Here is a 144,179-nt window from a genome sequence, read left to right on the forward strand (position 1 = left end):
CCTCCTCGGTGTCCGATCGGCGAATGACTGCTCCGTGCCTGAGATCCAGGCAGGAGCAGTCAAGCGCCGATAACACTGATCACAGGCGTGTTAATACACGCCTGTGATCAGGATGAGAAATCAGTGTGTGCAGTGTTATAGGTCCCTATAACACTGCAAAAAAAAAAAAAAATGTAAAAAAAAAAAAAAGTGTTAATAAAGGACATTTAACCCCTTCCCTAATAAAAGTTTGAATCACCCCCCTTTTCCCATAAAAAAAATAAAACAGTGTGAAAAAAAATAAAAATATGTGGTATCGCCGCGTGCGTAAATGTCCGAACTATAAAAATATATCATTAATTAAACCGCACGGTCAATGGCGTACGGGCAAAAAAATTCCAAAGTCCAAAAAAGCATATTTTGGTCACTTTTTATACCATTAAAAAATGAATATAAAGTGATCAAAAAGTCTAATCAAAACAAAAATCATACCGATAAAAACTTCAGATCACGGCGCAAAAAGTGAGTTCTCATACCGCCCCGTACATGGAAAAATAAAAAAAAAGTTATAGGGGTCAGAAGATGACATTTTTAAACGTATAAATTTTCCTGCATGTAGTTATGATTTTTTCCAGAAGTGCGACAAAATCAAACCTATATAAATAGGGTATCATTTTAACCGTATGGACCTACAGAATAATGATAAGGTGTAATTTTTACCGAAATATGCACTGCGTAGAAACGGAAGCCCCCAAAAGTTACAAAATGGCGTTTTTTCTTCGATTTTGTCGCACAATGATTTTTTTTCCGTTTCGCCGAGGATTTTTGGGTAAAATGACTAATGTCACCGCAAAGTAGAATTGGTGGTGCAAAAAATAAGCCATAATGTGGAATTTTAGGTGGAAAATTGAAAGGGTTATGATTTTTAAAAGGTAAGGAGGAAAAAACTAAAGTGCAAAAACGGAAAAACCCTGAGTCCTTAAGGGGTTAAAGATGAATTTGGACAGCACTGCACTTAAAGTGCAAATAGGTATTATGCGTCCTGACAAAGTGCATAAGTGAAAAGGGTGCAAGCTGAAAACATATCAAAACATATCAATAAGTAAAAGAAATGATCCTTCTTTTCGTCTGAAATGGTCGTAGGGGTGGACGTCTCCTCATCGTTTCTTTTACTTATTGGCATGTTTTCAGCTTGCACCCTTTGCACTTTGTCTGGACACATAATACCTATTTGCACTTTAAGTGCAGTGCTGTCCAAATTCAACTTTAATATACATTGTGTGCAACTTACATATTATATATATATATATATATATATATATATATATATATATATATATATATATATATATATATATATGCACATATATATCTATATCTATCTATATATCTATATATCTATCTATCTATCTATCTATATCAGGGGTGTGGAAATTAAAAAAAAAAACTACTTGTCCAAGGGACTAAAGCGGAACACAATCTACTTGTCCCTCAAGAAAATCTACTTGTCCTGGTAGATGAAATAATTTCAACCAAATAGTCTGATCCCCACTAGACCACCAGGGATGGTTATAAGATTCCTTTAGACATTGCTGACAGTGATGATCTAATGGGTTAATAGGCGATCGCAGTATGCCAGGATATTAGTGGCGGGAGAGCTCTAGCTCCTCTTACACCCAAGGGAAGCCCAGAAGAGTCTAGATGTAACTTTTTGATCACCTTATAAAAAATTTCTCATATGAAGTGACCAAAAATGAGCAATTCTGGACTATTAGTTACATTTACACCGTTCACCGTACGGTTTAATTAACATTATAATTTAATAGCCTGGACATTTCCACATGCAGCGATACCACTTATGTTTATTTTTGTACATTATTTTTATTTAAAGAAAATTGGAAACTTTTATTAGGAAAGGGGCTTATTCACATATATACGCACTTTTTAAAATATTTTAATCACTATTTTTCAGTCTCAATAGGGACTTATGTGTTACTGGGGGGTGTTCTGCTTCTCCAGTTTATGTGCTGCATTTTGTGTCAGAAAATGCTGGAAGTTGCATTTAGTTACTAGATAACTACAACTCCCAGCATGCCCTGATACAGCCTATGGTTGTGTGGGTGTTGCAGCATGTTGCACTGTATAGTACAGTTAAGGTTATTGTGGGACATGCTGGGAGTTGTAGTTTTGGCTTGTGTCAGCTGCAGAGCCATAGTCTGTGTCAGGGAATACTGGGAATTACAGTTAGTAACTACAACACCCAGCATGCCCTGATGTAGCCTATGGCTCTGCAGCTGACCCGAACCAAAACTACAACTCCCAGCATGTTGCACTTTATAGTTCTACAGTTAAGGTTATGGTCCAACATGCAGGGAGTTGTAGTTTTGGTTCGGGCGTGTTTGTGTGCATATGAGGGGCTCTTGGTTGGCGGGTGAGTATGAAGGGGCAGGATTCTGGGGGGCAATTTAGTGCGGGTGCCACTAAAAATAAATAAAATTAGATGGCACAACTGCCCTAATGCCCAACGTGACAGTCCGCTCCTATACAAAACATTCATGCATACACATATTATACATGCACCAGCCACTGCCCCCATATCATACATACACACACCCGCCACTGCCCCCCCACATCATACATTACATACACTCACACCATACATATGCACACATCATACATACACCTGCCGCTGCCCACCCTACATCATACATCACATACACACACATCACACATTACATACACATCACACATAGACAGACATCATACACACATACACTCACACCATACACATCCACCATACATATGCACACATAATACATACACCTGCCGCTGCCCCCCCACATCATACATTACATACACACACATCACACTTAGACATTATACACACATCATACATCACATACACATCACACATAGACATCACACATTACATACACATCACACAGACATCATACACACATACACTCACACCATACATATCCACCAGTGTTTCCCAACCAGGGTGCCTCCAGCTGTTGCAAAACTACAGGAGCGCTGCTCCTCGCGCACACAAATAGCGCTGCTCCTCGCGCACACAAATAGCGCTGCTCCTCGCGCACACAAATAGCGCTGCTCCTCGCGCACACAAATAGCGCTGCTCCTCGCGCACACAAATAGCGCTGCTCCTCGCGCACACAAATAGCGCTGCTCCTCGCGCACACAAATAGCGCTGCTCCTCGCGCACACAAATAGCGCTGCTCCTCGCGCACACAAATAGCGCTGCTCCTCGCGCACACAAATAGCGCTGCTCTTCATGCCCCATCAACGCAAGTCTATGGGAGGGGGCATGACGGTTGTCACGCCCTCTCCCATAGACTTGCATTGAGGGGGTGTGGCTGTGATATCGTGAGGGGCGTGGCCGACCCACCACAGCACGAAAACAGCGTTCAGAACATTTACTTCTAAATGCTGGCCAGTGGAGTACCCCTTTAAAAGTTACCTTCAACAGGAAAGCTTCATGTAGACAATATCTAGCAAAGTAAGGGCATGCCTACTGTATGGCCCTATGTATACAAGTGCTGTCTGACACTTATGCACCACATGGAACCTTCTACACATGATCAGCTCACAAGGAAGGGATTTACCTCTTGGCAAAGTCTTGACAAAACTCCAAAAAATTTTCCCATTAATCTGATAGTGGTTTCTTCTGCCAAAAGGGTCCAATTTTTGTTACTTTCAAGTGAGAAATGATGGTGCCACCATGTCTGAGGGACAATGCCCTGCAAAGGAAAACTATATGAACCCACTGCAGGCTCCTTTTTTCTTAAAATATAACCCCAAACAAAGCTTATAAATCAGGGCTGACTTGAGTGAACCTATCCTTCTCAGCCCATACCAGCAACAAGGAAGTTGAGCTACAGGGTGCTATTTGTTAGTGCCCACAGACTGCGGTTAAAGGGGTACTCCCCTGGAAAAGTTTTTTTTTTGTTTTTTTTATCAACTGGTGCCAGAAAGTTAAACATATTTGTAAATTACTTTTATTTAAAAATCTTAATCCTTCTAGTACTTTTCAGCTTCTATTTGCTCCACAGGAAGTTATTTTCTGTTTGAATTTCCTTTCCAGTCTGACCACAGTGCTCTCTGCTCATATATCTGTTCATTTTAGGAAGTGTCTGGAGCAGGAGAGGTTTGCTATGGGGATTTGCTCCTACTCTGGACAGTTCCTAAACTGGACAGAGAGAGCACTGTGGTCAAACAGAAAGGAAATTCAAAAGAAAAGAACTTCCTGGGGAGCAAATAGAAGCTGATAAGTACTGGAAAATTTTTAAATAGAAGTAATTTACAAACCTGTTTAACTTTCAGGCACCAGTTGATTTAAAAAATAATTAAATAATTAAAAATGTTTTCCAGGGAGGTACCCCTTTAATGTCTTTGAAATGAATAGCACACAGAGAGTTAACTTTTAGGTCATAAGTGAAACTTCGTGGAAAACAAATGGTGCCAGAAAGTTAAACAGATTTGTAAATGACTTCTATTAAAAAATCTTTACCTTTCCAGTACTTTTTAGTAGCTGTATGCTACAGAGAAAATTCTATTATTTTTTATTTCCTTTTTGTCTTGTCAACAGTGCTCTCTGCTGACACCTCTGTCCATCCAGAGCATAGGTTTGCAATGGGGGATTTTCTCCTGCTCTGGACAGTTCCTGATACGGGCATAAGGTGTCGGCAGAGAGCACTGTGGCCAAGACAAAAAAGAAATTTAAAAAAGAAAAGAATTTCCTCTGTAGCATACAGCTGCTAGAAAGCACTGGAAGGGTAAAGATTTTTTAATAGAAGTCATTTACAAATCTGTTTAACTTTCTGGCACCAGTTTATTTAAAAAAAAAAAAAAAAAGATAGATATATCTTTTTTTTTTTTTTTTCCCACCGGAGTACCCCTTTAACCAGTTTATAGGCTGTATCCACACTGTGGATTTTTGTTGTGCTTTGTGTTTTCAGTTTTGCTTGATGTACTCCCACAACTCACTTGTTTCACACTACATAATTACTCCGTTTTCGAATTTCCGTCAGAAAATCGGCAGTAAAACGGCAGTTACAAAATCCCATTATAGTCTATGGGATTTTTCTAATAGCCGTTTTAACCCGTTATTAATAACGGCCGTTATTTTGTGACTTATTTCATGAACTATTTCTCCCGTAACTATCTTCAGTCACAAAATAACGGCTGTTATTAATTACGGGCTATAACGGGTTAAAGGGGTAGTTCAGTGGTGAACAACTTATCCCCTATCCTAAGGATAGCGGATAAGTTTGAGAGCGCGGGGGGTCCGACCGCTGGGGCCCCCTGCGATCTCTCTGTACGGGACCCCGGCTCTCCGGCCAGATAGCGGGTGTCGACCTCCGCACGAAGCGGCAGCTGACACGCCCCGTCAATACATCGCTATGGCAGAGCCGGAGATTGCCGAAGGCAGCGCTCTGGCACTGCCATAGAGTTGTATTGAGGGGGCGTGTCGGCCGCCGCTTCGTGCGGAGGTCGACACGCCCCCTTCCGCGGGCTGTCGGGGCTCCGTACAGGAGATCGCAGGGGGCCCCAGTGGTCAGACCCCCGCGATCTTTAGGAGGATCCTTAGGATAGGGATAAGTTGCTCCCCACTGGACTACCCCTTTAAAACGACTATTAGAATAATCACATAGACTATAATGGCATTTCCCAACGCCCGTATAGGATTTTGTAACTGCCGATTTTCTGACTGAACTTCGAAAACGGAGTAATTATGCCTTACAAAAAAATGCAGGTTAAAAAAGCACAGTGTGAATAAAGCCTAAACCAGTGATTCCCAACCAGGTTGCCTTCAGCTGTTGCAAAACTACAACTCCCAGCATGCCCGGACAGCCAACGGCTGTCCGGGCATGCTGGGAGTTGTAGTTTTGCAACAGCTGAAGGCACCCTGGTTGGGAAACACTGGCCTAAACGGATGATCCAGTTGCTGGTGACCCATCAATTACTATAGGAAAGCATCTGAGTCCACCTCATCCTTGGACACCATTTCCAATAAACAAATAAAAAAACTTATAGTAGAAACGTATCTAGAGCAAGAAATGTATTTTCAATGGAAGTTACCGGATCTACAAATTAAAGAAGAATTCCCAAGAATGTCATAAAGTATTCTACTGACTATTAAAAAGGAAAAGACAACAAATCATATAAAGTGGCCCCCTATCCCCAGACACTCCACGCACAGGTGACCACATAGTCCTGGAGGTGTCACCTCATGCCTTGGCCTAATCTACATTGTAGCTCCATGTAAACAAATCATATGTGTCGCCCAACCTGATGCTTGGTTCCCCTCCCGGAGAGGGCAGTGTGGCCCCCCCTGTCACCATGTCCACATAAGGTTCCCGGGAGAGTATGAAGCCCTCACCTAGTGACGGCAGGAAAGTTCTCGTACTCACTCAGCGCGGTGACATCTCCTCAGCGGGAGCCGCTCTCCTTCAACCCAGCTCTCCGGAGCATAACACTGAGCTGGACAGGCAACACTGACGACAACCAATGAGCATGCGTCTCAACGTGAGTGACATTCATCTTAGCCAATAAAAAGGAGCTAGAGGAGGTTTTATCAAATACTAAAGGCCTAGAGGTAGTTGAGGCGGCTACGTCACTGACGCGTGGCCATCTTTGTTCCTGGAAAATAAGCTCCTTCATGTTGCCCGAAAACAGATTTAAAAAAAAAAATCATTTTCATGAGGATTTTTTTTTTTTTTGTAAGAGCTGGTATGACGTATGTACTTTAAAACTAAACTGTACACAAACACTATATTAAAATACAGAAGCCAAATGTAAATGAGGGCTATATAAATTAACTGTGCATGAAAGCATCAGAGGAGTCGTTTGTTTGTACACAAACACTATATATCATTTCAATGACATTTGACTAAAAAAAAAAAAAAGTTGACTTTGCCCTTAGCAAAGATGGCGGATGCTGAATTAGAGTGGGTTTTCCCATGCCCTCCTCCCTATATGTGTTGTCCTCACGTGACTTCTGCAGGTGGTGGCTATTCCAAGCTGTGCAGAGCTGAGAGCTGGATGCATGGACAGCTCCCTGCTGAGTCCTGGAGGTTGCAGCAAAGGACTCTGGATATAGGAATGAGGACCTGAAGATGGATGTGGTTAAAGTCCTTCTAATATAAAACTCTGCAGGAGTCTTACAGGCAATTTGACTTCTAGAACCATCAAACTCTGAAGAAACAGACATTTCATCTGGAGAAGGGAGATCTTTCTTTTCTGCTGCTGTTGATTTCTTTACATGGATTATGATATTGCACAAGAACAGGGTTTCCTCTTAATAGAGTTGGACTCCCAGGATAGTGTTGCAGACTTTGCACAGACCATTCTGTTCTTCCAAAACCAGCAGATGCCAAACTTCCAGAATTCCCCAAGGATGTTCTACATGGAGTACTGTACCCTCAGCAGTTCTTGAGGATTCCACCAGTTATCTTATCAGTTGGGATTGTAAGGTTCCTCAGAGGAGATGCTGAAGGAGGAGTGTAAGGCATTACTGGATGCTCTGAATAAAGTGACAGCATGCTACAGGCATCTAGTACTTACAATAGGTGGCACCTCTGACTCCCAGAATTTACGGGAGGAGTTGAAGAAGACTAGACAGAAAGCTCAGGAGTTAGCAGTTGCCAATAGGAATAAGCTGACCAGCACTCTGAAGGACTCCAGTCTTAGCAAAGAAGACAAGGCTGAGTTTGAGAGGCTATGGGTCATATTTTCTACCTGCATGGACCTCCTTGAGACTGATATGAGAAGAGCCCTGGAACTCGGTCAGGAGTTCCCATTAAACATACCCAAAAAGCACCTCATACAGACTGGCATGAGTGGGGGGACCTCAGGGGTGGCGGCAAGGGCCATGAGCGTTCAGAATATGAAATATGATGGCGAACACAATATTGATGTGATGGACCTTAAGGACCTGGAGAATGAAATCAAACAAGTAGATGAGATGATGCATGAGATGGAAATGAAGGTTGGTGTTCCCCAATGGACTGTGGAAGCTAAGCAAAACCCAGGGGCAGAACTCAAGTGTGCAACCGGTGCTGGGGCATCATCTCCTGGAACCATATCTACAGAAGAGCACAAGGCCATTTGTGACCTGAGTAAACTTTTGGCTGGGGTGGTCTTTAGTTCAGTCCTAATTATTGCCATCGTATTGGCAGTTTGTGTGGTTAAACTTTCATGAACTGAGATGTTTTGCCAAGGATTTATTTCTTGCATTTAGCCACAAACTGCTCGTACTCCCCTTTACCAAGGATCTCATAGACCTGTAACTCAGTAGAAGGAGGAATCATTGGGTAACATTACTATATTTTGTATGTTGACATATTATGGAACGTGCTGCTGATGGACACATCCTTTTAATCCAGATTTATCATCCATCATGCCATCTGCCAACTGTACTGCTGTACAGGAGAATCTCAGTTCATTTTCCATATCTTTTCTGATAAAGTATTCCTTTTCCTATATAACATATATGTTTCCCTTTTTAACTTTACATCCTGCATGACAAAAGATTTAGGTTTTGAAGATTGCATAATCAGTAGATTTTTTTAGAGAATGAAATGCCATCTTTCTGTTTGCACTAGCACCACTGAATCCTTAAAGCGATGGTGTTAACCATTTAATTGCAAGGCATATACTGACCCCCACAGGCAGCTAAAAGGGCCTGACACTGTGGAGAGTAAGCGCATCTGCATGCACGCTATGTCTTCATGCATTGCCTTGCCAGGAGATCCCTACTTCCAATTATCCACAGTATGTCCAACAGATGAACATATCGCTTTCATGTTATACTAATCTACGTGCTAAGGTGGACCTTATAATAACCTTGGATTTAACAGTCTTCCATGCAACACAAGCAAGTTGCAGTTATATGAACTGTATGCAGGGCTTGTTATATAAGAATGAGATGGCTTCCTAGGGATGTGATGCTGAATAATTGCAATACTCCATGTAACTTAATGTATCGTAAGTGACTTGGGAAATATTCTATTATTTATCTTTCTGCGGGAGAGTAAGAGCATTATTTGTATCTTCATGTTCACACATGTGCTTTATTGTTGATGACACACATGCCTGGATAGAAGACACATTAAATACAGCAATACAGTAAGGTTATAGCAAAACAGAAGGAGTATTCCTATCCCAAATCCCCTCCCGGAAAAAAAAAATTCTACGGTGATCCTTATATGTCAACCCAACCCTCTTGAAAAATATAATCCTATACCTATAAATATATATATACATTTATATAAATATATAAATAGAGAGAGAAAGAAAAATGGAATGCCTCTTTAGATTTTGCTATTCCAACCTATGCCTGATGTGATCATACAGGACACATTTATCGCTATGTAATTTGCCATCTGATGCTTCCATGTACAGAATCCAGTTTGGTCACCATAAATAAATCTATTCTTGGGATTTGTAAGTAGGGCTTTATGAACTGAACACAAGTAGTTTCCTAGCTTCCTAGTATACTTTTGTTAAAATTTGGTCCCCATGATTGCAAGGAAGGAGTGAATGGTTTGTTTGCATGCAACTCACTATTTTCCTCAGTACAATTACTAAGTCACTGGTACCTTGAGTAGATTTCAAGACTGTATCTTAAATAGTTTGTCAACTGATAAGAACCCATGTTTGAGGCAGAACCCCCAAGATTGTACCAAGTGAGAGCAGCTCTTTGTAGCATCTTTCCAACCATACTAATAAAGGAGGGTCAGGTGCCCCATCTCCTTAATGTTTGTTGCACCAAAAGAGACGTGGCAACACAAAAATGTGTTGTTTTGCATGCACCATTACATTTGCTGCAATTTTCCCATTTTTGCTGTGTAGATGTTATTGATGTTAGTAGGTTAAAGCACTATACTTGCTCAGTTATTTGAGCCCAGAAACCTCCTTATCACCTTACCAGTGTTGGTAGTCATTTTGTTTGTTGGGCCTTAGACTTGTCTCAGAACATATGTCTTGCCCATAGCGACCAATCAGATTTAATGTTTCATTTTAAGGAACATTTGTAAACTCATTTGCTATTGGATCAAGATCTTATCTGAGACTACATAGGGTCCTGTATACTTCACCACTTTGTGCCTCTATGTCATCATCAAGTATAGGAAGCAGTGTGTTTGGATGGGCCAAACACAACAACTCTATATGTGCTAGAAGGCAGCTAGCACATATGTCTAAGGGTACGTTCACACGTACGCAGATTTGATGTGCAGAATTTTCTGCTGCAGATTTCAATGTAAACTAAATGACTGAACACAGATTCTAATCTGCAGTTACAAATCCTGTGCATCAAAATCTGCGCAGGATCCTGTATGTGTGAATGTACCCTAAAGAGGACTTTGAAGACATTAAAGGGGTACTCCCGTGGAAAACTTTTTTTTTTTTTTTTTTTTTTTAAATCAACTGGTGCCAGAAAGTTAAACAGATTTGTAAATCACTTCTATTAAAAAATCTTAATCCTTCCAGTACTTTTTAGGGGCTGTATATTAAAGAGAAATCCAAAAAAGAAATGCATTTCCTCTGATGTCATGACCACAGTGCTCTCTGCTGACCTCTGCTGTCCATTTTAGGAACTGTCCAGAGCAGCATATGTTTGCTATGGGGAATTTCTCCTGCTCTGGACAGTTCCTAAAATGGACAGCAGAGAGCACTGTGGTCATGACATCAAATGAAATGCATTTCTTTTTTGGATTTCTCTTTAATATACAGCCCCTAAAAAGTACTGGAAGGATTAAGATGTTTTAATAGAAGTGATTTACAAATCTGTTTAACTTTCTGGCACCAGTTGATTTAAAAAAAAAAAAAAAGTTTTCCACGGGAGTACCCCTTTAAATTTATAATGAACTAGCTCCTTTAGAATCTGTTTTGGGGTCCCAATATTGCTTGGTTTGCAAAATCGAGTTTATGCAATATAGCACCCAAACCCATTCAGGGGGTTAACCATGTATCAAGTCAACATCTATAAGACTGATAAAGACTGCTGAGTACAGCATCTGGCTGTTTCTGTCAGCCCAGTTGACAATGAATGGAGAGGCAGGGCACATTCGTGACTACCACTGCATTCTAACACTTCCTTACTGTTGTTGTGCTGTGAGGAAAAACAGAGGGTATGAGACCCCTCATTCTACTGATTGGTGGGAGTTCCAGGAGTGGAGCCCCAAAGCCATCAGACATTTATCACCTATGGTGAATAATGTCCATTGTAGGACAACTTTAGAAGGGACTACAGTGGGACTTTTGCTGTGTGAAGAATAGGACTATGGTGCCCACTCAATGCATCAGCACTTTAGCTGTAGGATATCAAGCAGAAAATTGCTAACTCCTAAAACATAGTGAAACATTGGCGCTACGCTTAATATTGCATTTTGCACCTATAATTACCAGGAAGGGTTTATAAAAATAGTCCCATAACTAACCCCAGAGATCACTCCCACCTACAGACAGGGGGTTTTGTTATTATATAATGTGCAGTCCCATGATAGATCCAGAACCGCTACCTTGGCCAAACTGAACATATGTGGCTATTAAAGTATGTATGTATGTATCACTATTAAAGCAACACTCCCTCCAAAAGTTTATTCCCTCCCAGCATAAGCATAGTGTGGGTAAATGGCCGCCCTGCTGCCCTTCTTACCTGGTGGTTCTGCTATTCCACTGCTTTTAAACTAACTACGGAAACCAATTGACTCAGTGCTTGCTGTGTGGACCTGACATAACTTTCTCAGTGTAACTCTATGAGATCCTCAGTGAATGTTATGGGGTTACATTGAGGAGGTGACCACTGGTCCACACAGTAAATCCCAGTGTGAATCAGCTGGTCACACTGGAGAGCAGCAGGGAGCAGAAATGCAGGTTTGGGTATACTACTATATATCTCAAGTGTAATTTCCTGTATCTACTGTAATCTGATGTGATCTTTTATGTGCACCATTACTGTAGTACTAGAGATGACATATAAAGTGCTGTTACCTGTATACTGTAGGGTAGAAGTGGTCCAGTGTATGTAGAAGGCATTATGGGTGGAAGACATAATACTTGTATTACTCCCAGTGGGTCTTCCTATACCTTGCCTAATCTTAGTAGGTGAGTGTTTCAGTCACAAGTTTGTTCAGTGCCAAACTCTCGGGCAGCTTTTTCACAGGGCAAGTTTTTTTTTCCTATAGACTTCAATGAAGAGAGCTTGCACACGTGGCCATTACTTTACTAGGAATAGGAGACTGGAACCCTTATAAGGTTGATACTGAGGTCAGTGCGAGCTCTACAAATACATAAATGTAAACTGAGATGTATTTTCTGGACTGAAGGGTAACCAAGTAACACCCTTTGATTATCGAAATGCAGAAGGCAAATTTGGCATAAAAAAAAAATCTATCAATGAAGAATAATTAAATGCATTTCAGATTTAAAGATGCAAGTTTAAAGGAAATGTGTCAGCAGCATCACCTGCACTAAAGCTGATGCTGATCAAAACGATACTCACGGCATCCAAATTTGCCCAGCCGTTCCACCGCAATTCGCTTTTTTCTTTTTATGCAAATGAGGGCCTTGGGGCATAGGCGTGCTCTGAACTGAGCTAGGGGCATGCTGACATCATCTTCACTGGGCGGGCGCTCCACCTGGTTTATCTATATTCATAACCCCCCTCCCTTCTCGTGTTAGTGTATGGCGCATGCGCTGCTTCCCTCCCTGCTCTTGCGCCCTATGTTAGTGTACGGCACATGCGCCGTACACTAACACGGGGCGCAAGAGCAGGGAGGGAGGTTATGAATATTGATGGAGCGCTCGCCCGGCGAAGATGATGTCAGCATGCCCCTAGTTCAGTTCGGAGTTCCACCCATGCCCCAAGGCCCTCATTTGCATAAAAAGAAAAAAGTGAATTGCGGCAGAATGACTGGCGAATCTGGACGCCGTGAATATCATTTTGATCAGCATCTCCCGCACTACAAGCCTGTGTGAGAGCTTTAGTGCAGGCGATACTGCTGACAGATTTCCTTTAAAGCCCACGGCTGCATTTAATGTGGTTTAAGGGTGCGTTCACACGCTTTTTGTTTTTGCGGGTTTTCCGCTGCGTATGTGAAAGTGAGCGGGCTCTTCTCGGCTGTCCGTAGCAGATTTTCCGCAGCAGAATTTACGCTGCGGAAAATCCGCCGCAGTCCCTACTGACTTCAATGGGGCTTGCGGCGGATTTTCCGCAGCATAAATTCCTCCATGGAAAATCTGCTGCGGACAGCCGAGAAGAGCCCGCTCACTTTCAAATATGCAGCGGAAACCCGCAAAAACAAATAGTGTGTGAACGCACCCTAAAGGGTTTTATGCCCTGTATAGAAAGCAAGAATTTGAAGTTCATGAGACTCCGTCTCCGTTGTCAAGTATATACAATTGTCAACCAAATGTTAGAACATTTTGCACAGGTTTTACATGTGTATGTCAACCTAATGAGCACGAATGCATGTACTTTTATTTACTTGTAATTAATTGTTAAAAAAAAAGTTAAATCAGGATTGAAACTCTTAAAGGGGTCCTATTTTCTATGAAAAAAATGTGAAATTATCTGGGAGTGTTATTCAATAGTATAGGGAGGAGGGGGATGTAGGGCATTTTTCATGTCAAATTGCCTTAGCAAGTAGAAAACGTTGTGTATGTTAAGCCGGTTTAACACTAGTGTAATATGGATGCATTTTCACATCCATGTTGGTGTGACAGCACTGCAGCGTAGGGGCTTGTCCTGAGGCTCCCATTTGATTTTAATGGGAGCTTTAGAAGAAAAACACATGCAAAATAGTGATGTGTCACTATTCCGCTAGAAATTCTGTTGCAGCAGAGTCCCATTGTTTTCAATGGGATTCTGCTGCATTGTGCACGTGGCAGAATTTTCGGTGGCAGATGTTGGCATAACATGCTATTTGCTGAAGGTCTGCTCATGTGTTCCACAAGTTTTCCTCTATTGTGAACTAGGCCTAAGACTTTGCCCACTTTGATTGATATTCTGTGGTGTTTTGCTACTCCTGAGAAGTTCTATTTACATAACTGCCTACTAAGTGCTCATTCACATCGCTGTCAGACTCCGCTATTTGGACGGGACTGACTGGAGTATAGAATAGTAAAAAATAGTTCAATGACTTTTTTTTTTTTCTCTGCAAAATTCCTGTAAAATTACCCGATCACCAACAGACCCCATGCAAGTGAATGGGGTCCGTCGGGACTCGGCAGTAGCCGTTTGCACAGGGTCCGTTCATCTCGAAAAAAAAAGAGCTGATGCAAACGGCAAAGTGAACCTAGCCTAATCTGTTCATTGCACAAGGAGTGGCCAATAAAGCCAGCCATGCATATAGAAAAAAATAAAATAAAATCTCAATGAATACTTGTGCAAAGTGGCAAACGATTGTCTTTGGTACATCACCCCATACACATATCTTTCCCTCACCCTTATGGGAGACCTCTCACGTTATCTCATGTTATGGCCAGCTTAAGCCACATTTGGAAACATATGGTATTGTTCTCTATTGTCTCTATTGAAATAATGTCCCTGATTTACTAACATGTTCCCGTCCTCTGCGACACATTTTACTGGTAAAAATCCGACAGTTTTCTAATTACTCAGAGTATTTTTTTTTAACCCTACTTAAGGGGCGTGGTTTGCATAATTAGGGGCATGTTCCTGACATTTTCCTGAAAACTTGACAGTTGTATTTAAAAACCCACCAGAAAAATTGTGAAATACTGAACTTGAAAACCCGACTGCCTTGAGGTGTGGGGAATCTATTAAAAAGTGGTGTTTTTTGAAAATTCTCCTACTTTGTCCCCTTAGTAGATTTTTATATTACTTTTTTCTTTTATTTTTTATATTTATTTTTTAGGAATTTCTCCTTTTTTTTTTTTTTTTTTTTTTTTCCTTTGGCTTTCATTTCCTTTTTTTTCTTTTTTACTTTTTGTTTGTTAACCCATTAACAACCATGAATGTAAAGTAAGTTACATCCTGGTACAGAGTTTATTTATTTGCTTTTATTTTTCCTGTGCGACACTTTTTTTCCCCCTGTGCGACAGAATTTAATATCATGCTACATGCTTTCAACACTCTGAAAATAACCCGACACTCTTAGTAACTCAGGGCCAATGTTTATTTGTATGATTCCTTCTGACCTCCATAAGGACGGCACCAAACCTATTCTTATTACCAGTTTCCTTCTGTACTGTTAGATGTTTCCCAGATTATCACACATTTTACAATGATAGGTCACTTTAAGCTGTCGACAAGCAGAAAGAAAAAAAAAGTTAAGCAATGAATTATTTACACCCTGCTGTTTAATTATTAAAACGCATATTCTTCTCGTAGCGGCACCTCCTATAATTCATCTGTGGTGGTTGAAATGGCAATCCCTGAATTCTTCATGTATCTCGTATGGTTAACTGCCATGACTGAGACTCTCAGCATAAATCATGGGGTAACCCCACTGTTAGATGAGCAAACAATCTGTCTAATTAACTAGCTCAATATGATAAGCAAATCCAATTCCGCCATTTTTGTCTATGGTATACATATTTATTTGCATATCCAAAATATGGTTGTCTCAACCTTACCATCTTTTCCATTTGACACCTATACATCTAATGAGGTTAGATGGCACAACACTTGTTAGATGGCACAAACATGCCCATAGTATGAACAAATAATGTGCCACCATAATGTCCACACATATCAAAATAAACAAATATCAAAATAAACTTTAATTTACCTATGGCTGCTTGCCCTGTGCCAACGATATCGCTCAACTGTCCTCTGCCCGGTCTTCTTCCTTCTTCTGAGGCCCAACACATGACACTGTAGCTCAGCTAACTACCGGGCGCAATGATGACCCGATTTGGGTTATGATAGGCTGAGCGGCAGTGTGATGTATACATATTTGCAGCATCCAGGGCATATAGGGATAAGAAACAAATGCCACAGTACCCCTTTAATTGCAATTATTGAATACAAAGTCAGGAAAAAATCATACATGGTGGACACACATAAAAAATGAGACTTTCCCTTTTTTCAAATCCATTTCTGGCTTTGTATTCAATACTTGCAATTAAAAACTTGAACATATGAATTCACCCTAAGGGTCAATTCATTATTGACCTTGTTATATTTCGGGAAAACTGAAGTTTTACTTGCTGTACTTCATGGCTATTAACAAACAATTGGAAAACTTCACTGGATGGTGACAGTCTACATTTCAGTGAACACTGTAGGTTTCCAAGCCCTCCTCAGAATTCCTTGTGTATTATTTATTTATTTGCCAACTACTTATATACTGTATATGTTTATGCATGTAGTGAAAATTAAGAAACAACATTCAAACTTAAAGTAGATCTGCAGCCATAGACACTTATCCCCTATCCACAGGATAGAGGATAAGTGTCTGATCGCAGGGGGTCTGAATGCTGGGAGCCGCCCGCAACTTCATGTACAGGACCCCGACTCTGCCATCATGCCCCCTCCATGTATCTCTATGGGAGAGGTGGAGATGCAGCGTTCGTGCATCCCCGCCTCTCCCATAGAGCTGTATGGAGAGGCCGTGTCATTGACCTCACTGCGGTCAAGGACACGCACATTAGCCGCGCAGAATTGTGGTAATGCCAGGTCCCTGTACAGGAGATCGCAGATAGGGGATACGTTTCTATGGCTGCAGTACTCCTTTAATAGTTTATTTATTAAAATCAGTCTTTAATAAAATTGGATATGACACATAGCTGCACTGCTTATCCCCAATTACACATTTGAGCAGTAGTTTCCAACCTTTGGCTATCCAACTGTTGCAAAACCACTACTTTGGTAGTTGAAGAGCCCCAGGTTGGAGATCACATCATCTGAGCAGCTAGTGGTATGGCCAAGGTATATCCTAAATTCAGTATTTAATTTACATCAAAGATATAAGGAGTAACTGTTTGTCACTTCAACTGCCTTATATTCTAATTATCTGTAAATGTTCTCCATAGGATTTACTAATGTACTGTGTTCATAACGTGTGCCTGACACTCTGCAGAATGCTGGTTTCAGATATAAAGGGGAGAAACCACTCTGTTTGTGATAATAAAGTTTTCATCACTGAGTTTACTTTGACTGAAGTGTTCGTTTTGTGTCAATCGAATACATGGCTTTCTGCTCTAAGGATTGATGGGGGTCTTTTTTTGTTGTTAGAAATGGTGTAGCCGGGAAAACAATTTTAATATGTAAATGACAGTAGAGATTCGGTGGAAAAACAGATTAGTCAACAACAGCATGCAGTCTACATGTTACAACAGGATATTTATTTTCACATGTACAATGTGTAAGAACAGCAAAAAAGATAAATTATAGAGATGCAGAATTTTACTGCAATGTCTGTTTTTGTATTCTTCTGTTTTAGGTGTCTATTCAGACATTAGGCACTGTTCAGATCTAGTTTCTGTGCTATTCCCCTTAATTAATGCTCTCAGCCAATGACTGTTCTGGTGGGGCTATTTAAACCTGAGTTTACCTGAACTCTGTGCTAGTTATTTGTGCAATAATGATACTATAATGTCTGTATTATGATGCACCTTGCTTTGTCTGTCTTAGTATTTATCTGAGTTTTAACCATGGTTATGCCTGTTTGATTTCGATTTTAGTCGGCTCAGTTTTTAGGACTTCTGTCTGTTTTTGAGATTTGTATGTCTGTTCTGCTTTGCTTAGTTTGCGTTCACACTGTGAGAATCCTGTCCTGTTCCTCCACATAGTGGAGTTTGGTTTTGAATTTATCCTGTCTTGTATCTTTAAAAATATCCTGTCTAATATCCTGACCAGTGTTCCTCTACGTTGTAGAGTTTGGTTTTCTTGTATCCGTTTTTATTAAGTTCATGTTAGTTATCTTAGTCCAGTGCGAACAGTGTTCTATGTTACTGAGGAGTTTTCTGTTTACATTCAGTTCTTCTGTTCATCCCCTGCATTTCCTGGCTTCTGCTATTTACTCATTTTATATCTTGTCTAGTTCATTTATTCATATCTGCCATTTATCTGGATTCCGGTTTGTGAACTGTTTGTTAATACACTTTATTCTGCTTTGTTAGTATTTGTATCCTGTCTGGTTTATCTGTTCTGTTTTTTGTATTCCCGTTCTATTTCTGTCCTATGACCTATTTATATTATCTTTTGTTTTACGCCCATTCCACTTTAGCGCAGGGAGGGACCGGTTCCAAGTTGTCGAACCCCCATTTAGGGTGGATGGGCAAGTAGGCAGGGAGAGTGTTACTAGGGACAGCTTAGGGCTCACTCTCCCTGTCCCCCCAGTCGGTCATGACATTTACATACAGAAGCTCCATAGCTTTTTATCTTTTGAAAGTCAGGCTTCAGTTAAAAGGCAAAATCCAGTGAATTGTGGCTTCTAATGTTTCATGAACACATTTAGGTGAAACTCGAAAAATTTGAATATTGTGCAAAGTTCATTTATTTCAGTAATGCAACTTAAAAGGTGAAACTAATATATGAGAGAGACTCATTACATGCAAAGCGCGATAGTTCAAGCCGTGATTTCTCATAATTGTGATGATTATGGCTTACAGCTCTTGAAAACCTCAAAGCCCCCCTCAGTTACTATGATTTGGGGAGCCATGTCATCTGTTGGTGTTGGTCCACTGTGCTTCATTAAGTCCAGGATACACGCATCCGTCTATCCATCTCTCTTCTATAGCAAAAAAAAAAAAAAAAAAGCTGTTTTGGTGGCCTTTTCTTTTGAATACCTGCATTTTGATCTGAAATACAGAATATTTTGTAAGTAACAGGAAATGTTGTTACTGTTATTCCCAATATCGAGGTTTTCACTTTAGGTAAAAAAAAATGGGCAAAAAGAGACACCACACTAGGTATAAGATCTTTAGTAAAATGAAAATATATATATATTTTTATTTAATGGAGACTGACAGAAAGGGGCTTGTGAATAAAAGGCTTCCTGTGGTTAATGATGTCCCTCATGGCGATAATGCCTGAACATTACTGATGATCATTTGCATCCAACCGACGCATTATATCTCCTCATCAACACTTTAACCTTCACAGATTGTCATTACATAAAAAGTCAGCCTAGAAAACCAGTGGATTACAGCTCCCAAAATGCTTTCTCTACTAATACGATTATACTAGTCTCTTTATGCTCAGGCAGTGTGTGAGATTTCCCTACATACGCCATCATCCAGCAGCATAGTGGGCGCAGTGACAGTGGGATTAGAGAATATCACATCACATGCACCGTGTTTTGAGAACTGTATCACACATGAGAGGGTTAGATACAGGGATATGCCTAAAATATAACCCTGTAACCGAGCAACCCATACACTCTAACCAGACACATGACCACATTAGGTCAGATCCTCCTTGGAATCCACACACTCCAGTCATTACTGTAAGGGAACAGGGAGAGGTGACCATCTGCATGTCTTATTCGGGGTCTGTATACATATTATATATATAAGAGGTGTGTGGTCTGTAGAAAAATGGTTTCAAGGGGAGTCCAGATAATTGAGCAGTCTAAAGTCTCTATAAAGATGAGCCCCATTTAAATGGGCCTGGTATTTTTAGGGGTTCAGGATTGTGCTCTATTATTTTTAATGAGCTGTAAAGCGTCAATTTCTTTAGGAGGTCTTTTTTTTTTTATAGGAGAGCTAGTCTGGGGTCTAGAGTTTAGGAACCCTAGGGATCTATATTTATTTAGGGCAGTGAATCCCAACTGGGGTGCCCCAGGGTGCCATGAGACCATGCCAGGGTGCTGCAACATTCTGTAGAAAAAGATGGCGGGGAATTCTTTTTTTAATATCCCACCCAGCCTTTAGCCCACTGACCCCATCTGATGTACAGTGCGCAGCCTGAACTCTTTTCAAATCAGCACACAGAGAGGCAGGAAAAGGATACCACAGTGCCTCTGGACACCCAGCGCAGGTACAAGACCTTTGGATCCATGGTGACAGTAGGTGGTCCGGGATGTAGAGTAACAGTTGACAGCACACAGTGACATGAGCAAGGGGGTGGTGGACGCAGACCTGCCAGGCACATGTTACATGACAGTCCTAGCTAGAATGTAAGGGGGTCCTACATATAGTTACATTGACGTGATCTAAGGTGATACAAGGTGCTCAACCCCAAGTACAGTTGTGCACCTACGTTGGAGTGGAGGACCTACACCTATGGATCACAATATGGTTTCACTACTGTGGTTAATGTAAACAATGACATTAGCTATACCTCAAAACTGATGTAAAACTGAGACATTAGCCGGTATATCCTTATATGAAGGACACACTTGAGCCCGCACACCACGCCAAGGTTTCTCAGATGGTGCGGGACCTATCAGCTAACCTACCTGGCCAGATAAATAAAACCAGGAACCAAAATACGGCAGCCATAGGTCCTACATATAGGTTTAAAGTTATCTATAGGAGGTGTTCTACATACAGGTTGCAAGTTACCTATAGGGGAGGTCCTACAAACAGGGTGCAAGCTACCTACAGGGGGGGGGGGGGGTCATACATGCAGGTTGCAAGCTGCCTACAGGGGGGTCCTACATAAGGGGTTCAAGCAACTTGCCGGTGGGTCTTAAATACAGGGTTCAAGCTACCTGCAGGGGGTCCTACATACAGGGTACTGACAGCATTGTGTGGGGAGGGGGGAGGCTCAAGGCGTTGTGTGTGGAGAAGGCTGGAGGCATTGTGTGTGAAGGGGAGGCTTTGTGTGAGGAATGAGGCTGAAGGCATTGTAAGTGTGGAGTGTGGAGAGATGCTGGAAGAGATTTATCAAAACCTGTCCAGAGGAAAAGTTGCTGAGTTGCCCAGATCAGATTGCTTCTTTCATTTTTGAAAAGGCCTGTGAAAAATGAAAGAAGCGATCTGATTGATTGGAAACTCAGTAACTTTTACTCTGGACAGATTTTGGTAAATCTCCCCCATTGTGTGTGTGAGTGTGTGTGTGTGTAGGGGGTTGTTGTAGGCATTGTGTGTGGGGGAGGCTCGAGGCATTGTGTGTGGAGGAGGCTGGAAGTATTTGGGTGAGGTTGGAGGCATTGTGTGTGTGTGTGTATGTGGGGGGGAGTTGTCAGAAGTCTGGCGGTATTGTGTGTGATTCTTACATGACAAGCTACTTGCAGGGATGTCATACATACGTAAACTACCAATATGGTGCAAGCTTCTTTAGTGGTAAACCTATTTACTCCTCCCCACCTGAACTACCCATCCCTACCAACCTACTTACCAACCCACTTTACTGTGCGTGATGCTAATCAACAGAATTATTACTGTTTGGGACCCTATAAGTAGGGTAAATGGGAGGAGGATGCTGGAAAAGTACGCAGCCTAAGATATTTGTGTTGCAGGTTCTGCGGTGAAGGGTTGTGGCTGGCCTGGGCCAGGTGAAAAAAGAAAAAAAAAATGTGATGAAACCAGGAGAGGTGGGTATCTGCACATTTTGTATGGTGTCTCTATGGAGGCAGACTAAGGCAGACTATTTTAGTTTAATGGACTGGGACAGACAGTCACATAATTTGTTAAAGTCATTATCACTATAATCACGAAATAAATGCATGCTCGCTAAATACATTTTTTATCTAGTGAGCAAGCATAAAAGCTTACCAATGGAGGTCTTCCAAAAGCAGTTAAACATAGCATATTCTCAAATAGATCACAAAAATATATTTTTGCTGTGAAATTTATTGTAGTACTATGTTAAAGGGGTACTCCGGTGGAAAACAAATGTTTTCAAATCAACTGGTGCCAGAAAGTTAAACAGACAAATTATTCTATGTTATAATCTTTAGCCTTCCAGTACTTATCAGCTGCTGTATACTACAGAGGAAGTTGTGTAGTTCTTTCCAGTCTGACAAAAGTACTCTCTGCTGACACCTCTGTCCAGAACTGTCCAGAGCATGAGCAAATCCCCATAGCAAGAGAGCACTAGGGTCAGACTGGAAAGAAGTAAACAGCTTCATATAATTTTATCAGTTAAGATAGCCTGACAACATGTGTCAAAGCACATGTTTTGTATCTGGTTGGTTACTGAAAACAGGGGGACACCATGTTTTTTTTGTAACTAACTAAATAAATAAAAACGTGTGGGGTCCCCTCCAAACCAAGCAGAAGCCTGATTACCAGGGTGGTAAGGGCCATTTATATTGGCCCACCACAGCCTAAATAACACCAGCCTGCCACCACCTAGAAACAGAGCGCAATTTTGACGCTCTGAGCCTGATGGTACCCAGGTTTTCTATGTACGTTTGTTGATGGTGGGCACCAAAATAATAAGTGGGGGTTAGCGAGAGCAGTTTTGAGGGCTAATGCTAAGCCCCAGCTTAGTAATGGTCTCTGTCTATGAGACAGCTTCCACTACTAAGCCTAAGTAAGCCAAATAAAAACACAACACTAGCAAAATAAATTTTACGGTCAAACCATGAAGCTTTTATTGAATCAAAAAGGAATGTACATAAGTACAAGCATTAAACAGAATAAAGTAAGGTCAACATGACCTACAAAAGTGAACCAAACTAGTGGCGTACATAGAGATAAAGACATGAAATACGCTATCAGTTACCATATAGCAGAAGTAAAAAACAGTACCATCCCGAGCGGGGACATAAACCTATTTAGTCAATACAAGGACAGGCTATGGCGCATGTCAGGACAATGGGAGGAAGTAAACCAGGGCTCCCACACCTCCTCAAAACGAGATACTGTGTCCTCCCTAATAGCAGTCAATTTCTCATATAACATTATGGTGTTAATCCTTTGTAAAACCCCTGAGAAATGTAAAGACTGTTGTTTCCATTGGGATGCAATATGGATTCTGGTGGCCAAGAGAATAAGCTGAACTAAACGGAAAATCTTGAACTTCATTCTGGCAGGTTTCAAGCCCAGCAGACAAAAGGCAGGTGTCTCCGGTATATGACATGCAAAAATAGAAGTTAAAAGATCGTGTACTTTAGTCCACAAGGAGGACACCACAGGGCATGACCACCACACATGATACATCGTGCCCGTCATGCCACATGCGCGAAAGCACAGAGGAGAGACAAGTGGGTAAATAGTGTGTAATCTGGCGGGGACAAAATAGGTCCTATGAAGCACCTTAAGTGCCGTCTCCATCAGAGACACCTGCCAACTGCCCCGGCTCAAAGTTTCGCAATATCCTCTCCATTGTTCAAGGGACAGGGTAGTGCCCAAGTCCCGCTCCCAATCTACCATAAACTTCAGTTTCCCGCCCAGTGGGGGGGGGCATTTAAATGGACATACAGTAAAGATAGTAATCCCAGCCTGTCAGGTTAGTATAACATACATGTCTCAAAGAATGTCGGGGAGATCAATGATGGTGCAGGGAGGAGGGCCGTATAGAAGGAAAAAATCTGTCTAATGCGGAGAAACTCAGTGGGGGGTGGGGAGTGTGCAACATAAAATTGATCCAATGAGTAAAGCTGTCGTCGTTGGGTAAGGTTGTGAAGACAGAGCAGGTTATTTTGAATCCACCAAGAAAAACTTGTAGAGAAAAGACCAGGAGGAAAGAGAGGGTTAGAGAGAAAAGGAAGGAGGGGGGATAGCAAAATAAATTTAATTACAAAATCTACCTCCCCACAGCCCTTTGTGACCAAATTTAAAAAGCAAAAATACAGGTCATAGTCCACCAAACCTGACCAAGTCGAGTCCTTTGCATTTACAAATCTGGAAAACAAGAAAAGTGCATGCAGGTTGTGTTCACACATAACATTTTTTAACAAACTTTATCTTTTATCCAAGCAAAATGTGAGCAAAGCCTGACTGTCACCCTCCTCATTCCTGTCTTTTATTCTTTTCTGCAGTCCTGCCTGTAGTGACCATAACGTCTCCTAACTGTATACAGTATACAACAATCTATATTGATGGCTGTATACTTTATAGCCCCCAAGGAGTTAACAAGTGATGCCTGCTATTTAACACCTTCCCTGCTGGGTGTTTAGCAGTGAAGTACCCCTTTAAGTACGCAGCATAGTTCCCCCACACTAGGTAGGCAGCATAGTTCCCCCACACTAGGTAGGCAGCATAGTTCGCTCACACTATGTTGTCAGCATAGTTCCCTCCACATTAGGTTGTCAGCATAGTTCCCCCCACATTAGGTTGTCAGCATAGTTCCCCCCACATTAGGTTGGCAGTATAGTTCCCCCACATTAGGTTGGCAGTATAGTTCCCCCCCACATTAGGTTGGCAGTATAGTTCCCCCCACATTAGGTTGGCAGTATAGTTCCCCCCACATTAGGTTGGCAGTATTGTTCCCCCCCCCCACATTAGGTTGGCAGCATAGTCCCGTCCCCCCCACATTAGGCTGGCAGTGTAGTTCCCCCCACTTTAGGCTGGCAGTATAGTTTCCCCCACATTAGGTTGGAAGTATAGTTTGGTCCACATTAGGTTGTCAGCATAGTTCCCCCCCCCCCACATTAGGTTGTCAGCATAATTCCCCCCCACATTAAGTTGTCAGCATAGTTCCCCCCACATAAGGTTGTCAGCATAGTTCCCCCCCACATTAGGTTGTCAGCATAGTTCCCCCCACATTAGGTTGTCAGCATAGTTCCCCCACATTAGGTAGGCAGCATAGTTACCCTCACATTGGGTTGGCATTATAGTTCCCCCCACATAAGGTTGGCAGTATAGTTCCCCCACATAAGGTTGGCAGTATAGTTCCCCCACATTATGTTGGCAGCATAGTTCCCCCCACATTAGGTTGGAAGTATTGTTCCCCCCACATTAGGTTGGCAGTATAGTTCTCCCCCACATTAGGTTGGCAGCATAGTTCTCCCCAAATTAGGTTGGCAGAATAGTTCCCCACACATTAGGTTGGCAGTATTGTTCTCCCCACATTAGGTTGGCAGCATAGTTCCCCCCACATTAGGTTGGCAGCTCAGTTCCCCCCACATTAGGTTGGCAGCATAGTTCCCCCACATTAGGTTGGAAGTATTGTTCATTGTTCCCCCCACATTAGGTTGGCAGTATAGTTTCCCCCCCCCCCCCCCCCACATTAGGATGGCAATATAGTTCCCCCACATTAGGTTGGCAGTATAGTTCCCCCCACATTAGGTTGGCAGTATAGTTCCCCCCCCCCCACATTAGGTTAGCAGTATAGTTCCCCCCCCCCCCCGACATTAGGTTGACAGTATAGTTTCCGGACCGGAGGAGAGGTGGTCGGAGCACTGAAGATGACCTACCGCTGGTAACTTACCATGCGCGTGTCCTCGCTGCTCCGCTCTTTTCCTATGGGCACACGCACGGGACGTCAGTGACATCCCTGCATGTGCTGTCTCCCAGCGGCCCCTGTGTTTTTGAAGTTAACTAGGGGCCGCAGAAAGGTAACCGGGACATTTCCTGTAGTTAGGGCAGTCGCTGGCACCAGGAATTTTTGGATGCAAGCCCAGAGTTTTAGACCAGTGCCCTGTGTCTCTGGACGACTTCTACCCTTCACTTTGGATACAGATGCAATGCAGTAGAATGGCAGAGCAGGAACGTTCCGCACTCCCATTTATTCATAGATGCAGGCATCTATGAGCTGTAGAAAGGCAATCCCTGCACAGACCGATGTCTGAAAGAGAGTGCTTCTTTGTTCATTGTGGGAAAAGGACTAGGTAAGTATGAGAATGTTAGTCTCAGGGGACATTATCGGTGTATATATGTTGCACAGTAGGGCCTTATATGTACATGGGGGCACAGAGGGCATTACCGTTATATGAGGGCACAAGGGTCATTATCTCGATATGGAGCACAAGGGGGGACATCATTAGTATGTCAGTAGACAGGGGGCATTATTAGTGCCTGGAATGGCACAGTAAGGCTTGGCTACTCCATGGGGGAACAGTGAGGGAATTATAATTATATTTGCTAATTGGGCAGAGGGGGAATTTTGATGACTGGGGTACTGTTGGTGTGTTAAGGAATAAGAAAGGATTTTTCGAAATTCCACCCTTAAGGGGGTGAAAAAGGGGTTGTCTTTTTTTTTTATTTATTTTTTTTAAAGTCCCATACAAGTCTATGGGAAATATATGTTACTGCATAACTTCCAAACGGCTGGAGATATTTCAATAATACTTGGTCACATGTTACTTATATGTCCACTTAAAAAATAGGATAGTTAATTTAACACTTAACTACCCCCATTTGTGAGGGTCGGGGTTTTTGTTTAAAGTATCATGCAAATCAATGGGAAATGTATGTTCCCACATAACTTTCGTACGGCTGGAGATATTTAAATGCCTGGTACACATATTACAGGTCAGGATATGAGGACGGGATGGGAGGTTGGAATATGAGGTTGGGATAGGAGGTCGAGATAGCAGGTCGAAAAAGGAGGTCGAGATAGGAGGACGGGATGATCGGGATAGGAGATCGTGATAGGAGGTCGGGATAGGAGGTCGAGATAGGAGGTCGAGTTAGGAGGATGGGATATGAGGTCGAGATAGGAGGACAGGATAGGAGGTCGGGATAGGAGGTAGAGATAGGAGGACGGCATAGGAGGTCGGGATAGGAGGTCAAGATAGGAGGTCGATATAGGAGGACGGGATAGGAGGTCGAGATAGGAGGACGGGATGGTCGGGATAGGAGGTCAAGATAGGTCGAGATTGGAGGATGGGATAGGAGGACGGGATAGGAGGTCGGGATAGGAGAAAGAGATAGGAGAAAGAGATAGGAGGACGGGATAGGAGGTCGGAATAGGAGGTCGGGTTAGGAGGTCAAGATAGGAGATTGAGATAGGAGGTCGAGTTAGGAGGATGGGATATGAGGTCGAGATAGGAGGACAGGATAGGAGGTAGAGATAGGAGGACGGCATAGGAGGTCGGGATAGGAGGTCAAGATAGGAGGTCAATATAGGAGGACGGGATAGGAGGTCGAGATAGGAGGACGGGATGGTCGGGATAGGAGGTCAAGATAGGTCGAGATTGGAGGACGGGATAGGAGGACGGGATAGGAGGTCGGATAGGAGGTCGGGATAGGAGGTCGGGATAGGAGGTCGGGATAGGAGGTCGAGATAGGAGGTCGAGATAGGAGGTTGAGATAGGAGGACGGGATAGGAGGACGGGATAGGAGGTCAAGATAGGAGGTCGAGATAGGAGGATGGGATAGGAGGAAGGGATATGAGGACGAGATAGGAAGACAGGATAGGAGGTCGGGTTAGGAGGTGGAGATAGGAGGACATAATAGGAGGATGGGATATGAGGACAGGATAGAAGGTTGAGATAGGAGGACGGGATAGGAGGTGGAGATAGGAGGACGGGATAGGAGGTTGGAATAGGAGGACGGGATAGGAGGTCGGGATAGGAGATCAGGATAGGAGGTGGGGTAGGAGGATGGGATATGAGAACTGTTGGCAGTATATAAGCAGCACGAGAAGGCGGGTTCCCCTGCACGTAGACTCGGTAAAAGTCCTCAAAGGATGTTGATCTTCAATTCCATGAAACAGCAGATGTAATTTTTCGGGTTGTTTTGATGCCGTAGACTTTACCCAGAGTGGCCTCATTACTATAGGATCGTAAAAAGTAAATCTATGTTACCCCAAATTTATCGCGAGCAAAGCCGCGGGCAAAAGCTAGTTTTTATATAAGATCACAATTGGGGCATTGTAAGCAAGAGGCACAGTTAGGGCCATCTCAGGGAGAGCATATTATAGTATACTAAATTAAAAGGAGCAGAAGACTGATCATTAAAGTTGAATGGAGAAGAAAAGGGAAAGACGTCACTTGTGAGTCAATGGATATGACTGTAAACACATATACGGGATTCAGATATCTTATATAATAATGGCATCTTCCACTATATGGTCACTGTATGGACGGAATATTGGTTACACTGGTCTGTTCGTCAAATGCATGTAATCATGATTTGGAGGGATTATTTGGCCCTTGTATAGAGCTATTAGTAAGTGAAGGACTGCATTATACAGAGATACACTGTTATACATTCAGATTATTTGGGGCAGGACTGATGTATCTATAGGTTAAAAAGTTTCATGAAACAGTAATATCCAGGGAAAGTGTACTCATGGGGAAGAGGAAGGGTGTGTATCTATGGTTGAGTTTTAAAAATTAGATAAATATATATACTTTTTTAGGGTGGAAGATCATAAGATATACCATAAGGGGCTCCCCAGATCTTTTCAGACCATAGCAGCACTCCTGTTCTGTAGTAATAATACCCACTGTGGCCCTTGTAGTAATAATGTCCCCTGTGCCCCAATTGTTGCAGACTGCATCTGTGTCCAGAGAATGCATGGTGCTAGCAATGCCCCTGCATCACAGATTTCCATCAGAGGTATATGGGGGGGCCTCACAATAAAAATGGAGTGGGGGTATCAAAAGGCAGTTTTGCACAGGGTTTTTTCCAACCATCTGGCAACCAAGAGTGCCATTTAATTAAACATAGGGGGGGAGATTTATCAAAACCTGTCCAGAGGAAAACTTGCTGAGTTGCCCATAGCAACCAATGAGATTGCTTCTTTTATTTTTGAAAAGACCTCTGGAAAATGAAAGAAGAGATCTGATTGGTTGCTATGGGCAACTCAGCAACTTTTCCTCTGGACAGGTTTTGATAAATGTACCCCATACTGTTTATATTAAACATCTTGGTACACTGGTCCTCTCTGGCAGACAATAGATCTTAAAAGTCTTTTATATTAGTCATTCATTTGGGTTCGCGTCATGATTTTTCCTGTTAATTAAGACTTTTATTATAGATCTGCCAAATATACTTTAGTATGTAAAAAGTTTTCCATTTTTCTCCTGGACAATTCTTTGCCAAAAAATGTGTTTCTAATTGCCTGTAAAACCTGCATATTTTATGTACTTCTGCCTCAGACAATGTCTTGCAACGATTTATTCCTTAGGCATGACATCTTGTGGTTTTTTGGCATTAAAGTGATTCTTTTTCAATTTGATACCACAAATAATTTTTTTATTAGATTTACAGATTTTAAAAAGCGAAGAGGAAAAAAACAAATCGCAAAAATAAAAACTGTTTACATCCAAAACAAGGCTGATCGAAGATCTGTTGTAACTTCCAACTTTCTCTTGCATTTCTATGTGCACTTTATATTACAATTTGTTTTATTTGTTCATGTCTAAAACATTTTGTATTTTGTTTATCCGCTCCCTGGTTGCTTCCCGACATCTTTTGCATCTCAATAAACTTGATTTGACACTATAAGCGCAGCGCATTAAAGGTTTAAGACAATCCTCAATCTGATACATAGAATATATCCCTCTGTACTTGTCATCTTGTGGCAATGTCTTTGTATAGCAAGCCTTGTATTGTCAGTCAAATCTTTCAGTGGCAAACATGCGACCTCTAGTGCCCATTGTATGTAATGGCAGCCCCACTGAAGAATAAAGATGTTCCTACTTACTTTGTGTTTGTTTATATCTGATACTTCCTTCAATAGCATTTTGGCTCATCTTGCAGATCATGGTATGCCACATGGTGTTCATAAATTAATTTCATTATTGCATATTATGCTTGTTTAGTAAATAGATTTATGTGTGAATAATGCATTACTTTATTATGTATAAAGCCTGAAGATTTATTTTCATATTCAGTGGTTTTTTTAAACAAAATGGCTACAGAAACAAAACAAAAAAAGAAGGGTAGAAAACAAGGCTCACAGCCGATATAAGGGCACATCAACCAGATGCAGCCAGATTTCACCATAAGAAACAAGTGCAGCATAAAAGGATATGAAAAACATATAAGCTGGGGGACCAACTTCCTGCAATAATACAGACAATATGGAAGAAAAGGCATGGGTGCAGTACAAACAGGAGTCAGTAAGGAAAAAATAATAGTGAAGTAAAGGGAACAGGACCAGCTCTTGTCAAGAAATCTCTATGGAGAAACAGCAACCAACCAGATGTCCTCACTGCTTGTAGGTACATTAGCGCTCAGTAGGATTTAAGAAGAGCCAGGGCTGCCAAATTAATGTAAAGAGATCCACACAAGCATAATTTCTTCCATTCCAATAAGGAAAAGAATACCAGTCTGAAAAAGTCAGTGGCTGGTCTTCCTCCCTGCACCTCGGTATCAATGTGCTTGTTACCATTACGGGGGCAATAAGCAAGTTTAATGACACACCAAGGTTGTAGGGATACCAAAGGTGAATAAGAGCTGAGGATGAATAATGAACAGTGACCATGTGTAGGATACTGAGCTGGCAGTGATATTGTTCGCCAGAAGTGTGGTGGTGGTGTGGATGTGCAGTGATGATGGTGGTTGAAGTACTGTATGAACTTCACTTACCAACACTATAATGAAGCAGTCATCAGGGTGCCGGGAAATAAACCCTCAAATCCCAAGACATTGGATAACCACGTTACTAAAACTTTACTAAACTGGTTGAAGATCCGTCACATACAATAGACAATTTACTTGAAAAAAAACATTGAGGTAAAAGTTACACAGGAGCAAGTGAACTTGGTGAGAAGCCACTGTTGCCGACTTTAAGGAAATGTTTGGGCTTGTAGTATGCTGTTACTTGCCTGACTAATTAACGGTTACTGGGAACATCAGACAACAGACTTGGCTTTATCTGACAGGTTCTAAGATCCCCACAGGGGAAGTCTGTGGCAACAAAAGTCCTTCTTCATCAACTTAATGTTTCCTTAGGTATAGTCGAGACACCACTGACTGGGGAGCATCATAGAGGGACCCCAGACTCTAGTCTGTCACAGAGATAGGTGCAGCCCTGAGGATAACCAGTACCTTCATCCAAAAGCTAAAGGGCCTGTCAGCAATGCTATTTGTCCCTAAAAATGCAGCTTGAGTTGTGGTACTCTCTTGGCAGCAGGATGTGACAAAGAGGCTTCAGCTTGGTCTGGATCAATGATGGTGTTGTTTGGGGCCTATCCTCATTTAGGGTATGAGAACTGGGTGTGGAAACACAAACTCCTCAGTGAAGTAAGTGAAGAGTGACAAAGAGCTGTTGCATCTTTACTGACCAGAGCCTGACTCTACACTGACTGTTAGGATTTCCTTATTCCAGAGGGGTAGAGGGGCATAAAGGATGGCTTCTCTGATTGGTAGCAGAGAATATGCGACTGACAGTTGGGATTTTAAGGCAAGACAAGACGCTCATATTAACCTTTTAAGTTATTTTACTGAACTCAGCAGCAAATAAGAACTGTGTATATTTAAGAAAAGTTTTTACATATAAAGGTGATCTGAAGGTGTTTACAAGCATGTAGGCAAGGTACAACCTAACATGCTGCAATATGACAGTCACCAATCAGGTCACAGCATAGGTAATGTAGGTAACAGTCGCCCAGATAACTTCCTTCTTCTTTTCTGCTCAGCAGTCTGTTAGGATAAGTATATATTTTGCTCCTCCTAATAAAATATTTCTTTACAGTTTATTAATTTTTACCTATTAATTTGAATATATATTTTGTATCCATTTAATATATTACATAATTTTTTTTATTTTTCTTTATTTTCTATATATCCTTTTCCCTATTATATATATTTTTTCCAGTTTTATCTAATTCCTACATTTATCCCTATTTTACCTATTTTCTTGTTCATTCATTCATATCTGTGCCGATTTTTGCCCTTCATTTTCCCATTATCCGTTTCTTTTCATCATTATTCCTTCTGCTTTTTTCCTTATCTCTTATACATCTGATTTTACTCACCCTTTTTGCTCCCGCAACCTCCGTTAACCACCAACATCTTCTTTCTTCTCCGCCATCTCCTCATTATTCGCCCGTCTTCTCCCTTTATTTGCTGCGTCATGCCGCCATCTTCTTTCTCCGAGCTCTCGTTTGTACGTTCACGAGATTTCCCCTGTCAGTGAGGTGATCTCCTGACAAGCATTCACGGGCTTCTGGCATTCACCTCAGTGTGCCGGAAGCCGCCAGACTTGTTCGATAAATGTTAAATATTTTCAGTCACATTTTCTCATTTTTAATCCTATACTGCCACCCGGTGGTTCTACCAATAATTGTATTATATATATATATATATATATATATATATATATATATATATATATACTATGCTGTCAGATATACGTGTATCAGCGTCAGGTTGAGGTCTCCCAAAATAAGTAGAAAAAAAAATGTGAAAAATTCAAGGGAACCTTTAAAAAACTCAATTTTATTTTAATTTCTGGATAAAAAGTCCTTAACCCTTTTAGTGATGTGAAAAGTCAATATTGATGACACCAGCTTTATATTTTTCTTATGCTATCAGTCCATCAGTTTTTATGAGCATCTAGGACCGTCGGGTCACACTGAGCCTCTTCTGTTGCGTGTTTTTGTTTGAGGTGTGTTCAGATGTCACTGCCAGACTGATTAGTGTGCTAGCGTATGTATCACAGTGCGTGGTAATCACATGTATTATGACGTTGTGCCGGTTACTGATAGTAAAGATTCCGGTGTGTGTGATCCCGACATCCACCAATGTATATTCAAGATAGACAAATCATATATATTGCACAGTCCACTTATATATATTGCACAGTCCACTCTATTATTGCACATACAGTCCCATGGTGATTGCACAATATTGTATACACTGTGATCAGTATGTTCTAGCACACAATGGTTTGCACTTAGCTGTGATAGCGTAGCTATAAGTTGATAGTCCGTATTCGTGAGGACAGTTCACACAGTAGAAAATGCCGATCCTACGCGTCTCCTCTTATCAGATTCTTCAGGGATTATTTGGCATTTCTTCGCCTTTTAGCAGATCTTTTGATGGTCTGTGCAGCTCTGATGCCGGCTGTACAATGATACTAGTACGCGGTGAATTTTATATAAATGACTCCTCCCCTTTGTCCTTCATGTGACCTGAGACGCCCAATCAAGGGCCAAAACGTCAACGATGTTTCCGAGGCTCTAATCTATATTGGGCGATTACTCTCAGGTGGATCCAGGTTGGATGTCTTGCTTGCATTACTCAGGTAAGCTGTCCAAGCCTCGTTCTGAGCTCCGTGTCCATGTTGATTTCTTTTGGGCTTGCGTTCTAACTAGAAGTTGTATTGTGCATCCTTATTAACTCTCATCATTCCGGTAGTTTATCTGCTTTCTCCAACGGTTGATGTTTTTGTTGTTATAATGCACTCGTTGTTACGCCGAGCGCTCCGGGTCCCTGCTCCTCCCCGGAGCGCTCACGGCGTCTCTCTCCCTGCAGCGCCCCGGTCAGACCCGCTGACCGGGAGCGCTGCACTGACATTGCCGGCGGGGATGCGATTCGCATAGCGGGACGCGCCCGCTCGCGAATCGCATCCCAAGTCACTTACCCGTCTCGGTCCCCGACTGTCATGTGCTGGCGCGCGCGGCTCCGCTCTCTAGGGCGCGCGCGCGCCAGCTCCCTGAGACTTAAAGGGCCAGTGCACCAATGATTGGTGCCTGGCCCAATTAGCCTAATTAGCTTCCACCTGCTCCCTGGCTATATCACCTCACTTCCCCTGCACTTCCTTGCCGGATCTTGTTGCCTTGTGCCAGTGAAAGCGTTTAGTGTTGTCCAAGCCTGTGTTACCTGATCTCCTGCTATCCATATTGACTACGAACCTTGCCGCCTGCCCCGACCTTCTGCTACGTCTGACCTTGCCTCTGCCTAGTCCTTCTGTCCCACGCCTTCTCAGCAGTCAGCGAGGTTGAGCCGTTGCTAGTGGATACGACCTGGTTGCTACCGCCGCAGCAAGACCATCCCGCTTTGCGGCGGGCTCTGATGAACACCAGTAGCCACTTAGAACCGGTCCACCGGCACGGTCCACGCCAATCCCTCGCTGACACAGTGGATCCACAAGCTGTAAGCCGAATCGTGACAGTAGATCCGGCCATGGATCCCGCTGAGGTGCCGCTGCCAAGTCTCGCTGACCTTACCACGGTGGTCGCTCAGCAATCGCAGCAAATTGCCCAACAAGGACAGCAGCTGTCGCAGTTGACCGCCACGTTACAGCAACTTCTGCCTCTGCTACAGCAGCAACCATCTCCTCCGCCAGCTCCTGCACCTCCTCCGCAGCGAGTGGCCGCTTATAGCTTCCGCTTGTCCCTGCCGGACAAATTTGATGGGGACTCTAGACTCTGCCGTGGATTTTTATCTCAATGTTCCCTGCATATGGAGATGTTGTCGGACCTATTTCCTACAGAACGGTCTAAGGTGGCGTTCGCAGTGAGCCTTCTTTCTGGAAAGGCCTTGTCTTGGGCCACACCGCTCTGGGACCGCAATGATCCTGCCACAGCCACAGTCCAGTCCTTCTTCGCTGAAGTCCGTAGTGTCTTCGAGGAACCAGCCCGAGCTTCTTCTGCCGAGACTGCCCTGCTGAACCTGGTCCAGGGTAATTCTTCAGTAGGCGAGTACGCCATCCAATTTCGTACTCTCGCTTCCGAATTATCTTGGAATAACGAGGCTCTCTGCGCGACCTTTAAAAAAGGCCTATCCAGTAACATCAAGGATGTGCTGGCCGCACGAGAGATTCCTGCCAACCTGCAAGAACTTATCCATTTGGCCACCCGCATTGACATGTGTTTTTCTGAGAGACACCAGGAGCTCCGCCAGGAAAAAGACCTTGATCTCTGGGCACCTCTCCCACAGTATCCTTTGCAATCTACGCCTGTGCCTCCCGCCGAGGAGGCCATGCAAGTGGATCGGTCTCGCCTGACCCAGGAAGAGAGGAATCGCTGTAGGGAAGAAAATCTTTGTCTGTACTGTGCCAGTACCGAACATTTCTTGGTGGATTGCCCTATTCGTCCTCCACGTCTAGGAAACGCACGCACGCACCCAGCTCACGTGGGTGTGGCGTCTCTTGGTTCGGAGTCTGCTTCTCCACGTCTCACGGTGCCCGTGCGGATTTCTCCTTCTGCCAACTCCTCCCTCTCAGCCGTGGCCTGCTTGGACTCTGGTGCCTCTGGGAATATTATTCTGGATTCTTTGATGAATAAGTTCTGCATCCCGGTGACCCGTCTCGTCAAGCCGCTCTACATTTCCGGGGTCAACGGAGTTAGATTGGATTGCACCGTGCGTTACCGCACAAAACCCCTCTTAATGTGCATTGGACCCCATCACGAAAAAATTTAATTTTTCGTCCTTCCCAACTGCACCTCCGAAGTCCTCCTCGGTCTGCCATGGCTCCAGCTTCATTCTCCCACCCTTGACTGGGCCACCGGGGAGATCAAGAATTGGGGCTCTGCTTGCCACAAATGCCTCTCCTCCCAGTCCCGTCAGGCAAGCCTCAGTGCCTCCTCCAACACCTGGTCTCCCCAAGGCTTATCAGGACTGTGCCTTGTCTCCTCTGGCCCCCGTCCTGGTGACACCCTGCCCCATGCCAAGCTTCACCCTCTGCCCTCCCTCCCCATTCCCACTCCTGCTGTACTGCCTGCCTTTGAGGAAACCCTACTATCACTCCCGGTGTCCTCGTCCCATGTGAAGCAGTTGCCGGACAAAAAAAGGGGGAGACCTAAGGGGGGGGGGGGTACTGTTACGCCGAGCGCTCCGGGTCCCTGCTCCTCCCCGGAGTGCTCACGGCGTCTCTCTCCCTGCAGCGCCCCGGTCAGACCCGCTGACCGGGAGCGCTGCACTGACATTGCCGGCGGGGATGCGATTCGCATAGCGGGACGCGCCCGCTCGCGAATCGAATCCCAAGTCACTTACCCGTCCCGGTCCCCGGCTGTCATGTGCTGGCACGCGCGGCTCCGCTCTCTAGGGTGCGCGCGCGCCAGCTCCCTGAGACTTAAAGGGCCAGTGCACCAATGATTGGTGCCTGGCCCAATTAGCCTAATTAGCTTCCACCTGCTCCCTGGCTATATCACCTCACTTCCCCTGCACTTCCTTGCCGGATCTTGTTGCCTTGTGCCAGTGAAAGCGTTTAGTGTTGTCCAAGCCTGTGTTACCTGATCTCCTGCTATCCATATTGACTACGAACCTTGCCGCCTGCCCCGACCTTCTGCTACGTCTGACCTTGCCTCTGCCTAGTCCTTCTGTCCCACGCCTTCTCAGCAGTCAGCGAGGTTGAGCCGTTGCTAGTGGATACGACCTGGTTGCTACCGCCGCAGCAAGACCATCCCGCTTTGCGGCGGGCTCTGGTGAACACCAGTAGCCACTTAGAACCGGTCCACCGGCACGGTCCACGCCAATCCCTCGCTGACACAGTGGATCCACAACCTGTAAGCCGAATCGTGACACTCGTTATATTACATGGAGAGTGAATATAAATTTGCAAACAGTTTTGTTGATTTAATTTGCTACATGTCTTTAGCTTGATATCGTGATTATTTTTTTGTTTTTTTTGTCTTTAAGATATAGGGATCTTCATTGCATAACTATTATTCCTATTGATCTATGAAGCACGCATAGGAAATAAAATCATTCATGCCTGTGGGCTTCATAGATTCCAGTGTATAAGTCCAGAAGGCTTCTCTCTGGAGGAGGCGCTTATCCCAATCTCCTCCTCTCTTAGGTGGGGGTATAACATCAATGATCTGTGCTTGGAGATCCTTCACGTCACTACTGTGGTATTTGGAAAAGTGGATAGCCACTGGTGTGTCCCTCCTGTTTACGATGTCGCCCACATGCTCTTGTAAACGCTTTTTAAACGGTCTGTAGGTTTTTCCTATGTAATTGCAGGGACATTGGCAGGTGAGTAGATATACTGCTCCCCGTGTGTCACAGTTTGCGAATTGCAGAATATTATATTGTTTTTTAGTCGTGGCACTCATGAAATGTGATCCTTTTTTCACATAACGACATGTCGTACATTTATTGCAAGCAAACATACCTTTAAGTTTTTCTGACATCCAGTTATCTTGTTTTAATGGTAGAAAGTTGCTGTTTATCAGTTTGTCACGAAGATTGTCACCTCGTTTGTATGTAATTTGTGGTATGGATGGGACAATTTCCTGTAATGTGACATCCATGCGTAAAATACCCCAGTGTTTGTCAAGGATGTTGCGAACCTCCACTGATTTGCTATCAAAAGTACCTACTATTCTGGATACACTGTTATTTTGAACTTCATTCTTGTGGTGAGAAGATGTGACCTTGGTGTCATCAGGGCTCTATGATATGCTCGCTTAAGTACTTTGTTAGGATAGCCTCTTCTTCTCAACCTGGTCCTCAGTTCCCCTGCTTTGATTTGAATAGCAGTATATCTACTCACCTGCCAATGTCCCTGCAATTACGTAGGAAAAACCTACAGACCGTTTAAAAAGCATGTGGGTGACATCGTAAACAGGAGGGATACACCAGTGGCTATCCACTTTTCCAAATAACACAGTAGTGACGTGAAGGATCTCCAAGCACAGATCATTGATGTTATACCCCCACCTAAGAGAGGAGGAGATTGGGATAAGCGCCTCCTCCAGAGAGAAGCCTTCTGGACTTATACACTGGAATCTATGAAGCCCACAGGCATGAATGATTTTATTTCCTATGCGTGCTTCATAGATCAATAGGAATAATAGTTATGCAATGAAGACAAAAAAATAATCACGATATCAAGCTAAAGACATGTAGCAAATTAAATCAACAAAACTGTTTGCAAATTTATGTTCACTCTCCATGTAATATAACGAGTGCATTATAACAACAAAAACATCAACCGTTGGAGAAAGCAGATAAACTACCAGAATGATGAGAGTTAATAAGAATGCACAATACAACTTCTAATTGGAACGCAAGCCCAAAAGAAATCAACATGGACACGGAGCTCAGAACGAGGCTTGGACAGCTTACCTGAGTAATGCAAGCAAGACATCCAACCTGGATCCACCTGAGAGTAATCGCCCAATCTAGATTAGAGCCTCGGAAACATCATTGACGTTTTGGCCCTTGATTGGGCGTCTCAGGTCACATGAAGGACAAAGGGGAGGAGTCATTTATATAAAATTCACCGCGTACTAGTATCATTGTACAGCCGGCATCAGAGCTGCACAGACCATCAAAAGATCTGTTAAAAGGCGAAGAAATGCCAAATAATCCCTGAAGAATCTGATAAGAGGAGACGCGTAGGATCGGCATTTTCTACTATGTGAACTGTCCTCACGAATACGGACTATTAACTTATAGCTACGCTATCACAGCTAAGTGCAAACCATTGTGTGCTAGAACATACTGATCACAGTGTATACAATATTGTGCAATCACCATGGGACTGTATGTGCAATAATAGAGTGGACTGTGCAATATATATAAGTGGACTGTGCAATATATATGATTTGTCTATCTTGAATATACATTGGTGGATGTCGGGATCACACACACCTGAATCTTTACTATCAGTAACCGGCACAACGTCATAATACATGTGATTACCACGCACTGTGATACATACGCTAGCACACTAATCAGTCTGGCAGTGACATCTGAACACACCTCAAACAAAAACACGCAACAGAAGAGGCTCAGTGTGACCCGACGGTCCTAGATGCTCATAAAAACTGATGGACTGATAGCATAAGAAAAATATAAAGCTGGTGTCATCAATATTGACTTTTCACATCACTAAAAGGGTGAAGGACTTTTTATCCAGAAATTAAAATAAAATTGAGTTTTTTAAAGGTTCCCTTGAATTTTTCAATTTTTTTTCTATATATATATATATATATACCATTTTTTTCCAAAAAATTTACTTCACTTCATATTATATTTAATATATTATTTATTTGTTTATTAATTACTTATTTATTTATTAATTGATTATTGGTTATTTAATTATTTAATTCATATTTACAAATTGATTTGTTTAATCCATTCATACAGTACATATATTAATTTCCTCCTGTCTAATTCGTATTATATTTTAAAGTGTACCATGTCTGAGGACAATAGAACACTTAAAGGGGTTCTCCCTTGTTTATACTGTTTTTTGTTATTATGTTTGTGTGTTATGTGTGTATAAGTATGTGTTTTTTTATGTGTGTTGTGATTATGTATATATGTATTTTCTTACCTTTTGTGAAGATCCGGAAGCTGGCCCCTTTTTCTTCCAGCGGCTTGTTGTGTAACCTCGGCCTCCGCCATGTTGTGTTCGGTAAGTGGGATGCTGGGGGGTGTGTTCTTGCTTCTGTCCTTCCTATCTTCTGACGTCCGAGGCAAATCTTTTCTTCCTGTTTCTTCCGTGGCTCAGCGACGAATCTGCGGCCTCTTCTGGCGCATGCGCAGGTAGTTTTTTTTTTTTACCAATAACGTTTTTTTTGTCTAATTGACAAACTGTCTGTGCATGCGCGAGTACGCAAGTGCTACGCTAACAGCGTAGCGTACGTAAGGTCTACGCTAATAGCGTAGCTTCGCGCAAGAGCAGACAGTTTGTCAATTAGACAAAAAAAACTTTATTGGTAAAAAAAAAAACTATCTGCGCATGCGCCGGAAGAGGCCGCAGATTCGTCGCTGAGCCACGGAAGAAACAGGAAGAAAAGATTCACCTCGGACGTCAGAAGATAGGAAGGACAGAAGCAAGAACACACCCCCCGACATCCCACTTACCGAACACAACATGGCGGAGGCCGAGGTTACACAGCAAGCCGCTGGAAGAAAAAGGGGCCAGCTTCCGGATCTTCACAAAAGGTAAGAAAATACATATGTACATAATCACAACACATAAAAAAACACATACTTATACACACATAACACACAAACATAATAACAAAAACAGTATAAACAAGGGAGAACCCCTTTAAGGATCCTATTTCTAAGGACCATTTGCAATCTATGTTGGACGAGTCTTTCTCCAGATCGGTCCACTCTGTGGTCCAATCTGCTGTTTCTGTCCTGCAGGATTCCATTACTAAGTCGGTCACTATGGCTTTATCTTGCACTTCTCCTCAAGATGCTAGGACATTGCCTCCCCTTACTGAGAAATCGGTCTCTAAACTTGCAAAAGGACTTAAAGGTCCAGGCAAGGCTAAATCAAAGAAGCATCATACATCCGACGGCCCATACTCCTCTAAACAATTAAAAAAACCATACAGGTGTTCGCAAGGATCTTCCCAAACATGCAAAGTGGATGTTAATCCTAGTGGTTCTAACCCACCACGTTCCTCACCCTCTGCCGCAAGGAAGTTCAAATTGTTAGGGCTCAGAATTCCGCCTTCAGAGCAAAACCTAACTCCTTTAGAGACTTTTCCTCTGCGGAATCTTCTGATTCTGAGGATGTTGATGGTATACTCTACGTCTCTGAGGAAAGTGTCAATGACCATGATGACTCTGTTGAACAGGAAGATATGATTGTGGGTGAATCAGGGGAGCCATTTTTTTTACCCCTCCTTGATTTGTCATCCACGTTCTGACGAATGGCTGCCAGATCCAAAGGTTGCTGATTACCTATCCCTTTGGGTAATAAACCCTTAGACAGGGCTTCACGAAATAACTAAAGGCTGAATGCCCTCGCCCTACACTCCCACATAACTCCTCAGCCACACCTGATTTAGACCCTGGACTTACCAAATTTTGTTTATAATGGGGAAAAACCCCCAAAAAGGTGTAGACAGGAGCTTCAGAGCTTGCCAGGACAAGCTCATGGACCTTCTCGGACCCCTAACCAAAATACTGGATTTAGCCGAACAGGCTACAAATTCAAATAACCCAGTTGATACCGCAACCCTCAGATCCTGGGCTCAACTAGCCATATGCCTTTTTGGTAATGCGAACTCTGCTTTATCGACCGAGCGGAAACATTAAAATTTAATGAAAATTGACCCCCAACTTACCAACCTTGCCACGGCAGAATCGCCCAACCCCACTAAGGACATGTTGTTTGGGGAAGACTTCATCAGAGAGATGAATAAATATGTGGGTCTCTTCTCCTCCTTGAGTAAAGCTCAGGTGTCCATGAAGAAAGTTTTTTCTCCAAATTTTTGGGGAAGGCCGGAAAAAGACGGAGCCGCTTTTCCGGACAAATTTCCCAACCCAGATACCAATTTAGAGGCTCCTATACCCAAGCACAATCACAGTTTGCAGGACCCTCCTCTGTTCCCCCACCCTACTTCCCATACAGGGCAGACCATGGTGTACTCGAGGTCAAAGAGGATATCCCCGTTCCAGACCTCCTACCGGTAAGAATAACCCCATCTTCTTCCCTAAACATACCGTTGGGCGGAATACTCCTAAATTTTTTCCAAAATTGGATTATGATTATATTTTAAACACGGTCAGAAGTTACCAGATAGAATTTGTCCCTCCACCTGTTCAATTCTATCTTCCTCACCATATACAATTCTCCCCATCAGACAAAGCTCCCATAGATCAAGAGGTCAAAGACCTTATCACGAAACAGGTGATCATCCCTGTACCTATGCAATCTCCAGGATTCCTGAGCAATCTATTCCTGGTGAAAAAGAAGGATGGAGGTCACAGACCTGTAATCAATTTGAGAATCATAAACAATCTAGTAGTATATCACCATTTCAAAATGGAAGGCATATATCTACTAAGAGACCTTCTGTTAAAGGACGATTGGCTGATCAAAATAGATCTAAAAGATGCATACCTAATGATTTCTCAAAATTTCCTTCAATTCCTCTGGAAAAACCCAAAAATGGCAATTCACATGCCTTCCATTCGACCTTTCGTCTGCTTCTTGGTGTTTTACAAAACTACTAAAACCAGTAGTCGCCTCTCTCCGAAGTCGCGGGGTTCGTCTTATAATCTACCTCGACGACATTCTCCTTATGGCCTAATCGAAAGATCTACTTTTGCTCCACATTGTCACAATGCCGGCTGGCAGGTAGTGGATCCTCTGTGCCAGAGAGGGATTGGCGTGGACCGTGCTAGTGGATCGGTTCTAAGTCACTACTGGTTTTCACCAGAGCCCGCCGCAAAGCGGGATGGTCTTGCTGCGGCGGTAGTGACCAGGTCGTATCCACTAGCAACGGCTCAACCTCTCTGGCTGCTGAAGATAGGCGCGGTACAAGGGAGTAGACAGAAGCAAGGTCGGACGTAGCAGAAGGTCGGGGCAGGCAGCAAGGATCGTAGTCAGGGGCAACGGCAGGAGGTCTGGAACACAGGCTAGGAACACACAAGGAAACGCTTTCACTGGCACGATGGCAACAAGATCCGGCAAGGAAGTGCAGGGGAAGTGAGGTGATATAGGGAAGTGCACAGGTGATCACACTAATTGGAACCACTGCGCCAATCAGCGGCGCAGTGGCCCTTTAAATCGCAAAGACCCGGCGCGCGCGCGCCCTAGGGAGCGGGGCCGCGCGCGCCGGGACAGGACCGACGGAGAGCGAGTCAGGTACGGGAGCCGGGGTGCGCATCGCGAGCGGGCGCTACCCGCATCGCGAATCGCATCCCGGCTGGAGGCGGTATCGCAGCGCCCCGGGTCAGTGGATCTGACCGGAGCGCTGCAGTGAGGAGAGTGTAGCGAGCGCTCCGGGGAGGAGCGGGGACCCGGAGCGCTCGGCGTAACAGTACCCCCCCCCTTGGGTCTCCCCCTCTTCTTAGAGCCTGAGAACCTGAGGAGCAGACTTTTGTCTAGGATATTGTCCTCAGGTTCCCAGGATCTCTCTTCTGGACCACAACCCTCCCAATCCACTAAAAAAAAGGTTTTCCCTCTGACCTTTTTGGATGCCAGAATCTCTTTGACGGAGAAGATGTCCGAGGAGCCGGAAACAGGAGTGGGAGGAACAGATTTGGGAGAGAAACGGTTGATGATAAGTGGTTTAAGAAGAGAAACGTGAAAGGCATTAGGAATACGAAGAGAAGGAGGAAGAAGAAGTTTGTAAGAGACAGGATTAATCTGGCACAAAATTTTGAAAGGACCAAGATAGCGTGGTCCCAACTTGTAGCTAGGGACACGGAAGCGGACATATTTAGCGGAGAGCCATACCTTGTCTCCAGGGGAAAAAATGGGAGGAGCTCTTCTTTTCTTATCCGCGAACTTCTTCATGCGTGATGAAGCCTGTAAGAGAGAATTTTGGTTCTCTCTCCATATGATGGAAAGATCACGAGAAATTTCATCCACAGCGGGCAGACCAGAGGGCAAGGGGGTAGGGAGGGGGGGAAGAGGGTGACGGCCGTACACCACGAAAAATGGGGATTTGGAGGAAGATTCAGAGACTCTGAAGTTATACGAGAATTCGGCCCATGGTAGAAGATCTGCCCAGTCATCCTGGCGGGAGGAAACAAAATGTCGTAAATAATCACCCAAGACCTGGTTAATTCTTTCTACTTGTCCATTGGATTGAGGATGATATGCAGAAGAAAAATTTAATTTAATCTTGAGTTGTTTACAGAGAGCCCTCCAGAATTTAGACACGAATTGGACGCCTCTATCCGAGACGATCTGCGTAGGCAACCCGTGAAGACGAAAAATGTGTACAAAAAATTGTTTAGCCAACTGAGGCGCTGAAGGAAGACCAGAAAGAGGGATGAAATGTGCCATTTTGGAGAATCGATCAACGACCACCCAAATAACAGTGTTGCCACGGGAAGGGGGTAAGTCAGTAATAAAATCCATACCAATCAGAGACCAAGGCTGTTCGGGGACAGGCAGAGGATGAAGAAAACCAGCGGGCTTCTGGCGAGGAGTCTTATCCCGGGCACAGATAGTGCAGGCTCGCACAAAGTCCACAACATCCGTCTCCAGAGTCGGCCACCAATAGAAGCGAGAGATGAGTTGCACAGATTTCTTGATGCCCGCATGACCTGCGAGATGAGAGGAGTGACCCCATTTGAGGATTCCGAGGCGTTGGCGTGGAGAAACAAAGGTCTTTCCTGGAGGAGTTTGCCTGATGGAGGCTGGAGAAGTGGAAATCAGGCAGTCAGGAGGAATGATGTGTTGCGGAGAGAGTTCAACTTCAGAAGCATCCGAGGAACGAGAGAGAGCATCGGCCCTAATGTTCTTATCGGCAGGCCGAAAGTGAATTTCAAAATTAAATCGGGCAAAGAACAGAGACCACCTGGCCTGGCGAGGATTCAGCCGTTGGGCAGACTGGAGGTAGGAGAGGTTCTTGTGATCGGTGTAAATAATAACTGGAAATCTTGATCCCTCCAGCAGATGCCTCCATTCCTCAAGTGCTAATTTAATGGCTAGAAGCTCTCGATCCCCGATGGAGTAGTTCCTCTCCGCCGGAGAGAAGGTCCTAGAAAAAAAACCACAAGTAACAGCATGCCCGGAAGAATTTTTTTGTAGAAGGACAGCTCCAGCTCCCACTGAGGAGGCATCAACCTCCAATAGGAAGGGTTTAGATGGGTCAGGTCTGGAGAGCACGGGAGCCGAAGAAAAGGCAGACTTGAGCCGTTTAAAGGCGTCTTCCGCTTGAGGAGGCCAAGACTTGGGATCGGCATTTTTTTTGGTTAAAGCCACGATAGGAGCCACAACGGTAGAAAAATGTGGAATAAATTGCCTGTAATAATTGGCGAACCCCAAAAAACGTTGGATAGCACGGAGTCCGGAGGGGCGTGGCCAATCTAAGACGGCAGAGAGTTTGTCTGGATCCATTTGTAGTCCCTGGCCAGAGACCAAGTATCCTAGGAAAGGAAGAGATTGGCATTCAAACAGACATTTCTCTATTTTGGCATAGAGTTGATTGTCACGAAGTCTCTGAAGAACCATACGGACATGCTGGCGGTGTTCTTCTAGATTGGCAGAAAAAATCAGGATATCGTCCAGATATACAACAACACAGGAGTATAAAAGATCACGAAAAATTTCATTAACAAAGTCTTGGAAGACGGCAGGGGCGTTGCACAGGCCAAAGGGCATGACCAGATACTCAAAGTGTCCATCTCTGGTGTTAAATGCCGTTTTCCATTCATCCCCCTCTCTGATGCGGATGAGATTATAAGCACCTCTTAAGTCCAGTTTGGTAAAGATGTGGGCACCTTGGAGGCGATCAAAGAGTTCAGAGATGAGGGGTAGGGGGTAGCGGTTCTTAACCGTGATTTTATTAAGACCGCGGTAGTCAATGCAAGGACGTAGAGAGCCATCTTTTTTGGACACAAAGAAAAATCCGGCTCCGGCAGGAGAGGAGGATTTACGGATAAAGCCCTTTTTTAAATTTTCCTGGACGTATTCAGACATGGCAAGAGTCTCTGGGGCGGACAGAGGATAAATTCTGCCCCGGGGTGGAGTAGTGCCCGGGAGGAGGTCGATAGGACAATCATAAGGCCTGTGAGGAGGTAGAGTCTCAGCTTGTTTTTTGCAAAAAACATCCGCAAAGTCCATATAGGCCTTAGGGAGACCGGTTACAGGAGGAACCACAGAGTCACGGCAAGGGTTACTGGGAACCGGTTTTAGGCAGTCCTTGGAACAAGAGGGCCCCCAACTCTTGATCTCCCCAGTGGACCAATCCAGGGTTGGGGAATGAAGTTGAAGCCAGGGAAGTCCAAGGAGAATTTCAGAAGTGCAATTGGGGAGGACCAAAAGTTCAATCTTCTCGTGATGAGATCCGATGCACATTAGAAGGGGCTCCGTGCGGAAACGTATGGTACAGTCCAATCTTTCATTGTTTACACAATTGATGTAGAGGGGTCTGGCGAGACTGGTCACCGGGATGTTGAACCTGTTGACGAGAGAGGCCAAAATAAAATTTCCTGCAGATCCGGAGTCCAAGAAGGCCATAGTAGAGAAGGAGAAGGCAGAGGCAGATATCCGCACAGACACAGTAAGACGTGGAGAAGCAGAGTAGACATCAAGGACTGTCACACCTTTGTGCGGAGTCAGCGTACGTCTTTCCAGGCGGGGAGGACGGATAGGACAATCCTTCAGGAAGTGTTCGGTACTAGCACAGTACAGGCAGAGATTCTCCATGCGGCGTCGTGTCCTCTCTTGAGGTGTCAGGCGAGACCGGTCGACCTGCATAGCCTCCACGGCGGGAGGCACAGGAACAGATTGCAGGGGACCAGAGGAGAGAGGAGCCGGGGAGAAGAAACGCCTCGTGCGAACAGAGTCCAAATCCTGGCGGAGCTCCTGACGCCTTTCGGAAAAACGCATGTCAATGCGAGTGGCTAGGTGAATGAGTTCATGTAGATTAGCAGGGATTTCTCGTGCGGCCAGAACATCTTTAATGTTGCTGGATAGGCCTTTTTTAAAGGTCGCGCAGAGGGCCTCATTATTCCAGGATAATTCTGAAGCAAGAGTACGGAATTGTACGGCATACTCGCCAACGGAAGAATTACCCTGGACCAGGTTCAACAGGGCAGTCTCAGCAGAAGAGGCTCGGGCAGGTTCCTCAAAGACACTTCGAATTTCCGAGAAGAAGGAGTGTACAGAGGCAGTGACGGGGTCATTGCGGTCCCAGAGCGGTGTGGCCCAAGACAGGGCTTTTCCAGACAGAAGGCTGACTACGAAAGCCACCTTAGACCTTTCAGTGGGAAACTGGTCCGACATCATCTCCAAGTGCAGGGAACATTGGGAAAGAAAGCCACGGCAAAACTTAGAGTCCCCATCAAATTTATCCGGCAAGGATAGTCGTAGACCAGAAGCGGCCACTCGCTGCGGAGGAGGTGCAGGAGCTGGCGGAGGAGATGATTGCTGAAGCTGTGGTAGTAACTGCTGTAGCATAACGGTCAGTTGAGACAGCTGTTGGCCTTGTTGCGCTATCTGTTGTGACTGCTGGGCGACCACCGTGGTGAGGTCAGCGACAACTGGCAGAGGAACTTCAGCGGGATCCATGGCCGGATCTACTGTCACGATGCCGGCTGGCAGGTAGTGGATCCTCTGTGCCAGAGAGGGATTGGCGTGGACCGTGCTAGTGGATCGGTTCTAAGTCACTACTGGTTTTCACCAGAGCCCGCCGCAAAGCGGGATGGTCTTGCTGCGGCGGTAGTGACCAGGTCGTATCCACTAGCAACGGCTCAACCTCTCTGGCTGCTGAAGATAGGCGCGGTACAAGGGAGTAGACAGAAGCAAGGTCGGACGTAGCAGAAGGTCGGGGCAGGCAGCAAGGATCGTAGTCAGGGGCAACGGCAGGAGGTCTGGAACACAGGCTAGGAACACACAAGGAAACGCTTTCACTGGCACGATGGCAACAAGATCCGGCAAGGAAGTGCAGGGGAAGTGAGGTGATATAGGGAAGTGCACAGGTGATCACACTAATTGGAACCACTGCGCCAATCAGCGGCGCAGTGGCCCTTTAAATCGCAAAGACCCGGCGCGCGCGCGCCCTAGGGAGCGGGGCCGCGCGCGCCGGGACAGGACCGACGGAGAGCGAGTCAGGTACGGGAGCCGGGGTGCGCATCGCGAGCGGGCGCTACCCGCATCGCGAATCGCATCCCGGCTGGAGGCGGTATCGCAGCGCCCCGGGTCAGTGGATCTGACCGGAGCGCTGCAGTGAGGAGAGTGTAGCGAGCGCTCCGGGGAGGAGCGGGGACCCGGAGCGCTCGGCGTAACACACATGAACTGGTCTCTATCCCTCCTAACCCATTTGGGTTTTATCATCAATTTAAAAAAATCCGTTCTTATTCCATCTCAGAAACTAGAATTTCTAGGCTTTATGATCAATACTCGATTGACCACCTTGAGCCTTCCTCCCAGATGATTAAAAACTATCCGGAAAGAGATCCGGCAGGACCTAATTTCTTTAAGGACAATAGCTCGAATTGTGGGTCTACTTTCAGCTTCTATTCAGGCCATTTTTACAGCGTCTCTTCATTACAGAGCTTTTCAGCGTTTGAAAATTTGCTACTTGAGAAAAGGTCTCGGCTATTCAGACAAGGTGCTCCTATCTTTGGAAGCCAAAGAGGAACTTCTTTTGGTGGCTTTCTCACATAGAATCTTGGAACGGGAAAGTGATATTTCACCCAAATTCAAATATCATTATAGAATCAGATGCGAGTCTTTCCGGTTGGGGTCTTCTTTCTACCGGAGGGAAATGGTCTCCTTCAGAATCCCATCTTCACATAAACTGCCAAGAATTACTAGCAGGATTCTTTGCCTTAAAGAGTTTTGCTAAAGATTCCTCCCATTGTTGTATACTCCTCCGCATGGACAACATATCCGCTGTCCAATACATCAATCATTTGGGATGTATGACCTCCAAACTTCTTGCAGACTTTGTCAAAGATTTTTGGCATTTCTGTCTGGACAGGAACATTTTTCTGAAAGCGGAATACCTTCCTGGAATTTCCAATTCAATAGCAGATTGGTACTCTCGCTACGTAACAGATTCCAGCGATTGGAATCTTCATCCTTCAATTTTCCGATCAACCTATTATGGGGCCCTTTACATCTAGGCCTATTCGCCTCTCGTCTCAACACTCAACTTCCCCTCTTCTTTAGTTGGTGTCCAGATCCCGAGTGTTGACGCCTTCCTTTAATTTTGGCCTCAAAAGACACTATACGCCTTTCCTCCTTTCAATCTCATCACACGGGTTCTTTTCCAAACCTCAAATCGGAAATCCACTATAGTTCTAATCACCCCTTTATGGCCAACTCAACCTTGGTTTCCTCAAATTTTACATCTTCTCATAGACTTTCCTCGTCTTCTTCCTTCCATTCCGAATATCCTCCTGGACCCTCAAGGGAACTTGCATCCTATGATTCTGTCAAATCAACTACCTCTGGTTGCCTGGTTGATCTCAGGATGACAAGATCTGACTTTCAATTTTCTCAACAACTCTATAGACATCCTTTCCAATGCCTGGGCCCTGGGTACCAGATCAGCTTACTGATTGGCCTGGAGACTTTGGTTTCATTGGTGCGATCAACGAGATTTGGATCCCTTACGAGCATCTCTCTCTCACATCCTAAATTTACTTTCTGCCTCTTATGACGCTGGCAAAGCCTATAGAACTATTAATCTCTATCGTTCAGCTTTCTCTTCTAAACATTTCCCTATAGATTCCATTCCCATTGGCAAACATCCTTTAGTTTGCCAACTTTTTAAAGGCATCGGTTTCTGTAGACCTCCTCTACCTAAATATACTTCCACTTGGGATGTTAATATTATTTTAAATATTTTCCTGGAATGACAATGATTTATTACCATTAAAACTCCTCTCCTTTAAACTTACCGTTCTTCTCTGTCTTATATCTCTGTCTTATCTCTATTAAACGTGTTTCCGATGTCAGGGCTCTCGATATTTCTCGAACATAGTTTACTCCTCAAGGAGTTCTCTTCTCTATTTTTTGCCATACTAAAGGCTGGTTCACATCACGTTTTCTCCCATACGGGAGCGCATACGGCAGGGGGGAGCCGTATGCCTTTCTATGCGCTCCCGTATGTAATTCATTTCAATGAGCCGGCCGAATTGAAATGTTCAGTCCGGTCGGCTCATTTTTGCGCTGTGTGCGCTTTTTCCCTGGACCTAAAACTGTGGTCAACTACGGTTTTAGGTCCGGTTGGAAAAGCGCATACGACGCAAAAATGGGCCGACCGGACCGAACGTTTCACTCTGGCCGGCTCATTAAAATGAATTACATACGGGAGCACATAGAAAGGCATACGGGAGCGGGAGGTTTTAGCTCCCCCCTGCCGTATGCACTCCCGTATGGGAGAAAACGTGATGTGAACCCAGCCTAAAACAAACCTTCATTTAGTCTTTTATCCTTCTTTTCCACATCACAAAAAAACTCTGTAGTTCGTTGCCTTCGTTCTTATGAATCCAAAACAGAACCTCTCAGAATTCCTTCTTCCCAACTACTTATCTCCTTTTGCAAACCTCATGCTCCTGTTTCTTCACCCACTTTCACTAGATGTGTTAAACAGAACATGAGTTTAGCAGGTATTGATGTCTCAAAATTTGGTGCTCACTCTACTAGGGGTGCTCTTTCTACCAAGATATTCTGATCTGGAGCTTCCCTCTCCGACTTACTGATAGCAGCCAACTGGTCCTCTGATTCTACTTTTAAAACTTTTTATTTTAAACCATAATCTCATGTTTCTTTGGTTTTATTGTAATTTAATTTCTGATGTTTTATTGTTTTCCTTTATTGTGTATATATGTATTGCTGGCTTTGAGCTAGCATAATATGAGCGTCTTGCCTTGCCTTAAAATTGGAAATTTTCCTATCCTAGGTGACGGAAAATTTGGATTTTATTAAAGATAAGACGCGACTATTATCCCTCCCTAAACCCATCCCTATAATATCTCTATTTCATCTTCCTTTTTCACAGCTCAACAGTGATTACTTTTCAAGTTCCAGTCTACAGTTCTATTACGGTTTACGTTTATAGACGGATGTTTTTTCTCTCCATTGAAGTTCTATAAAAGGTTTTTTCTTCGTTCAACTTGATCCTCTCATTGGATGTTTCGCCGAAAAGAAGAAGGAAGTTACCTAGGTGACTGTTACCTATATTACCTATGTTGTGACCTTATTGGTGATGGTCATATTGCAGCATGTTAGGCTGTACCTTGCCTACATGCTTGTATACACCTTTATATCACCTTTATATGTAAAAACTTTTCTTGAATTCATACAGTACTTATTTGCTGCTGAGTTCAGTAAAAGAAGTTAAAAGCATAATACTCGCGTCTTGTCTTTAATAAGATCCAAATTTTCCGTCACCTAGAATAGGAACATTTTCAATTTTCTTCCCTATAAGGTGGCAACAAGGATGGCTTCCCCGATTGGCTGCAGGAGACATGTGGCTATTCACCAGCTCTTACCAGTTGAAAACAGTTAACTCTTGCACAGCAGTTAAAGTAACAACATAAGACGTAAATGTACGTCCTGGTGCCCTGGTACTTAACACACCAGGACATACATTTACGCCTTGTACATGACACTCGCACCGGACCAGTGCTCACATCATGCATGGGAGATTGCGGCTACTAGCAGCAGCCATGGACCTGCCGGCAATGGCGGACATCAGCAATCGCGCTGATGTCCGCCATTAACCCGTAAAGAAGCAGGGATCAATACAGATCAAGGTATTTGCAGCAATATGGTCGTTTGAATGTTTAATTAAACACTTAATCATTACTTAAGGTTTCACAGTGCTAAGTACAAAAATACAGAAACAAAAAGATAATAAAGAGTGCTACAAGACAATTCAGGAAATGAACTGGGATAAACACAAGAAAGTCCTTACATATGATTATCGGTGCACAGAAGTCCTTGTGAGAGATCTTTCATCAGTTGGTACAAAGAAATATCCTCCAGCTGTTTCCAAGATGTAAGATGTAACCAAGTTTGTAACAAAGAAATTTTGTCAACATCTATATATTGTGGCATTGAGGCAGGTTTGAGGGCAATGAAAGGGTGTTTTTCCCAGTCCTTTATCCTAGGTGAGCTAGCAGAGACCTCATCAGGTGCCTAATTAATGAGGCCTGCAGAACTGTGGGAAGTCTGTATATAAGGAAAGGAAACAGAATGTCCGTGCATGCTGGGAGTTGTAGTTTTGCAACATCTGGAGGTTCGCAAGTTGTAGACCACTGCATTATTCATTAATACCGCTTCAGAGGCATATGTATATAGATGCGCTGTGCGGGGCATATATAATATACAGTGAGCCCTCGACCTACGATGGCCCCGACATATGATAACTTCAACATGCGATGGCCTCTCAGAGACCATCGCATGTTGAAGGCAGCATCAACATACAATGCTTTTGTATGTCGGGGCCATCGCATAAACGGGTATCCGGCAGCGATGACTGCTTCAGCTGCCGCCGGATAGCCGTTTACGGTGCCCCGTGCCCTGTGCTGACGATCACTTACTTGTCCTCGGGGCTCCTGCGCGTCCTCTTCGGGATCCCCTGCATCGTCGGCGCTCTCCATCGACGTCATCACGTCGCTGTGCATGCTCTCCCGTCAACCAATAGGAGTGGCGTGCGTAGCGACGTGATGGCGGCGACGGAGAGCGCGGAGTGTGGGGGACACCTCGGGGACGCGGTGACAGCGATGGACGGCGACATCCCGGGCAGCTGTGACGGTCCGGGACAGGTGAGTACAACTTCCTCTAACAGTGGTCTACAACCTGCGGAGCTCTAGATGTTGCAAAACTACAACACCCAGCATGCCCGGACAGCCAACGGCTGTTCAGGCATGCTGGGTGTTGTAGTTTTGCAACATCTGGAGCTCCGCAGGTTGTAGACCACTGTCCTATACTTTACATTGCACGGATCCCTCAACATGCGATGGTTTCAACAAACGATGGTCCGTTTGGAACTGATTACCATCGTATGTTGAGGGACCACTGTATATCTACATGCGCTGCGGGGGGTATATAATAGCGCTATGCGGGGGGTATATATATATGTGTACACATGCGCTGCGGGGGGTATATAATAGCGCTATGCGGGGTGTGTATATATATATATGTGTACACATGCGCTGCGGGGAGTATATGATAGAGTTGTGCGGGGGGCATATATATATATATATATATATATATACACACATGCGCTGCTGGGGGCATGTGATTGCGCTGTGTGGGGGGCATATATACAAATTACCCTGCGACACAATTTCCAACCCGTGCAACACAATTTTTTTCCCGGTGCGACACATTAGTAAATCAGGGAGAAAAATACACATAGTAAATGAAGAAACACTCAGAGATAAACCCGACACTCTTAGTAAATGAGGACCTGTGTGTGAACAGTGAGTAAAGGTTGCAGGAAACTTGTGTTTAGTTAGTGGCTGTAATGTGTAGTTAGTGCTGGATGGCTTAGGATTTTGTTTTATTCCTGTGTTATAGTTTTGTTTATCCTGTAACCTATCTAATAAAGCTGTGGAGAAGCCAGACATGCATAAAGAACTATTGTTTGCCTGCTGAATGAAGGAGAAACGTGTCCTGTGGCTGTGTCAAGGACAATCCTAGAGTGAAATCCCTACAATATATAGCTGAATCCAGATTGTCAAAAAAAATTTAAATTTTACAATATTTGGAGGGTTTCGTTTTCAGACTGTACACTTTACTGAAAAAATGATACGTTTTCTTTATTCTGTGGGTCAATACGATTAAAATGATACCCATGGTTACATACTTTTCTATTATTGCACCTCTTAAAAAAAATCTCATACTTTTTGAACAAAATCAGTATGTTTAAGATCACCCTATTTTGACCACCTATAACTTTTTCATTTTTCCGTATATGGGGTGGGCTCATTTTTTGCGCCATGATCTTTACTTTTTTTTTTAATACCAATTTCCTTATTTAAAACTTTTAAATCACTATTCATTAATTTTTTTGGAAATAAAATGTGTCAAAACAAGCAGCAATTTGGGACTTTTTTTTCATTTTTTTACGTTTATGCCGTTGACCGTACGGGATCATTAACATTATATTTTGATAGTTCGGACATTTACGATACCAAATATGTTTATAACATTATTTTTGGGGGTAAAATGGGAAAAAGGGACAATTTCCATTTTTATTGGGGGAGGGGATTTTTCAAATTTTTTTTTACTTTTTATTTTTAAATTTTTTTACTTTTGTTTTACACTTTTTATTTCCCCATAGGGGACTATCTATAGCAATCACTTGATTGCTAATACTGTTCTGTGCTATGCATAGGGCATAGCACTGATCAGTGTTATCGATCTCAAACCAGAGCAGAAGACCCCAGGAGATGTCCGGAGGCAGGTGAGGGGAAGATCCGATCATCTATTTAACCCCTTAAGGACCCGGGCTTTTTCCGTTTTTTCATTTTCAATTTTTCCTCCTTAACTTTAAAAAATCATAACTCTTTAAAATTTTCACCAAAAATTCTATATGATGGCTTATTTTTTGCGTCACTGATTCTACTTTGTAATGACATTAGTCATTTTACCCAAAAATCTACGGTGAAACGGGAAAAAAAATCAATGTGCGACAAAATTGATGAAAAAACACTATTTTATAAGTTTTGGGGGCTTCCGTTTTTACGCAGTACATTTTTTTGCAAAAATGACACCTTATCTTTATTCTGTAGGTCCATACGGTTAAAATGATACCCTACTTGTATAGGTTTGATTTTGTATCACTTCAGAAAAAAATCATGAATACATGCAGAAAAATGTATAATTTTAATTTTTCTGTGTTTAGGGCGCTATGAGGGCTAATTTTTTGCGCCGTGATCTGAAGTTTTTAGCGGTACCATTTTTGTTGTGATCAGAATTTTTGATCACTTTTTATTCAGTTTTTTGTGGTATAAAAAGTGATCAAAAATGCGCTATTTTGGACTTTGGAATTTTTTTGCGCGTACACCATTGAACGTGAGGTTTAAAAAGCAGTATATTTTTATAATTTGGACATTCCCGCACGCGGCGATACCACATATGTTTATTTTTATTTACACTGTTTTTTTTTTTATTCTTGGAAATGCCGGGTGATTCAAACTTTTATTAAGGGAAGGGATAATTCAAAGGGTTAATGATTTTTTTTACACTTTTCTTTTGCAATATTATAGCTCCTATAGGGGGCTATAACATTGCATTTACTGATCTTTAACACTGATTGATGCATCTCCATAGGAATGGATCAATCAGTGTTTTCGGCGATTGATTGCTCAAGCCTGGATCTCAGGCTTGAAGCATTCATTCGGCGATCGGACAGCGCAGGAGAAGGTAAGAAGACCTCATCCTGTACTACAGCTGTCCGGGATGCCGCGATTATGCCGTGGCGATCCCGAACAGCTCCCTGAGCTAACCGGCAACTTTCACTTTCGTTTTTAGCTTTGAGCGCGCGGCTAAAGGGTTAATAGCACGCGGCACTGCGATCAGTACCGCGCGCTATTAGCGGCGGGTCCCGGCTTCACTATGACGGCAGGCCCGCCGCGATATGATGCGGGGTCACCGTGTGACACCGCGTTATATCGCAGGATCGGGACCCAGGACGTACCCATACGTCCTGGGTCCTTAACAGGTTAAACGTGCGCATTGCCGCAGATGCCGTGATCGGTATTGATCACGGCATCTGAGGGGTTAATGGAGGACATCGGCGCGATCGCTGATGTCCGCCATTACCAGCGGGACTTGTAGTGCATGACGCAAGCACCGCTTCGATGCTCGTGGTCGTGTACAGAACGTAAATGTACGTCCTGGTGTGCGAAGTACCTCCGCACCAAGATGTACATTTACATCCATGGCCGTTAAGGGGTTAAAGAGACAAGTCATATTTGAAAAATGGGGCCTGGTCATAAGCTAAAAAATGGGGGCATCCTTAAGGGGTTAAAAACAATCATAACTTTTTGTACGAAAATTAGTATGCTTAAAATTTTCCTCTTCTGACCCCTGTGGCTCTTATTTTTCCTTATACAGGGATGTCTTAGGACTAATTTTTGCACCATGATCTGTAGTTTTAATGGATAGCATTTTATTAATCTTTTTCTGGTATATGAAGTGACCAAAATTATTAATTCTGGACTCATATTTTTATACATACATTTTTATATACATTTTTTGGTTACGCCATTTACCGTGCAGTCTTGGTCCTCCTCTTCCCAGATCTGCTTCTTCTCTTCCTAAGGGGAAACAATGATACGGTGGATACAGCACACAAATATACATCATTGAAGTCTCTGTGCCTACAGGGAGGGAATAGATGACCTGACAGTGCCGCCTCTGTTCAATGATGCCAAGGTGACAGTCATTATGGCATAGAAGAAGGCCGTAGATACTCCACTGATAGCAAGAACAAATAGGCCCTCATTTACTTAGAAAATCGGGTTGTAAGTTTATCTTGCTTTCTCACCCGACTGCTTTTTCCCCCTGGTATTTATTATTATGTCGCATCCTGTTTGTCGCACTGGGTTTTGTAGGTTTTGGTTTCCAACTCCTCTGAGTTGTCGGGAAAAAATCCACAACAATTCAACAAATTCGGGTTGGAAACCTTTATAAATACCTGGGAAAGCTCAGAAATGTCGGGTTACGCCCCTTTTTCGGGTTTGGGAGAATCCACATCGGGTCCGTCAGGAAAAAATGTTGCATCGTATCGCAGACTGGCGCGCGATGTCTGCGACATGTCGCAGACAAAGATGCAACAAAAAAACCCGACAAAACAAGTCGGGTTTAGAATAGTAAATGAGGGCCATAGTCTTCTCAGTTTATAGTTCCACAGCACTGCTCCTGACCTGTCCATATTGTTGAATGGATTAGGCAGCGGCTGAGTGACAAACAGAGAGTTGTAGTCAATGGAGGATATACAGAGCACGGTCATGTTACCAATAGGGACCTCAGGGATCTGGACTAATACCCATTTTGTGTAATATTTTTTTATCAGTAATATTACAGAATGTCTTGATTTCTTTTTGCCGATGACACAAAGATTTGTAACAGGGTTGCTGCGTCTGAAGAGATACACAAAATGCAAAATTGATAAGTGCAAATAAATGTACCTTGAACGTAAAGACTCAAAGGCAGAATGTAGAATATTTAATCCCTCAGGACGCAGGCCATTTTGACCTTAAGGACACAGACATTTTTTGCAAATCTGACCACCTTCACTTTAGGCATTAATAACTCTGAGTTGCTTTTACTTATGAATTTGATAGTGGTAAATTTTAGTTGATACTTGAATTTGAATTTAGAATTTTTCTAATTTTGAAACTTTCTGTTTGTAAGGAAAATGGACATGCCAAATAAATTATATATTGATTCACATACACAATGGCCCTCATTTACTATTGCAAACCCGACATGTATTGTCGGGTTGTGCGCCGGTTTCAGGCACATTGCACCTGAAATTCTGTCAGCGCCAGAATATGCACCTGAAATTCTGTCTGCGTCTGAATTTGCACCTGAAATTGCGCCTGAATTGAAAAAAACCCCAACTAACTCTCCATTTTGCTAAGAAAACCCGAAAAAGGGGTGTAGCCATCGGGAAAAGGTGGTCACAGAAAAGGGGCGTGTTCCCGACATTTTCACAAAATCCCAACATATTTACTAAAGTTTCCACAGAAAATGATTTGTAGGAAAACCCTACAGGTCAGAGCATGTGTAAAAAAAAAGCAAAGTGTAGGGAAAGTGGAAAATGTAGGGAAAGCTTAGTAAATACCGTGGGAAATAAATTGTAGGGAATTAAAACCCCCAACCTACACGACACTCTTAGTAAATAAGGGCCAATATGTCTATTTTATATTGGCTATTATATAGATAAAACTTTGCACAACCACTTTTGAATTGAATTGAATCAAGGTAGCTTTATTTGCAATCCCCCCCCCCCAAAAAAAAAATAATTTTTATGACGTTTCGGTCCACACTGGACCTTCATCAGACCTAAAAATGACATGAACATAAATAAAAATCAGAAAAATATGTCTAGTAAAGTGGAAAATAAGGAAAATTTGCAGGGACTGGCGGAAATCATAAGTACCACTAATATGAATTAAATTAACATGCAAGACAAAGAAAGAATTGCTGCCTATGTACAACCAAAAATAAAGTATAATATTTACAAAAATAAAGTATGATATATACCAAAACAAGGGATCAACGATTGATGTGTCTGGAGGATTTTCGGAATACATTCTGTCCTCCACGCTCTGAGTTTTTCATTCTCACCAGTTTTTTTTTTTTTTTTTTTTGATCCTTAGCTCCAGGTACACTGCCCACCTCTTCCATTGGTTTAGAGAATGTTGCCCGTTATTCTCCCCAACATACGGGCTGGTTGTCACATCTATATGTGGTCCTGAATGCCCCTCCTAAGGACCAAAAATTGCCATTCATGCTCAAATGGCAAGGATTCCTTACGGCAATGTCCTTACGGCATTGGCAGGCCTGCTGTGAGGCTGTGAGTAAAGGGATTTGGCAACTGTTTCTTATGGATACTTCACTGAAGATATTGCATAGGGCTTATTATGTCCCCGCTAGGTTACATATTATGTTTCCTTCCTCATCTCCGAATTGTTTCTGGGGGTGTCCCACAGTGGGTGATATGTCCCACACTTGGTGGAGTTGCTCGGTGGTCCATGCGTTTTGGAAGAGGGTGGTGGATCTTATACGTGATATTACTGGATTTCCCTGTCCCTTCACACCTTACTTTTGTCTGTTAAGTGATAAGCCGTCTCGTATGCCTTTTCGTCATTTTTATCTGTCCAACTTTATGTTACTAGTTGCAAGGATCCATATTGCCTCCCAAAGGAAACAATCTGACTTATTGTGGGATGTTTTATTGCACGCATTAATGTTATTGTGCTTTTTGAAAAGCTTTAGGCTATCCGTGAGGACGGGGTGGAGGGATTTCAGAAGGTCTGGGAGCCCTGGTTATCATCCTTATATTGTCCTTAGGTACACTATGTCTTTGTATTAGTATTTTAACCAGGGGGACTATCTTATTCATTATTTTCTACTAATCCATGCTTGAATGGTTTGTTTATTTAGTTCTTGTATTTTACTTTATCTTTCTGCCTGGGTTGCATCCCAGATACTGTCATATTACTATGTTTTACTATTGCAACTCTAAATAAAGTTGTTCGGTTTGTTACTAAATGGAGAAAAAGCTCCCCAAAATTTGTTACCCAATTTCTCTCGAGTATGGAAATATCTCAAATCTGGATGTAAAGTGCTCTGCGGGTGCACTACAGGGCTCAGAAGGGAAGGAGCAATTTTGGGATTTTCAAGAGAGAATTTTGCAGAAATGGTTTTTGGAAGCATGTCGCATTTAGGAATCCCCAATGGTGCTAGAACAGCAAAAAAAAACAAAAAAAAAAACACATGGCACACTATTTGGGAAACTAAACCCCTCAAGGAACGTAACAAGGGGTACAGTGAGCCTTAACGCCCCACAGGTGTTTGACAGATTTTCGTTAAAGTTGGACATGAAAATCATTTTTTTTATTTTTTTTACACTTAAATGCTGGTGTTACATCAAATTTTTCATTTTCACAAGGGGTAATAAGGGAAAAAGCCCCCCAAAATGTTTAACCCCATCTCTTCTGAGTATGCAAATCCCCTATATGTGGACGAAAGTGCTCCACGAGCGCACTACAATGCTCAAAAGAGAAGGAGCAAAATTTGACTTTTGGAGAGAGAATTTTGCTGAAATGTTTTTTGGGGGACATGTCACATTTAGGAAGCCTCCATGATGGCAGAACAGCAAAAAAACACCCCTCATGGCACACTATTTGGGAAACTACACCCCTCAAGGAATGTAACATGGGGTACAGTGAGCCTAATCACCTCACATGTGAATAACACATTTTCGTTAAAGTGGGACGTGAAAATAAAAAATTAGATTTTTTTCACTACAATGCTGGTGTCACCACAATTTTTTTATTTTCATAAGGGGTAATAGGATAACAAGGCCCTTAAAATTTTCAACCCCATGTCTTCTGAGTAGGGATGTCCCGATACCATTTTTTTAAGACTGAGTACGAGTACCGATACTTTAATTCTAGTACTCGCCGATACCAAGTACGAGTACTTTTTATTTTACAGGGATTCTGACACCAGGGTGATGCGGTTTCTGGCGCTGCTTACCGTGCTGATATGTGGGTTCCTTGTTGTGTGCAATGGAGGCGGCTGCTGTAGTATGAGCCAAGATTTCTCTATTCTCCATTGGGCAGAACAGGGAATTAGTATTGGCGGCGAAACCGATGTCTCCGGAGCGATTGTGCTGATGATCACATGGTGAGCAGTGATAGAAACCAGGTCTCCTGCACTATCTACTTATAAATTCAAGTTAGTGCAAGTGACTCTGCTGTAAGATTGCCTTTAATAGTAGGGAGTATAGATAGGTGAAGACTTTAATAGCAGCCCCCCTGTAGATCGGAGCCCCCCCATTGTAGCCAGCAGACCCCCCCTTGTAGATAGCAGGACCCCCCTTGTAGATAGAAGGCCTCCACCTTGTAGATAGCAGGCCTCCACCTTGTAGATAGCAGGCCCCCCTTGTAGCCAGCAGTACCCCCCCTTGTAGATAGCAGGACCCCCCTTGTAGATAGCAGGCCTCCCCTTTGTAGATAGCAGCCCCCCTCCTTGTAGATAGCAGGCCACCCTTGTAGCCAGCAGGACCCCCTTTGTAGCCAACAGGACCCCCCTTGTAGCCAGCAGGACCCCCCTCGTAGATAGTAGGATGCCCCTTGTAGATAGCAGGACCCCCCCTTGTAGATAGCAGGACCCCCTTGTAGATAGCAGGATCCCCCCTTGTAGATAGCAGGACCCCCTTGTAGATAGCAGGCCCCCCTTGTAGCCAGCAGGACCCCCCTTGTAGATAGCAGGACCCCCTTGTAGATAGCAGGACCCCCTGTAGATAGCAGGACCCCCTCTTGTAGATAGCAGGAACCCCTTGTAGCCAGCAGGACCCCCTTGTAGCCAGCAGGACCCCTCCTTGTAGCCAGCAGGACCCCCCTTGTAGCCAGCAGGACCCCCCTTGTAGCCGGCAGGACCCCCCTTGTAGATAGCAGGACCCTCCTTGTAGCCGGCAGGACCCCCCCTTGTAGATAGCAGGCCTCCCCTTGTAGCCAACAGACACCCCCACCCCTTGTAGATAGCAGGGCCACCCTTGTAGTTTCTCACTTGCACCTATCCGGTGTTGCAGCTCTGCAGCCCTGTACTCATCACTGCCCCGTTCTGCCGTCCGCATCATGGCGTCTTATGGAGGAGCATGTGACATACACGTCACTCTGCTTCCTCTGTAGTGTTACACTGGGCGAAGTGGAGTGACGTATGTGTCACATGTTCCTCCATAAGACGCCATGATGCGGATGGCAGAACGGGGGAGCGGCAGTGATGCAGATGACAGAATGGGGCAGCAGAGCAGAGCACTCCACCAGGTATTGGATTTAGTATTGGGGACATTAGACGAGTCCCCGATACCATGCAAATACCTGGTATCGGCCCCGATACCAATACTAGTATCGTTATCGGAACATCCCTACTTCTGAGTATGGAAACATCCCATATGTATACATAAAGTGTTCTGCGGGCACACAACAGGGCTCATGAGAGAAGGAGCGCCATTGGACTCTTGGAGAGAGAAATTGGCTGGAGTTGAAGTCAGGGGCCATGTGCGTTTACACCCCTCACAGAATGTAACAAGGGGTGCAGTGAACATTTAAACTCCACTGGCGTTTGACAGATTTTTGGAACAGTGGGTTATGCAAATGAAAAAATGTTTTCTTTATTTTCACGGTCCATTGCACCCCTTGTTACATTCCCTGAAGGGTGTAGTTTCAAAAATGGGGTCACATGTGTGTTGTTGTTTTTTTTTGCATTTATGTCAAAATCTTTAGTACCATCAGCCACCCCTGTGCAAATCCCCAATTTAGACCTCAAATGCACATGGTGCGCTCTCACTCCTGAGCCCTGTTGTGCTCCCGCAGAGCACTTTACACGCACAAATAGGGTATTTCCTTACTCAGAAGAAATTGTGTTACTTATTTTGGGGGGCCTTTTCTCCTCTTACTTCTAGTAAAAATGAAAAATTAAGAAAAAACCCAGCACGTTAGTATAAAAAAAAAAAAAAAAATTTTTTAACAAACATACTGGTGTAGCCCCAATTTTTTCATTTTCAGAAGTGGTAAAAGGAGAAAAAGCCCCCCAAAATAAGTAACACAATTTCTCCCGATTACAGAAATACCCCATATGTGGCCCTAAACAGTTGTCTTGAAATACGACAGGCCTCCGGAATGAGAGAGCTTCATGCACATTTGAGGCCTAATTCAGTTATTTGCATAAGGGTGGCTGAGACTATGTTCAGACAAACGAATGTCCGTACGGAAAATTTCCCAGCGGACATTCCACCAACAGCGAAGCGCTGGCAGAACATCCCGGCGCTATGAGTGCTCAGAAATGCGCAGTCTCATAGACAGCAAAGCATTTCTTTGTGGATTCCGCAGAAAGAATAGACATGTCTGTGCTTACTGCGGACTTTGGAATTAGGATTTCAGAAAGCATCGGTGCAGTGCTGCAAAAGTTTGTTTGAGCCGCCATTAAATTGACAAAGTCCTCACCGAAAAAAACGTAAAGTCCATTTCAGTGAGGACTATGGGGTCAATTTAAATTTCTGAGCAGCCAACAAACCCAGAAATCAATGGCTCATAACCGTCCGGACTGGGGTCCAGGCGGGGTCACCTATATAGGGGGACAGAGGAAATTGTATGGGGGGCCTTTATGGGGGGGGTGTATGTGTATGAATGAAGTGTTTTGACTTTATTTCAATGTGTAGTGTAGGTGTAGTGTGGTGCTTTTTATGTTTACTGTAGGCTTTTTTGTGGTGAAGGTTGTTTTTTATTTTTTTTGCACTTTTTTTTGGGGGGGGGGGGGGGGGCATTTTTGCTCCGTGCCACCAGCAACTATTATGTGCTGTGCGGCTGGACCGTACCCCATGTGCAGACTGTGCTGATCAGTGAATTATTACTCATCAGCACTTTTCTGATCGACGAATGACTGCTCCGTGCCTGAGATCCAGGCAGGAGTTAATACACGCCAGTGATCAGCATGAGAGATCAGTGTGTGCAGTGTTATAGGTCCCTATGGGAGCTATAACAATGCAAAAAAAAAGTTAAAAAAAAAGTGTTAAAAAGGTAATTTAACCCTTCCCTAATAAAAGTTTGAATCACCCCCCTTTTCCCATAAAAAAAATAAAACAGTGTAAATAAAAAAATAAAATAACATGTGGTATCGCCGCATGCGTAAATGTCCGAACTATAAAAATATATCATTAATTAAACCGCACGGTCAATGGCGTACACGCAAAAAAATTCCAAAGCTTATTTTTGTTCACTTTTTATACCATTAAAAAATGAATAAAAAATGATCAAAAAGTCTGATCAAAACAAAAGTCATACCGATAAAAACTTCAGATCACAGCGCAAAAAATGAGTCGTCATACCGCCCTGTACGTGGAAAAATAAAAAGTTATGGAGGTCAGAAGATTACATTTTTAAACCCTTAAGGACTCAGCCCATTTTGGCCTTAAAGGGGTAGTCCAGTGGTGAAAAACTTATCCCCTATCCTAAGGATAGGGGATAAGTTTGAGATCGCGGGGGGGGTCCGACCGCTGGGGCCCCCCGCGATCTCTCTGTACGGGGCCCCGGCTCTCCGCCGAGATAGCGGGTGTCGACCCCCGCACGAGGCGGCGGCCGACACGCCCCCTCAATACATCTCTATGGCAGAGCCGGAGATTGCCGAAGGCAGCGCTTCGGCTCTGCCATAGAGTTGTATTGAGGGGGCGTGTCGGCTGCCGCCTCGTGCGGAGGTCGACACGCCCCCTTCCCGCGGGCTGTCGGGGCTCCGTACAGGAGATCGCAGGGGGCCCCAGCGGTTGGACCCCCCGCGATCTGCAACTTATCCCCTATCCTTAGGATAGGGGATAAGTTGCTCACCACTGAATCACCACTGGACTACTCCTTTAAGGACTCAGACAATTTAATTTTTACGTTTTAATTTTTTACCTCCTCGCCTTCTAAAAATCATAACTCTTTTATATTTTCATCCACAGACTAGTATGAGAGCTTGTTTTTTGCGCGACCAGTAGTCCTTTGTAATGACATAACTAATTATATCATAAAATGTATGGCGCAACCAAAAAACACTATTTTTGTGGGGAAATTATAAAGAAAAACGCAATTTTGCTAATTTTGGAAGGTTTCGTTTTCACGCCGTACAATTTATGGTAAAATTGACGTGTGTTCTTTATTCTGAAGGTCAATACGATTAAAATGATACCAATTATTACATACTTTTCTATTATTGTTGCGCTTAAAAAAAAATCACAAACTTTTTAACCAAATTAGTACGTTTATAATCCCTTTATTTTGATGACCTCTAACTTTTTTATTTTTCCGTATAAGCGGCGGTATGGGGGCTCATTTTTTGCGCCATGATCTGAACTTTTTTTTGATACCACATTTGCATATAAAAAACTTTTAATACATTTTTTATAATTTTTTTTTAATAAAATGTATTAAGAAAGTAGCAATTTTGGACTTTTTTTTTCCGTTCACGCTGTTCACCGTACAGGATCATTAACATTTTATTTTAATAGTTCGGACATTTACGCACGCGGCGATACCAAATATGTCTATAAAATTTATTTTTTACGCTTTTTGGGGGTAAAATAGGAAAAAACGGACGTTTTACTTTTTTATTGGGGGAGGGGATTTTTCACTTTTTTTTAACTTTTAAATTTTTTTTAAATTTTTTTTTTACACTTGAATAGTCCCCATAGGGGACTATTCATAGCACTACCATGATTGCTAATACTGATCTGTTCTATGTATAGGACATAGAACAGATCAGTGTTATCGGCTATCTTCTGTTCTGGTCTGCTCGATCACAGACCAGAGCAGAAGACGCCGGGAGCCGGAAGCAGGAAGGTGAGGGGACCTCCATGCGGCGTTCTGAATGATCGGATCCCCGCAGCAGCGTGGCGGGCCATCCGATCATTCATTCAAATCACACACTGCCGCAGATGCAGGGATCTGTATTGATCCCGGCACCTGAGGGGTTAATGGCGGACGCCCGTGAGATTGCGGGCGTCGGCCATTGCCGGCGGGTCCCTGGCTGCGATCAGCAGCCGGGATCAGCCGCGCATGACACGGGCATCGCTCTGATGCCCATGGTTATGCACAGGGCATAAATGTACGTCCTGGTGTGTTAAGTACCACCGCACCAGGACGTACATTTACGTCCTGCGTCCTTAAGGGGTTAAACGTATAAATTTTCCTGCATGTAGTTATGATTTTTTCCAGAAGTACGACAAAACCAAACCTATATGAGTAGGGTATCATTTTAACCGTATGGACCTACAGAATAATGATAAGGTGTCATTTTTACCGAAATATGCACTGCGTAGAAACGGAAGCCCCCAAAAGTTACAAAATGGCGTTTTTTTCTTCGATTTTGTCGCACAATTATTTTTTTTTCCGTTTCACCGTGAATTTTTGGGTAAAATGACTAATGTCACTGCAAAGTAGAATTCCTTAAGGGTCCTTAAGGAGTTAAGCATGCATGGGATGAGACAGGGGCTGCTGCAGCTCCATTTTTCTAATGGTTATGGGGTTGACATCAGTTGCTCTCCCATAGATAAGCAAGAAATGTGCCATCCTCTACTATGGTGGGAAGCTGACACTGCTCACAGTATTGCTAATGTGTTGCTATTGTACTGTAATTTAAGTCATATTCACAGACATGCCATAAGTACCTGACAGATGTAGATCCCCCTACCTACGGGAAGAACGGGGCTGGGTTCACATAAAATAGTCAACATACTTTATGCACTAATTTTCGTCTATAATGGTAACAGCACCTCAGGGACAAAACATTGTAAATGTGTAAGAGTGTGTAAAATAAAATACATTGCTAATTTTTTCACTGTGTGAATCCGGGCTGTGTATTATGGAAAGAACTGAATAAGCAGCCACTGGACATAAAAGTCATGTGATGTAATCAGTGGGTGGAGCATAATTATGTTCCTGTCAGGGGGGTATTCGAAGGGGATCTGGCTGCTTGTCCTTTTACCTGATGATGAGGATGCCCTGGGACAGCTTCTGGGCCTGTTTCTGCAACAGGTGGCTGTTCCCATAGCGGTTAAAGGAGCCATGCTGCAAGAGAAAAGAATAATATGTGCAAGATGCCCTGGCACCTGCACACAAAAGCACAACACCAGGGCAGTGCTATAGAAGCCATTCCCATTTACCGAAATGTAATAGAGCTTATGGACAGACACAATGGCCTGCGTGTTGGCTGCACTCGGAATTTCCAGCTGGAAATTCAGTAGTGTGAACAAAACCGAGCAGGGCTGGTCCAAGGACTTTTGCCACTTTAGATAAAACCTCATTTACTTCCCCCTTGGCTCGCCTGCCACCCCCTTCCCCCTTCATGATCAGACCTTTTTTTTGCACTTCCCATCTTAATAATACTACCACACTTATACCACTATATTGTTACTTAAATGGGCACTGTCATTAAACATGATTTTTAATATTTGATTAACATAACAACTGTGAATTTATGGAACAGTCTACCTCAGGAACTGGTCACAGCAGAAACAGTTGAAAGCTTTAAAACAGGGTTAGATACATTCCTAGAACAAAATAACATTAATGCTTATGCATAAATATAATCACATTCCACCATACCCCTTCCCTTCATTTCCTTGGTTGAACTTGATGGACATATGTCTTTTTTTGACCATACTAACTATGATTCCTTCTGTCAAATAGATACATTTTGTAATAGGCTTCCATAAAAATAAAAAAAAAATTTTTTATGTTTTCTGCTGAATACTTCTGGCCACCGGGGGTCTCTCTTCTTGACCATAACACATTCCGTCTGGTCAAAATCTTAGATTTTGGTCTCCTGCTTGTAATGGCAGGAGACCAAACTCAGGAAGTGTTTCTCTGCCTGAGCTTCATTGACAGCTTCAAAGAGCCTCACTGAAAGCTGCAAAGAGCTTCAATGAAAGCTGCACAGACTAAAAGCTGCACAGACTGAAATCTGCAAAGAGCCTCACTGAAAGATACACAGACTGAAAGCTGCTACACAGAGCTTGAGGTCTTCTATTCATCACAGTGCTGAAACGATGTGAGGGCAGAACTGGTCCCCCAGCAAGCTTCAGTGATGTCATGCCAGCTGGGAAACGCCATCTTTCTCTTGCTGGGTGATTGCACTATGTGAGCAAGAAGAACAGTAAGATACACAGCTTTTTAAAGCTGAAAGGGTGGGAGGGGTGTTAGGAGTAGTTAGGGAACATAGCCTGAGTTAGTTTACAAAAGTTTATTTGGTGACAGATACTCTTTAATAAAATCTACTATACAGAGACCAAGACTCCCCCCATACAGTGACCGTATAGAAATAGATACCAGCTGCACACAGGCTCTGCAGGCCATATAAATAATTACAGTTACATCCAGGGACTCACAGGTGACACCTTTACTGGTCAGTGTTATGCACTTTTTCTTATTCTTCTCTCTGTCCAGGTCAATGATGAAGCCTTCTCCAGCCATGACTAATAACAGTGCCCATTTTGTGCCCCTACATAGTAATAGGCCCCCCTGACAATGCCCCCATACAGTAACAGGCCTCCTTACACTTCCCCATATGATAACAGGCCCCCTCCCAATGCCCTCATATAGTAGGCCACCTAACATTGCCCCCATATAGCAGCAGGCCCCCTCAGACTGCCCCATATGGTAGCAGACCCCCTTGCATTGTCCCAATATAGTAGCAGGTCCCCTTTACATTGTCCCTTTATGGTAGCAGGGCCCCTCACAATGCACCCATATAGCAGCACACCTCTCATAGCTTCAGATGCTAGGCCCCATGCATCTCCATATATTGCGGAACTACAAGAGCCAGCAGTGTGTAGCACATGCCTGTACATTCCCACCAGTGGTTGGATTACAACTCTCAATAACTACTTACTTTCCCACAACAATAGATCCATGAGGCACAGACACCTGTACTTCTTTGTTTATCTTTAGACTGCAAGTGCCAACACACCTAAGTCAACCAGTCCCGTGGTGTATCACATGATGTGCTGACATCACCAAGGTTCCTCTCTACTGGTTAGAAACTGTGAGAGATGGACCCTGGATATGCTGAGAGTTGTAGTTATCTCCTCTTTTACCTCCCCCTTGATTGTATTGTCTTTTGATATCCCATAATAACAGCCTGGACATGCTGGGCATTGTTGTTCCAGGGGTGTGGAAATTAAAAAAACAACAACAACAAAAACATCTTGTCCAAATGGGAGCACAATCTATTTCATGACAATCCACTTGTCCTGGAACACAAAATAATTTCAACCAAAATAGTATGTAAATAAGGTCTTTATTAATATTTAATAGGCAGACCTAAAAACACATAGTTATTTAGTTACATAGTTCATAAGGTTGAAAAAAGACCTGAGTCCATCAAGTTCAACCTATATCCCTAATCAGTCTCCAGAGGAGAGCAAAAAACCCTCATACTAGAGGTAATAATTCCTTCCCGACTCCAAATATGGCATCAGAATAAATCCCTGGATCAACGTTCTGTCCCTATAAATCTAGTCTACATAACCATCAATGTTATTACTCTCCAAAAATGCATCCAGACCCCTTTTGAACGTTTACCGAGTTCACAGTGACCATCCCCTCCAGTAGAACCCCGCCTGTGCTGGTGTAGAAACCTTCTTTCCTCTAAATGTAGAGGATGCCCCCTTGTTATAGATGCAATATGTGCTGTAAGGACCGGGCCAATTTTCATTTTTGCACTCTCGTTTTTCCTCCTGGCCCTATAACAACCATAAGTGTTATGATTCGGCTAGCTGGATGTGGATCCTCTGTGTCAGCGAGGGATTGGCGTGGACCGTGTCGGTGGACCGGTTCTAGGGTTGCTACTGGTTTTCCCCAGAGCCCGCCGCAAAGCGGGATGGTCTTGCTGCGGCGGTAGCAACCAGGTCGTATCCACCGGCAACGGCTCAACCTCGCTGACTGCTGAGAAGGCGTGGGACAGAAGGACTAGGCAGAGGCAAGGTCAGACGTAGCAGAAGGTCGGGGCAGGCGGCAAGGTTCGTAGTCAATGAGGATAGCAGGAGATCTGGAACACAGGTTTGGACAACACTAAACGCTTTCTCTGGCACAAGGCAACAAGATCCGGCAAGGAAGTGCAGGGGAAGTGAGGTAATATACACAGGGAGCAGGTGGAAGCTAATTAGACTGATTGGGCCAGGCACCAATCACTGGTGCACTGGCCCTTTAAATCTTAGAGAGCTGGCGCGCGCGTGCCCTAGAGAGCGGAGCCGCACGCGCCAGAACATGACAGCCGGGAACCGGGACGGGTAAGTGGCTTGGGATGCTATTCGCGAGCGGGCGCGTCCCGCTATGCGATTCGCATCCCCATCGCGAATGTCAGTGCAGCGCTCCCGGTCAGCGGGTCTGACCGGGGCGCTGCAGAGAGGAGAACGCTGCGAGCGCTCCGGGGAGGAGCGTAACAGTACCCCCCCCTTGGGTCTCCCCCTCTTTTTGTCTCCTTGTCCCTTCAAATGAAAGGAGAACATAGGGGGGCCTCTTGAGTTTCCTTCCGGAACAAAAAGTCCTGGGTAGCTACATCAGCGGCAGGTAGTTCAGAGGGAATGGAAATGAGGAGGGGGGGGGGGGCAGAGGGTGAAGCATGTCATAGGGCAGAGTGTCACCAGGACAGGGGCTATGAGGAGGCACGGCACAGTCCTGATAGGCCTTGGGGAGACCAGGCACAGGAGGAGACACTGGGGCCCGACAGACGGGACTGGGAGCAGACGTGAGGCATTTCTTGCGGCAAGCAGGACCCCAATTCTTGATCTCCCCGGTGGTCCAGTCAAGGGTGGGAGAATGATGCTGGAGCCATGGAAGACCGAGGAGGACTTCAGAGGTGCAGTTGGGCAGGACGAAAAATTCTATTTTCTCGTGATGCAGTCCAATGCTCATAGGCAAGGGCTCTGTGCGGTAACGCACAGTGCAGTCCAACTTAACTCCGTTGACCGAAGAAATGTAGAGCGGCTTGACGAGACGGGTCACCGGGATGCAGAACCTATTCACCAAAGAGGCCAGAATAAAATTTCCAGAAGAACCAGAGTCCAAGAAGGCCGCGGCTGAGAAGGAGGAGTTGGCAGAAGGAGAAATCCGCACGGGCACAGTGAGACATGGAGAAGCAGACTTCGTACCAAGAGACGCCACACCCACGTGAGCTGGGTGTGTGCGTTTCCCAGACGTGGAGGGCGAATAGGGCAATCCACCAAGAAATGTTGGGTACTAGCGCAGTACAGACATAAATTTTTATCCCTACGGCGAGTCCTCTCTTCATGGGTCAGGCGAGACCGATCCACTTGCATAGCCTCCTCGGCGGGAGGCACAGGGGTAGATTGCAAAGGATACTGTGAGAGAGGTGCCCAGAGATCAAGGTCTTTTTCCTGGCGGAGCTCCTGGTATCTTTCAGAAAAATGCATGTCAATGCGGGTGGCCAAATGGATAAGTTCTTGCAGGTTGGCAGGAATCTCTCGTGCGGCCAGCACATCCTTGATGTTACTGGATAGGCCTTTTTTAAAGGTCGCGCAGAGAGCCTCGTTATTCCAAGATAATTCGGAGGCGAGAGTACGAAATTGGATGGCGTACTCGCCTACTGAAGAATTACCCTGGACCATGTTCAGCAGGGCAGTCTCGGCAGAAGAAGCTCGGGCTGGTTCCTCGAAGACACTACGGACTTCAGCGAAGAAGGACTGGACTGTGGCAGGATCATTGCGGTCCCAGAGCGGTGTAGCCCAAGACAAGGCCTTTCCAGACAGAAGACTTACTACGAACGCCACCTTAGACCGTTCTGTAGGAAATTGGTCCGACAACATCTCCATATGTAGGGAACATTGAGACAGGAAGCCACGGCAGAGTCTAGAGTCCCCATCAAATGTGTCTGGGAGGGACAAACGGAGGCTAGGAGCGACCACTCGCTGCGGAGGAGGTGCAGGAGCTGGCGGAGGAGATGGTTGCTGCTGTAGCAGTGGCAGAAGTTGCTGTAACGTGGCGGTCAACTGCGACAGCTGCTGTCCTTGTTGGGCAATTTGCTGCGATTGCTGGGCTACCACCGTGGGTAGGTCAGCGAGACTTGGCAGCGGCACCTCAGCGGGATCCATGGCCGGATCTACTGTTATGATTTGGCTAGCTGGATGTGGATCCTCTGTGTCAGCGAGGGATTGGCATGGACCGTGTCGGTGGACCGGTTCTAGGGTTGCTACTGGTTTTCACCAGAGCCCGCCGCAAAGCGGGATGGTTTTGCTGCGGCGGTAGCAACCAGGTCGTATCCACCGGCAACGGCTCAACCTCGCTGACTGCTGAGAAGGCGTGGGACAGAAGGACTAGGCAGAGGCAAGGTCAGACGTAGCAGAAGGTCGGGGCAGCGGCAAGGTTCGTAGTCAATGAGGATAGCAGGAGATCTGGAACACAGGCTTTGGACAACACTAAACACTTTCTCTGGCACAAGGCAACAAGATTCGGCAAGGAAGTGCAGGGGAAGTGAGGTAATATACACAGGGAGCAGGTGGAAGCCAATTAGACTGATTAGAGAGCTGGCGCGCGCGCGCCCTAGAGAGCAGAGCCACGCGCGCCAGAACATGACAGCCGGGGACCGGGACGGGTAAGTGGCTTGGGATGCGATTCGCGAGCGGGCGCGTCCTGCTATGCGAATCGCATCCCCATCGCGAATGTCAGTGCAGCGCTTCCGGTCAGCGGGTCTGACCGGGGCGCTGCAGAGAGGAGAACGCTGCGAGCCAGGGACCCGGAGCGCTCGACGTAACAATAAGTTTTTTATTTTTCCATCTATACACCCATATGAAGGCTTGTTTTTTGTGGGACCGATTGTACTTTGTAATGACACCTTTTATTATTTAATAACATATGCTCAGGAACTAAAAACAAATATTTGTGAGGTGAAATTGAAATTAAAAAAAAAGATAATTTAGCAAATTTGGTGGTTTTCTTTTTACGTCATTTAGCTTGCGGTCAAACTAACATGTTATTTTAATACTTTAGGTCGCCCTGATTACAAATACCAAATTTGTATATTTTCCAACACATTTTACTAATTAAAAAAAAAAAATCTAAACTTTAGAATTTTTTTTCATTGCCATTTTCTGACCCATGTAACTTTTTTATTTTTTCGTACACCAGGCTGTATGATGGCATTGTGGCACTTGTAGTCCGCTGCAGGCATCCTCCATTGTAAGCATTTTATGCTGGGTATCGCCCTTAGCAATGGACCACAAGCGCAGTATCTGCTCCCCCAGTATATATGCACAACTGCATTTGGGGTTAAGCACCTCCAGCCATTTGAGACCTTTGTAGTTGTTTAAATCTTATACTTGGAGGTGTATAAACTCCACATTTAATGCGCCTTGATCACTATTCTAGGCAGCATTAAGGTACACCTGTGAGGCCGGCAACATGTCCGCCAACTTGGGTGGGGCTCATAGTCTGCCTCCCTCCTCCCATTGTATGTGTGCCCAGCCACACTGGAGGTAACCTGGGAGGAGGCTGTGAGTCGGACCTAATGCTGCTGTAATTGCCCACTTCCCCCTGGTTTTGCTTATCATGCACAGGCAGGTTTAGTGTTAGGTCCTGTGCCAGTTGAGAAACCTTGGCTCATTTTTTGTGTCCTAATCTGTTGTTTGTATCGGTACCATTTTGGTATCAATCTGACCTTTAATCGCTTTTTAATTTTAAAATGCAATTCTGGGTTTTTCTATCTTTTTTTCATTATTGTCATTTACCGTACGGGATTTATAATTTTCAGAACAATTACACACACGCGATACCAAATATGTTTATTTATATTATGTTTACATGGTTTTTTTTTATATAGGAAAAAGGGGTAATTTTAACTTTTTTTATATGGAAGAGGTTAATGTGTGTTTTTCAAACTTTTATTAACCCGTTAACGACCATGGACGTCTATACTTGTCCATGTGCCGTTAATGGGGTATAACGCGGCCTGCAATTAACCCTTTAGATCGCCGTAGTAAAAAATGACAGCTGTGTCTAAAGGTGCCTTTATCCCGTCCCTGGTGGTCCAGTGGGGTGGATCGCCCCCCCACGCAGTGCACGATCGAGGGTGAGGGCTTACCTCTCCTGTAGTGCTGGTGATTAGGTGAGATTTTCAAACCCATGAGATACTCGGACCGTTCCTCCCCTCCGGGGGAGTGGGGAGGAGCGAGGGGAGGAGTGCATTATGCCCCCCCCCCTTATCCCCAGCCCGTGCAGTGCGGTGCCGTATGTCGTTTTTCACACATAGAAGTCAGTGAAGAGCTGTGCACGTACATCCTCTCTCCCCTACTCTGTATTTTCCCCGTACAAACTTGCAACCTCCCTGTGGTAAAGTAGGTCCTCAGACTACAGAGCTGAGTTCGGAGTTCGGAGCGGTCTGAGTTCTGAGAGCGGAGAGGAGGAGTGGTCCGAGTATCTCACGGGTTTGAAAATCTCACCCATCACCGGCTCCTGCGCTCAGAATGATAAATCGAGCGCAGAGTACACAGATCAATGTGGTTCTATGGAACCACATTGATCTGTATGAGGGATCAAATGATTCCTCCTAAGAGTGCTTTCACATGCTGTTACTAGCAGCAGGAAACCTGCTGCGAGTTACGCTACCATTGATTTGAAGGGGGTCCACAGACAGGCCGCAATAGTGTCAGATTTGTGGACTGTCCACGGACCCATTTAAATCAATGGGGAAACTCGCTGCTAGCTACTAGCGTGTGAACGCACCCTGAAAGTCCCCTATGTGGACTAAAAGTGTAAAAAAAAAAAATTTGAAACACAAACATTAACCCCTTCCTTATTCAAAGTTTAAATTTCCCAAATTCCATATAAAAAATATATAAACATAATACAAATAAACACATGTGGTATCGCCGCGTGCGTAAATGTCCGAACTATTAAAATATATCATTAATTAAACCGCACAGTCAATGGCATATGCGCAAAAAAATTCCATACTCAAAAGTAACGTATTTTTTGTCACTTTCTATACCATAAAAAAATGAATAAAAAGCAATCAAAAAGTCTGATCAAAACAAAAATGGTACTGATAAAAACTTCAGATCACGGCGCAAAAAATTAGCCCTCATACCACCTCATACACGAAAAAATTAAGTTATAGAGGGCAGAAGAGGACAATTTAACATTTTTTAATTTTCCTGCATGTAGTTATGATTTTTTCCAGTAGTTTTTCAAGTACAACAAAATCAAACCTATATATATAGTAGGGTATCATTTTATACGTATGGACCTACAGAATAAAGGTAAAGTGTAATTTTTACCAAAAAACTGCGTAGAAACGGAAGCCCCCAAAATTTACAAAATGGCGTTTTTTCTTCAATTTTCCGTTTGGCCACAGATTTTTGGGTAAAATGACTGATGTCATTACAAAGTAGAATTGGTGGAGCAAAAAAAAAGAAAAGCCCTCATATGGTTTTTTAGGTGCAATTGAAAGGGTTATGATTTTTAAAAGGTATGGAGGAAAAAAAACAAAAGTGCAAAAAACAGAAAAACGCTTAGTCCTTAAGGGGTTAAACTTTTTTTTTTAACACATTATTAGTACATTTAGGAGTTCTATTGAACTCCTTTGATCTGTGTGCTCTGTGTCAATTGATAAAGCCTGGTCTATCAAAGACAGAGCCATGGTCCCTAAAGAAGTAAGCCCTCCAGCTACCTCTACAGATCTCCCCACCCCACTAGACCACCAGGGAGCATTTACATGTCCCTTTAGACGCTGCAGTCAGCTTTGACAGTGGCAATCTAAAGAGTTAATAGCCGGTTGTGGCAATCGCCGCATGCCAGCTATTAGGGGTGGCCCCCAGCTACTGAAATTAGCTGCGCACCACCAGGTATGGAGTGGGCTTGAGTCAGGAGCCCGCTCCATACAAGCTGACCACCGCTGTACTGGCCCTGGTGTTAGGGGTTTTAGGTCTGGCCCTGGTGCTTGAAGCAGGGCCAAAGGCCTGAAAAATCCACCTTCCCGGTGCCCGGAACTGCATGTCCCAGGTGACAGGATTTCCACATCCCTGTGGTTCTCTTTTACCCCCTCCTTTAATGTCCTCCGATATCCCATAATAACAGTCTGAACATACTGGGAGTTGTAGTTCTTTCCTTTAATATCTCCTCCCTGTCCTCTGATAGGCCATAATAATAATCTGGGGAAGCTGGGAGTTGTAGTTCTCTTATCCCTCCTCCCTACAATGTACTCTGATTTTCCATAACAGTCTGGGCATGCTGGGAGTTTTAGTTCTCATATACCTCCTTCCTCTAATGTCCCCTGATAGCCTATAGTAACAGCCTGGACCGGGTGGGAATTGTAGTACTCTACTCTTATACCTTCCTCTGTAATGTCCTGTGAATGTGATATCCCATTATAACAGCCTGTATATGCTGGAAGTTGTAGTTATCTTATACTCCCTCCCTGTTATGTTCCCTGATATCTCCTAACAGTATGGACATGTTGGGAGTTGTAGTTATCTCCTCTTATACCACCTCCCTGTAGTGTCCTCTAATATCCCATAACAGTCTGGACATGCTGAGAGTTGTTGTTCTCGCCTGAGTCTCCCCCCCCCCCCCTATAAAATCCTCTTATGTCCTATAATAACAGCATGTACATGCTGGGAGTTGTAGTCCTCCTATACCTCCTTCTGTAATGTCCTTCGATATCCCATTATAATAGTCCGGGGATGATGGGAGTTGTAGTTCTCTTATCCCTCCTCCCTGTAATGTACTCTGATCTCCCATAACAGTCTGGGCATGCCGGAAGTTTTAGTTCTCTTAAACCTCCTCCCTCTAATGTTTTTTGAAATCCTATAATAACATCCTGGACAGGCTGGGATTTGTAGTTCTTTACTCTTATACCTTCCCATGTAATGCCCTCTGATATCCCAAAATAACAGCCTGGACATGCTGAGAGCTGTAGTTCCACCATAACTCTGTATTGGGATATCTCCTCCTGGGTTATTGTAAAGGAAGAAACCAGAAGACTCCAGTACCATGTGATCAACCAGTCACATGGTGTGTCACATGGTGTGCTGACATCACCAAGGTCCTTCTACCTAGGCGCAACCACATAGTTTAGGATTTAACCTTTACCAACTAGCAGCAGGAAGGATTCCGTGTTCAGGTAATGTAAGGTCATGTATAAAAAATAATCGCTGGTGGGAGATGTAGTCACTGGGCAGTACAAGTAATGGCTGCCTGTCTTCAGGCATATAGAAATGCATTTAAAAATTAAACTTTCATACAAGGGAGCTGAAAGTGTCCCTCTTTGGCTGCCCAAAAGGGAGGTATGGTATAATGCAGTGTTTCCCAACCAGGGTGCATTCTGGCTGTCCGGGCATGCTGGGAATTGTAGTTGTGTAACAGCTGGAGGCACCCTGGTTGGGGAACACTGGTATAATGTATTAGGCTGCATGCACACCACGTTTTTGCTATACAGTTCCCGTATACGGTTTCAAGTTTAAAAGCCATATAGAAAACTATATACATTAACTTAACATTGTAAACCGTATGTCAAACACATCATCCGGTTTAGTCCACTTTGCGTCTTATACGTTTTTTTAGCCGTACCCAAAACCATAGACTACCCCGGTTTTTTGATCTGGATGAAAAATTGCATTAAACCATATAAGTTGTTTTTTTTTTTTTTTTTTTTTTTTAAACATAGGAGTCATGTGTGTTTTTTTTTTTTTGGGAATTTCAATCAAGTAAGTGAAACTTCATAAAAAATGTGACTAATTAAAAATGTATACTTTTTTTTTCTTTAACCCCTTCAGGACTCAGCGTTTTTCCGTTTTTGCATTTTCATTTTTTCCTCATCACCTTCTAAAAATCATAACGCTTTAAATTTTGCACATAAAATTCCATATTATGGCTTATATCTTGTGCCACCAATTCTACTTTGCAGTGACATTAGTCATTTTACCAAAAAATCCACAGCGAAACGGAAACAAAATTCACTGTGCGACAAAATTGAAGAAAAAATTAAATTTTGTAACTTTTGGGGGCTTCCATTTCTACGCAGTACATTTTCGGTAAAAATTCCACCTTATCATTATTCTGTAGGTCCATAAGATTAAAATGATACCCTACTTATATAGGTTTGATTTTGTCATACTTCTGGAAAAAATCATAACTACATGCATGAAAATTAATACGTTTAAAATTGTCATCTTCTGACCCCTATAACTTTATTTATCCATGTACGGGCCGGTATGAGGGCTCATTTTTTGCGCCGTGTTCTGAAGTTTTTATTGGTACCATTTTTGCATTGATTGGACTTTTTGATCGCTTTTTATTCATTTTTTTAGGATATAAAAAGTGACCAAAAATACGCTAAGTTGGACTTTGGAATTTTTTTGCGCATACGCCATTGACCGTGCGGTTTAATTAACGATATATTTTTATAGTTTGGACATTTACGCACGCGGCGATACCACATGTTTATTTTTATCTTCATTTACACAGTTTTTTTTTCATGGGAAAAGGGGGGTGATTCAAACTTTTATTAGGGAAGGGGTTAAATGACCTTTTGTCACTTTCTTTTGCAGTGCTATAGTTCCCATAGTGACCTATAACACTGCACACACTGATCTCTTATGCTGATCCCTGCAAAGCCATAGCTTTACACATATCAGCAAGATTGGGGCTCGATTGCTCAAGCCTGTAGCTCAGGCTTGGAGCAATCAAACCCAGATCGGACGCGGCAGAGACAGGTAAGGGGGTCTCTGCTCGTGTCCTAGCTGATTTGGCTAGCTGTTTCTGCTTGTTTTTACTCTTCACTAATTTGGGTATCATTTTAATATGATTTAATACATTTTGGATTTTATCGATTTTTGGGAGCTGGAATTTTTGCAAATATTTTTTTTTGCACTTTTGCTTTTTGGATACTGTATAATGGGGATGCCTGTCTTGAGCCCACTCCATACCCAATGACCCCAAGCTGTTTTCAGTAGCTGGGGAGCCGCATCCAGCTATTAACCCTTTAGATTGTTGCTGTCAAAGCTTACAGTGGCATATAAAGGGACCTTTTACTGCTCCTTGGTAGTCTTGGTAGTTTATGCAGTCTGTGGATGAGATTGTTTTTTCATTCTTATACACCTTGCTGCTACTGTAATTGATATGCCATAAGAAAGAAAGTGTCCAGCGCGGCAGCTCATATGCAACAGATTTATTGGGCACAGCAAACACACAGGTACAAAACGGTAGTGACGCGTTTCGATCACCTAGGTGATCTTAATCATACTTACAAAGTAATCGTATTGGAGTACCTTTATAGGGGAGGAGGAAGGACTAATCTCCGTCAGGTGTGGTGTAATTTGTCCTGAAAAGGTTACCTTCCCTAGACTGGCAACTCCAATTACAGACTGTTGAAACGTAAAAACAAAGTATCAAAAGCATATTATCAAAAACATACATATAATGTGTAAAAACTACATGGAAAAAATAGTCTAAAAATCCATGCTGTTTATAAATGAATGTCTGTATGACTTCCTAAGCGTATACATCTCACCAATACTTAGATAAATAGCGTGGGAGACACTGTGAACGCGTTAGGGTGTCTGGAATCTAGTTGCATTATCTCTATCAAGCAGTTTTTGTCTGTGGTCACCTTCTCTTTTGGGAACGGCTGCTCTTTTTATACCCTGTAACATCAAACTGGTATGACTACCATCATGGTTTTCAGCATAATGTTTGCTGATCATGGATACATGCCGGGAATTAAAGAGTCGAACATCCGAAAGGTGTTTCCTAATTCTGGTTTTAAGTGGGCAGGTGGTACATCCCACATACTGGACATTGCATTCCCGGCATGTAACCCGGTACACCACAAATGATGTGTTGCAATTGATGTACTGTTTAATTCTATATGTATTTCCTCGAGACATAGACATAGAAGCTCTTTCGATACATACATAATATTGCAACACATACACTTCGTGTGACCACACTTGAACGTACCTATAGTACTAAGCCATGTACGTGAGTCAGGGGTTTTAAATGAAAAAAGACTGGGGGAAACAAGTTGTCCTATAGTGGGTGCTCTGCGGGGGACACATCTATAGCCACCAGTGAGAGCGGACTTGTAGCTCGGATCAGCCATAATAATAGGCATATATTTATGAATAATAATTTTAGTAACCGAGCTATAGTCCATGCTATACTGTGTGACAAAGGTAACTGGTGAACTCTTAGGGTTAATATGATTTTTGTCTATTTTAATTTTCTTTTTTTCTTCAAGAAGATTGAACCTATTTTTTAAACTGGCTAAAGTTTTAGCTCGCTCAATTTGCCAGTTCTGATATCCCCTATGTTTCAACCTGTCGCCAATTGCGTTAACTTCTCTTTCAAAATCCGCATCGTCTGAACAGTTCCGTCTCGCTCGAACCATCTCACCCACTGGTAATTTTTTTGTAACGTGGGGGGGATGGCACGAGGGTGCGTGCAATATTGAGTTCACTGCGCTTGATTTGCGAAATGAACGGGTAATGATAGTATTTGTTTCCGTGCATCCATGTAGGGTTAAATCCCAAAAAGACACCATATAATTTTCGATACCATTGTAAATTTTAGACCGGCATCGTTGGTGTTTAAGTAGTTGGAGAAAGCCTGTGTGGCCGCCACATCGGACCCCCAAATAAATAGGAGGTCATCAATGTAGCGGCCATACCAACAAATATGAGATGCAAAAGGATTATGGGTTGAGAAGAGTGTCCCCCTCTCCCACCAACACATGTATATGTTGGCGAGAGAGGGGTAGAACTTAGCCCCCATAGACCCTCCGTTGGTCTGCTGGAAGAAATCGCCATCTAACATAGAAAAAATTGTGTGTGAGCAAAAATTCCACCACCTCCATGATAAATTTCTGCAGGCCACCGGAGTAAGCAGAGTATGTATGCAAAAACCATGTAAGAGCAATCGCAGCTTTATCATGAGGTATGACTGAATATAGCGATGTGACATCGGCGGTAACCCAGTTCCAATTTTGTCACGTGATTCAACATAGATAAAAGGTGCCCTGTATCTTTTATGTAGCCTGGCATCTCCTGTATAAGGGGTTGTAACTTAGAATCCACCCATGCACATAAGTGTTCATAGAGCGAGGAGATGCCAGCTACTATGGGACGCATGGGAGGAGGGAAAATGTCCTTGTGGACCTTCGCAAATGAGAATATGGGAATAACGGGGTGCTGAACAAAAATAAAATCAGCCTCCTTTATAGAAAAATGTCCCGCTTCAACTCCGAGGTCCACAAGTTTTTTTAGATGGTCAAAATGATATGGTGTCTTTTCTGGATTTAAACCTACATGGATGCACGGAAACAAATACTATCATTACCCGTTCATTTCGCAAATCAATCACAGTGAACTCAATATTGCACACGTCCTCGTGCCACCCCCCCCCCCCACATTACAAAAAATTTACCAGTGGGTGAGATGGATCGAGCGAGACGGAACTGTTCAGACGATGCGGATTTTGAAAGAGAAGTTAACGCAATTGGCGACAGGTTGAAACATAGGGGAAATCAGAACTGGCAAATTGAGCGAGCTAAAACTTCAGCCAGATCAAAAAATAGGTTCAATCTGCTTGAAGAAAAAAAGAAAATTAAAATAGACAAAAAACATTTTAACCCTAAGAGTTCACCAGTTATCTTTGTTCATAAATATATGCCTATTATTATGGCTGATCCGAGCTACCAGTCCGCTCTCACTGGTGGCTATAGATGTGTCCTTCACAGAGCACCCACTATAGGACAACTTGTTTCCCCCAGTCTTTTTTCATCTAAAACCCCTGACTCACGTACATGGTTTAGTACTATAGGTACGTTCAAATGTGGTCACACGAAATGTATGTGTTGCAATTTTATGTATGTATCGAAAGAGTTTACATCTATGTCTCGAGGAAATACATATAGAATGAAACAGTACATCAATCGCAACATATCATTTGTGGTGTACCTGGTTGCAAGCCGGGAATGCAATGTCCAGTATGTGGGATGTATTTATTTTTTCCATGTAGTTTTTACACATTATATGTATGTCTTTGATAATATGCTTTTGATACTTTGTTTTTACGTTTCAACAGTCTGTAATTGGAGTTGCCGGTCTAGGGGAGGTAACCTCTTCAGGACAAATTACACCGCACCTGACGGAGATTAGTTCCTCCTCCTCCCCTATAAAGGTACTCCAACACGATTACTTTGTTAGTATGATTAAGATCACCTAGGTGATCGAAACGCGTCACTACCGTTTTGTACCTGTGTGTTTGCTGTGCCCAATAAATCTGTTGCATACGAGCTGCCGCGCTGGACATTTTCTTTCTTCTGGCATTGATCAATAGCGTGGTCCACGCTGGTCCCTGACAAGGCTGAGTCTACTTCGGGTGAGCAGGAAGTACTCTTCTATATACTTCTGTAAATGATATGTATGGACAGATTCCACCTGAAGAATGAACAAGTACATTTTTTGCAGCGGAATGACCGCTGCAGAAATTCAGTAGTGTGCAATGTGCAGCACAATTCCATAGACAGCAATGGGATTCCGCTTCACATTTCTTATTGTGAACCTAGCCCAGAAGTGACACTGGGGCATATTTACAGCAGCTACATGGACCATTGGAAACAATAAATTAAAGACATGTTCTATGACCTATGTAGATATAATTATGCAAGGAGGAAGAGAGGGTGAGCTGTGACCATCTCCTATTGTGAATTGCCTCATCCTATTTTATCTTTCTACTGGTATCACTTTTCACTGTAATCCTACCTGTGATAATAGTGAGGAGTGTAATGAAAAGTCTCTACAGAACAGGAATTGTCAGCTTATTATTACACTTAATGATCAGAGTTAAAACTGCAAGATTTTTTTTTATCATTTTATAATAAAAATAGAAAAATAAAAAATTTGAGAAAAAAAAATATAAAAACTTGATTAGAACAATATGTAATTTTCTAAAGACGCATTCCCCTTAAACCCCTTAAGGCAGGGTGGGGAACATTTTTCCTGCCCTGGTTCATGTGGATATTTATTAAATCATTTGCAAGCCAAAAAAATAATGTATAAACTTTTTTTATTTTGAAAAGTGAGTGAAGATAAGTACAACATGTCCACAGAAGAGTTACACATACGCAAGAGAATAACAACTGTGACATAAGTATTACAGAAGAACAAGGCAAAGGGATAAGTATTCCTCTTAGAGAGACTCCCCACTTCTGGTGTATAGAGAGTCAAAAAAGGCCATTAGTACTCCACAGGATTTCTGGGAAAGGGAATATGCTAAGCAGCTCATCACATTCCCTGGACATCAGCTTTAGCTCCAGTTACAGAATCTCAGAAACTGATTGGGATTAAATGCCTAGCCAGACTTTTCCCCAGAAGTGAAGAGGACCCAGAATAGTGTTATACAGTACAGTCAGGCAGGCATGGTTAGAAATAATAAAAGCCTATAACAATAAACTCTAACGTAAACAACAAACACCTTCACGATGTCGAGGGATAAAGCCTAGATGCCATTAAAAACAAGTAAATAAATAAACACACATAGCTGCCATAAGTCACAATTGCATAAGTAAGAGAAGAAGGGTAGGTAGAAATAAAACGGAAGCGAGGAGGATGGGGAGCCAAGAGCAGCTGAAGACATCAAAGAGGTAAAGGCTGAGGGCAAATAACGAGTGAGAGGCTATCCACACCAGGCACCCCACACATTAAGGAACTTATCAGGGAATTTTCTGTGTTTAAAAACTAGATGCTCAAAGGGAATAATGGCGTTGACCAGTTTCTTCCATTGCCAAAGAGAAGGCGGCCTGGGATCCATCCAAAGCAAGGCCACTGCCTTTCTAGCCAGGGACAGCACCTCACGAAGGAAGATCCTCGTGATGTTGCCAGGATTCCTCTGGGAGAACCCCCAATTAAACAGATCAGAGGTTCCAGCAGGACTGGGACTGGGAATCTGTAGGCGCTATATAAATAAATAAAATGATACTCTGCCAGTATGTCTGGAGGAAAGGACATATCAATATCATATGCCAGAAGTCGGCCCTAGGAGAATGACCTCTATGGCATGCATTGGAAGGCTTCCTTCCCATACTGAAAAGCTTAACCTGGGTAAGATAGCTATGATGTATAATATACAACTGAACAAATTTATTTGCTCCCGGAGAGACCATTAAGTGACAGGTCATGATATCCGACCAGTCCTTGTCAGTTAGAGAGGGAATGCATGCCTTCCAATAAGCCTCTGTCATGTCAGCCACCGTGGTGACTTTTGCCTTTGTCAGGTGGTATAGAGGATAGATACTAGACCTCTCGGTCCCTGGGAACGGAGGATCCCAATGAGAGAGTAAGCAGAAATGGGTGGTCTGGGGAGGGGAATTGGGCAGTCAGGGCATGAAGAAGTTGGAAATATCTGTAGATGGGGAATATTAAAGTCTGATTGGAGTAAAAGATTTCAATATGTCATCTTGGAACATGTCACCCAGCTGACTAACCCCGTGAGCCTTTCAGAAAGGAGGGTGTATAATGTCTGTCAGGTGAGCGAAATGGGGGTTATCCCATAAAGGGAGGTCCGCTTTAATATTGTTAAAAGAAGTTGCCAAACCTGTAAAGCAAGCTTATGAAGGGATAGGATCCCGCCACAGACCCGAGGGGGCGTGTGCCCCAAGAAGGCCTGTAAGGAAGTGAGGCCCAAGAAATGAGAAACATAGAAACAAAAACAAAAAATTTAAAGTGTCGGCAGATAAGAACCATTTGGCCCGTCTAGTCTGCCCAATAATCTGAATCCTATCAATAGTCCCTGACACTATCTTAAATGAAGGATAGTCTTATGCCTATCCCATGCATGCTTACAGGGGTAATTTTATTTTATTTTTTATATCAACTGATGCCAGAAAGTTAAACAGATTTGTAAATTACTTCTATTAAAAAATCTTAATCCTTACAGTACTTCTTAGCTGCTGAATACTACAGAGGAAATTATTTTCTTTTTGGAACACAGAGCTCTCTGCTGACATCACGAGCACAGTGCTCTCTGCTGACATCTCTGTCCATTTTAGGAACTGACCAGAGCAGCATATGTTTGCTATGGGGATTTTCTCCTACTCTGGACAGTTCTTAAAATGGACAGAGTAGGAGAAAATCCCCATAGCAAACATATGCTGCTCTGGTCAGTTCCTAAAATGGACAGAGATGTCAGCAGAGAGCACTGTGCTCGTGATGTCAGCAGAGAGCTCTGTGTTCCAAAAAAATAAATAAAAATTTCCTCTGTAGTATTCAGCAGCTAATAAGTACTGGAAGGATTAACATTTTTATATAGAAGTAATTTACAAATCTGTTTAACTTTCTGGCACCAATTGATTAAAAAAAAAAAAAAAAAAAAAAAGTTTCCACTGGATTACGAATTACCCCTTAAACACCTTAAGCACATGTGCCGTAAGTGTACGGCGCCGCTAAGAAGTACTTAGCGCACAGTGCCGTACATTTACGGCGCAGCTTTCCTGGATCACCGCGTCTCCGGACACGGTGATCGGAACGGGATGACTGCTGATATCTATCAGCAGCCATCCCGGCATATCGCCCAGGGTAGTCCTGAGACCCATCGTGTCAGCGATCGCGGCAAATAGCAGATCAATTCAGATCTGCGATTTGTCGCTATTCCGGGACGATCGTGTCTCTGGGGACTTGGTGACCCTGAAAAAAAGGTGAATGGGGCTGTCCGAGACAGCCCCATTCATCCATACCCAGCAGGAGTGAGGTGATCACGTGATTAATCGATTGAACAATCACGGGCCTGCTGGGCGGTGATCGAGACAGCGATCGGAGCGGAGATCGGCGCCGGCGGGGATCTCCTACCTTGCCCTGGTCAGGCGGGGGTCCCCTCGTGTGCGGTGGCGGCGACAGGAGCAGCAGGATCGCTCCCGGCGGCAGGATACAGCGCGCGGTCCCGGCGACAGGATACAGCAGGAGGTGAGGCCTGTTCACCTCCTACTGTTGCTTAGTAACAACTCGCAGCATGCAAAGCCAAAGGGCATGCTGGGAGTTGTAGTTTTGCAACAACTGGAGTTCCAACTACAACTCCTAGCATGCCCTGGTAGTCTGTCGATGCTGGGGGTTGTAGTTTTGCAACAGCTGGAGGCACATTTTTTCTATGAAAAAGTGTGCAATCACTGTTGCATAACTACAACTACCAGCATGCACAGACTACCAAAGGGCATGCTGGGAGTTGTAGCAGTGTGCCTCCAGCTGTCCAACTCTCAGCATGCCCTTCGACTGTCAATGCTTGCTGATTGTTGCAGTTTTGCAACAGCTGGAGACACATTGGTTGTGAAACCGAGTCTGTTACTGTTTTGCAACCAGTGTGCCTCCAGCTGTTGCAAAAATACAACTCCCAGCATGCACTGAGAGACTGTACATGCTGGGAGTTGTAGTTTTGCAACAGCTGGAGGCACACTGGTTGCGAAACAAGGAGTTAAGTAACAAACGCTCAGTGTTTCGCAACCAATGTGCCTCCAGCTGTTGCATAACTACAACTCCCAACATGTATTGTCTGTCAGTGCATACTGGGAGTTCTAGTTTTGCAACAGCTGGAGGTTTGCCCCCCCATGTGAATGTACAGGGTACATTCACACTGGTGGGTTTACAGCAAGTTTTCTGCTGCAAGTTTGAGATGCAGCAAATTTTCCACCACAGCTCAAGCTCCCAGCTCAAACTCACTGTAAACCCAACCGTGTGAATGTATCCTAAAAACACTACACTACACTGCACAAAATAAAAAGTAAAACACTACATAGTACATATACACATACCCCTACACAGTACCCCCCCCCCCCCCAAATAAAAAAGAAAAAACGTCTTGTACGGCACTGTTTCCAAAACAGAGCCTCCAGCTGTTGAAAAACAACAACTCCCAGTATTGCCGGACAGCAGCCACTGACTGTCCAGGCATGCTGGGAGTTTTTCAACAGCTGGAGACACCCTGTTTGGGAAACACTGCCATGGGGTATTTTTGTGGATTTTGGAGAGAGAATGTGTCTGAAATTGAAGGCCATGTGTGTTTACACAGCCCCCATAGTGCCAGAACAGTGGAACCCCCCCCCCCCCCCCACATGTGACCCCATTTTGGAAACTACACCCCTCACGTAATGTAATTAGGGGTAATGTAATGAGCATTTACACGCCACAGGTGTCTGACAGATTTTTGGAACAGTGGTCCGTGAAAATGAAAAATTAAATTTTTCATTTGCACAGTCCACTGTTCCAAAGATCTGTCAAACGCCAGTGGGTGTAAATGTTCACTGCACCCCTTATTTACTTCTGTTAGGGGTGTAGTTGCACTGTATAGTAGGACAGTTAAGGTTATTGTGTAACATGCTGGGAGTTGTAGTTTTGGTTTGTGTCAGCTGCAGAGCCATAGGCTGTGTCAAGGAATACAGGGAATTGCAGTTAGTAACTAAAACACCCAGCATGCCCTGATGCAGCCTATGGCTCTGCAGCTGACCCGAACCAACACTACAACTCCCAGCATGTTGCACTTTATAGTTCTACAGTTCAGGTTATGGTGCAACATGCTGGAAGTTGTAGTTTTGGTTCGGGTGTGTTTGCGTGCATCTGTGGGGCTCTTGGTCGGCGGGCAAGTATGAAGGGGGCGGGATTCTGGGGGTGCAATTTAGTGCGGGTGGACAGAAGTCACTAAAAATAAATAAAATTAGATAGCACAACTGGCGGCGGCACTTGTCAGTCCGCCCCTGTACAAAACATACATGTATACACATATCATACATACACCGGCCACTGCCCCCTATATCATACATTACATATATACATCATACATAGACACATCATACATACACCCGCCGCTGCCCCCCCACATCATACATTACATACACACATCACATACACCATACACACATCATATATACACATACACTCACACCATACATATGCACACATCATACATACACCTGCCACTGCCCCCTATATCATACATTTCATAAACACATCACACATACACAGACACCATCCACACATCATATATACACATGACACATACACCATACATATGCACACATCATACATACACCCACCGCTGCCCACCCCACATCATACACACATCACACATACACGGACACCATACACACATTATATATACACATGACACATACACCATACATATGCACACATCATACATACAACTGCCGCTGATACACCCCCCCCCCCCCCCTAATCATTGCATACATATACAACCACCCTTCCCACCGCCTGCATGCTCGGCCTCCTCACCTGAGCCGGTGTGAGGTGAAATCCCTAGCCCGTGCAGTGCAGTATGTCTCCTCACACATGTCCTCTCCCCTCCCCCTGCTCAGTATTTTGCCCCGTCAAAACTTGAAACCTCCCCGTTATAAATGAGGTCCTGTGTAGACAGAGCAGGGGAGGGGAGGAGCCGTGTACGTCCTCATTCTCCCCCTGTCTTCTTGTATTATGCAGAGCTGCGCTCTCTATACTCCGGGAGGGGGGATGAGGGGGCATGGCTTAATCATCTCCTGCAGACGTGAGGACCTCGGCCTCTGCCCTCTCTCCTCCCCGCTGTAGCTTCAGCAAACTTCGGAGAGCGGAGGAGAGGAGCTGTGAGGTGAGATCCCCTCAGACCGGCTGGGGGGGGCTCTGAGCAGCGGCCCCCTGCTACTGAAATCAGCTGGGGGTCGCCACCGCCCCCTCCATACAACTTGAGTGCCGGTGTGAGGTGCAGACTTGCATCAGCTCCTGCGCCTCACACCGGCATTAAAGAAAAATAAGGGGGAAGTCTATCTTTCCCTGCTTGCCCGATACAGGGCTAAATCTATGACAAATTCACCTGCCCGGCGCCCAAAACTACATGTCCCGGGCATCGGGCGATAGGATTTCCACATCCCTGACCCAGGGTCCCATGACATAGCGGTACGTCATGGGTCCTGAAAGGGTTAAAGGGGTACTCCCCCCCTAGATATCTTATCCTCTATCCAAAGGATAGGGGAAAAGATGTCTGATTGCAGCTGGGACCCCCGTCATCTCTGTGATGGACCCGGTGTTTGTTTAGAACGCTTGGTGTGGGCAGCGGGGGTCACAATATCACGGCCACGCCCCTTGTGATGTCACGCCATGCCCCTCAATGCAAGTCTATAGGAAGGGGCATGGTGGCCATCACACCCCCTCCCATAGACTAGCATTGAGGGGGAGAGGCATGACTGTGACATCACGACCTTCGCCGCTCACTCCAAGCGTTAGGAACAAAATGTTCCAAACGCTGGGGCAGCAGAGTACCACTTTAATGATAACCTGGCCTACTACACCTACAAGAGCCTCCAGCGTAGTGAGAAGAAGATAGAATTGGCTAAATTCCTGGTCTAGAGTGTACTGCAGGAACTCCATTACAGCATGTACTCTACGTACAAATTGGGGCAATGAAGAGAACAGAGCAAATAGTATGCATCAGTAGTATGACCACACAAGGTTAGCAGACAATTTTTCCTATATATGATTATTTATTAGACAAATAGCCTTCCTCATCGGAAAACCTGTTTTAGTTATGCTCTCCTCATAACGGCACCATTTGAAATTAAGGCACCTGGGGCTCCAAAAAATAAATAAATATAATTTTTGTGGACTGAAAATTAATTCCTCTTTAAAATGCATATTATTAATAATCCAGATTTAAAGGAAATAATGTACACTTTATGAATACAGCGGTTATATTTGTTACATTTTTCCACCTATAGGAATTACCTAATAAAGTGTCCAGTTTCCAGCTCCACTCACAGTTGTGATACAACATCTCCGGCTTTCAGTATTAAAACCACAAGAAAATCAAAGCTAATAAAATGAACAATACCTTAAAACACTGGAGGGAGGCTGCCACCCTCATTTTAGCAGCTGGGTGCCAACATCTAAGTGCCATGCCAAAAATAACAACTCAAGGTCCCTGCGACAGTCATCAGAAGAACACTGCTTTTGATTACAAAGTTCTTTTACTACAACGCAGTAAGAAAAGTGGGTTCATGCCCAATGCGTATGTGTTCCCCGGAGGACTTGTGGAACCTTCAGACTTCTCCAACGATTGGGTGAAAGTTTTTGAGAGATATGTTGATAAGCCTAACTTTGGTCTTGGTATTGTGAAGCAGCCTCCTGACACTAGGCCTCCTATGTTTCTCACAGACAGGACGAAGTTTGGCTCCTTGATCCCCAACGAGGTAGCCTTCCGGATCTGTGCTATAAGGGAGACATTTGAAGAATCTGGTATTTTATTAGTGGTTCCTGAGAATTCTGATATTGAGGACAATCAGAAGTTAAAGGCCGCTTATGAGGAAAATGGAGAAACAGTGGCCAAGTGGAGAGAGGAGGTTCAGAATGATCCCCTGCGGTTCATTGAAATGTGCAAGGAACTACAATGTGTTCCTAATATATGGGCCCTTCATGAATGGGGCAATTGGCTGACTCCTGTGTTCTCTAACAATTCAAGAGCCAGACGCTATGACACAGCTTTCTTTATCTGCTGTTTGCCAAGGAAGCCAGTTACATCGAATGACCAGAAAGAAGTGACCTCCTTCATAGTGAGTGCACATAGCTTTATAAGGGATGTCTGCATGGGCTTAGTTCACCTTGCTGTTGTGCTCTGTCCCTTTAAGGGTCCGTTCGTCTCTTTTTTTATTTTATTTATTTTTTTTATTTTATTTTATTGCGTTGACGGTCCAAAAATGGGTCAGAGCACAATGGACTCCACCTGGTCCTTACTTATCCTGTTGACTTAAATGGGGTCCATAGGAGCTTTACATAGCAGAGCCCGAGGGCAATGTGAACATAGCCTTAGAAACATAAAAGACTGTCTGTCTGTCCTCATACGGTTTCCTTTTTATTTTTATCTTAGGATAGATATGTTTATCCCAGGCACACAAAAAATCACTTATGGTGAGTTTACACACTGCAGATTTTGATTTAGAAATTTCAGCAACTGATAATCAGTTCCATTCTTCTGAATGGGACAATGTGAGATAAATAGAACACTAAAGATAACTGAAAAATGAGCACTCGCATATCCCCACATATGAGAAAATAAAAGTGTATCATTTTTTTTTTTACGTTTTGCTGTAGATTTTGGGGTGACATTATTGATTTAATTACAAAGTAAAAGTGGTGGCACAAAAAAAGGAGAGGAGCTTAGAACTTATATAGGCAGTTTAATGAAGAAGCGCAGTTAGCGCCTAATATTCAGGCTTGCCGGCTCCCATGGGTCCCTGTGTCGGCCGTGGGAGGGAGCTCGGGGAGACGGCAGTACACCCTGGGCTGCAGCGTGCTGCACGGAGGGGGGCTTACACTCTGCAACACAGGGTGTACTGCCGTCTCCCCAAGCTCCCTCCCACGGCCGGCACAGGGACCCATGGGAGCCGGCAAGCCTGAATATTAGGCGCTAACTGCACTTCTTCATTAAACTGCCTATATAAGTTCTAAGCTCCTCTCTTCCGGCAGGGGTGAAGGCGGTTTCCTGTTTTAGATACTTAGGGCTGGAGATAACTGCTTCTCTGATGGACTATCTGTCCCTGAACTTGGAACCGCTTTTATGCTTCACTGTGGAGCGGTTGAAGACCTGGTCCTCACTTCCTCTCTCCCTAGCTGGCAGGATCAATATATTTAAAATGACTTACCTCCCTAAATTCCTTTTATCTTTTTCATTTAGCTCCCATGATCCCCCCCCCCAAGAGATATTTTAATACATGATGTGGTGCTCTGGGATCCTTCTACTGGCAGGGAAAATCTCCCAGACTTGGTCGGGCTCTTCTCCAGGCTCCTAAGCGGCATGGCGGCTTAGCTGCCCCTGTTGTCTATTTTCTTGCCTCCCAACTGGTCTATGCAGCATGGATTTGTCGAACTCGGCAACAGCCTTGGCTGGAGCAATTATGGGTACCAATGAAGCTCTTACTAATACTCTCTACAGGTATAACTCTCGCTCTTCCTTTCCTATTTCCATTCAAACTATAGCTTAAGTATGGTCTGTGGTGTCGAGTAAATTTCCGCAGCCTCTGGTATCTCCTAGGGCACCCTTGTGGGGGAATGTACATTAACCTCACCTGCATGGGTTACAGGAGGCCAGTTTCTGGGGTACTCATGGAGTCAAATTTGTGATTCACTTGCTTGGGGAGGATCATATTCTATTATCCTTTTCAGATATGAAGGAACATTATAGCATCCCCTGAAATGCCTTTTATAGGTATCTTCAGCTGAGGCATGTGGTTCAGGCGCAGTTTGGCTCCCTGATGTTTACTCCTGTGTTTTCTGATGTGGAGCTTCTCCTGGGCACTATGGATCTTTCTAAACCCCTCAGGTGTATGCTCTCCTCCAGACATTGGGACCTAGCCCTTTCTCACTAGCGTTTCATAAATGGGTGGCTGATATCCTGGATTTGTCTGTCAGTCAGTGGAAGGAAGTTGAAGGCTCTTATTATTTCACAGTAGTTAGTAGTAGAGATACACTGATCCAATCTAGATATGTTTTGACGTATTATACACCTGCTAAGCTGAATTGCATTGATGTTTCTCCATCTCATATGTGTTTCCGTTGCTCTTCGGAAACCGGTACTTTTTTGCATGCTGTGTGGGAGTGTCCCGTCATTGCTCTCTTCTGGAGGGAGGTGATGGGGTTTATGGCTGATAATCTAGACTTCCCTTTCTTACTTACCCCTGTGGTATGCCTACTGGGAGTCATTAATGTTGCTGAGGCCCAGAATGTCATATTGCCGCTTAGCCAATCACTATCCAAGCCAGACATCACTGTGGCCAGTGATTGGCTAAGCAGTACCAAGCACACTGGGCCCCGACGTCTCTTTGGGCCGAAGTATCATCCTGCAGCTCAGGAAGATGATCTTACCCGGGGACTAAAGCAGAACACTGGAGGCACCGCACCGCAAAAAAAAAAGGTAAATATTAGTTTTTGTTTTTTTTCTTTTTTGTTAAACCGTTTGACATCAATATGTCATTATTACTGTATGGGGGGACACTGGGCTTTATTAGTGCAAAGAGAAACATAGGGTATTATTACTGCTTTGAGGCATTATGTATGAACACATAGAGGTAACTGTTTCCTATTATTCATGAATGGCATCACAGTGGGGTATTAGTATTTTACTGGGGCATAGTTAAGGCATTATTATGCCTTGTGCCTCCTACCTCATATCTCTTTAGATTCTAGCAACGCCCCTGATGGAAGCAAATATCAGCAGATGGGCAAGTGTATACAGTCAGGATGTCTAAATGTTTTACATTGAGCGTCCCTTGAGAAAGTCCGGGTGACGAAACGTACGTAAGTGGGGCGATTTGGCTTGCATGCCATATACTCACTATGTAGTAACATACTTATTATGAGCAGCTCGCAATATATTTAGTAGCAGATTGGTTTATCTCTGACCCGCACTATTGTTTACTACACTAGATATGGAGTCCTCACATACTGATTTTACCTCATAGCCTACGTGTTAAACTATCCTTTATGGCCTGACATTACATCTGCCCCACCAACGTAATTGGGCTCTTTTTTCTGTACACACTCATTGCTTTGTATTTTATATATTCTTGTATTATATTTTCTATTCAGTCACGGTTGGTGACACACTTTTTAATGTCATATTTAATAAAGGTTGATACATTTTTGCAGTAGCAATAGTTACTAATGGAGCTATACTGCTTTACTAATTAACTAGACCCCTAGCACTTACTAACTATACAATGTGGTTTCAATACTGCCATATAAAAAATACATTGAGGGGGTGGAGCCAGGGCCGTTTGAAGGAATTTGGGGGCCCCAAGCAAAATGGACATGGAGGCCCCCCCCTGATGTTCACACACTTCACGCTCTAGGGCTGGCATCAGGACGTAGTAACGCCGGGCCTTGAATTCTGGGAGCGCCACATGAGTGAACGTCGATACGAGGCCCCCACATTAGGTGCAACACAGTTCCCCCCACGTTAGGTGCAACACAGTTCCCCCCACGTTAGGTGCAGCACAGTTCCCCCCCACGTTAGGTGCGGCACAGTTCCCCCCACGTTAGGTGCGGCACAGTTCCCTCCACGTTAGGTGCAGCAGAGTTCCCTCCACGTTAGGTGCAGCAGAGTTCCCCCCACATTAGGTGCAACAGAGTTCTCCCCACATTAGGCTAGCAGTGTTCCCAATTTGTTCCCCCAAATTAGGTGCAGTATAGTCCCCACATTATTTGCAGTGCAGTATAGCTCCCCAAATTAGGTGCAGTATAGTCCCCCACATTAGGTGCAGTATAGTTCCCCCACATTAGGCAGTATAGTTCCCCACATTAGGTGCTGTACAGTCCCCCACATTAGGCTGTATGTACACATTACATACTGTACATGCATCATACACACAACACACTGTACACAGTACATACTATACATGCATTATATACACACACACTGTACACATTACATACTGTACATGCATCATACACACCACACACACTGTACACATTACATACTGTACATGCATCATACACACAACACACTGTACACATTACATACTGTACATGCATCATACACACACACTGTACACATTACATACTGTACATGCATCATACACACACCGATAGAATAGATCAGTGTTTCCCAACCAGGATGCCTACAGAGGTTGCAAAACTACAACTTCCAGCATGCCCAGACAGCCTTTGGCTGTCCGGGCATGCTGGGAGTTGTAGTTTTGCAACAACTGGAGGCACACTGGTTGGGAAACACTGGTATAGATACACACATGCACTTTACATATAGTCATCCACAGTAGTAACACACACACAGGCACAGTACATAGACATACACATATGTACACACATATATATATCCACACACACACGCTTATACACATATACATGCAGGGACACCTACTATAGTCAGGCCCCATGTTGTACAGCCTCTGCGGTCTCCTTTCCTCACAGCTCTCTCCTCACCCCTCCTCCTGCTCAGACGGCTGAGAGAAGAGTCCGGGGCTGAGGGAAGATACCAAGTGCAGCGGGGGTGGGGGGAGCGGGATTGTGGTGAGGTGAGAAGAACTCCAAAGCTGCAAATGAGTTTATTTAAAAAAAATGTCAGGCATTTGGGGGCCCTCTTGTTTGACTGGGTGCCTGGGGCCCGGAGCACAAGCTCCAAGAGCACGATTGTTAATCCGGCCCCAAGCACTGGCTCTGCTCGGGTCCCCCCAGCCAGCTCGAGGCCCCAAGCAAATGCTTGGTTTGCCTGTCCTGTAGCGACGGGCCTGGGTGGAGCATGATGTCACATGGGAGTGAAGCCGTGACGTCACTATACTCCAGCCCCGTGATAGCGAGTCATCAGACCCGCTGATGATAGCGGGGTGTTGCATGAAAGATTTGGATAGGGGATAAGTTGTCTTAGCCCTGGAGTACCCCTTTCAAGGAGTACTCCAGTGCAATCAAACTTTTATACACTATCCACAGCAAAGAAGGGCTTCTACTTCTCCTTCCTACTGCATCCGCTTCTGACTTTGGCTCAAAAACTGCAGTGGCAGTTTTAAAAAAAAAAAAACGCCAGAAAAAAAAAACATTCGTGGAAACCCTGCCTAAGAGTTGCAGTTTTATTTAAATTTTTTTCAATTGGGTGATATGAGGGGGTTTCTAGCATCCAAGCCCTCAAAATAATCAATTTTGGTACGAAACTTCTAAGCCCTCTGACATCCTAAAAAAGTTGAAACACATTTATCAAATGATGCCAACATAAAGTAGACTTATTTTAAATTTGAATTATTAGCTAATTTAAAGGGGTTATCCGGGCAAAACCATATTATCCCCTACCCAAGGGATAGGGGATAAGATGTCTGATCGCGGGGGTCTTACTGGAGACGTAACGTTACGCCATGCCCCCTCCCTTAGGCATGAATGGAGGGGCACGGCGTGACATCACAAGAGGGTGTGGCATTACGTCTCCAGTCCCGTAAACCTCCGGATTTCCGAGCCTGGAGACGCAGCCTCGCATAGAATGCGGGTGCTGCAGGAAGACCGCGGAGGGGGTCCCAGTGGCAGGCTCCCCACGATCAGACATCCTTTGGATAGGGGATAAGAAGTTTTTGTTAGGAGAACCCCTTTTAATGTATGACTATTTTTATTAAAAGGAGAGAATGTCAAATGAAAAAAAAAAAAGCAAATTGTTCCAAATATTTTCCAAATTTTTTAGTTTTTCCCAAATTCTAGCTCTGAATCACTTTGAATAGTTAAATAAGCACAATTTTTTTGAGAAAGAAAAACTTTATATAATGTAGATATTTGTTTTTGTAATATACAGTAGTTTAAAAAAAAAAAAAAAAAGCGTATATTTTTGGGTGAAAAAAATGGTGTTGGGAAGGGGTTACAGGTTGTCCCCTGGCAATGCAGTGTAATCTGCAGGCATCATGTTATAGAGCATGAGAAGTTTAGCAGATTGGTATATAGGGGAGGTTTATTATTGATTTGCACCAGTGTACAAAAAAATGGTAATTTTTTTTTTTATCTCTTTTCTGTCTTTATGCTGTGTCAGCCTTTTTTTTTTTATTTTTTTTTATTTTTTATTGGACAGGCATCACTGCAAAGGGGGTGCTGCATTTCCTATTTGTACCAGTAACTGTACCAGTAGATTTTTTATAGTGGAAATCTACACCAGAAGAGCTGGATTTATTGAATTATGCGACTTTTAATAAATCCAAGGGTGCTGACAGGGGCCGGATTATACATAAGGCCCCATTCACGCTACGAAGATTCTGGTTGCAGCAGCCTCCTTTTGGAATTGGCGCTGCTTGTCCATGCTAATAAAAATTTCTAGTTTAGCGGGGATCCCACCGCTGGGGACCCCCATTTTATGGGGAGCTGCGTCTCTAGTTCCGGAAACCTCTTTGTTTCTGGGACTGGAGACATGACATCATGCCACACCCCCTCCATTTATGTCTATGGGAAGGGGCATGACTGTTAGATTCTTCTAACCTGATGACAGTTTCTTTTTAAAAATTTTTACATATTTGTGTAAAAGTGTACCTGTCGTTAGCAAAAAATGTTTTTTTCATAATGTAGATAATACCATTATATTTATATTTGTAATATATTGGTTAATAAATGTGTATATTTTTGGGTGAAAAAATGCAGTCCAACAGCTATTGCATATGTTTCTCTGTGGGGAGACCGAATACAGGAAGTGAGGACAGGACCAGCAGGGCTCTGTACAGGCTCCTGGCTTGTCAACCATCCTTCTGTGTGAGCCGGGAGTGTGTCATAGAACCTCAGTGCACAGAGCCCTGCTTGTCCTCAGTGCACAGAGCCCTGCTTGTCTACCCACACTTACTGTATTTGGTCTTCTTCCAGAGTTACACAGACAATAGCTGCATGGAAAAAATATACACATTTCATAAACAATGTATATTACAAATATACATATAATGGTATTGTCTACATTATATAAAACAAGTCCTGCTTGTCCTCGGTGCACAGAGCCCTGCTTGTCCTCGGTGCACAGAGCCCTGCTTGTCCTTAGTGTTCAGAGCCCTGCTTGTCCTCAGTGTACAGAGCCCTGCTTGTCTACCCACACTTACTGTATTTGGTCTTCTTCCAGAGTTACACAGACAATAGCTGCATGGAAAAAATATACACATTTCATAAACAATGTATATTACAAATATACATATAATGGTATTGTCTACATTATATAAAGCATTTTTGCTAATAACCGGTACAATTTAAAATATATTTTTGGTTTCAACTATTCACTCCAGTGATTAGTTACATAGGGGAACATGGCTGTGAATTCATTTACTTAATATGCAATATCAGGCATCATATTTTTTATTATGTTTTATGTTATGTTTTAGTGGTTGACTCCGCAGGAAGCTATAGAAGGACATCGAAACAAAACCTGGGTTCCTCCACCTCAGTTCGTTGAGTTCAGCAGACTGTGTAACTTTACCCACTTTCAGGAGCTGCAGGAATTCACTCTGCATCGTGCCTTGGAAGGCTGTGAAAGATGGTTTTCTGTTGTTGTACATGCCAGGGATGGCATGATACATATTCTGCCAGGTATATATGGTTTGATGTATAACTAAAGCCTGAAAACAATAGTAACCGTCTAATATACTTTGTGTTTTTATTATGTGCCATTTTCAAGATCTGGTGAAGTTTAAATAAATGTGAGCCAGGATGTGAAAGCAACTTATATCATCGGTGGTGGTAAAGAGTCATCCTACATTGGTGGACTTAATGGCATGTCAACAGTTTTCTTTTTTTTTTCCTTAGGTTAGTAAGAAGTTAACATTCAGACCGTGCAATTGGTTTACGGATTCAAGTCTAAAAATGATTTAGCTTTTGTGTTAAATTTCCAGCTACTGCTCTCATATATTTATCCACAGTTATATAGGAAAGAACATAACTCCACTTGAAGTCATTCGGTGAAAGTGTTTATCAATGAGGGCTGGTATCTCTTGCCTATATTGATAATACAGGGTTCTTGATATTACCCATAACCACAATACACTTCATTGCCTTGTAAGATATATATAGAGCGAGGGAGAGAAATTCATTAATTACTATCCTGTGAAAAGGGGATAAGTTCCCCCCTCCCCCTCAAAGTACCCCTTTAAAAGGCCACTGTGCTATTGGAAATTTTTTTGCCCTTCTCCAGATCTGTGGCTTCACATAATCCAGTCACTGAGCTATACTGGCAGTACCCCCCCTGCGCCCCCCCCCCCCCCCCCAATGGCTTTGTTTTTGCTTTGATATGCATTGCCAGTTGGGAGACTTTATAAAGACAGGGGCGTGTCTATCTAAATTATGCCCAATAAACGGAATTACACTCAGATCAAGTCTACTCCTATTGATTTTAATGGGAAATGGGGGAACCGTACAGAAAATTAGTAACATGATACTTCTTTTCTGTGCAGTAACGGTCTGAATGCATACACTCAGGATTACAGCCACAGAACTGTTGTGATTGTCTGTCTCTAGAAAATGTTTTTTTTTTTTATATATCAACTGGCTCCGGAAAGTTAAACAGATTTGTAAATTACTTCTATTAAAAAATCTTAATCCTTCCAATAGTTATTAGCTTCTGAAGTTTACTGTCTAACTGCTCAATGATGATGTCACGTCCCGGGAGCTGTGCATGATGGGAGAATATCCCCATAGGAACTGCACAGCTCCCGGGACGTGTCATCAGAGAGCAGTTAGACAGAAAACAGCAACTCAACTTCAGAAGCTAATAACTATTGGAAGGATTAAGATTTTTTCATAGAAGTAATTTACAAATCTGTTTAACTTTCCGGAGCCAGTTGATGTATAAAAAAAAGTTTTGGCCTGGAATACCCCTTTAAATAACTTCTGGAGGTTTGGAGCATGCCAAACTGATAATGAGGGAAGATAAGATGGAGAAAATTACAATGAATATTTTTTTTACCTTGCAGGAGATGATCTCTACCCTGATGATCCTGATGTCACTGGACAGACAGAAAAAACATACTCCACAAACAAAACCATAGAAGAGCTTGTTCGGGATAAAAAGAATATCAACAGATTCTTACTTGTGGATGGGGTACCGCAGTGTCTTGTAACTATACAGCCGAAATATAAGCATATTAAACCAGTCATGTTGCAACTCCATAGCGGCACAGAGCCCAAGAGCCAGCTGTGATAAGCAGAAATAAGTATCATCTCTACTTCTCCTAAAACTCTGGTCTGATAAAACAAAAATTTTAGTTTTTGGCCTGAATTCTAATTGTCATGTCTCATAGAAACCAGACACTAATCAACTCCTGTCCAATACATCCGTACATTAAAACACATTAGTGGCAGCATCCTGCTTGTGGAGGTGGGACAGGGAGACTGCTACTTTGCTTTTCCTCATCCATGACCAAAGTTCTATATTCTAAATGAAAACCTGACACAGAGTGCTCAGGACCTCAGACTGGGCCAAAGATTCAACTTCCAACAAGACAATGACCCTAAGCACACAGCTAAGACAACACAGGAGTGGCTTATGGATAACTCTGTGAATGTTCTTGGGTGGCCCTGAAAGACCTGAGACCTGAAAATGTCCGTCCGTTGATGATCACCATCCAACAAAGCTGTCAGAGCTTGAGTATATGTAGAAAATCCTAAAATCATCAGGATGTGCAACCATGTGGCATCATGCACATTAAGATTGGAAGTTGTAATCCGCTGGCAAAGGTACTTCAACTAAGTACTGAGTAAAGGGTCTGAATACGTATTAGGGCTGGGCGGTATACCGGTTCGTACCGAATACCGAAATTTTTGTGCTGCACGATATGTATTTTAACCCATACCGCAATACCGGTTTGGCCCCTCCCCCTCGGGAATGAATGAATCAGCCCAGCGCTGCGCTGTCCCCACATCGGTGTGACCTGCGAGCGCTGTTCTGCCCCCCCCCCCCAATTAATTATTAGCCCAGCGCTGTCCCCATCAGGGTACTACTCACATGTCACCCGCATGCACTGCCCTCCTCATCCTGTTTGTTGCGGCCGCCGGCGCTGACACTCTATACCAGTGGTCTCCAACCTGCGGACCTCCAGATGTTGCAAAACTACAACTCCCAGCATGCCAACATCTGGAGGTCCGCAGGTTGGAGACCCCTGCTTTATACTGTGCAGTATCCCTATGCCCGGACTGCAAAAAATAAACAAAATAAACTTTAACTCACCTCCCATTGGTCCGGTACCGGCCTTACTTGTTTCCTGGGGATGGGAACGTCGGACAGCCGTCAGCCTATCACAGGCCGCAGCGATGTTCCGCCTCGGCCGGTGATAGGCTGAGCCCACTGTCATGTAAGAAGCCGGCTTCTTACATGACAGTGGGCTAGGCCTATCACCGGCCGAGGTGGAACATCGCTGCGGCCGGTGATAGGCTGACAGCTCTCCGACGTTCCCGTCCCCAGCGTAAGGCCGACGTAGGTGCGTTAAAGTTTATTTTGTTTACCTTTTGCAGCCCAGGCATAGGGATACAGCGCACAGTATAATAGGGTGCCAGTGCCGGCGGCCGCAACAAGTAGGACGAGGAGGGCAGCGCTTGCGGGTGATATGTGAGTATTTACCCCGATGGGGATGTGGGCTGATAATTAATATGGGGGGGGGGGGGCTAGGAAATACCGTTATATACCATAGAACCGCCAAAAGTTTAAAAAATACCGTGATACACACATTTGGTCATACCGCCCTGCCCTAATACTTATGTCAATGAAATATTTTAGTTTTTCCTTTTCAATAAATAGGCAAAGATTTTTAACATTCTGTTTTCACTCGGTCATTATGGGGCATTGAGTGCAAAATGATGTCCGCAATATCACAATATGTGAAAAAAAAAAAAAAAAGTGAAAGGGTCTGAAGACTTTCCTAATGCGCTATAGAAGTGTTCCTCCCCTGGATGGGTAGGGAGGGGAAGGGTTATAATGGTAAGATTATGTCTGTGATAAAAAAAAAAAAAAAAAAAAAAAGAAAGTTTTGTGTTTTCTGTGTAATTTGGAAATTGTATAAATAAATTATAAATTAGAAACAGAAATGTTTTTTAAATTAATAGCTTGGCTATTATTCTATACTTCCTAAATACAAGTTTACAGTATTTTTTTTAAATGAAAGCACCTTTAAAGGTAGTATCATGCATAAAAACGTATCCCCTATGTGCAGGATAGGGAATAAGTTTAAGATTGCGGGGGGTCCCACCTCTGGAACCCCCTGCGATATCCTGCAAGGGGCCCCTGCTCTCCCCAGGAACAGGGCATCCCGCATGAAGTGGTGGCCAACAGGCCCTCTCCGAATATATACCTTTATGTGAGAGCCCTTTGGCTATCTCCTGCTCTCCCATAGAGATAAATGGAGGGGGGCCTGTCAGCCACCTCTTCATGCGAGGGTCAGTACGCCCCATTTCCAGGGAGAGCAGAACGCCTGTGCAGGAGATCGCAGGGAGTGCCAGCGGTCAGACTTACCACGATCTAATCTAATCTTTTGGCTACTTCAAAATAAAAGTTACTTCATAACTACAGTGGCCCTTTCTAATATTAAGGCAATTACCTTTAAAGTGTAACAACAATGTTGTTGTGGTGACAGGATACATGTCTAAAATTCCTGGCAACTCCATAGAAAACTCACTTTGGCAGTGGGTTACAGGGTAACAGTGAGTTTTAAAGGGATACTCCGCACCCCTAGACATCTTATCCCCTATCCAAATGATAGGGGATAAGATGTCAGATCGCCGGGGTCCCGCTGCTGGGGGCCCCCGGGATCTTGGCTGCTGCACTCACCTGTACGGCTTCCACCTGACACCGGCAACGCGGGAGGCTTCGAGACCGACCACAATGGCGGACGAGCGTGATGTCACGACTCCGCCCTGTGTGACCTCACGCCCCGCTCCCTCAATGCAAGTCTATGGGAGGGGACGTGACGGACCTCCCATAGACTTGCATTGAGGGGGCGGGGCGTGAAGTCACACGGGGCGGAGGCGTGAAGTCATGCTTGTCCGCCATTGTGGTCGGTCTCCGAAGCCTTCAGCGTTGCCGGTGTAAGGTGGAAGCCGTACAGGTGGGTGCAGCAGCCGAGATCCAGGGGGCCCCCAGCAGCGGGACCCCGGCGATCTGACATCTTATCCCCTATCCTTTGGATAGGTGATAAGATGTTTAGGGGTGAGGAGTACCCCTTTTAAGCATTTATCCTGCTGCTGAAACTAAATTGTAGTTCCACTTTAAAGGGGACCAATCAGCAGATTAGCTTGACAACGCGTTATACAGTGGGGCAAAAAAGTATTAAGTCAGCCACCAATTGTCTCAGTTCTCCCACTTAAAAAGATGAGAGGCCTGTAATTTTCATCATAGGTATACCTGAACTATGAGAGACATAATGGGGGAAAAATCCATAAAATCACATTGTCTGATTTTTGAAGAATTTATTTGCAAATTATGGTGGAAAATAAGTATTTTTTTCACCTACAAACAAGCAAGATTTATGGCTCTCACAGACCTGTAACAACTGTCAGGATCCGGATAGGTATGCAGCGAGGACACTGGTGGTGGATCCTCTGTGTCAGTGGGGTGATGACGTGGGCCGTACCAGGGGAACGGAGTCTAAGGGGTTACTGGTTTTCACCAGAGCCCGCCGCAAAGCGGGATGGACTTGCAGCGGCAGGTAACCCCCAGGTCGTTCCACCTGATAGCGACTCAACCCCAGCTGACAGCTGAGACAGGCGCGGTACAGAAAGGCAAGAGCAAGGTCGGACGTAGCAGAAGGTCAGGGCAGGCAGCAAGCGTCGTAGTCAGGGACAACAGCAGAAGGTCTGGAACACAGGCTTGGGAACACAGAAAACGCTTTCACTGGGCACTAGGCAACAAGATCCGGTGATGACAGGAAGGGGAAGTGGGTTTTTATAAGGAGGGTGCAGGTACTGATTGGACCAGGCGCCAATCAATGGCGCACTGGCCCTTTAAATCTCAGAGAGCCGGCGCGCGCATGCCTTAGGGAGCGGGGCCGCGTGTGCCGGGACTGAGCAGACGGAGGACGGGGCAGGTGAGGAGATTGGGATGCGAGCCGCGGGCGGGCGCGTCCCGCTACGCGGGTCTCATCCCCGCCGAAGACACTAGTGCACCGCTCCCGGTCAGCGGGTCGGACCTGGGCGCTGCACGGAGGTGAACGCCGCGAGCGCTCCGGGGAGGAGCAGGGACCCGGAGCGCTAGGCGTAACAACAACTACTTCTTCTTTAAGAGTCTCCTCTGTCCTCCACTCGTTACCTGTATTTATGGCACCTGTTTGAACTATCAGTATAAAAGACACCTGTCCACAACCTCAAACAGTCACACTCCAAACTCCACTATGGCCAAGACCAAAGAGCTGTCAAAGGACACCAGAAACAAAATTGTAGGCCTGCACCAATAGAGTCTGCAATAGGCAAGCAGCTTGGTGTGAAGAAATCAACTGTGGGAGCAATTATTAGAAAATGGAAGACATACAAAACCACTGATAATCTCCCTCGATTTGGGGCCCCACGCAAGATCTCACCCCGTGGTGTCAAAATGATCGCAAGAACGGTGAGCAAAAATCCCAGAGCCACACGGGGGGACCTAGTGAATCACCTGCAGAGAGCTCGGACCAAAGTAACAAAGGCTACCGTCAGTAACGCACTATGCCGCCAGGAACTCAAATCATGCACTGCCAGACGTGTCCCCCCGCTTAAGCCAGTACATGTCCGGGCCCATCTGAAGTTTGCTAGAGAGCTTTTGGATGATCCAGAAGAGTATTGGGAGAATGTTATATGGTCAGATGAAACCAAAATAGAACTTTTTGATAAAAACTCAACTCGTCTTGTTTGAAGGAGAAGAATGCTGAGATGCATCCAAAGCACACTATACCTACTGTGAAGCATAGGGGTGGAAACATCATGCTTTGGGGCTGTTTTTCAGCAAAGGGACCAGGATGACTGATCAGTGTAAAGGAAAGAATGAATGGGGCCATGTATCGTGAGATTTTTAGTGAAAACCTCCTTCCATCAACCACGGCATTGAAGATGAAACGTGGCTGGGTCTTTCAGCATGGCAATGATCCCAAACACACTGCCCCGGCAATAAAAGAGTGGCTTCGTAAGAAGCATTTCAAGGTCCTGGAGAGGCCTAGCCAGTCCTCCAGATTTCAACCTTACAGAAAACCTTTTGGAGGGAGTTTAAAGTCTGTGTTGCCTAACGATGGCCCCAAAACATCATTGCTCTAGAGGAGATCTGCATGGAGGGATGGGCCAAAATACCAGCAACAGTGTGTGAAAACCTTGTGAAGACTTACAGAAAATGTTTCACCTCTGTCATTGCCAACAAAAGGGTATATATCAAAGTATTGAGATTAACTTTTGTTGTTGACCAAATACTTATTTTCCACCATAATTTGCAAATACATTTTTTTTAAATCAGACAGTGATTTTATGGATTTTTTTTCTCATTATGTCTCTCATAGTTGAGGTATACCTGTGATGATAATTACAGGCCTCTCTCATCTTTTTAAGTGGGAGAACTTGCACAATTGGTGGCATACTAAATACTTTTGCCCCACTGTATATGCTAAAATATTTATCCTCCCCATCACTGGGTGACATTTTTGCCCCCAGGGATATTGAAGATATAAAGTTATAAAGTCCCCCCCCTGGCCGGCCCTTTAAGTAGTCTCCTGGGCGGGGACTTATACTTATCGGGTCCCGTTGCTGAGGCTGTGGTCCCGCCTCCTTGTCTTGATTGATGGCCCGCGTCATTGGCAGTAACGTGAGCCATCAATCAAAACAAGGGAGCAGGACCACGGCTGCAGCGACGGGACCCAGTAAGTATAAGTCCCCGCCCAGGGGACTACTTATGGGAATGCCGAGGGGGACTTTATAATTTTGTATCTTTAACATCGCTGGGGGGGGGGGGGGGGCAAAAATGTCCATTTTTGCATATATAACGTGCTGTCAAGCGTGTTATATGCTAAAATCTGCAGATTGGTTCCCTTTAAATGTAGTCATTTGATTGCTTATGTACTGTTTGTTGCCTGTGCTGTCATACTAAAATCTTAATAAAACTCTTGAAAGTAAATGTATCAATCATTTCTCAAAGATATAAGGCTCTCTCTCTTATTTATGACAGTTCTTCATATAACATAGTGCAGTCTTGTGCAGAGTGTGAATTGGTGATCAATCTATTTTAAAGGTAATAGGTAATCCTTATTTTTCTATTCTTTTTTTTTTTTGCCCCCCATATACAGATCCATAAGAGGGCTTGTTTTATGCAACACCATTTGTACTTTGTAATGACACCCTTCATTTTTTCATAAATATTGAAATTGCAATCCCCACTTTCAGAGCTATTTGGATGCTCACTTTTTGAGCCTTGATCTGTGGTTTTATGGGTACCATTTAGGGTAGATGGGTATTTTTGCTGTTTGATAATTTTTTTCTGGGATATGATCAGTGGCGTCTCCAACATTCATATTTAGGGGGGGGACATGGGGGGCCAGTGACAAAAGTGGGGGGGCAACTTTAAAACGTGTATGTGTATATACCGTATATATATATATATATATATATAAATATATATATATATATATATATATATATATATAATAGTGATCCTTGTTTGCAGGTAGCACGGTCCTCTAGAGTCTTTGTCCACTCTCAGCACTCCAGTCTTTTGCCAGCGTGCTGCTTCCAGCCTTTCATAGAGAAACAAAACATTCTCCTCCTTATCTGCCTAGCAGGGAGGGATTTATTCCCACTGGTGCAGCTGATTACCTGCAGCTGAGCAATAGGTTGGAGACAGTCCAAAACCCTGGGCTGGATCTATGTCTTCCAAGAAAACCGCTAAACTGCGGGGTGGAGCACTGGCCCACCCTACTCTCCAAATGCTCCACCCCAGGGGCCCATAACTAAATATTCATTCTGGTGACATACACAGAAACATACACTCCCCCTGGGGTTAAAAATCATATGCCTCTCTGAACAATTCTGTCGAGACATAGACTCCCTCACAGACCACCCCATTCACCATATATATATATATATATCATAAATAAATACACACACTGTGCAGAACGTTTAATTTAAAAAAAAATGTAAAAAAATTTACTTTAAAATCTTCATACATTCTTGTTGCACAATGATTTTTTTTTTCCGTTTTTGCCGTAGATTTTTGGGTTAAATTACTTATGTCACTACAAAGTAGAATTGGTGGCGCAAAAAAAGAAGCCATCGTATGGATTTTTAGGTGCAAAATTGAAAGGGTTATGATTTTTAAAATGTAAGGAAAAAACAAAAGTGCAAAAACGGAAAAACGCTATGTCCTTAAGGCGTTAAAACTTTTGGACACTACCATCAACTTTGATAGCGGCATCTTAAGTGTTAATGTCAAACATCAGCCTGATAGCTAATGCCAGACATCACCAGAGGGTTCTAGCTAATGATTTATACTACACAGTGGGAGCAGGCACTGTGTGTACACATACGCCTTGTGTCCTTAGGTCTCATTTACACGGATGGATCCCCAGCATATTTTACACTGCGGATCCCCCGACAATGGACCCTACAGTGCTGCCACCATCTGTGCCTGCTCAAAACAGCAATCCTCCGCTAGGAGCAGACACGCTTTGATGTGTATACTCGCACACATAAGAGAGCAGGAGGAGCGGCCATGATGTGCGCAAGTATACACATCAAAAGCATGTCTGCTGGTAGCGGAGGATTGCCGTTATGAGCAGGCACAGATGGAGGCAGCACTGTAGGGTCCATTGCCGGCGGATCCGCAGCGTAAAATACACTGTGGATCCATCCCTGAATGGGCCCTTAGGGTACGTTCACACGTACAGGATCTGCTGTATATTTTCTGCAGCTGATTTTGCAAAATCAGCTGCACAAAATATGCAGCAAAAATATGCAGCTGATCCTGTGCATGTGAATGTACCCTTAAGGGGTTAATGATAAACTAGCAGTGTGTTCACATGTTGTCCTTCCAGAGGGGTCACTTTCCCTCCTCCAGTGTCCACAGGTCTCCAACAGGTCACATTACCAGAACAATTTATGGAAAAATTGCAGCAAAAATTGCGCGTTTTACCGCGATTTACAAAAAATCGCGGTAAAACTGCGCAATTTTGCTGTGATTTTTCCCAAAAATTGTTCTGATAATGTGACCTGTGGACACTGAAGGAGGAAAAGTGACCCCACTGGACTGCTACTATACACATGACCCAGCCCCAGGATATACTGCTGATCAGGGGGGAGAGAGGGAGGACATGGGACATCACTCACCTCACATGAAGCTGCTCTGTGTTCCGGAGGCCTGTCAGCTCTTGGCCCGTCCTCTCCAGTGCTGGGAGCGGAACCATCATCAGGTACCTTCATCCCTGCTCTGCCTGTCTCTGCTAATGATACGCAGACCAGGAGCAGCGCATGGATATCCCCAGCAGCTGCAGCAGGCTCTTTACCCAGCCGGTAAGTTCGCCACTGGCCCCGATACTAGTATCGGGACATCCCTATTTATTTTAAATTGGGGGGGCACAAGGGGGGGCCACGGCCTGATCTAGGGGGGGCCATGGCCCCCTCTGGCCCCCCTCCCCTAGCGACGCCACCGGATATGATGCGACCCAAAAAAAAAGCATTTCTGCTATTTACATCTGTTTACACCATTCACTGTGCAGAGTCAATAACATATTTTCATTGTTTGGACAAAGCATGTGGCGATACCAAATATGTTTGTTCTGTGTATTTATATTTTTTAATTATTCAAATTTATACAGATACTACACTTGATCTTAGCCAAAGGGCAGAAAAACTATTAAATCAAGTTTTTATGTACTCCTACCCAGAACTGCACAGTAAACCATCAATGCTTTATACATCACTGTTTTACTGGATAATATGGGATGGCACAAGACTTTCTCAGCAAGAGTTAAAGGGATTATCCACCATAAGTGAACATTAGTACTTACCTGTCAGACAGTAGTGGGCATTCTTAGGAAGGATCCGTGCTTGATTTGGCCTAAATGGCCGTGTTGTGAGTCCACCATAACACCGCTGCCTTCTTTTTGTGAACTGTCTGTTTCCTGTTGGAGTTCCTTCCTTCCATCTACAAGTTCCAGGATCCCTTGTTTGTAAGTATGAGGTCTGATGGCCTGTCTCTTAGGCTGTTTCTTGCCTGGAGTGTTTTGTGGTCAGTATTGTTTATCACGCATATATTTGTATTGCATTCTTTTCAATAAACTTGCTTGGTTTGACACTAAAATTTATTTATGTACCAGTGATAAATAAAATGCAATAAAAAAATTCTAATGCAAAAATAAACATATGCATTTTTATTTGTATTGTATGGATTGCTGGTACGTGAAATAATTTTAGGAGATTGCTGGTCTATTAAACAGGCTGACTTTATATTTTGTTCTTTTTTGACCACAAGGTCTCTGTGCTATAATGGAAGGAATAACTGTTTTACCTAAACCAGCCAAATAGAGTAAGGATTTCTTAACTCTAACATAATAAAACTTAAAGTAGATTTTATTTCACATGGTGGCAATATTTCTTTGAGCGCCTGGAGGACTTAGGCTAGGTTCAGACTACGGAATCTCCGGGCAGAAAATTTCCGCCCGGAGAATCCGAGTGCGGCCAGCGCTGACTGAATCAGTCGGCGCTAGGACCACGCGGACACTGCAGTCTCCAATAGACTGCAATGTGTTCCGGGCGGATTTCCGCCTGAAGAAAGAGCAACGCCTTTCTTCAGGCGGAAATTTCCAAGCGGATTTTCCGTTCACAAATTCCGAAATGTGAATTGGTGAACGAAAACCCATTCACTATACATTACATTTTAGCAAGCGGAATTTCTGCCTGCAATTTCAAAGAGGAATTGCAGGCGGAAATTCCGTAGTCTGAACCTAGCCTTATTGTGTTGAGATTTCTTGAACATAGCCATACTGGTATGAGGACAGAAAGCAAACACATTTTTGGGGGGCTTAGCATGGCTGCTGATGTGAGTGGATGCACTTCCCTCATTCCGCTGCTAATCCTGCTTGTATATCCTCTTTCTCCCTGGGCTAGACTCCTCTGGTAGCCTCCAGTGCATCTCCAGACACTTGAACATCTTTACAATGGCTGTGACATCTCATAAGAAGTCTGGGCAGAAGGAGGAAGAGTGTTCCTCACAAAATGATGCCAGAGCTTCCTCAGCAGAGCATGGCAGGCTGGCTGAGAGGCAGGACATTGGCTCTTTTCTCTGCCCCTACAGACTCCCTGGAAGATTACGGGACCCTCAGACAGGACTTATCCACTGAGTAACAGGTTTCTCTGCTGGCTACACCTCCAGACCTGATGGGGCTGCAGATTCATTATCCCCTGGGCCATTTGCTGAACCGACTGTTGTTTTTGCTGAGATCAGGCAATGTTACTACAAAAGTACCTGTCGCCAAATAAACCTTTCTAAACTAACTCAGGCTATGTTCCCTAACTACTCCTAACACTCCTCCCACCCTGAAAAAAAAAATTCAGAGCTTTAAACCATTCTTCTTGCTCACATAGTGCAATCTCCAAGCAGGAGAAAGTGAGCGTTTCCCAGCAGGCATGACCTCACTGAATCATGCTGGGGGACCGCTTCCGCCCTCACATTGTTGCAGTGCTGTGATAAATAGAAGACCTCAAGCTCTGTGCAGCTTTCATTGAGGTTCTGTGCAGCTTTCAATGAGGCTCTTTGCAGCTGTCAATCAAGCTCAGAGCAGAGAAACACTTCCTGAGTTTTGTCTCCTGCCAGGCAGGGAGGAGACCAAACTCATTGTATTAATAGCAGAAGAGAACAGAACAGAGCCACCTAGTGGCTGTTTTTTCTATTACATTTTAAACATATTTATGTTGATAATTTTAAAAGCAAGTGAATGGGAAAGTGTCTAATTACACAAGGAACACTATATTAGAAGTTTTATTTGGTGATAGGTACTTTCAGTCTTTCTCCCTTAACAATGCTAGAATGCTCGAAATCTTGCATATTGGTCATGACGTTATTAAGATCACAGACCTTACTTCTGCTGCAGAGGGTCGCATCAGTGATCTTAAAGGGGTACTCCACTGGAAAACATTTTATCAGCTGCTGTATGCTCCACAGGAATTTCTTTTCTTTTTTAATTTCTTTTCTGTCTGACCACAGTGCTCACTGCTGACACCTCTGTTCAGAGCAGGATAGGTTTGCTATGGGGATTTGCTCCTACTCAGGACAGTTCCTAAAATGGACAGAGGTGTCCGCAGAGAGCACTGTGGTCAGACAGGAAATAAATTTGAAAAAGAAAAGAACTTCATGTGGAGCATACATCAGCTGATAAGTACTGAAAGGATTAACCTCTTCAGAATGTAGGGCTTATGCATACGCCCTGCATCCCGAGTCCTTAAGGACGTAGGGCGTATGCATATGCCCGTGGGAATTCCGGTCCCCGCCGCTAGCCGGTTGGGGACCGGACCGGGATGCCTGCTGGAATCATTCAGCAGGCATCCCGGCACATCGCACTCGCAGAAAATCTCATGTCAATTCAGACATACGATTTTCTGCCATTCCGGGCTGATCAGGTCTCTGGTGACCCAATCCCCCTGGAAAATAGGGATGATCGGAGCTGTCAGTGACAGCCCCGATCATCCTGAGGGATAGGAGCGAGGTCGCAGTCCTGTGATCTCCTCCTATGCCCTGCCATTAGTCAGAACTGAATTCTGACCAATGGCAGCGCAGGACTTTGGGTTGCCATGGCAACCCCCCGTTCTGCCCACCCCTGGATGTCGGTTAGAACGGGGGGAGAAGATGGAGGCCGGTACCTGGAGGAGAAGATCCGTGGGGACCGCCGATCGTCGCTGGAGACGGCGGAGATCACGGCGCAGGTAGGGAAACGACGGTGGTGGGGGGTGGGGAAGGAAGGGGGCAGTAAAGTGATCTTTACTGCTGCCCTTCTAGTGGGTGCCAAACTACAACTCCCAGCATGCCCAGACAGCCATAGGCAAGTTTTGCAACTTCTGGAGGGTCACAGTTTGGAGACCACTGTTACAGTGCCCAAACGGTAGCCCTCCAGATATTGCCAAACTACAACTCTCAGCATGCCTAGACTGCCCAGGCATACTGGGAGTTGTAGTTCTGTAACATCTGTCCCTTCAGATTTAGTAATTTTCATGACATTTTGGAAAATTGCTGCTCTACTTTGAAGCCCTCAAATTTTTTCAAAAAGTAAAAATATGTCCATTTTATGATTATATTGTGAATATATGTCCATATTGTGAATAAAAAAAAAAATTTTGGGGGGAATATCCATTTTCCTTACAAGCAGAGAGCTTCAAAGTTCGAAAAATTCAAAATTTTCTACATTTTCATGAAATTTGGGGATTTTTCACCCAAAAAAGATGCAAGTAAGGAAGAAAATTTACCACCAAAATAAAGTAGAATATGTCACAAAAAACAATCTCAGAATCAGAATATTCAGTAAAAGCGTTTTAGAGTTATTAATGCATAAAGTGACGGTGGTCAGAATTGCGAAAAAGGGCTCAGTCCTTAAAGGGGTACTCCGGTGCTTAGATGTCTTATCCCCTATCCAAAGGATAGGGGATAAGATGCCTGATCGCGGGAGTCCCACCGCTGGGGACCCCCGGGATCTTGCACGCGGTACCCCATTTGTAATCAGTCCCCGGAGCGTGTTCGCTCTGGGACTGATTACCGGCGACTACAGGGCGGGCGGCGTGTGATGTCACGCCCCCGCGTGATGTCACGCTCCGCCACCCTCAATGCAAGCCTACGGGAGGGGGCGTGATAGCTGTCACGCCCCCTCCCGTAGGCTTGCATTAAGGGGCGGAGCGTGATGTCACACGGGGGGCGGGGGCGTGATGTTACACGCCGCCCGTCCTGTAGTCGCCGGTAATCAGTCCCGGAGCGAACACGCTCCAGGGACTGATTACAAACGGGGTGCCACGTGCAATATCCCGGGGGTCCCCAGCGGGGGCCATTTTTTGCACATCTGACCACTGTCATTTTAAGCATTAATAACTCTGGGATGCTTTTACCTTTCATTCTGATTCCAAGATTGTTTTTTCATGACATATTCTACTTTATGTTAGTAGTAAAATTTTGTCGAAACTTGCATCATTTCTTGGTGAAAAATTCCAAAAGTTTATGAAAAAAGTTGGAAATTTTGCTTTTTTTTATTACTTTGAAGCTCTCTGCTTATAAGGAAAATTAATATTCCAAATAAATTATACAGGGTGGGCCATTTATATGGATACACCTTAATAAAATGGGAATGGTTGGTGATATTAACTTCCTGTTTGTGGCACATTAGTATATCCGAGGGGGGAAACTTTTCAAGATGGGTGGTCGCCATGGTGGCCATTTTGAAGTCCGCCATTTTGAATCCAACTTTAGTTTTTTTCAATAGGAAGAGGGTCATGTGACACATCAAATTTATTGGGAATTTCACAAGAAAAACAATGATGTGCTTGGTTTTAACGTAATTTTATGCTTTCATGAGTTATTTACAAGTTTCTCTTTGTTTACAGCCATTGACATGTCGTCGAGGAGCGGATAGAAATTGTGTTGATGTATGGTAAACGCAGTAACCGGGTCATTGCAGCAGATTTCAATGCAAGACACCCTACGAAACTACCCATCTCCCATGCTACAGTTAGCAAACTGCTTGCTAAGTTTCGTGAAATTGGTTCAGTGTTGGATTTGCCAAAATGTGGACGCATGAAATCTGTCACTAATGAAGAAACATCAGTGGCTGTCCTAGCTTCATTCAGCAAGAGCCCACAGCGTAGCACTCGCCGCATGTCACTGGAGAGTGGCATTATTCAAACATCCCTTCGGCGAATATTAGCTACTCACAACTGGCACCCTTACAAACTCCAGCTACTGCAGCATCTCAACGAGGATGACCCAGATCGGCGCACTGAATTTGCAGAATGGGCGAAACAAAAATTGGAAGAGGTCTTTCAGTTTACGCAGAATATTTTGTTCAGTGATGAGGCAAACTTTTATGTGAATGGTGAAGTTAACAAACAAAACCACCGCTATTGGTCTGACACTGACCTACATTGGATAGATCCCTCCAAGACTGTTAGAACACAAAAATTGATGGTATGGTGTGGTATATGGGGTACAAAGATAGTGGGGCCATTCTTCATCAATGGAAACCTCAAGGCCACTGGATATGCGAAATTGCTACATGATGATGTGTTTCCCTCTTTATGCACTGAAGCTGGCACGTTCCCTGAGTTTTTCCAGCAAGATGGTGCACCACCACATTATGGGTGTCCAGTCCGAGCATTCCTAGATGAACAGTTTCCTGGAAAATGGATTGGTCGTGGTGGGCCAGTTGGCCCCCAAGGTTTCCCGATCTGACCCCCTTAGACTTTTATCTTTGGGGTCATCTGAAGGCAATTGTCTATGCTGTGAAGATACAAGATGTGCAGAACCTGAAACTAAGAGTGGGAGAAGAGAGTTGCATTGACAATCCAACACAATGGGCAGCACATTGAACATATTTTATAAGTGGTCAGAAACTTGTAAATAACTCGTGAAAGAATAAAGTTACGTTGAAACCAAGCACATCATTGTTTTTCTTGTGAAATTCCCAATAAGTTTGATGTGTCACATGACCCTCTTCCTATTCAAAAAAACAAAAGTTGGATTCAAAATGGCAGACTTGAAAATGGCCACCATGGTCACCACCCATCTTGAAAAGTTTCCCTCCTCACATATACTAATGTGCCACAAACAGGAAGTTAATATCACCAACCATTCCCATTTTATTAAGGTGTATCCATATAAATGGCCCACCCTGTATATTGATTCTCATATACAATATGTCTACTTTATGTTTCCATCATAAAGTTGACATGTTTTTACTTTTGGAAGACATCAGAGGGCTTCAAAGTATAGCAGAAATGTTCAAATTTTTCTCAACATTTTCAAAATCGAAATTTTTCAGGGACCAGTTCAGTTTTGAAGTGGATTTGAAGGGCACCCCTCAAAGTATAAAAGTGACATTCAAAAGGTTTGTTAACCCTTTAGATGTTTCACAGGAATAGCAGCAAATTGAAGTAGAGAATTCAAAATCTTCATTTTTTACACTGGCATGTTCTTGTAGACCCAGGGTAAAAGGAGAGAAATCTTCCTAAAATGTTTAACTCAATTTCTCTTGAGTAAGGAAATACCTCATGTGTATGTCAAGTGCTCTGTGTGTGCACTAGAGAGCTCAGAAGGGAAGAAGCGACAGTGGAACTTTGGAGAGTGAGTTTTCTGAAGTGGTTTTGGGGGGGGGGGGGGGGGGGGCATGTCACACTTAAGAAGCCCCTATGGTGCCAGAACAGCAAAAATACCCACATGGCATACTATTTTGGAAACTACACCCCTCAAGGAACGTAACAAGGGGTACAGTGAGACTTAACACCCCACAGGTGTTTGACGACTTTTCGTTAAATTTGGATGTGTAAATGAAAAAAAAAAAAACATTTCACTAAAATGCTGGTTTTTCCCCAAATTTTACATTTTTACAAGGGGTAATAGGAGAAAATGACCCCCAAAATTTGTAACCCTATTTCTTCTGAGAATGGAAATACCCCATGTGTGGACGTCAAGTGCTCTGCTAGCGCACTACAATGCTCTGAAGAGTAGGAGCGGCATTGAGCTTTTGGAGAGTGAATTTGTTTGAAATGGAAGTCGGGGGCCATGTGCGTTTACAAAGCCCCCCCCCCCCCCCGTGATGCCAGAACATTTTTCATTTTCACGGACCACTGTTCCAAAGATCTGACACCTGTGGGGCGTAAATGCTCACTGTACCCCTTATTACAATATGTGAGGGTGTAGTTTCCAAAATGGGGTCACATGTGGGGGAGGGTCCACTGTTCTGGCACTATGGGGGCTTTCTAAACACACATGGCCTTCAATTCCGGACAAATTTTCTCTTCAAAAGCCCAATGGCGCTCCTCTTCTGAGCATTGTAGTTCTCCCTCAGAGCACTTTACATCCACATATGGGTATTTTCTTGCTCAGAAGAAATGGGGTTACAAATTTTGGGGGGCTTTTTCCCTATATTCCCTTGTGAAAATGAAAAATTTAGGGTAACACCAGCATTTTAGTGGAAAAAGTTTTTATTTTTATTTTTCCATCCAACTTTGAAGAATTTTCATTAAACACCTGTGGAGTGTTAAGGCTCACTATACCCCTTGTTACGTTCCATGAGGGGTGTAGTTTGCAAAATGGGGTCACATGTGGGTATTTCTTTTTTTGTCAGAACCGCTGTAAAATCAGCCACCTCTGTGCAAATCACCAATTTCGGCCTCAAATGTACATAGTGCGCTCTCACTCCTGAGCTTTGTGCGTCCGCAGAGCATTTTACGCCCACATATGGGGTATTTCCGTACAAATTTTGGGGGTCTTTTTTTTTCCTTTTAACGCTTGTGAAAATAAAAAGTATGGGGCAACACCAGCATGTTAGTGTAAAAATAATTTTTTTACACTAACATGCTGGTGTAGCCCCCAACTTTTCCTTTTCATAAGGGGTAAAAGGAGAAAAAGCCCCCCAAAATTTGTTGCGCAATTTCTCCTAAGGACGGAAATACCCCATATGTGGCCCTAAACTGTTTCCTTGAAATACGACAGGGCTCCGAAGCGAGAGAGCGCCATACGCATTTGAGGACTAAATTAGGGATTGCATAGGGGTGGACATAGGGGTATTCTACACCAGTGATTCCCAAACAGGGTGCCTCCAGCTGTTGCTAAAATCCCAGCATGCTTGGACAGTCGGTTGCTATCCGGAAATGCTAGGAGTTGTTGTTTTGCAACAGCTGGAGGCTCCGTTTTGGAAACACTGCCATACAATATGTTTTTCATTTTTATTGGGGGGACAGTGTAAGGGGGTGTATATGTGGTGTTTTATCCTTTATTATGTGTTTGTGTAGTATAGTGTTTTTAGGGTACATTCGCACTGGCGGGTTACGGCGAGTTTCCCGCTAGGAGTTTGCGCTGCTGTGAAAAATTTGCCGCAGCTCAAACTTCAAGCAGGAAACTTACTGTAAACTCACCCATGTGAATGCAAACCTCCAGCTGTTTCAAAACTACAACTCCCAGCATGTACTGACAGACTGTGTATGCTGGGAGTTGTACTTTTGCAACAGCTGGAGGCACACTGGTTGGAAAACCTTCAGTTAGGTTCTGTTACCTAACTCAGTATTTTCCAAACAGTGTGCCTCCAGCTGTTGTAAAACTACAACTCCCAGCGTGTACTGATCGCCGAAGGGCATGCTGGGAAATGTAGGTATGAAACAGCTGGAGGTACACAACTACAACTCCCAGCATGCCGAGACAGCTGTTTGCTGTTTGGGCATGCTGGGATTTGCAGTTTTGCAACATCTGGAGGGCTACAGTTTAGAGATCACTGTGCAGTGGTCTCTAAACTGTAGACCTCTAGCTGTTGCAAAACTACAAATCCCAGCATGCCCAAACAGCTGTCTGGGCATGCTGGGAGTTGTAGTTTTGCAACATCTGGAGGGCTACAGTTTAGAGACCGCTGTATAGTTGTCTCAAACTGTAACCCTCCAGATGTTACTAGGCAACTCACGGATTCCGTAGGATCCAGGGAGCCAGCCGCACGACATGGCCGCCCGCCGATCTCTGCAGCCGATCGCCGCCCGCAGCCTCCGCCGATGGGTAAGTGGACTCCGGCGCCGGTCCCTGTCGGTTTCCCCGTTCTGCCCCACCTATTGTGGGTGGGCAGAATGGGGAAACCAAAAGTTAACCCCCCAGCTCCCGATCTGCTATTGGTCGTCGCTTCTAGACGACCAATAGTAGGGATGGGAAGGGTGGCCACCTCACTCCTATCCCTTCAGGGGGATCGTGGGTGTCTTGGACAACCCCGATTCCCCTTATTCTCCGGTCACCATAGACCCGTATGACCCGGGATCGGCGCAAATCGCCGGTGTGAATTCACCGGCGATTTGCAGCGATCGCCGACATGTGGGGGTCTATTGACCCCCCTGGTCATTTGCGCGGGGTGCCTGCTGGTCGATATCAGCAGTCCCCCCCGTCCGGTCCCCGCCCAACGCGTGGTGAGGACCAAAATGCCCACGGGCGTACAGGTACGTCCTGGGTCCTTAAGTACCAGGGTGTTAGGACGTACTGGGTCCTTAACAGGTTAACTTTCTGGCACCAGTTGATTTAAAAAAAAAAAAAAATTCTTCCAGTGGAGTAACCCTTTAAGGATACCATGCGTTCCCTGTGGACACAAAGCACCATGACCAGGGCATTGTGTTCTTAAAGGCCAAGGATAAGTGGAAATATCTGTTGAAAGTTATGGGGCTTTGGGCCTAAATTTATGTCTTATGACCAATTGTATAGGAACCTGATGGCCTGTATTAGGCTGGGTTCACACTACGTTTTGTCCCATACGGGAGCGCATACGGCAGGGGGGAGCTAAAAGCTCGCGCTCCCGTATGTTACCGTATGCGCTCCCGTATGTCATTCATTTCAATGAGCCGACCGGAGTGAAACGTTCGGTCCGGTCGGCTCATTTTTGCGCCGTATGCGCTTTTACAACCGGACCTAAAACTGTGGTCAACCACGGTTTTAGGTCCGGTTGTAAAAGCGCATACGGCGCAAAAATGAGCCGACCGGACCGAACGTTTCACTCCGGTCGGCTCATTGAAATGAATGACATACGGGAGCGCATACGGTAACATACGGGAGCGCGAGCTTTTAGCTCCCCCCTGCCGTATGCGCTCCCGTATGGGACAAAACGTAGTGTGAACCCACCCTTAGAGTGACTGGTTGGCTTTATGACCCATCTAAACAGCAGCAAGGCACACAGAAGCTCTCCACATTAGCTCTCCACATTAGCCATTGAGCCCTAGCCTGTCTGGTGAGAGTGTCTGCTGATATAGTGGGATTTACTTATGGTGGTATTTAGGAGCCCATAACATTGTTTTCAGATGATATTATGCACTTGATCTCAGTCTTTGCTTCCCTTTCTGGCTATTAATTATTTTGGATTAGTCTGTCTCAAAGGGGTACCCAAAGGGGTATGTTTACAAATCAATTAGTTTTAGAAATGTGTACAGATTTGTAAATTACTTCTATTTAAAAATCATTGTCTAACCCCTGGATGTACTTTCTTGCCTCCCAACTTTTATACCTTAGGTCCCACGGGTCGTTTATTTACACCATTGTGGCATAACCCAGGGATTGCTTGATTTTCTTTATTTTCACGATTTCAGGTTTGGGAATGGAGGGTGGTATCGAACTGCAACAGCTGTGGGTAGATGGTGTATTCAAATCATTTGTGGGTCTTCAGGCGAAACTTGAGCTGCCGAGTTCCTCCTTTTCTCAGTACCTGCAACTTAGATGTGATGTTAAAGGAGATATGCAGTAAAAACAAACTTTTTTCCCTGTGCCCTGTCTGCAAAAAGAAGAAGAAAAAAAAAACTTTAACTCCCCTTCCTACGTCCCCCCATTGCGGAGATATCGGGTCCCGTTCCTCTGGTGCTGCTGGTCTTCTGGCTTCTTTAGGCTCAGAACGTCACAGAGCCGTCAGTATGTAGCCGGCCGCAGAGATGTCCCGCCTCGGCCGGCGATAGGCTGAGTGCACTGTCATGTAGGGAGCTCTGGCCGGCTTCTTACATGACAGTGCACTCAGCCTATCACCAGCCAAGGCTTGACAATGCTTTGGCCAGCGATACGCTGACTGCAGTATGACGATCCGAGCCTAAAGAAGACAGAAGACCTGCAGCACTGGAGGAACGGGACCAGATATCTCCGCAACGGGGGAACATAGGAAGGTGAGTTAAAGTTTTTTGTTTTTTTCTCTATTTGCAGCCCGGGCACAGGGAAAAAAGTTATGATTTACTGCATATCTCCTTCAAGGTGCAGGTTAGGTAGAGGTTCCTGGAGATTTACTCTAACAACATTGTGGAGTCCATTGTTTCTTCTTTGTATTCCATTGAAAATATAAATTTCTGCATTCATATCCTGAGAAGTTTCCCTTGTTGGTTCGTAGCAAATGGAAGGCTTCCTTGGGACCTTTATCTCACGATATTTGGTCTACTACCTTGTCCCATACTCCAAATCTATCACTTTCTAAATGCAACCATTTCTCACAACTGTTCCTTCTTCATAGTGTGTATGAAACTCTGGTACTCCTGCATAGACTTGGCCTGATTCCTGATTCTGAATTGTCGAGATGTGGGCTACTCGGTGTGCATTTATTCCATATGGATGGGACTGTTGTATTTTTAGTTCTGTATTAGAGGGCAGTACTCTCACTGATTCACAAGGTCTATGGGTTGGTTTTGCCATTAGAACCTAAGCATTGTCTTCTGGGTCTCATAGGATGTGGGGAGGAGCCCTCTGGAACCAAAATAGGTGTCCTTTACCAGGCAAGAGAGCTCATTTCCAAATACTGGATTAGAGCAAGGCCTCCTACTGTAGGTGAACTGACTACTAGGATTTCTCTTATAGTTCATTTTGAGTGAGGTATATGTGTAAAAACTTTAGACCATGTGCAAATTTGTATGGTGTGGGTCATTGGGCGCGTGCTGGATCTAGATAGGCCCTAAGAGGCATGATAGCCAATGGTGGTATTTGGAGAGGAGATCTCTCAGTTAATTGACATTTCTATAATTACTGTATATTTATGTTTACATTTATTTTGGAGGTCTGTATACCTGCACTTTCTTCTGCCTATTATGGTCACTTTACAGTCCGAACGTGGGTTAACTTGGTTACCTGCTGTGGTTCTTACTGCCTCATTTGTTTATTATATACCATCCTATATATCATTTATTTAAGTGCCTATGACTACTATGTGAAACCACGGTAGACTAGAATAAGTACCTTTAAAGGAGAACTACGTAATAGGAAAATTATCGTCCATACTGCCGGCAGTAAAAAAATAAACCGCGATCCACTTCCTGGTTGCCGGTGTTCAGCGAGTCATACTGCACTCAGCCAATCACTGGCCGCAGCGAAGTCCCGACTAGGACGGCGATAGGCTAAGCGGCAGTGTGAGAATTCTCCAAGACACAAAATTCTACACTACACCGGCACCTGCTGCCGGGGTCAAAAACGTCACACTGCCGCTCAGCCAATTGCCGGCCGAGTCGGGACTTCGCGGCGGCCGGTGATTGGCTGAGTGCAGTATGACTCACCCACCACTGGTAACCAGGAAGAGGATCGCGGCAGAGGCCGGAGCCGGTTACCGGAGGAGGGAAGGAAGGTATGTACCTGTTTATTTTTTTACTGCCGGCAGTATGGACGATAATTTTCCTATTCCGGAGTTCTCCTTTAATAACCGCTGTAAAAAAGTCTATCAGTGGTCAATAAGAGGTTAAGTGAAACATATTAATACCTAATCACACTGTCAGGGGCAAGAGTACCTTCACTTTTCAGCTGGGGCAGGTGTATGTTACTGCTATAGACTTCACAGAGCATGTGCTATCTACAATACATTGACTTACAGGTGACATCTTTTCTAATTTGAGTCGTTATCTTTTTTTTTTTTTTCACCTTGACGCAGACTTTGTTCAGCCCAGACATGTTTCTGCAAAACCTTAAACCTAATTAAACACCTTAGGCTCTGCAATATTCCAGCAAGCTTTTCTTACCCATAGAGCCCCAAACAGTAACAATGTCCTCCTTATTTCTCACACAGTAATAGCGCAAACTGTAACAGTGCCTCAACATTAATAATCCCCATATTTGAACCCCATACAGGTATGCTTCCCCTTCATGCCCTTATATAGTTGTAGTTTATATCAAAGTAGACCCCCCCCCCCCCATAGTAGACTTCCTATATAGTAGGTAGACCCTCCCTCTCCATTTAATAGGTAGGAGGGGAATGCATGTAAGTAGGAGTTAATCCCCAATTTTAGGTAGGAAATTTTTCATACTGTACTAGGTAGTTAGCTTCTCAATATTAGGTAGGAGAAATGTACCATCCATATTAGCTAGGTAGGTAGTAGGTAGCCCCCATTTTACCTATGTGGGTAGTGCCCCTTTTGCATGATGACTGTCAAAAAACATGCTGCCTGACTGGATACTAATGTCCTGAGCAGTGCCTGGCCTACAGCACAAATAAAGAGGTAGAAGCCTTATATATTTACGCTCCTTTACACTGGATAATGAGACATACATGACTGTGTATGGTGACTGCTGCACACAAGGAGCAGATGACACCAGCCCAGCGAGGGGACTGGTCAATCTGGCATTTGTCTGAAATGACAGATGGGCAGTCTGGCCCTGGCAATACATGTGCCAAACTGTCAATCTCCTATTAGACTGCGCATATGGCATTGTTACAGGAGATCTAACCTGGCAAGCACAGGGGCCTTCAGTAGGCTGACTGCCATGACAATAGATGAGCACCTCACAATTCTGTTGTTGGTGATTAGACACATGACTGGACAGTCACCTGACAAATAATGCGTAAATGTTGTTGTGATGAGGGCAGATGGAATTACCCTAGGGGCAGATGGCTTTAACCCCTTGTGTTCAAGACCCCCAGGGCGTGGTTTAACCTCTACAACACCCAAAGGTATACCGCTGGATCCTTGGCTAGGCACGGGGGCAAATAATGACTCCGACGCCAAGTCACGGAACAACGGCAGCTTTACTGAGATAGACAGGTGTTACAGTCTTAACAGCTTAGCCAGGCCCAAGGAGGTGACCAGTGACTTCAGAGACCTCAGGGCTCGCTGGGACTTGTAGTGGACTTGGACAATTGGATGCAGGGCCACGCTGACTTAACACAGATTGATCTTGACTGGGACTGACTAGACAGACTTCACCCCGTTTGTACCTTACCAGGTTTTGACGATCACCTGTGGGGTAGTGGATTTTTGGATGGGTGGCTGCGTGGTAGGCTTCAGGCCTCCTCAGGACAACAGACACTCTCTCGGGACTTGACCTCACTGTACTCAGAAAAGACTTGGACTAAGAGACTGAACTAGCTCCACCCAGGGTTTATATGGGGGAGACTCTGGAGGGGTCCCATAGGTCACCCTGTAGGTCACATGGTCACTGGTACCTTCCTTGGTTACAACACATGACAACAGTATTTAAAGGTACATAACACTATATACACTTAAAATTGATTATCATAGGCATTTAACACCATTTATGGAACATAGGTACAGGGGGGGGGGGGGGCAGGGGTCACTGAATAAAGTCCGCCTGACAGGGCAGCAAGGGTACAGGGGGGCAACTCCTGTTCTGGGCCACCCCATTGTGTTTGGTATTGACCTTGGCATATAGGGGGTTAAGATGCTGGGATTGATATGAGCTTGCTTCTTATGTCCCCACCGCATTCTTGTGGGAGGGGGTTAACCTGCCCTTTAAGCAGTAGGAATGGTCCTTTTTATGTGATTTTTAAGTACATGAGAGATATTTTTTCAGTGGTTATGATGTTAGTCGTTGGGGTGAGAATGATAGAAGCAGAATTTATATTTTCAAAGGTAAACACTTTAAGAATAAAATGCTACCATAGTGCTTAATGCAAGAGCGCCAACAATGTCTTTGAGATAGGGTTTTCTGACAGTGAGAGCCAGAGGTTCACTGATTCGGCAATACAGACTTGATGTAGCTTGGGAGTTTGTGTATTCCATCATATTTAATATTCCGGCTTTAGAAAATGTTATTTAAATAATCACCCCAAGATCTATAAATAACATACTGTTATCACAAATTGTACTGGCTTCAGTGTGTTTTTGCATGATTCACCCCGACAGGAAGTTTTGTAGTTCTTTTAATTTCTATGTGGTATTGTCTTCAGCTCCCCAGCTCCTCCCTTTCTCCAAAGATACTGTGTCATCCTCTACTATTTCAGGAAGCATGGATGGATCATGTCTTTGAGTTCAAGACCCGTTCCCTGAGTATTGTCACCACCTCTAACCAGCCTCTCAAGCCTACATCACCATCTTCCTGTAATATACATATATATTTTTAGGATATGTTCACAATGAGGAATCTCTCCTCAGGGAATTCCAATCATGAATACCGCTTCCGGAATTCTGATCAGGAATTTCACTCAGAGATTCAGCCGAAATCCTTTGGCAGTAAGACAACGCAGTCCTGCGCCGTCACCATTGACAGCAATGCAGTGTGCACCTATTTCCGCTGAATTCTCTGACTCTGAAATTCCAAAGTGTGAACGAATCTGCGGAAGACCCATTCACACATGTTAAGGGTCACACAGCAGATCTCCCGATCGCAGTTCTGCAGATGGAAATTACATAGTGTGAACATATCCTTATTGGGACATGTTGTAAGAATGAGTTTTGTTTACAACATTTCTAAACAATGCCACAGGCAGAGGAGCGGACAAGGAATGGGTGCAGCTAGTTCTGCAACCTCTTTGATTGTGCGATAGCCTGCTGTGAAATACCCCGAAACTGAAACCCCAGCAGCCCACCAATATATCCCCTCACATATCACAAAACAATTGCAGTGTAAACAGCATGCTGTAGAGAATTTTGTTTAACATGTTTACACCCTTCACCACTCTCTTAACAACACAGGGTGTACATGTACACTGTCAGGGTGTATGAAGCATACTTACATGCTGGGACGCACTACTAATGTCTGGCACATGTAAATTTAAAATCTAAAATTACATGTGCTGGATAGCATGGATGGGGCACTGAGGAAAGGGAAAAGGTGGGAAATGTCCTGAAATGTGCAGATTCTGCACTGATGAGTCATGGTTGGAATAATGCTTTGTGGCAGTCTTAGCAACCGTCATAAACCGTGGTCAAACATATAGTACAGGACTAAAACCCACAAAACCAACAGATTTTTTGTAGTTTTGGACCAGGGGCAAACAGGAAAGCCATGCTACATGCTTTTGCAGTATTAAAATTTTTTTTTTTAACCTGATGTCAGCATACCCCTTTAACCCCTTCCTGCTATAGGATGTAGGCATACGTCCCAGCACCCGACATGTTAGCGCGCTGGGACGTATGCATACATCCTAGCGATCTCATGCACTGCCGCGGGCAGTGCAGGAGATTGGCGGTGGGACCCGGCTGTAAATCCCAGCTGGAGTCCCACCACAGCTGGCGGGGCCGCAATCGCGCCGGTCCAAGCAGCATTAACTCCATAGATGCCGTGATCAATCCTGACAATAAATACTTAGGGTCCAGTAAACATTTGTATAATACCTATAGTGCTGGTGGACACTCTGTATATCCAAATAGGGATGCGAATAATATAGCCACTTTATTGTAAACCGTAAATCACGCGATCCACATGCCTTATTATTAATTCATATATTTATTCATTTATTATATACCTAAGAGAATTTAGTTTATTAACTTATGTAATTATGTACAACAGTTTACCATTTAGACTGTTGTACATCCACATAGATGACACCAATTGATCCACAACATCAGCATAAGTGCACAGATAAATGCATCATGCGAGAAATTTTAAGTGCCAGTAAAATGCGCATAGCCAGCTGACTCACGTTATGTTTTCTAAGTGCAAGCACATGTACACAGCTCATTATGCTGTCAATTTGTTTTCTAAGTCTGAGATCATGTGCATTGCCGGCACAGCGTTGAGATACGAGCGGTGCTGGATATAAACTAAGTCCACTGTAATGCGCGCAGATCCAGAGGCTGCGCAGTGAAACTCACAGGATTGGAGATGCGAACGGTGCTAGATACAAAGTCTGCTGTCATGCGCACGTCAGTGGTTGCGCACTGACACACGTAAGACAGAATTCCTACAAGTCGGCTGGCATGCGCAGCACTTTCAGATTATATCAGAGTAAGTACCACATGATAACAATCGCAGGCGGTCATTGGAGGAGAATCTGGGACACATTTTTATGATGTCAGGCGCTAGACTATTTAAGGATCCATGGCACTCCCACTGGCCATTAGCCACCAGTCCTTCCAATGAAGCTTGGCGAAACGTCAAGGAACTGGCTATTGGGAACTTTTAAATAGAAGCTCCTATAGTTAATGCAACTATTAACTGGCCTACTTTTGAATTGCCTTTCCTACTAGTGCACAATCACGCTAAGCCGCTGTGACATGCCTCAAATGGAATAGAATGTGAGCTTGACACCTATATACCAAGTTTTATATCACACAAGTGTGTTTTCAATTTATCATTTCCCTTTTTCCTTTTAATGCAGTAAATAAAAGTTATGTTTTAGAGGGAGGTGTCTTAGTTTAGGGTATTGGAGATTTCCTCTACAGTTGTTGTAACAATCATCATCACGGCATCTATGGTGTTGACAGGGGGAGCGTGCTCCCCCTGTTCACCAATGGCGGCGGCGAGATACAATCGCGGGTCGCCATTAGTTGCTATGGCAACAAGAGGTCAGATCATGACTGTAACGACAGTGGTGAAGTGGATCCGAAACTAGTGGATCTGAACCTGTGTGGATGATGGCGTCGGCCATACCAGAGCAGGATGGACTTGCAGCGGCAGGCGGCACCCAGGTCGCTACCCCTGATACGACTCGTCCACACAGGCTGCTGAGGTGTAACGTGGTACAGGGAGGATGATGCATCCTCATCATGAAAGGTCTGGACAGGTGGCACTGGAGCGTGGTCAGGGAACGGAGCTGAAGAAACTGGTACACGGAATAGCAGAACACACAGGAGGTACGCTTTCTCTTAGGCATCAAGGCACAAAGATCCGGCAAGGGAAAACAGGAAGTGCTGACACTTATAGTGTCAGCAAGCAGCAGTAACCAATTAAGGGAGTACTGGCCCTTTAAATCACAGAGAACAGGCACGCGCACGCCCTAGAGGGCAGGTACACGCACGACAGCGACCTGGGACAGCTGAGTAAGCAGGGGGGTGAGTAACAGCCCCGCGATACGAACTGCGGCACCGCCAGCAGAGGAGGATGGGACAGGAGAGCACTCACGGCTAGTGTGTCTGGCCGGAGCGCTAGTTGTAACAGTTCCCCCCCCCTTGGTCTCCCCCTCTTTTTAGGTCACAGAAAATTAAGGACCAGGTCACGGTCCAAGATATTCTCCTCCTGCTCCCAGGACCTTTCTTCAGGACCGAACCTCTTCCAGTCCAGTAGAAAATAATGTCTCCTCTCCACCAGAATATCTTTAACTTCGAAGACATCAGAAGAACCGGACACGGGAGTGGAAACAATATCTTTTTTTGAAAACCGATTGATAACAACTGACTTGAGAAGGGAGACGTGAAAAGAATTTAGAATACGTAGGGAGGAAGGCAGACGAAGCTTGTATGACACCGGATATATTTTTTGCAAAATTTCGAATGGTCCCAGGAATCGAAGGTCCAATTTGTAGTTGGGAACCCTGAAACGAATGTATTTGGATGAAAGCCAGAACTTGTTGCAAGGAGAGAAAATCGGAGGAGGCCTTCTCTTCTTATACGCCTGAGATTTCATACGGGAGGAAGCGTGAAGCAAAGAACGCCGGGTTTCCTGCCAGAAGGAGATGAAATCTTGAACTTGTTCATCAACAGCTGGCACACCAGAAGAGGCTGGAAGAGGTAGAGGAGGACTAGGAAGATGACCGTAGATTACAAAGAATGGAGACGTCTTTGTGGACTCGTGGAGTCTTTGTGGTTGTAGGAGGACTCTGCCCAGGGTAAGAGGAGATCGACCCAACTATCCCGTTGGGCCGAGACAAAATGACGAAGATAATCTCCAAGGATTTGATTAACTCTTTCTACCTGGCCATTGGTCTGGGGATGATAACCAAAGAAAAGTCTAGTTTTATTTTTAGACGTGAACAGAGGGCCCGCCAGAACTTGGAAACAAAGTAGGCAAAAGATATGTTGAAGAAAGTGTTTCGCCAGCTGAGGAGCAGATGGAAGATCAGGTAAAGGAATGAAATGAGCCATCTTAGAGAACCGATAAACAACTACGCAGATGACCGTATTGTTACAGGAAGGTATAGACTTGGACCAGCATGGTCAACCGAAGAGAGGTAATATTCACACCCAGGGACGCCTCTCCTACGTGCCCTAGGTGTGAGCGTTTCACTAAGGGTAGACGGAAGATCTCGTGCAGCAAGAGCATCCTTGATTCTACTAGAAAGTCCTCTTTTTGAACATAGCACACAAGGCCTCGTCATTCTAGGCCAATTCGAAGCTAACGTGCGGAATTGAACATCCCCAACTGAAGAATCCCCTTGGCGGAGGTTCAGTAAAGCAGTTTCGGCAGAGGAAGCCCGTGCAGGTTCTTCAAAGACATTGCAGAATTCAGAGAGAAAGGCCTGCAGGTTGGAAGACACCTGGTCATTACGATCCCAAAGAGGAGTAGCCCAGGTCAGGGCTTTTCCAGAAAGCAAACTGACCACAAATGCTACTTTAGTTTGCTCCGTCAGGAACTGATCTGCCATGAGTTCCAAATGCATAGAGCACTGAGTCACAAAACCTCTACACAACTTGGGATCTCCTTCATACTTCGTAGGCAAGGATAAACGAAGCTTAGATTCGGAAGAAACTGCAGGGAGTGAAGGAGCCTCTGGAACAGATTGTGGCTGCTGCTGTTGTTGCTGATGGACGGAAAGAAACTGTTGCATCATAGCAGAAAACTGATTCAGCTGTTGCACCTGACGAGCTGTTGCAACTGTTGAGCCATGATTGTGGAAAGATCCGTAGTGGTGAAGTGGATCTGCTGAACCTGTGTGGATGATGGCATGGGCCGTACCAGGGAGCGGAGTCTAAGGTACCGCTGGTTTTCACCAGAGCCCACCGCAAAGCAGGATGGACTTGCAGCGGCTGGCGGCACCCAGGTCGCTACCCATTATATGACTCGTCCACACAGGCTGCCGAGGTGTAGCGTGGTACAGGGAGAATGAGGCAAACTCTTAATCGGGGACAGGCTGAAAGGTCAGGACAGGCGGCACTGGAGCGTGATCAGGAAATGGTGCTGAAGAAACTGGTACATGGAATAGCAGAAAACACAGGAGGTACGCTTTCTCTTAGGCATCAAGGCACAAAGATCCTGCAAGGGGAAATAGGAAGTGCTGACACTTATAGTGTCAGTGAGCAGCAGTTACCAATTAAGGGCGTACTGGCCCTTTAAATCGCAGAAAACTGGCGCGTGTGCCTTAGAGGGCAGGTACACACACACTGGCGACCTGGGACAGCGGAGGAAGCAGAAAGTGAGTAACAGCCCGGCGTTCGCATGTGGGCATGTCCCGCAATGCGAACAGTGGCTGCGTCGGCAGAGGAGGATGGGAAAGGAGAGCGCTCGCGGCCACCGTGTCTGGCCGGAGCTCAGGTTGGAACAATGACCTCTTGTCTACCTGCTATGGAAGCCTGTGAGTATGAAGTGTAAAAAAAATAAAATAAATAAAAATGCCCCTTTCCCTATAAAACCCTGTATTTTCATAAAAAAAGATCAAAAACACAAATCATATACATAATAGGTATTGCCACATCCGTAATGACTTGTACTATAAAACTATAATTTAAATTAGCCCGCACGGTGAACGCCATAAAAAAAAGAAAAAGAAAAAATGCACAAAATTCTAAAATTTTGGTACAAATAGCAGAATAAAAAAAGATCAAAGGGTAGCACATATCGCACAAATAATACCAATAAAAAGTACAGCTCATTCCGCAAAAAATAAATAAAAAAAAGCCCTTACTCAATGGTGTTAAACGAAAAATAAATAAGTTACGACTGTTGGAAAATGAATGGCAGAAAAAGAATTTTGCTCAGAAAAGGAAAAAGAACATAGAAAGCTTTATAAAATGGTTATCACCATAATCGTACTGACCCACAGAATAAATATAACATCACTTTTACCACACAGTGTACACTGTAAAGAAAAAAAAAATGCCAGAAATTTTCCAGTTTTTCACAATATTTTGGAGTTTTTCACTAAACATCCTGCATGTGTCAACAAAAATGCACCACTTATATAAAGTACAATATGTCACAAAAAAAACTATCCTAGAATCGCTCCGCTCAGAAAAGAACGTTCTAAAGTTATTTCCATTTAAAGAGACCCAGTCAAATATAAAATAAAAAAAAAAGAGCCTGGTCATTAAGGTAAAAAATGGGTCCATCCTTAATGGGTTTAAAAGGGTTATGTAGCTTTTAAGGTAAAAAAACATACAAAAAACAAGGGGATCACCATTAAAATAAAAAAACCTAGACTTACCTTTAGCCGATCCCTCTGTAAACACCCTACAGTCCTCCTCCTGACCCACCAGTCTTCTTCCTGGTGTCATTCTTAACCCTTTAAGGACATAGCATGTAAATGTACGTCCTGATGTGCCGGGACTTAGTGCACCTGGACGTACATTTACTTCTTATATATGACACGATTACTGGACCGGTGATGGATCGTGCATGGCAGGTCTAGGCTGCTATAAGCAGCAAGGGACCTGCCGGTAACGACGGACATCAGCGATAACACTGATGTCTCCCATTAACCCCTCAGATGCCGTGATTAATATAGATTATATAGCGCTTTAAATGGCTGATGTGATCGCCCAAAGCAAGGCCACGGGGGATCAGATAAGCCAAGATGGCAGATGGAGGTCTCCTCATCTGCCTCAGTCTGTCCCCCGGTGTCTTCTTCTCTGGTCTGACATTGTAAAAAAAAAAAGGAAAAAAAATAATTTGAAATAGCCCCTCTCCCAATAAAAATTTAAATCGAGCCTTTTTCCAATTTTACCCCGCACAAAGCATTAAAAAAAATATTAAACATATTTGGTATTGCCGTGTGCGTAAATGTCCGGACTATCAAAATATAATGTAAATGATTCCATACAGTAAACAGTGTAAACGTTAAAAAAAAAAAAGTCTGAAATTGCTGTATTTTGGTCACATCACAAAAAGCAATAAAAAGTGGTACCAAAAACTAAAAACAATTACAAATCATGAACCCTCATACAGCTCTTATATGGAAAAAAGAAAGTTATAGGTGGCCAAAATAGGGCAATTTTAAACATACTTATTTCTTTTAAAAAAGAGTTAACGTTTTTTAAAAGCAGTACAACACGGGCGGACTCACCGCTGGTCCGTTCGGACATGGTTTACCGGCTGGGTAAAGGGCCTGCCACTGCTGCTACTGGGGATCCAGGACACTTGTCCCGGATCCCCAGCAGACGAGTCCTACAAGCCAGGAGAGAGCACAGAGGAGTGTTAGTCCCCCCCTCACTTACTGGATTTTTCCATGCCTGTGCTTCAGCTTGGCAAAGCCATGATGATTTTATAAGCCATGATTTCTATAAAAATTAGAAAGGTTAATGTTTTGCAAAGATGAACAACATAAACATTTTTTTCAATCTGACAGTGCCCATTTAACCCCTTAAGGACTTTCAGTTTTTGCATTTTAGTTTTTTCTCCTTACCTTTTAAAAATCATAACCCTTTAAATTTTCCATCTAAAAATCCATATTTTCTTCCTAATTTTCCCCAAAAATCGACGGCAAAAAAAAATGATCTGTTACGCTATGCGTTCCGGCCACACACGCTGGCCTTGACCGCATGGTCCCCTTTCCTTCTGCTGCCGATGGGGCTGGGACTCTCATTGCAGGATGCGCCTGTATGAGAGATCCAGTCTGTCACTCTCCAGGTGTTTCTCCTGCCTCTGCCCCTGCCCCTCTGCTCCGGCGCGCTTGCCCCCATCTCTTTGGGCCTGCGCGCACCGGAGCTTTAAGATTTAAAGGGCCAGTACGCTCATTAGTGTAAGCCATCTGTGGCTTGTTTATAAATTCCTCCACCCTCCTCAGTTCTCTGCCGGATCTTTGTTGCCTAGTGCCCTAGTGAAAGCGTTCCATTGTATTGCCTTGCCGTGTACCAGCTCTCCTGCTTTTGTGACTTGACTTTGCTCCTCTGCCGCCTGCCTGCTACGTTCTGACTATGCTACTGTGCCGACCTGCCCTGACCTTCTGCTATCCAGACTACGAGTATTCTCATCCCTTCTGTGCCTCGCATCTCCTCAGCCGCCTGTGTGGTCGAGCCGTGCCAGGGGTAGCTACCTGGGTGTCGCCTGCAGCTGCATGCCCATCCCACTTTGTGGCAGGCTCTGGTGAAAACCAGCAGCACCTTAGACTTTTGTGACTTGACTTTGCTCCTCTGCCGCCTGCCTGCTACGTTCTGACTATGCTACTGTGCCGACCTGCCCTGACCTTCTGCTATCCAGACTACGAGTATTCTCATCCCTTCTGTGCCTCGCATCTCCTCAGCCGCCTGTGTGGTCGAGCCGTGCCAGGGGTAGCTACCTGGGTGTCGCCTGCAGCTGCATGCCCATCCCACTTTGTGGCAGGCTCTGGTGAAAACCAGCAGCACCTTAGACTCCGCTCCCTGGTACGGTTCGAGCCATCTGCCACACAGGTCCAGCGGATCCACATACACCGGAGTTCCTTTCTTCAGAAACGTGAGTGTTACAGTAAGATCCGTCCATGGATCCCGCTGAGGTAACCCTGCTCCACACAGTGCTCCATGCATTTGGAGCTCATGTCTGAACTGTTCCCGACGGAACGTAGTAAGGTGGCTTTTGTCATTAGTCTACTGTCCGGAAAAGCCCTGGCTTGGGCTACACCCCTTTGGGACCATGGTGATCCAGTATCCTCCAATTTGTCTGCATTTTTGGCAGAATTTCGCAGAATTTCTTCAGCTGAGACGGCGTTGCTGAACCTCTGTCAAGGGAATTCTACCAATGGGGACTACGCGGTTCAATTCTGCATTCTAGCCTCTGAACTTGCCAGGAATGAAGAGGCCTTGTGTGCCACATTCAAAAAAGGACTGTCAAGCAGGATTAAAGATGCCCTTGCAGCACGAGATCCTCCATCTTCTTTGTTTGAATTTATTCACTTGGCCACACGCATTGATGTGCGTTTCGCCGAAAGACAGGAGGAATTGCGCTTTGAGAGGGATTCTGCCCGTTGGACACCTGTGTTCCAACGTCCACCTCTTCTGTCTCTTGCGCCTTTTGCCGAAGAGGTTATATAAGGAGATCATTCTCGTCTTACGCAACAGGAGAGGTCACAATGAGAATTTGTGTTTGTACTGTGCTAGCCCGGAGCACTTTCTCAAGGACTGTACAGTTCGCCCGCACCTAGGGTACGTGGGAGAGGCATCTCTGGGTGTGAATACTACCTCTCCATGCTTAACTATTCCTGTACAAGTCTTCGCTTCAGCCAAGTCTCCCTTCAGCGCTACAGCATTTTTGGATTCCGGATAAGCAGGTGACTTTATTGATGCGGCTTTAGTCCACAAGTATCATCTTCCCCTTATTCGGCTTGCCAAGCCCTTGTTCATCTCCTCCGTTAATGTACAAAATCTGGACTGTAAGGTTCACTTTCGTACTGAATGCAAGTGGGAGTATCGCATAAAGAAAAGATTGAATTCTATGTTCTACCACTATGCTCTAACACTACTTCTGAGATTCTTCTTTGTCTTCCTTGGCTGCAACTCCATTCCCCGCAACTGGATTAGAGAACTGGAGAAATAATTCGCTGGGGACAATCCTGTCAAAATTTGTGCCTCCAACCTGTTCTGCGCAAAGTTTTTTCCCATCTTCCTCCTTTACCTGGCCTGCCGCCACACTACCAAGATTTCCCAGACGTTTTCTGCAAGAAACCGGCTGAATGTCTGCCTCCACATAGCCCTTACGACTGCCCTATTGATCTTCTGCCCGGTACCACTCCTTGTGGGAGGATATACCCTCTTTCAGTTCCTGAGACCAAAGCCATGGCTGAGTATATCCAGGAGAATCTCCAAAAGGGAGTCCTCTCCTGCTTGAGCAGGTTTCTTCTTTGTAGGGAAGGATGGCTCACTCCATCCATGCATTGACTACAGGGGACTTAACAAAATCACAGTCAAGAACTTTTACCCTCTACCTTTTATCTCAGAACTTTTTGACCGTCTACGTTGTGCCAAGGTCTTCTCCAAGTTGGACTTACGCGGTGCATATAACCTCATTCGTATCCGCAAGGGAGATAAATGGAAAACGGCCTTCAATACTCGTGACGGACATTTTGAGTATATTGTAATGCCTTTTGGTCTCTGCAATGTTCCAGCCTTTTTCCAGGAGTTCGTCAATGATATCTTCCGTGATCTTCTCTACACCTGTGTTGTCGTATACCTAGATGACATCCTGATCTTCTCTTCCAGCGTAGAGGAGCATCATACTCATGTTCGTCTGGTTCTTCAGTGACTTCGGAAGAATCATTTCTATGCCAAACTGGAGAAATGCCTGTTGGAGAATTCTAGTCTTCCGTTTCTTGGCTACATTGTCTCCCATCAGGGCCTGCAGATGGATCCAGATAAGTTGTCTACACTATTGGATTGGCCTCGTCCATTTGGCCTACATTCTATTCAATGCTTTCTGGGATTCGCTAACTATTATTGTCAGTTTATCCCACATTTTTCATCCTTGGTTGCTCCTATTGTGGCTCTCACTAAAAAGGCATCTCATCCTAAGAGGCTGAAGAGGCCTTCTCCAGTTTAAAGTCTGCATTTGCCTCTGCTCCTGTGCTTACTATGTAGAATTGTAGGAAAAAAACTGCGGTGGCGCTCCCAAGGAAGTAACCCAAAGTCGTGGGTACTGGTATCTAATGAGTTTGAGAGACTGTGCAAACCCTCCATTAAACCTAAGGGCTCCAGTAACCTCACGTCTCAACAGAGAAAAGCCATCAAAGAACTAGCAGATGATCCCGACATCATCATCAAATCGGCCGACAAAGGCGGAGGCATCGTCCTGCTCAACAGAACTGACTACCTGAAGGAATCACAGAGGCTCCTCTCCAACCGCACCTTCTACAATAAACTGTCAAAGAATCCCATCACCAACCAACAAAAAAACTCATCAAACTGCTCAACCATGGTCTCACAGAGGACATCATCAGCAAGCAGGAGTTTAACTACATTAACATCACAGAACCGGACACCCTGCTGTTCTACTACCTGCCCAAAGTCCACAAAGATTAAAAAAAAAAACACCTGGCAGACCGATCATCGCCGGCATCAACTCCCTGACATCGAACCTGTCACAGTATGTGGACATCATCCTACAGCCATACATCCAAGCGCTACCCTCATACACCAGGGACACCACAGACTTTATTAACTCCATCCTTGATGTAAAGTGGGAAAATCACTACAGCCTTCTAACTATAGACATTACCTCCTTGTACACCATCATTGACCACCACTTGGGGATTGCCTCAGTATCCCACTTTCTTCAAAGTGATCCCACTATGCCATCACTCCAGCATCAATTCATCCTGGAAAGTATCCTTTTCATCCTGCAGAGCAATACATTCCAATTTAACGGCAGCATTTACCACCAGTGCTGCGGCACAGCGATGCGGAGCCGATTCACACCTAGTCTCGCTAACCTCTTTATGGGACACTTTGAAGAGACTGTACTGTACAAACATGAACTGTTTAAACATTGCATACTGTACAAAAGATACATAGATCTCCAAAGATACAAAGATACATCATCATTTGGGACAGCTCCAAAGAAAACCTCAGCAGCTTCCTGACGTCCCTGAATGAAAATTCCTGGAACATCCAATTCACCTCCAACCACTCAGAGGACTCTATCGAATACCTGGATGTTATCGTCTACCACACCGAGGACAACCAGGTCCAAACCAAGACCTATTTCAAGTCAGTACCTCAACTATGACAGCTGCCATTTCAAGAAATGGACACAAAACATCCCCTTTGGTCAGTACAAGAGAATCCGAAGAAACTGCACCGAACCCTCAGATTTCATGAACCAAAGTAAACCCACCTCACTCATCAACCAGAGCAAGCTCAAGGCAAGCAAATTCTCACAAAAAGAGTGCCTGAAACCTAAGGTCACCACCAATGACCCACCTGAACAAACCCACTCCTTCAATTTCATCACTACCTACAATGATGACCACAAACTCATCAAAAAGATCATCACTGACCACTGGAAGACTCTCCTGCTGGACCCCTTTCTCAAAGACATTCTGCCACCCAGACCTAACATCACCTTCAGAAAGAACAGGTCTCTCAAAAATATGCTGGCACCAAGCAAACTAAAAGCACCGAAGAAACACACCACCCTGCTGGACACCCCACCTGTCACCGGCTCCTACAAGTGCAGCAAGCTTCTCTGCAAATGCTGCACCAACATTGCGAACAAATACACCAAATTCCCCTGCATGATCACGAACATCACCTACCCCATCAAGAGTTTCATCAACTGCGGCACCTCCTACGTGATCTACCTCCTCGAGTGCCCCTGTGGTCTTCAGTACGTCGGGCGTACCATCCAACCACTGAATCAGCGTATTAACAAGCACAGATCCAATGTCACCAGGGGGTACCAACTCCACAGTGTCTCCAGACATGCAGCGGTAAAGCACGGCAGCGACTTCAGGTGCCACACCATCACACCTATTGAATACATCTCCGCCGACACTGCCCACCGCTTCACATCAAAAACGTCACTTAATTCACACCCCCACCCTCTGCTGTCGGAATGCAAGCCCACCTGCCACAGGGTCCCGATGACATTGTGACAGCTGCCTCCACACTGCGGGACAAGTTGACACCAAACCGCCACAGTAGCCACCTGTGTCTCTCCCTTCCCCTCTACCTCTTCCTTCCCTTACAGGTCTCACAGCTCCTCTATGAAAACGTCTAAATTTGATCCGGACCCCGATGACCACCAGATCGGATGACAGCCTGACCGGACGATGACAAAGTCCGATACCGGCATCCTGACAGCGCTAAAAGACCTCCTTCTTCGTGATTGGTCACCACATTGCTTCCCTCTTCACGATTGCCGCCGCCCGGACCCGCCCAGCAGCGATTGGTCGTATTCTTCAAAATAGAGTTGCCGCCGATGCCTCTAGGAATCACCCATAGAGGATATACACGTCTCAACCCTGATTGGCTGCCCAAACTTGATACCCAAACTCATACGTCCCCTCTCTGATTGGCCCACCCTACATCACGTACAGCCAATCAGTATCTAGCCCACTATCCCCATGCCCATGTTTGGATGACATCCCCACACAGACTTTTCTCCATATCTGCGTAACTGTACACAGCCATGTACGGCACGCTTCTGATTGGACACTCTCCTACCATCTTACAGCAAGCGACCAATCAGCTTCAAGAGGGTTGTCTCCATTCACAACCCGCCGCGGCAACCCAGCACAGCGATGACAGCCTCCTCCTACTGCCTCCTGATTGGTCCCACGGACATCGGCAGCTCTCTGGTCGCCACTAGGGACATTTTCTCGCGGTTCAGTTTAAACATCTAAATACTCCTGTAAAATGGCATCCATCCCACATGACGTCACCAGCTCACCTGGTTTTGGCGCCATTTTTTTATGTATTTAAATTCTCATACCTGTTACCTTGCCATACAGCAACTACCTGCAATTGAGAAAGGGAGCTGTGACTCCCAAAATGCTTGCTTTATTTATTTATTTTCTTTGATTTCTTTATGCTATAAAAAATAAATTATTTACTTTATACCAGTATCCACGACTTTGGGTTACTTCCTTGGGAGCGCCACCGCAGTTTTGTTCCTACAATTCTACATTCTCCATACGGACCCACCCCTGGGCTCCGTCCACATGCTGCAGGCCTGCATACCAAGCTACCATCACCGGCAAGGGATACGCTACCCCCTACCCGGGTACCCACCTACACCGGGTAGAGACCTACACCGCACCCGGCGCCACCTCCGCTTTTTTCCGTTATATACTGCCATGTGCTTACAAGACCTGAACCAGAGAGGCCATTTGCTTTGGAGGTTGATGCCATGTCTATTGGAGCGGGTGCCGTTCTCACTCAGAAAAATCCCAAGGGCAAGAGTGGAACTGGTGGATTCTTCTCCAAAACTTTCTCTCCTGCTGAGAGGAATTACTCCATTGGAGATCGTAAACTTCTCGCTATCAAGCTATCTTTGGAAGAATGGCGACATTTACTGGAAGGTTCTTCTCATTCGGTCAGCATCTACTCCGATCATAACAATCTTCTATATCTTCAGTCTGCTCAGCGTTTGAACCCCCGCCAGGCAAGATGTTCTTTTCCAGGTTCAACTTTTCATTCACTTCTGTCCAGCAGACAAGAACATCAGGGCCTAGGCATATTATTTCTCCTGACTGTTTGATTCCTGCCGCTCCTGCTGAGATTCAGAAAGTTCCTGCCCGCCAGATTGAGACACAAGGTCCTGAAATCAGGTCATTCTTCCTTGACAGCTGGACATCCTGGAATACGCAAAACCCTACTTCTTATTTCCCGGCACTACTGGTGGCCCCATCTTGAACGTGATGTTTCTGATTTTGTTTGGTCCTGTGTAACATGTGCCCGTGACAAAACTCCTCGACAATGGCCTGCAGGACTCTTAGAGCCTTTACCCATTCTAGAGACTCCCTGGTCCCATATCGCCATGGATTTCATCACCGATTTGCCACCTTCTCATAATAACACTGTCATCTGGGTCATGGTAGTTCGGTTTTCCAAGATGGCTCATTTCATTCCTCTACCAGGACTTCCTTCTGCCCTGCAGCTGGCAAAGTACTTCTTGTTGCATGTCTTTTGTTTACATGGTCTTCCTCAGCATATGGTTTCGAATGGAGGTGTGAATTTTGTCTCTAAGTTCTGTAGAGCCCTTTGTAACCGTCTGGACATTAATCTGGACTTCTCCTCGGCCTACCACCCTCAGTCCAACGGTCAGGTGGAGAGGGTTAATCAAATCCTTGAAACTTATCTTCGGCATTTTGTTTCAGCTCGCCAAGATGATTGGGTCGACCTTCTCCCCTGGGCTGAATTCTCATTTAATCTTAAAGGGGTACTCCGGTGCTTACACATCTTATCCCCTATCCAAAGGATGTGCCTGCTGTTGATGTGCCTACTGTGGATGAGCTGGTCAGCGACTTCTCCACCATCTGGCAACAGACCCGACAGTCGTTGTGCCAGGCTTCTTCACGCATGAAGGTGCAAGCGGATAAAGGTAGACAACCTCCTTCGTCCTTCTCTCCTGGTGACATGTTGTGGCTTTCATCCAAATACATCCACTTCAAGATCACCTGTTTGATTTTGTTTTACTTCTGGAATAAAACATAACTACATGCACGAAAATGAATACGTTTAAAAATGTCCTTCTGACCCCTATAACTTTTTTTTTTCCGCATATGGGGATGTATCATGGCTCAATTTTTGCGCCGTGATCTGAAGTTTTTATCGGTACCATTATAGTTTTGATCAGACTTTGATCACTTTTTATTAATTTTTTATATGGTATAAAAAATGACCAAAAATATGCTACTTTGGACTTTTCAATTTTTTGTTACATATACGCCATAGACCGCGCGGTTTAATTGACAACATTTTTATAGTTCGGACATTTATGCATGTGGTGATACCACATTTGTTTATAATTATTTTTATTTACATAGTTTTTTTTATGGGAAAAGGGGGGTGATTCAGAATTTTATTAGGGAAGGGGTTAAATCAAATTTATTAACACTTTATTTATTTTCCCATAGGGGACTATAACATTGCACACACTGATTTCCTACACTGATCACTGCCATGCAAAAGCATGGCGTTGATCAGTGTTATCGGCATGCTTTTGCAGCTCGACTGCTCCTGCTTAGATCTCAGGCACGGAGCAGTCATTCGGCGATCGGACAGAGGGGAGGCAGGTAGGGATCCTCCTCACGTCCTGCAAGCTGTTCAGGATGCCACGATTTCACCACGGCGGTCCTGAACAGCTCGACTGAGCAGCCAGGACGGTTTCACTTTCACTTCAGATCGCCAAGTCTGAAGGGTTAATCACCGCGATTACTTCATACTTCCGTGTGAACGAAGCATCACATGGTGCTCAGCCTTTTATGGGCCGAGGCAGAACATTGCGGCGGCCGGCGATGATGGACCAGAAAACCGATCAGCTGTAGTGGTGCTCAGCGGGAACCCAGGAAGGTGAGTGATTGTTTATTTTCATTTTTTTTTGCAGCCCGGGCAGGACTGAGCAGGAGTAGTCTGCACCAGAGTACTCCTTTATTCTAAATGGGCACTGTCAGATGTTGTATATCACTGCAATAGTTTTTCTAATATACTTCTTTAAAAAAAATTCACATTTTATTAACCCTATGAGGACAGAGCCCATTTTGGCCTTAACCCCTTAAGGACACATGACGTTCTCATACGTCTCCATTTCCGAGTCCTTAAGGACACATGACGTATGAGAACGTCATGTGTTTTACCGGCCCCCCGCAACCATCTGGAGCGGAGCCGGTCCCCGATGCCTGCTGAAATCGTTCAGCAGGCATCGGGGCATATCGCCCAGGGGGGTCATTATGACCCCCCATGTCGGCGATGGCCGCAGATCGCTGGACAATTCAGTCCAGCGATCTGCGGCAGATTCCGGGTCAATCGGGTCTCCAGTGACCCGGTGACCCGGAATTATTGGCTGATCGGGGCCGTCAGAGACGGCCCCGATCAGCCAGAGCCAGCAGGGGTGAGGTGGCACTGGTGCCACCTCACGATCGCCCTGATTCGTCGGCCGGATTACCGGCCGACCAATCAGGGCGCCTGCTGCGGGTGTCACTCCCGCAACCCGCTCCGCCCCTCTTCCGGAGGACGTGAGCGGGTGCGGGAAGACGACCCCCGGTGCTGGGGACCCCGATCCCCGGCGTCCCTGTTGGGATCGGGGCCCCAGGAGCAGCGGCGGCGGCGGAGACGACGAGGGACTGACCTCATGCGGCTGGATCGTTGGAGGTGAGTGACAGCCTCCTGCTGTTGCTTAGCAACAGCTCCCAGCATGCAAAAAGGGCATGCTGGGAGCTGTAGTTATGCAACAGCAGGAGGCAGACCACCACAACTCCCAGCATGCCCTTATGGGCATGCTGGGACTTGTAGTTTTGCAACAGCTGGAGGCACATTCTTTCTATGGAAAAGTGTACCTTCAGCTGTTGTGTAACTACAACTCCCAGCTTGCACAATCAGCTAAAGTGCATGCTGGGAGTTGTAGTGGTGCATCTGGTGGTTGCATAACTACAACTCCCAGCATGCCCGTTGGCTGTCGGTGACTGCTGAGAGTTGTAGTTTTGCAACAGCTGAAGGCACACTGAGTTAAGTAGTAAACCAGTGTGTCTCCAGCTGTTGCATAACTACAATCCCCAGCATCCCCAGCCAAAGTAGTATGCCTCCAGCTGTTGCATAACTACAACACCCAGCATGCCCTTCCGCTGTCCGTACATGCTGGGGGTTGTAGCTTTTGCAACAGCTGAAGGCACACTGGTTGCAAAACACTGAGTTTGTTACCAAACTCGGTGTTTCACAACCAGTGTGCCTCCAGCTGTTGCAAAACTACAACTCCCAGCATGCACTGATAGACCGTACATGCTGGGAGTTGTAGTTTTGCAACAGCTGGATGTTCCCCCCCCCAATGTGAACGTACAGGGTACACTCACATGGGCGGAGGATTACAGTTAGTATCCGGCTGCAAGTTTGAGGTACGGCAAAATTTCTGCCGCAGCTCAAACTGCCAGCGAGAAACTACTGTGAACCCCCCGCCCGTGCGACTGTACCCTAAAAACACTACACTAACACATAATAAAATAAAAAATAAAAAACACTACATATACACATACCCCTACACAGCCCCCCTCCCCTCCCCAATAAAAATGAAAAACGTCTGGTACGCCACTGTTTCCAGAACGGAGCCTCCAGCGGTTGCAAAACTACAACTCCCAGCATGCACTGATAGACCGTACATGCTGGGAGTTGTAGTTTTGCAACAGCTGGATGTTCCCCCCCCCTATGTGAACGTACAGGGTACACTCACATGGGCGGAGGATTACAGTAAGTATCCGGCTGCAAGTTTGAGCTGCGTCAAATTTTCTGCCGTAGCTCAAACTGCCAGCGAGAAACTACTGTGAACCCCCGCCCGTGCGACTGTACCCTAAAAACACTACACTACACTACCACAAAATAAAATAAAAAGTAAAAAACACTACATATGCACATACCCCTATACAACCCCCCTCCCCAATAAAAATGAAAAACGTCTGGTACGCCACTGTTTCCAAAACGGAGCCTCCAGCTGTTGCAAAACAACTACTCCCAGTATTGCCAGATAGCCGTTGACTGTCCAGGCATGCTGGGAGTTTTACAACAGCTGGAGGCACCCTGTTTGGGAATCACTGGCGTAGAATACCCCTATGTCCACCCCTATGCAAGTCCCTAATTTAGGCCTCAAATGCGCATGGCGCTCTCACTTTGGAGCCCTGTCGTATTTCAAGGCAACAGTTTAGGGCCACATATGGGGTATCGCCGTACTCGGGAGAAATTGGGCTTCAAATTTTGGGGGGTATTTTCTGCTATTACCCTTTTAAAAAATGTAAAATTTTTGGGAAAACAAGCATTTTAGGTAAAAAAAAATATATATTTTTTTACATATGCAAAAGTCGTGAAACACCTGTAGGGTATTAAGGTTCAAATTACCCCTTGTTACGTTCCCCGAGGGGTCTAGTTTCCAAAATTGTATGCCATGTGTTTTTTTTTTTGCTGTCCTGGCACCATAGGGGCTTCCTAAATGCGGCATGCCCCCAGAGCAAAATTCACTTTCAAAAAGCCAAATGTGACTCCTTCTCTTCTGAGACCTGTAGTGCGCCAGCAGAGCACTTTTCACACCCATATGGGGTGTTTTCTGAATCGGGAGAAATTGGGCTTCAAATTTTGGGGGGTATTTTCTGCTATTACCCTTTTTAAAATTGTAAAAATTTTGGGAAACCAAGCATTTTAGGTAAAAAAAATATATATTTTTTTACATATGCAAAAGTCGTGAAACACCTGTAGGGTATTAAGGTTCACATTACCCCTTGTTACGTTCCCCGAGGGGTCTAGTTTCCAAAATGGTATGCCATGTGGTTTTTTTTTGCTGTTCTGGCACCATAGGGGCTTCCTAAATGCGGCATGCCCCCAGAGCAAAATTTGCTTTCAAAAAGCCAAATGTGACTCCTTCTCTTCTGAGACCTGTAGTGCACCAGCAGAGCACTTTTCACCCCCATGCGAGGTGTTTTCTGTATCGGGAGAAATTGGGCTTCAAATTTTGGGGGGTATTTTCTGCTATTACCCTTTTTAAAAATGTAAAATTTTTGGGAAACCAAGCATTTTAGGTAAAAAAAATATATATTTTTTTTACATATGCAAAAGTCGTGAAATACCTGTAGGGTATTAAGGTTCACTTTACCCCTTGTTACGTTCCCTGAGGGGTCTAGTTTCCAAAATGGTATGCCATGTGTTTTTTTTTTGCTGTCCTGGCACCAAAGGGGCTTCCTAAATGCGGCATGCCCCCCAAAAACCATTTGTCGCTCCTTCCCTTCTGAGCCCTCTACTGCGCCCGCCGAACAATTAACATAGACATATGAGGTATGTGCTTACTCGAGAGAAATTGGGTTTCAAATACAAGTAAAAATTTTTTCCTTTTTATCCCTTGCAAAAATTCAAAAATTGGGTCTACAAGAACATGCGAGTGTAAAAAATGAAGATTTTGAATTTTCTCCTTCACTTTGCTGCTATTCCTGTGAAACACCTAAAGGGTTAATACACTTACTGAATGTTTTTTTGAATACTTTAAGGGGTGTAGTTTTTATAATGGGGTCTTTTATGGGGTATTTCTAATATGAAGACCCTTCAAATCCACTTCAAAACTGAACTGGTCCCTGAAAAATAGTGAGTTTGAAAATTTTGTGAAAAATTTCAAAATTGCTACTGAACTTTGAAGCCCTATGGTGTCTTCCAAAAGTAAAAACTCATAAATTTTATGATGCAAACATAAAGTAGACATATTGTATATGTGAACCCCAAAAAAATATATTTTGAATATCCATTTTCCTTACAAGCAGAGAGCTTCAAAGTTAGAAAAATGCAAAATTTTCATTTTTTTCATCAAATTTTGGGATTTTTCACCAAGAAAGGATGCAAGTTACCATAAAATTTTACCATTAAGTTAAAGTAGAATATGTCACGAAAAAACAATCTCGGAATCAGAATGATAACTAAAAGCATTCCAGAGTTATTAATGTTTAAAGTGACAGTGGTCAGAATTGCAAAAAACGCTCCGGTCCTTAAGGTATAAAATGGCCTGGTCCTTAAGGGGTTAAAGAGAACCTGTAACTAAATAAACTTTTCTGAACTAAGGCTGGGTTCACATCACATTTTCTCCCATACGGGAGCGCATACAGCAGGGGGGAGCTGAAACCTCGCGCTCCCGAATGCCTTTCTATGCGCTCCCGTATGTAATTCATTTCAATGAGCCGGAGTGAAATGTTTGGTCGGCTAATTTTTGCGCTGTATGCGCTTTTACAGCCGGACCTAAAACCGTGGTTGACCATGGTTTTAGGTCCGGGGAAAAAGTGCATACAGCGTATACATTCACTCCGTCCGGCTCTTTGAAATGAATTACATACGGGAGCGCATAGAAAGGCATACGGGAGCGTGAGGTTTCAGTTCCCATCTGCCGTATGCACTCCTGTATGGGAGAAAACGTGATGTGAACCCAGCCTAACTCGGGCTATGTTCCCTAACTACTCCTAAGACCACCCACCCCCCCTTAAAAAAAATTTTAAGAGCTTTAAAGAGCTCTGTATCATACCTTTATTCTTGCTCACATAGCATGAACTGCCGGCAGGAGGATGTGGTTGTGCCCCAGCAGGCGCTATGTCACTGAAGCCTGCTGGCGGGAGTGCTTCCGCCCTCAATTCGCCGAAGAGAGCAGTGGAATTAAACCGGCCAGGAGAAGGGTAGAAGGCGAGACCGTGGGGGGTGGCTGCATTTGTAGAGCCCTGCTTGTCCTGAGTGTACAGAGCCCTGCCAGAGCCCTGCGGGGTATGCGAGTGAGCACAGCGCTCCCGCCTGTCTGATTGACAGGCAGGGAGCTGCACTGAGCTGGTCACATGCTCAGCCAGTGGTCTGCGATTTCAGACTCACTGCCAGGCCGGCATGAGTCCGAAATCAATAGAAATGCTTGTGGCCAGGGACTATTAGGGAGACCCCTGGGGGAAAGATTTTCAAACAGAAGATACACTGCTCAAAAAATATATAAAAGGAACACTAAGATAACACATCCTAGATCTAAATGATGTAACTAATTGTATGAAATACTTTCGTCTTTACATAGTTGAAAGTACTGACAACAAAATCACACAAAAATTATCAATGGAGATCAAATGTATCAACCCATGGAGGTCTGGATATGGAGTCACACTCAAAATCAAAATGGAAAACCGGCTGATCCAACTGATGCAATGTCCTTAAAACAAGTCAAAATGAGGCTCAGTAGTGTGTGTGGCCTTCACGTGCCCGTATGACCTCCCTACAATGCCTGGGCATGCTCCTGATGAGGCGGCGGATGGTCTCCTAAGGGATGTCCTCCCAGACCTGGACTAAAGCATCCGCCAACTCCTGGACAGTCTGTGGTGCAACGTGGCGTTGGTGGATGGAGCGAGACATGATGTCCCAGATGTGCTCAATCGGATTCAGGTTTGGGGATTGGGAAGGCCAGTCCATATTAGGAGGAACCCAGGGTAAACTGCAACAGCATATGGTCTCACAAGGGGTCTGAGGATTTAATCTCGGTACCTAATGGCAGTCAGGCTACCTCTGGCAAGCACATGGAGGGCTGTGCGGCTCCCCAAATAAATGCCACCCCACACTATTACTGACTCACCGCCAATCCGGTTACAGGCAGCAGAATGTTCTCCACGGTCTCAACAGACTCTGTCACGTCTGTCACATGTGCTCAGTGTGAACCTGCTTTCATCTGTGAAGAGCACATAGCGCCAGTGGCGAATTTGCCAATCTTTGTGTTCTCTGGCAAATGCCAAACGTCCTGCATACCTGTGGATGTTGGGCCCTCATACCACCCTCATGGAGACTGTTTCTGACCGTTTGAGTGGACACATGCACATTTGTGGCCTGCTGTAGGTCATTTTGCAGGGCTCTAGCAGTGCTCCTTTCATAAAAGCGGAGGTAGCGGTTCTGCTGCTGGGCTGTTGCCCTCCTATGGCCTCCTCCACATCTCCTGATGTACTAGCCTGTCTCCTGGTAGCGCCTCCATGCTCTGGACACTACGCTGACAGACACAGCAATCCTTCTTGCCACAGCTCGCATTGATGTGCCATTCTGGATCAGCTGCACTACCTGAGCCACTTGTGTGAGTTGTAGACTCCGTCTCATGCTACCACTAGAGTGAAAGCAGTGCCAGCATTAAAAAGTGACCAAAACAGGAGGGGCATGGCTAGCCATGGAGCTGTGAGGACGCACACTCTCAGAGCTCCGAGCCTAGCACCCTGTATTGCCCTGATACACCAGCTGCATTCATGAGGAACAAGCACAAGAAATCTCAGCAGGGGGCCAGGACCCGTCCTTCATCCCCCCCAG

General features: G+C 44.5%; 3 protein-coding genes across 11 annotated transcripts in view; 2 read left to right on the top strand and 1 right to left on the bottom strand.

The window, feature by feature from the left end:
• ANKRD27 (ankyrin repeat domain 27) overlaps window positions 1-6,545 on the bottom strand; it is a 131,914-nt gene extending 125,369 nt beyond the window's left edge. For 3 of the 7 annotated variants that reach the window (XM_056525729.1, XM_056525731.1, XM_056525724.1), the window contains exon 1: window positions 6,380-6,503. The gene's annotated coding sequence lies outside the window, so the exon portion shown is untranslated. Of the gene's footprint in view, window positions 1-3,602; window positions 3,738-6,288 lie in introns of all 7 variants that reach the window. The other 4 variants (XM_056525727.1, XM_056525725.1, XM_056525730.1 and 1 more) reach the window with 4 other exon arrangements.
• Window positions 6,546-7,021: 476 nt separating this feature from the next.
• RGS9BP (regulator of G protein signaling 9 binding protein) lies at window positions 7,022-10,318 on the top strand. Its single transcript, XM_056525735.1, has one exon. The coding sequence runs from the start codon at window positions 7,487-7,489 to the stop codon at window positions 8,198-8,200; it is 714 nt and encodes a 237-aa protein (XP_056381710.1). The 5' UTR covers window positions 7,022-7,486; the 3' UTR covers window positions 8,201-10,318.
• A 40,294-nt stretch (window positions 10,319-50,612) lies between these two features.
• NUDT19 (nudix hydrolase 19) lies at window positions 50,613-98,932 on the top strand. Of its 3 annotated transcripts, XM_056525733.1 has the most exons (5): window positions 75,351-75,412; window positions 80,374-80,469; window positions 88,034-88,864; window positions 96,143-96,347; window positions 97,727-98,932. In XM_056525733.1, exons 3-5 carry the CDS (start codon window positions 88,136-88,138, stop codon window positions 97,951-97,953), a joined length of 1,161 nt encoding a protein of 386 aa, XP_056381708.1. In that variant the 5' UTR covers window positions 75,351-75,412; window positions 80,374-80,469; window positions 88,034-88,135; the 3' UTR covers window positions 97,954-98,932. The 3 variants fall into 3 exon arrangements, with proteins under 3 accessions (XP_056381709.1, XP_056381707.1, XP_056381708.1); XM_056525734.1 differs by lacking the exons at window positions 75,351-75,412; window positions 80,374-80,469 and adding an exon at window positions 50,613-50,808; XM_056525732.1 differs by lacking the exon at window positions 80,374-80,469 and having other exon boundaries at window positions 75,323-75,412.
• The last annotated feature ends 45,247 nt before the right edge of the window (window positions 98,933-144,179 follow it).

This window comes from Hyla sarda, chromosome 6, assembly GCF_029499605.1.
Source record: "Hyla sarda isolate aHylSar1 chromosome 6, aHylSar1.hap1, whole genome shotgun sequence".
Taxonomy (NCBI): domain Eukaryota; kingdom Metazoa; phylum Chordata; class Amphibia; order Anura; family Hylidae; genus Hyla; species Hyla sarda.

Coding starts and splice junctions, on each gene's coding strand:
- RGS9BP (XM_056525735.1), top strand. CDS start 7,487: ATGCTGAAGGAGGAGTGTAAGGCATTACTGGATGCTCTGAATAAAGTG.
- NUDT19 (XM_056525734.1), top strand. CDS start 88,136: ATGAACAATACCTTAAAACACTGGAGGGAGGCTGCCACCCTCATTTTA. Junction 88,865..96,142: donor AAGAAGTGACCTCCTTCATA/GTGAGTGCACAT, acceptor GTTATGTTTTAG/TGGTTGACTCCGCAGGAAGC. Junction 96,348..97,726: donor CATGATACATATTCTGCCAG/GTATATATGGTT, acceptor TTTACCTTGCAG/GAGATGATCTCTACCCTGAT.